The 144,179-nt window shown below is 29.2% G+C and overlaps 6 protein-coding genes, 1 long non-coding RNA gene and 2 pseudogenes across 8 annotated transcripts; 3 read left to right on the top strand and 6 right to left on the bottom strand.

Annotated features, from left to right (window-relative positions):
- Window positions 1-6,346: 6,346 nt before the first annotated feature.
- Window positions 6,347-10,860, top strand: LOC114128989 (cilia- and flagella-associated protein 20-like). The gene is made up of 3 exons (XM_027993606.2): window positions 6,347-6,536; window positions 9,528-9,719; window positions 10,256-10,860. The coding sequence occupies exons 1-3, from the start codon at window positions 6,453-6,455 to the stop codon at window positions 10,619-10,621; spliced, it is 642 nt and encodes a 213-aa protein (XP_027849407.2). The 5' UTR covers window positions 6,347-6,452; the 3' UTR covers window positions 10,622-10,860.
- Window positions 10,861-40,719: 29,859 nt separating this feature from the next.
- Window positions 40,720-41,317, bottom strand: LOC126552612 (uncharacterized; annotated as a pseudogene).
- Window positions 41,318-70,525: 29,208 nt separating this feature from the next.
- Window positions 70,526-78,837, top strand: LOC114128990 (uncharacterized). 2 transcript variants are annotated; one of them, XR_007606410.1, is made up of 4 exons: window positions 70,526-70,753; window positions 70,885-71,130; window positions 71,277-71,394; window positions 77,828-78,837. It is a non-coding gene; the product is annotated as an uncharacterized LOC114128990 (long non-coding RNA). The 2 variants fall into 2 exon arrangements; XR_003592798.2 differs by lacking the exon at window positions 77,828-78,837 and adding an exon at window positions 75,139-76,140 and having other exon boundaries at window positions 70,528-70,753.
- A 1,060-nt stretch (window positions 78,838-79,897) lies between these two features.
- On the bottom strand, window positions 79,898-80,587 carry LOC126552945 (uncharacterized). The gene has a single exon (XM_050208150.1). The coding sequence runs from the start codon at window positions 80,558-80,560 to the stop codon at window positions 79,898-79,900; it is 663 nt and encodes a 220-aa protein (XP_050064107.1). The 5' UTR covers window positions 80,561-80,587.
- Window positions 80,588-88,185: 7,598 nt separating this feature from the next.
- Window positions 88,186-89,210, bottom strand: LOC126552944 (uncharacterized). The gene is made up of 2 exons (XM_050208149.1): window positions 89,135-89,210; window positions 88,186-88,802 (listed from the first exon to the last, which is right to left on the bottom strand). The coding sequence occupies exons 1-2, from the start codon at window positions 89,156-89,158 to the stop codon at window positions 88,263-88,265; spliced, it is 564 nt and encodes a 187-aa protein (XP_050064106.1). The 5' UTR covers window positions 89,159-89,210; the 3' UTR covers window positions 88,186-88,262.
- A 16,458-nt stretch (window positions 89,211-105,668) lies between these two features.
- LOC114124496 (putative nuclease HARBI1) lies at window positions 105,669-109,643 on the top strand. The gene is made up of 2 exons (XM_027987754.2): window positions 105,669-107,196; window positions 108,564-109,643. The coding sequence occupies exons 1-2, from the start codon at window positions 106,892-106,894 to the stop codon at window positions 109,432-109,434; spliced, it is 1,176 nt and encodes a 391-aa protein (XP_027843555.2). The 5' UTR covers window positions 105,669-106,891; the 3' UTR covers window positions 109,435-109,643.
- A 159-nt stretch (window positions 109,644-109,802) lies between these two features.
- Window positions 109,803-111,367, bottom strand: LOC126552947 (uncharacterized). The gene is made up of 5 exons (XM_050208152.1): window positions 111,130-111,367; window positions 110,787-111,052; window positions 110,328-110,480; window positions 110,130-110,237; window positions 109,803-110,047 (listed from the first exon to the last, which is right to left on the bottom strand). Exons 1-5 carry the CDS (start codon window positions 111,249-111,251, stop codon window positions 109,803-109,805), a joined length of 894 nt encoding a protein of 297 aa, XP_050064109.1. The 5' UTR covers window positions 111,252-111,367.
- A 2,836-nt stretch (window positions 111,368-114,203) lies between these two features.
- On the bottom strand, window positions 114,204-115,028 carry LOC126552946 (uncharacterized; the record flags this gene model as incomplete). The annotated part of the gene is made up of 1 exon (XM_050208151.1): window positions 114,204-115,028. A coding segment is annotated over one exon (687 nt), but the record flags the coding sequence as incomplete, so codon positions are not given.
- A 5,382-nt stretch (window positions 115,029-120,410) lies between these two features.
- LOC126552611 (uncharacterized) lies at window positions 120,411-121,260 on the bottom strand (annotated as a pseudogene).
- Window positions 121,261-144,179: the final 22,919 nt, after the last annotated feature.

Below are 144,179 nucleotides of genomic sequence, written 5' to 3'. Positions count from 1 at the left end.
AAATTACTTATATTTTATATGATTTTTGACTGTAAATTACATACATTTTGTATGATTTTGTTTAATTAATTGTTAAGTGTATATTATAAGCATTTTCATTAGTTCAAACGGTATTTTTAATTTAATAATTCTCTCCCAAACGGTAGTTTTAGTTGACTAAACCCTCTTCCAAACAAACTATATTTTGGGTCGATTCGCCCAAATGGTCTACGCCCTATTTAACAGTACATAAGTATAAACAAAAGTAGTAAGATGATAGATATAATATACTATATAGACATATTATATTTTATTAAACAAATTATTTGAAAATTAACTATATAATAACCCTAAATACTACTCTGCTATTAAATTTCGTCGACGTGGTAGTGTGAAGTAATAATTTGTCAATATAATATACACAATTTAATAACTAATACAATTTTAGTATGATCAGAGAATTTTTCAAAAATTTACCCATAAAAATACATTTTATTATATATCTCCGACTGTTCGTGAGTTATATTTTCTTTACTGTATGGAAATTATTTTCCAACAATCATATGATTACGACAGGCTACTAGGTTATATAAAATACCGTAGTACGATTTATTCTTTTACCCACACTGCAGTACTAGCATGTACTTTTTACGCTGGAGACACACAGACGTTATTATAACGCGTGATGACATTTATACCGTACTGAAATTTTACTGCGCGTTTTGTTAAAATACATTAAAACGAATAAAGTACAACACACGAGTTATTGCGCCGTAAAAACATCGCGCGATATTTCAAAAACTGCAGTCGTGTACACTATGACTACCGCGCGGCGGTAAATTGTGTTCCCAACTTTATTGGCCGTAATATATCGTTTGCGCATTGCCCGTTTTACCTGCACCAAATTATCGTATATCAAATCATTTAGTATAATAATTATACTAAATGATTATATTATATTAATTATATTAATTATTAGGTTGTTGAGATGATTTAACTAAAGTCTAAAGCTCTTTTTATAGCTTGCGGGCTAAAGTCTTTTATTTGTCCTTTATGCTTAGCAAATAATTCAAATGTGCATCAACATGCTAAACAAAAGAATTGCGTAAAAAATAGTTTTTAATTGAAAATATAATGATTTTCATAAATCATAATATTTATGCAATAATTAAATCCAAATAATTAAAATAAATTTGTCATAATAAATAATAGGTAATTAGGTTTACAAATACTCATATTGAAATTAACACTTGTTGGTATACTACAGTCATAGGTAGTTAAAGTACAAGTATAAATATAATTTGAATAGAAATAAATTGAAAATAAATATTATATAATAGAATAGTTGTTAGTTCTTAATATTATTATATATTTTAAAACAACTAATCCTTTTGGTTATACACCTATTTTTTAAATTATATTGTTAAATAATATTGATGCGCAAATTATGTAAGACCTTTTAAACGGCTGATGCGCAAATGAAATATAACCCAAAAATCGAACGATGCGCAACTGTCTTACAAAAAAGGTAAAAATTAACAATAGCGATTCGCAAATGACAACCGGTGGCCTTATTGGATTAATGTAGAAATTAATTTACAAGATTTCCAAAAAAAAGATGCTTAAATAACGATCACCTGACTCTACATTAGGTGTCAAGTGAATCCTGTATAGTGAATATGTTATGTCCGATATAGCGACTTATTGCTGTACACATATGACCGTTGTCGTATGGATATGTGGTACGGCGGAGGAAGGTGGCTTTGCAATTTGCGATAAGTGCCTAATGTTTTTTTTGCATAATATATGTGTGTGTGTGTGTGTGTGTTGTGTGTGTGTGTGTGTGTGTGTGTAACCAGAACTTCAATATAATGTAATTGTTGGTGTACATATAATTTAATAAGCAAATTATTTTTATATATACATTTAGAATCTATTTCCAAATTTATTACTTTATGACAACATATTTTAACAACATTACTTTTAGATGCTTGAAACAGTGATTCTCTGACGCTAACGCTCTTGGTCATTAAAAATGTACTAAACTAACTATGAGTAATATTGTACGAAATCAATAAATATGTATTATGTATATTGCAAATAGGTTTATGAATATCTTTATTTATTGCATCGATAATCATAATCAAAGAAAGGGGTGGATAGAAAGAATGAGACACGTTTATGATTAATTATATACCAAACCTGTATACGAAAAAGATTTCGTTCTCTTTTATTTTTATTTTTAGCTAGAATGCATGCTATTGTTCACGAATACTAATCGATATGTATTATAGAGTGCCTAAGTATAAAATATTATTTTTTTTTTGTTCCTATCGAGTGAAATAATAATATTTAACTAACTATATGACTGCTTTAATCGAGAACTCAATAAAACGAGTAACGATTTGTATCGTTTTCAAACGGATAGTAGGCTAGTAGGATAGATCAGTTTATGCTGCTGCTGATAAACCTATCCGATCAGTAATGAGTAAAGTGTACCGTAATGTCATACAAGGATACAATTAAAGTTTATGATAACATAATCCTATATTAATGACTCATTATTTCAATTAATGGAATATTTGTTTCAAATAAGTCATACGCTCTGCTGTATCTTCTAAATGTACATCACCATTGAGTATACATTGTGTACAGTGGCGTCATTTCAGTTTTCAGTAGAGGGGGGCAAAGGTTTTGACCTGCCCGAATGGATAAAAAAATACCGCTCACAACAACCATATATCTACTTACTTTTTTATCACATTTTTTTTTAGTCTAATTTTTAAAAGATTATTTATCAACTGGTTAATAATATAATTTGCAAATATATGACAGCAGATATTTTATAAAAAAACAACTTTACAATCCAATACCAATTAAAACTCTGTAAACTATCAAGTATAACAATTTTTATTAATTAAGAAATAAAATTATATGGGATTGTAACGTAGGATGCACATTAAACATTTTTAATAAATAAAAGCACCCCCAGCGTGACACGCCGCGCGCCTACCGTTATTTCGTTTCACGCCGTTATCATAACCGAAGCCCTACGCGTGACGATAACCGCTGCTGGCAACTGCCGATAAATGATGAACAAAGAAAGCCACTCCCGTTCCTTAGCGCTGACTAGATGGTCAGCAAGTATTTTACTCCATTTTTTGCCGTAGGTGTCTGCACCATCATTATGGAGTAGAACATCCATGGTCGTTTCCCCGGCGGATATGCCGAGTGGGCAACACGATGAATGGCATGGTGTTTTTTTTTCTAATATTATATGTATTTTTAAATCCGGCCGGTATGTGAGTACAACATTTTTCTCTATCCTATAAAATTGTATATAATAAATTATGGTTGTAATGTGTACCCTCGACGTCTACGAGCGTCGGGGCCCCCTCATGAGGTTTTTTTGGTAATTATAAAAAGGAAACTATATTCATGCTATTATTATATTAATAGTGTCTGTCACTAATATTATTCACACATTGTTTTTTTTTAAGTCCGAGTTTTATGCCGGTTGGCTTTCTCGGCACCAAATTAAATTTATATATCTCCACAAAATGATTTTAATTATTTCCTCCTATCCTTTCTCATATTCATTATTCATATATATATAGAAATCCACGATACTCCGGTTCAATAGGGCCTCGGTTCGTGGTTGGCGACCTTTGTTAAAATGTAAGTTGTCACCATTGAGGCTACACGGGTAGTGAAGCGTCTCAGGATTATGATATTAATTATTATTATTATTATCGTTGTTATTACACATGCACACACAAAACATACATGCGTCATGCACAACCCGCATACGTCTAAATATAAATTTATTCTTACTATCAATTATTAATTAAAAATGTGTCATTGTGACTATAATTTCTTAGCAGGTAGACTGTAAAATATTTTCTGAAAATATTATAAAAATAATCATGTTTTTGCACTAATAAAATAAAATAATGGTTAAATGGCAAAAACTGGACACCGGCCCATTTGGGCTGCTTTTAAAATCAGACAGGGGCAAATGCCCACCTTGCCCCCCCCCAATGACGCCACTGATTGTGTACCTATAACTGTAGTGAAGCAAAACTTAATTTTACCGCCACTGTGATTTTATCACTTTTCTTCCATATAAATATAGGTCCATTTTACATAGTTTGTTAGTCTATATCTTCTACCCTTTCAGTACTTTCCTAGTTTTTGATAGTCATACATTACTGATTTTTTATTAAGTTAAATTTACAGTTTAATTCTTAAATAGGTACTTAGTGTTTGTGATTATTCATTTTTCTACGAAACAACGTGAACGTACTTTCTTCGTGCAGTAATCAAGTGACTAATACTTCAATATGTAAGTTACATTTAAAATAAAAATATAGTTGATTATAAATAAATATATGTATTTTACAAATTTTCTAATTTCGGTGAAATAAAAATCAGATGATAATGATATATTTAAAAAATACTCATAATAAAATATAAAAATAAAATAAAAGCTAATCAGTATGTTTAATTTAAAATATTTAAATAAGTTTTAGTAAAATATAATTAAGTTTTAAAAATTATTATTATTTTATTACAAACAAAAATAAACATTATGGAAGTATTATATCTCTATTACAATAATTGTTAGCCAGATAAAAATAATACTAAAATAATTGTTAATAGATGTTATTTATTTTCAGGCAACAACCAGAAAATAAAATAAAATAATTTTAATCGATTTTGAATTCAGTAACCTATCAACGTACCGATTTAGTACTTATTTCTGGAGCAATATCACAGTCTCAAGTAACATCTAAAATTGAACGTTTACGAGGTCAACCTATAATAATATCGCCTGATGGAAGAATACGATTATTGGATAATTATTCATATATAAAAACTAGAGATTTGCTACTAAGAATTTTTAAAAAGAAACCAAAACAGCTTCAAGTTATTTTAAATAAATTAAATTCAGCTATGGAAACAAAAACTTCAAACTTAACAAAAAACTATTTAAAAAACAATCTTAATTTGATTAACCAAAATGCAATTATTTTATTGTGGAATGGTAGTAAGTACAAACCACTAAAAATGAGTTTTCATAATATAAGTAATAATATTATGTTAATGATAAATATTTAATTTATTATTTTTTTTATTTTTTTAATTAAAAAATATTATTAAAATTAAAAATAAATTTGGAAACCACTGATCACTTAAAGAAAAAAAAAATGGGAAATGAAAAAGTAACACGAATTGCGTCCGGGATGCAATTCGTTCAAAAAGATTCATTTACCTTTTTGAAATTCATGTGCACCGAATATATTATTTACGCGCTTAATGATATGAGTACCTAATACCTATGTAGTAGTGACTTATAATATGTGTGCGTGTGAGAGCGCTCTACTATTTCTTATACATTACAGATTAAAGTAATTCTGTGGCATTAATGATAAGGGTTAGGATTGGTATGCAATAAAAAATTGTAAAATATTCATTTTATTAACAAAAATATGCATTTTAATTTTTAAAAAATACACACAAAAATATTTATTGAAATACAACAGTGATTAGCTGATTGTCTTATAAGACGTGTAATTGAGATCAAAAATTAAAAATTATTTATTTATTTTTTGCGTACATAAATTAATATTAATTTATAAAATTTATAATTCTCATTCAATAGTAGAAATATTTTTAAAAAACCAAGTTATTGTTGTATATACTTTGATCAGTTTAATTATTATCGGCTTAAATACAATAAATACGATCATACTACCTAAATATGAAAAAATATACATTAAGCTCAATATTTGCAAAAACATGCAAAACAAAAATAGTATACCATTTTTATCACAAATAATAATATAAATCGCGGACATTACTTAAATTCTATTTGGACGTAGCAAAAAAAATATATTTCCATACAAATCTAACCTGCTAATGATAAATTATTGGTTACTACGCACACATTTACAATACTACCCGCATCATACAACATTAGTGAACCAACGATATATGTTTATGTATATCCTACATTATACATAATGCTAAAAAATTCATGAAGGCTTAGCAACTTTATATTATGTTGTTTTTCAACGCGCAGCTCATGATTTATTATATACTTTCAAAACAAAAAAAAAATGTGTCTATTATTTAAAAATAGTCTTTCGGTTCAACTGTATTAACGACTCGTACTTAATACATAGAAAAAATTCAGGAAGCTCTTATTAACCAATAATTGAATTGTTGAGATTTTTAAAAGACTTCCTGAATTAGTATTCTGAATCGTGGATCAACCAAAAATTAAAATACTTAAACATTATAGTGAAGAATATAGATAATATTTTGTATTGTGTCCTAAACACGCGGGTATAGCAACGAGCGTAATAACAAAGTGTTTCATATTTTATTTATATTTTTAAAATCAGTCTCCATTTATGGGTCCAAGAACTCCATAAGTCCAATAACTACAATTCCACTTGTGAGAAATAATGTTTAAGGCAAAATTAAAAGTACCATTGGTTACTGCGTTTTATAGCGTCGGCAGAAATCCGCTGGATAATTGGATCATTCAGGTGTGTATTATAAACCTGGGTACACACGAATTGCGTACCAAAATAGGTAGATGAACCTTTTTGAACGAATTGCGTCCTGGACGCAATTCGTGTTACCTTTTCATCTACGTTTAATTATTGTTCTTAAATTGTTCTAAGGGGTTCTTAAAGTGATATTGCCATAATAAAGATATGTCAAGTTATACAAAAAAATTTAAATTTAATAATTGTAAAAATATAATAATATCATAATAATAATAATACTTATTTATAAAAAAAATTAAAATTAAATTGTAAAAATATAATGTTATCAATCACATAGGTACATATTTATAAAAATAATTAAATAGAATTGTAAAAATGTAATAATATAGATTTTAAGTCATAATAATAATACTTATTTATAAAAAAAATTAAAATTGAATTGTAAAAATATAATTATATCATTTTCTGTATTTATATTTATTGGCTAATGTATTAACATAGTCTTTAATTGTAATTTCTTTATTGTTTAATTGTTTAGTTTTATTTTCTATAAATAATATTCTTTGTCTTATTGCTTTTCTAGGTACTCGTTGTTTTTCTAGACTACTTCTTATTAATATTGTGGTATCAGTTTGCATATTTTTTAAAACTTCTATAAATTTATATATATTCGGGTGAGGAGAATCAAAACATTTTTTAAATTTCGAATGAAAAGATTCGCATGCATTCGTTGTTCTTTGTGAGCTACAACTTTTTTCTGCCCACAATTTTGGAGGAAATATTGAATTTTCACTAATGTATGTATCTACTAAATAGTTAGCAAATTCTATAATTTTGTGTTCGTCTGGTTGAATAGCAGACATTTCAAACGAAAAAAAATCTCCAACCTCGTGTGGTTCTAGGAAAGATAATCTAAACGTCAATGTTAAATACTCACCTATTTCATTATTTAGGATATAGTCTGAAGCCAAGCCTAGTTCTTGTATTTTTCTCCACCAAGATTGGCCGAGATGAAATCGACAACCTCTTATTAAGGTTGTTGGCCATATTCTATTAATGGCATTATGTATTGCTTTTTCAAAATCCACGTAAATTATTTTTGGAGTAAATGTGGGATTTATTTTGGTTATTTCGTGATTAATTGCTTTAAATGCTTCAAAGTAACTTAAGGTTTGCTTATTTTTTAATAAAAAAAATACAAGTGGAATATAAAAACTATTATGTAATCCATGAATTGTGAATAACTGACAGAAAAATTTAGTACAATAATCAAAAGTACCATCTACGTAAAATACACTTATTTCACTAAAAAAGCACAAGTTAGATTGACATGAAAACATTACTATCCCATTGTCAGAGTTATTAAATAGTACAAATCGTTCGTTGTCTATAGTTTTAATTTCTATACTGTTTAAAATAGAATGAACCTCATTGATATTATTTGGTAATTGAGGGTAACTGGTTCTACGTGCATAATGCATATTATTTTTTATATATGTAACATCAGTTATTGTTAGTGTGGGCACGTTTTTTTCTTTTAATTGTGTATGAAATAATTTACTTGGTCGTTCTGATATGTCTGTAATCGCTTTACGTTTTAAACTATTACTAAATTTTTGGCGATTCAGAATATTTACTTCTATTTTATCGTGATTGTGAATTAAATTACTGGCACTAACCTTTATTTTATCTTCAGCATCTATTCGTAAAAAAGCTCTGCCGTTTTTATTTGTACACCTCCATCTAATATCTCCATTTGAGTAATTTTTGTGACAACCAAATTTAAAATCATTAACAACTTTTAATATCTCACCTTTTTCACTTAACATTGTTGACATAATAAGTTCATTTTCCATTTTAATAAAACGTTTTAAATAATAATATTATCAATAATTTAATTTAATATTGAACACAGTGCATATGATCGCAGACCAGTCCAAAATAATGTAGGAAATGAATTCTGGTGTCACTAATTTTATTTGTTATATCTGATTTGATCTAATCACTACAGTGGAGTTAACATTATATATTAGGTATGCTATAAAGTGTATACTATATTATCTTATAATATATAGTGTCTCGGTTGTAATCCATAGTTACTTATCGATTGGGAAATGGGAAGTCCGTATGGTCTCTAATATTTTTATCGAAAATATCTATAAGGCTAGAGCTACACACGGCGTATTCCGCCGCGTTACCCATCGAACTAAAAATGCATTGGTTTATTTTTAATAAACGCCGCGAAATACGCAACGTTTGAAACGCGGCAAATACGTCATGTATAGCTCCGGCCCAAAAGTACAAACCACTAAAAACAAGTTTTCATTTAACATTATTGTGTTAATGATAAATAAATAATTACTATTATTTTTTTTTTTTTTTTTTAAATTTTAAAATAAATTTGGAAACCACTGGAAAGCTCAAAAAAAAATGTTAACTTAAAAGGTAACACGAATTGCGTCCGGGACGCAATTCGTTCAAAAAGGTTCATCTACCTGTTTTGGTACGCAATTCATGTGCACCGATAAACCTACTATAAATCCGTCCGATATAACAGCACAATATTTTACAATATGCTATTCGTTAAGTACCTAAATAAAATACAATAAATAACATTAGTGAAATATAAATATTTTATATAATGTCCTAGATTCTGCACTGGGCAACACATTGAAAAAATTAATACAATTCCGCGTAGAGAAATGCACTCTTTTTTCCCGCTGTGGCGCTGTATAATATAAGTATAATAATTAATAAGGTACCTACTGACGTACATAGTCAGTTCATTATTTTTTTTATTATATTCTAACGGAGTGAATGTATTGATTCTACAATGATATGTTTTTATTTATTTGTTTATAATGGTAATGGCAATTGGTGATTAATGTGAAATATGTTTCCATAGTTAAAAATAAAATAAAATTATGTAAGCTAAAAAAAAGCAAAATGCGTTTAAATAACCTTACCTGGTATAATAAAAATATAGTAAACGTTCGTTGAATTTGGGTACCTATTTCACTATTTCAGTGTAAATATGGAGAAACGCAACAAATTCAAGACGACGTTATTAAGTCCAACGTTTTCCAGCTTCAGTCACCAAACGTGAATGCTTGTTGTATAGCCTGTCCGGTGGATCCCAAAGAGTCACTTGGTATTCAATTACCGTTTGTGACATTGTTGGTGAAAAACCTTGGTCGACTATTCACGTTCGAAATTACGGTACCTACATAAATATTATATAGGTAATAGCTTCTATTGCGTAAATTTGATTTAAAAATGTGTAATAACTATTATTATTGTGTATAGCATCATGGGCGCCCATTGGGAGGGGCAAGGGGGGCACTTGCCCCCCCTGGACAAAAATATTAAAAACTTGTAACTCAATAAATATTACCATAATATAATTATTATCTTTACATTTGAGAATTTTTTATTTTGACCCCCCCTAAAATTTTACTTATGGGCGCCCATGTATAGCATACAGATTAATATTATTTATTATATCATTTATATCTGATAACCTATATTAGGTTTCCTTTCAATAATTTTAAAAGGCAAAATATTCAAAATTATTTTTAAAAAAGAAAAATAATTAAAATTACGATTTTAAAAATTTTTCAAAATTGGTTGTCCATTAACCATTAATTATCTAATTAAATGTCGGGAAAAATATAATTGTTCAACTGATGGAAATTTATTTTTTTTCTCTATATCATCTAACGCCCTTCCCTGCCTCAATTGTTACGCATAAACAGATTTTGGACAGCGAAAAAATTCGTCGGCGTGTACGCGTGAGCAGTTACCATACAAGCACGAAGCTGAGCACGTTCATGATCGCGATGCCGATTTGCATGATTGAGGGTTGGAACCAACTAAGCCTGAATTTGGCCGCGATCACGAGCTACTCGTTCAAGACAACCTATATGGAAACAGTTCGCGTCCAGGTTCACGCCAACTGCCGGCTAAGAAGGATATATTTTAGTGACCAACTGTACAGAGACGATCAGCTACCGAATGCGTACAGGATGTACGTAACAAAGAACGTGCGAGAGAAACCAAAAAGCACGCTGAAAAAAAAGGAGGTAGTCATTGAAAAAAAACCGAAGGCTGAAAAGTCGTAAAGCAAACGGATAAATTAATACTGCCATCAAAATAAACGCCAGGCTGATGGAAAACTTATTTTTCATGCAAATATTTACAATAGATGCAGTGCGTCAAAATTATTTAGTGTTACATTTTAAAGTGTAATTTTTTTTAAATATGATACATACATACTATATAATTGTAATGTAACGTATACCCGTATATTGGTGGATTATGTATTTTATTTCTTTTAAAGAGTATACAAATTAACAGTTCATCTATAACTAGTTATTATAACCGCCACTATATAACCACGAACGTGAAATCAGATTAAAATACCATCAGCAGTATGTATGCTTAAAAATTAAAACTGCAACCCATAGTCTTACCAACTTTTCTTCGTTTTCGTTTTAAAATATCCAATAACTAGTAAATCGCAGCATCATAAAAATATTAATGAACGCAAAAATACGTCAATTCGATACCAACACACAAAAAAAAAACAATTTTAAATAGGTAGGTATATCAGTTATATGGACATATTTATTACGCGTAAAGTATAATTCATATGGATAAATAAATTTTGTGTTCAAGCTTTAATAAATAAATTTAATAATTACCGGTTAATTCCGACTTTACATTTAATACTGCAGTAAGTATATAGTCAACAAAATAAAATCGAACAAAAATAATACCAGCAGTAATGTAACTATTATTATTGTACCTCACTATGTCGTACCTATAGTGTATACTACAGTGTTCTTATACATCACTATAATATTTTTTTGTAAAGCTAATGCAATTTAATTTGTTAGTAGCATAGTTAATTTAATTTGTTTTTTGTTATTATGTAGGGAACATATTAACAAAGTTTTGTATTTATTTATTTAAATTTTACTTTTGGTGTTTTTACCTTTAAAAAATAACTTAAATATTTATTCTTAAGTTTAAGTTAACATAAATTTCAAAGAATTTTTATCATAAAGTCACACATCTAATGAGTTGACATAATAATTTTAAATAATTAATTTTATTGTAGATAATAATAATAATAATACCTAATTAAAAAAAATAAAACCATTTTTATCGAAAGAGATGACCTATGTTCTATGACATGGACAAAATGGTTAGCATACAATATACGCAATTGGGCAATTACGACAGAGGAGAAGCCAAGTTTTAAAATGTACTTTTTTTAAATTTTTATATCTGGTCACTATATTTATACTGGATTGTCGTAAAAAAGGTAAGATTATCAATGTGTCATATCAAAATATAAAATAGTAATGTTTAATTATTATAATCAGCTACTCGATAAGAACAGAATATTATGAACAATACAAAATATATTATCATATATTCGTACATTGTACTTTGATCTAAAATTAAAATAATGTACAATAAATAATAGTTTTCATCGGTCATCAGATTAGTGTCGGTTACAAAATATAAGCATTGTGTTAATTTACATTCTGGAATCAAATAATTACACATCGTTTCTACGAAGCCATTAAAGTGTATAAGCATAAATAGGTTATAACTTAAAATAATTACAGTATTTTAGCATTATACGAATTTATATTGGAGAAAACCTAAATCAAAACGATTAAAACGATGATAATGGGGAAAAATACCAATCTAACCTATCATTATACGTAATTTATGACGATAAATATAATGTTTATTAATAATTTATTTGATTTAGCGTTAAATGCTAAAACAATTTGTTTTGCAAATACTGTAATATTATTGTCTGATAAATCATCTGATGAATTATATTCTAAGGCAAACATGATTGTAAACCATGTTAAATCATGGTTTGATATTAATTTATTAGAACTAAATCTAAACAAAACTAAATGTATGCACTTTAGAATTAATGATACAAATCATAATATACATGAGAAAAAAATGTATATTCACATATCATCATGTAATTACTTTAACTTCACAGTAGATTGTTACTTATTTGAAGAAGTAGATACATTAAATATCTTGGGTTATTTTATAATAATAACTTGAAATGGTATATCTATATACATTTTTTTAACAAGAACTATTAGAAAATTCTTTTATATCCTAAAGGATATTAGATACCTGATACATATGTAGAATACAACATAAAAGCATTATATATCTATCATTAGTTCAATCAATCTTAAATTTTGGTATTGAATATTCTGGCACTCCTCCTACAGCTAGTCTACACTAGTCATATAAGCAATTTATTGAGAACAATTAACAGACTAATTAATTATACTCTAAACAAACCATCATCTAATATTATAACTAACATCTATAACGCCTTATAAATATCCAAAATTTAGATCAACTTTATAAAAAGCGCTTATTATTATATAAACATTTACTCACGCCAACAAATCATGACTACAGTACAAAATACCATATTATAAATATTAATTTGACCAATTATACTTGTAACTCCAATTTTGGTAAAATGAATCCATTATACGTTGGAATAGATTTGTGTATCCAATACAACATTAATATAAAAAATTCCAAAATTTTACTATTTTACCATTTCAAATGTAATTACTATTTACTATCATTTTTATATAGATACCTACTATATTTGAATAGTTATAAACCATTTTGTTATCCACTCTGTTGTATTATTATCTAGTAAACATCAACTAATAATTTATATTGTACAATTTGTTATATGATTAAATTTATGTATTGATTATTATTATAAATCTTATGTAAAACAATAGAACTCTTAACCCAACTATGGCTTATAGGGGTTTAGTAACTTTTATTTAAATGTTATGTATAATGTATTAATGTATATAATTATTATGTTTGGTTACAATAAATAAATTATTATTATTATTATTATTATTATGAATACTAACTTTAATTCAGTAATTAAGTTTCAAAAAAATAAAAACAATATGTACTATGTATAATTATTAATTTACGATGTTGAAATGGTTCCAGATACGTATATAGGTACGAATAGTTTAATCTAAAGTTGTAATCGGAATAAAAATTAATTTGAAAATATTTAATAATAATGGCTGTTCACCTACATGTACGAGCATTTGACGTATTTACCTACTATACATTGTATTTTTATATATTATACAAGTTGAAAAAATGTTGGCTTATTACTGATTTATTGAAACGAGCATTGACAAAACGGTCTCAAATGCTGATTGACACACAAAAATCCGATTCTGCTGAAACCATATTAGTATACAAAAACAATAATAAAAATTATCGTTTAGTATGTAGGACGTAGGTATTATATTTCATATAAATATTTAGAAGCCGTACATAGAAAACACCGTATTACTGATTTTGAAAATAATACCAATATATCCACCAAAATAACCATAAAATTATCATAAAGCACTTGTTTATTCTAAATAAAAAGTTATAAAAAAAAATTTAACAATAAATAGGGAAGAGTCGGAATGGAAAAAAGGTCATATTATTATATAATTATTTATGACTTTATGAGTAATATATATATTATATAACAAATAAGACAATAATTAATAACTTAAAATTTAAAAAATACATAATACCTATCTAATATTATTTCAAGAATATTATATTTTTTTGTAATTTTTTTTCTATAAATTGTAATTTAATAAAATATTATACGTTTTCAAATACAAAAATTCATATTAAAAAATTTTTTTTGTAAAAATGTTACGATAAGACGCGAGTCGCAGTTTGGCCACCATGGGTTAAACGATATTAGGTATATAAATTACTACGTTTATATGCAACAGTTAATACGCATTGTGTTTGTCCGAGAGTTTGGTGCATACAAACGCATTTCTAATTCACGCTTATTATTTAATTCGACTCCTTAAATCAAATTAATCGCTTATTAATGCGAATTAATATTTTAGCAGGCATTTTAAAATGTCAAATTATAAAATAATATAAGTGGTAAGATACCAATCACATATTTTGGTCGTGGAATCCAAAGCATGGACTTTGAAATACATTCTCAATAAAGATATTTGTTTACAGTAAGATAAGACAAACATGTTAAGCTCCCCCACGAATTTGACCAATTATCCGCTTTTATCACTTTGTAATGCGCGTTGAGTTAATGCGCATTAATTACCGCACATAAGCGTGGTGATTAGTCCGAACGCTGTGCGTGAATAGGCTGTAGAAAATGCAGAAACCAATCACATTCTTCCTGTAGAGTTTTAGTGGCGATATGTAATATTGTAATGTACTGTGCTGTGTGCTAGCGCTTCTAGGCGACATTCAGAATTCAGATTTCAGACTGTTACAGAGTGCTACGTTTGAGAGATTTTTGGAAAGATCTAATACACTAACACAGAACTATTTAGAGTCAATCGTCGCCGCTACACACCCGTAAGTATAATAAATTGTATTAGAAAATTACACGTTTATAAATAAAATTTATTTATTTAACATATACCTACTTTTGGCATTTGTGAATTTCGATATAAATTTAATTATTTATTCACACATTATTTTTTAATTAATTAAGTATATTAATTTTGTTTTGTATTATTATATTAATATGCCTACTTTAAAAAAAAATCATTAAACGCGTTTTACGTAATCGATCAGCAATAATCAGGGCTAGGATTTGTATGCAATAAAAAATTGTTAAATATGTTTTTTATTTACCAAAATATGCAAAAATATGCATTTAAATTTTTATAAGTTTTTTTATTTTATTATTATTAAGAAAATTTGTCTGAACCATTAGTTTCGACAATTACAATAAACATGTAAATATATAATAATTAATAAGCTACTAAATTAGAAAAATATTATTTTTTTTTTTAAATTATGAAACCAGCCTGATTGAATAAATTAAGTGTGGATAAAATGTTTTTATAAGATAAACACAAAAATAAAGTAACAAAAAAAAAAAATTGTCTGTTCTTTATATAATATAATTGAGAAATAAAATAAAATAAAATAATTTAGAAATAAAATTTATAACTCACATTCAAAAGTGTTACATGCTACGACAACATATTTTTTTTAAATTGTCAAGTATAAATGAATTAAATACGAAATATACAATAAAACATGCATTTTTCGCATTATTTTAATTGAAATATGCAATAATATTTATTTTATTCAATGTATGCAATAATATGCATTTTATCCAAAATATGCACAAACATGTAAAATAAAAACACCACCATCTATCTCATCATGACGTGATTCGTGGACATAACTGACAAAATCAATAATCAGAAGTCGCAAAAAAAACATGCTGTTGAATATAAATCTTAGCTTTGGTAATAATTATTGTCGATCACAAAATGTTTGTAAAATTGTATTTTGCTATTTTCATTATATTATATGACCTTAATGGCTTAACAATAACTTTGATTGCGTTTTCGGGGTTATAATAACATTATATTTTGCATTTTTTATACGTAAGCTATACATTACCCGTGGGCAGGTATGACATACCTACTAACCTACTATGTAATTCTTTACATATATTAAAATTCTATTTAATATTTTTCCACTTTCGACAACCATGTATGTTATTACTTATTAGGAATAGAAACAAATAATTAGATTTGTGTATGAAATAAAATATAATTTAGTTTACGAAATTAGCCATTTTTGAACTTCAAAAAATTCACAACATTAGTATGGGTCTAAATCTAAATTCTAAATTATTGTATACATAAATATAATTAAACAATAATTAGTAAATTTGAGACTTCGATAAATTATTCAGGCTCTGTTTTACAATTGAATTTACCAACAGTTTGTTGTTCTAATTGTCGATTTAACCGATAATTAAATTATTTAAACTAATCACTTTTATTTGATTTTTGTAAAAGATAAGAACTAATAATTGCAACTGAAGTGGTGAAGTAATGTTATTCTTATATTTTGTGTAAAGAATTATTAAAACATATTTCGTATTTAAGTAAAATTAATCAGTATACAACATTTAGATTATAATAATGTAAAAACTTATTCTATGTTCAGTTATAACTAATATAGCTGTTCATAATATATTTTGCACGTTAGATTTTAAGTAGAGGAATGAATCTGTTGATTTTACAATGTGTGATATTTTATATAATATGTGCAGTATTTTCCACTTCAATGTTACGAGTATTCAAATTAAAATAATATAGTGTAAATATTAATAAGTATAATATAATAATATATAATATGAACAGTGAGATTTCCATATTACGAACTATGAAGTCTAAATAAACAAAAAATTAGTATACGGGTGTAACAGATAGAAATGACCTTTAGAGTAACTTTTGTTCTAATTAATATATTTTTTTATTTTTTTATTTTTGTTTATTTTTAAGAGACACTTGCGCTACACGTACAATGTAAAAAAATATTTTTATTTTTTAATAGTAAAAATAAAAAGATTAAATTTGATTAAATTTTTATTGGACAAAATTCAAAATAGCCAATTTGTAAATTTAATTAAAATAAACATTTTGATGGTAAAATATTTATTTAAATCAATTAGTTTATTTTTTAGAATTTTTTAAAATATCAATATTTTTTTGCATAAATTAATTTGGAGCGTTATAACTTCTTTCAAAATATTATTTTTACATGGAAATTTCCTGAAATGAGTATATTTCTTAAATGATTTATTAATTATATAATTTTCATAATTGTTGTTGTACGTTTAATTAGCATCATTTTTTTTTTTTAGTCAGTTCTATCTGATACACCTTGTATTGTATAGGTATTCATATTATATAGAAATTCGTTAAATAGAATTCATATTAATATATTATTATGTTAAATATGATTAAGTTTGTTTATATTTCTCAAAAATATTTTTGTTAAACAGGTAATGTTAAATGGAAGCTTTGTTATTTTTAGATAAGTTTCATTGTTTGTAATATAATATAATACATATATATCGTATATATATGTGTCCTATCTTATTTTTCTGGCTGCTTCAATACAATCAAAATTTTTGTACTGCTATTGAGCACAATTCTTTTTTTAATATGCCTTCCAGGATGCTATAATATTTATTTTTGTATTAAAACTATCAAACAAAATCGTATGAAACAATTCACAATTTTAATTTGTTGGAATTAAAAATTACTAGACGTAGAAACTTGAAACACACACCAGTTGTTTAAATTAGCATTTTTTGTACAAGATTTAATTTTGAGGTAAGTAAGTCATTAAAACATAAACCACCTTTTCACCACCCAAATTAAAATATATATATTCTAGGCTGACAAATCATCTCCATTCAGATTATTTTTTCGTACACTATAATACTTATCATTGGATTAAAATTTAACACTCCCATATTATATTATAATAGTGATCCACGTGGCACCTAATGTACAGTAGAGTGATACCGACTTGACCACACTTTTTATTTTAAAATAATCATAAGTTATGATTCATAACTTGTTTAAAATTAAAATGTCAAAAAACCTACTTGAGATCCTGTATAATAATTTTACTTTAAAAAATTACTCTAATAGGTCTAATACTTTGAGTACTCTAAGTCTCTAAAGAACAGAATAAAATGGATTATTCAAAATGTAAAATGTATTATAATTATTGAACGTTAATTTAGGATGAATACATACTTTTTGAATTAATATATCCAGTTTTTAACCGATATCCATATCCATCATTGTATTATGTATGAAACAATGTAAAAATATATTAAGTATATTAAGTATTATGAGTAATATTCACCACTTTTTAGTTGATTGAATGTATAATAACTTTGCATTTTTTATAAAATCGAAATAATTTAATCAAATAAAACACATTTTTTTTTATCAACCCCAACTCAATAATTCAATTTAATTTAGTCGGTATTGATAAATTACAGAAAGAAATATTCATCATAACGATAGAATATAATATGTCATCACTGGAAAATCAAAAAATTATGATAAATATGTCTTCGCCATCTGAAAATAATTTAACGAAGGTAAGTTCGGTTTTAATTTACTGAAGTAAATTTATTTATTATTTACCTTGTCTTAAGTATTTAGATATTAATTAGTGATGACTGTTTTTTGTCCACCCGCATGTTGGGAAACTAAGTTTAAATAAAAGTTGTTTCTCTTTGAGTATGAAGTTGTAATAATTCCAAACTTAATTTCAAATAAAAATAGATAACAAAAGAAAAAACAAGAATCACACGCTATGTGGAATGTTTTTGCAAAATAATCGCATTCTTTCTCTGTAAAGAAAGTATATAGGTATAATATGTTCTTATTTTTAAAATTAAATTTAGTCATTTATTTTAAATTAAAATCATATGATTAACACTAATATACTAAATTACTTTTTGAAGTTTGTAGAAACGAGTAGGTAGGTACCTGTTTAGATATTTCATTTCAATCCTCAGTATCGCTATGATAATAGTTTTGTTGAACAAAATGTTGTTTTTTGTAATACGCGGAGAAAAAATATATGTTTATTAGTTTAGTTTAGATTAGTCTTCTTAAAATAAATAAAAATATAATATTTAATATGTAATAGGAATATTTGAATATATTTATGTATTATGTTTAATATATATTTATACTCTTTGACAACACCATTTAACTAATTTAAATATTTTTTAACTGTCTATAATATAAATACCTACAATATAATTAATTAAAAATATTTAAAATTTAATTTTCAGACCAAGGGACTTGAAAGAGAAGAGACAGAAAAAAATACTGTGTAAGTTTGAAATTTGTTTCAGTGTCAAATTTTGATTTAAAATTTATTGTATTCTTTTCTGAAATACTTATTGATAAATTAACTGAAAGATCCACAGTTTTAAAATAATTGGTATGACCCACAAAAGGTTGGATTTAAATGTATATACATATATGAAAGATACTCTTGTTATCTATTAAAGCTCTTAAAATAATGTTAAAATTGGATGTTTAAGTATTAATTTTACTTAATATCTTTAAAAATTATAATAATATTATATTCAAACAAAACAAACAATTAAAAATATTTATCAAACATTTTAAGTGGTCACCAATTTAAAGTAAGATACAGCTTAGTAAATTTACATTCAGCAGAACCAATTATTGTTTGTTTTTAGCTTTAATTTAATAGTAAACTAAAGGCAGGTTTCCACTACATATGAGTACGTGTACGTGCATAAAAATACTCTTCTGTGATTGGTTGGTATACATGGTAAGCTTTTGGTGTACCAGAGAGTTTATACGTTCTTACCACACGTATAACCACGATACCACGAAGTTGGATTTAGTTCAACTTTTTCCGTGTGTTTAAACGGTCAAATTTGAGCGATTACAGCAGTAACCAATTTTAAAATCTTAAAAATGTGTTATGTTATTATAATATTAAATTATATTGTTTTAAAAGTTAATTAAAGTGTACTTACACTTTAGAGTCGAGTTAATTTACCAGTTTACCACTAAACTTAAGCGCTTACCAGTTATCGTGCTTACAAGAGTATTTTTCATGAAGGACGTATAAACCTATGTACAACCGTTCGTACTTGCGTATTCATATAAGTGTACGTACACGGGAACGGCCCAGTGGAAACCTACCTTAACCATTAAAAATAATAAGTTAAGTACCTAACATAGGTAATCTCCTAAATGCGTATTATTATTATAATTTAAAATCAAGTTGTAAGTACTTTTAAATTTTAATATTTTATAATGTGATAACTGATAAGTTATTTTATAACTAACATTATGTATCAAAAATATTACATGTAATGCAGTGAATGTGAAAACAGAAATTTTTATCAAAAAAACAAAAATAATGGACAACAAAATGATGGATATTTAGCAAAAAAAAAAAGAAAACAAGATAAGTCTCGCAAACGTAAACGTGAGCATAACAGGGACTTAACATTGAAATCAACTAAAGAACCACCTTGTCATAGAATCAAGATGATTGTAAGAATTAGTTTTGAAAACTTATTAATTTAAAGTAATTTTTACTTTTTTATTTAGATTAAATCTATAACAAGTGCTAATGGAGTTACAACAACAACTTCCCAATTAATCATAAATGAAAAAGTTGTCAACAGAAATGAAACCAAATAAAAAAATCACACAGAAGAGAATGGACAAGAAAAAACTTTCGGATTCATTGCTAATCACTATAATAAATAATAATTTGATTAATCGTCGGATAATGTTCGCTGTAACAACAGTACCTACCTACTGATTGATAAAATACTTAGTCGTAATATATAATAGATATTAGATAATAATCAACTTTATCGCATTGAAAATTTGAAAAATCAATATAAAAAATTTAAAAAATTGTAATTTTCTAAAAAGTCCTACTATATACTATAAATACTATCATTATTATACCTACTTATAATATTATTATTACTGCAATTATTTTCTTATATAATCTTAATATGTGTGTCATTTGTATTGATTATTTGAACTGTATGTAATACCTATTATATTTTAAGCTATTGTATAGGGCCCAGCCCATTTATAAATTATAAATAAATAAATGGATACCATTAATATTTTCTCTCTTGCTAATTTTGCTTAGTATAAAAATGATGTGCTTAATGTTCTAACCGAGACGTTTCTTTATATATATATAATTAACTCTTGTACTGTTCTTTGTTTTGTGATATACCTATCTATTTTGTATAATTTTAAATTGTTAAGTTTTCTTTTTTGTTTTAATTTTGCAAGAAACTTTTTTTATTTTATTAACTCAACTTATTCACATACAAGCTAATGCTTTTAGGATGAGTTAGCAACTTTTGTATACACTAATTACTTATGTGAAATTGTTGTAAATTATTTTTGGTTGTAATAAATTAAATAATTATTAATCATTATTATTATAATATTATTTGACCATAGGCGATAGCTGATAGGCCTGATTAGGTTCCTTAATCCTTTTTAGTATACCTAATCACAGTAACGTTGTATTCAGCGGTATAATACAATTAAGTTGCACTTGAATCTATAATAGATCTATATCTAGGTAGGTACGCTATTGCTCGTGGCTCTTCTTCTAACAGTTTTCCAACACACCGCGATTTTCATTGGATTTAATGTTTTAAGTATCAAGTGTAGTCTGTCATATTAAACATATTTATGGTATTATAAATCATAATCTAAATTTTTAATATTATGTTTAATAAGTATATATTATATTATGATAAATAAATAAATAATATATCAACATGACATTTTATAAGACATTTTACTTAATACACAACTCGTTTTTAGGTATTCTTTTATACATTGACATTCCTGTGTGGTTGTAAATGAGAAGGAGCTGTATTCGATTGAATGGTGGGTTTTTCACCTTATATCAAAAGTCTGCAAAAACCCAAAAATTCTGTTCGATTACAATTTTTTTATCTACTTATTTAATCACACATTTTTTTTTTATCGATCTTAAACAACACAACCTTATTGCATAGGTATTACATTTAGCTTAAGAATTATATTACAATATGTAATTATGTTAATACATACTTTCTATGGATATTGGTATAAAGTATATTATAAATTAATTATGAATGATATGATTTTTTTTTTTAATTTATTATGAAGATAATATAATTTATATAATGTTAAAAATCAATTAATTTTTATGTTATTGTATTAAGTTTTCTGAAATATTTTTACCTATTTTTCAAAACTATGTATTAAATATCACAACTGCATAATATCATACATCAAATATCAATGTATTTATATATACATTGATTTTAGTATATGCGAGTATTTTTGACTTATACACTTACTTTTGAACAAGTTATAAACACTTATCAACTTATGTCAATATCTAATTACCTATTACTTACCCATTTACTCAAATAAAGTAATGGAGATTGTGCTATAATGTTTTTTTTAAATTATACTTAACATGGTGGGCTAATGAGTAATGAGACTATCCATCTGATGTATACATTAGGTGTCGAGTGAGTTCTGTAATGGGTGTATTCAATTTGAATTTTATGCATATCAATGTATCATTGTATGCGAAAAACGATTCTAGGCAGAGACTAAAAAGGTCAAATATAGGTCACTGCTCAGCATGTATATCACTAAGTATATTTTACTGTTTTTTTTTTTTATTTATTAAGTTTAAATTATGTTATTAATATTACGTTAGGTTAATTTAATTAATGTCCATTTAATTATTACAGTAATATACATATATGTAATAAATGTAATATTATCAGGGCCGAATTAAGACATTTTGCACCCCGGGACAAACCAACTTAAAATTAAGAACTACTTTTTTAAAAACATAAAATTGTTTTACTAAACTTTGGTATTTATTAAATGATATTAGAAATATAATGAAATATTACTATTTAAACATTTTAAACAATAAACAAATTAAATGTTTCAATAAAATTGAATTAATAAATTAAAATGATTATATAAAATACTGGAATTTATTATGTACCTAAGTAAATTATTTTATTATATTATTATTTTATTGCCCCCTTCTAAAATTATAATTTATTACTAATTTATAAGTTTAACATCAAACTTCAAATTTATATTGTAGTATAATATTGTCAAAAATAAAAATTGTTTCCTATATTTACACTAAATAAATCATTCAACACTGTAGCGCCTGTAGCTTCTGCGAATCGATAAGCAATAATAATTTTCCGGGACCCGCGAGCATCGAATGCGATGCTTGTGGGCGAAGTTAAAAGTCGCTCGTCATAACTATAATATGATCGGATTACAAAAACTAAGAAGGGGGAACACAATAATAATACTGGCGATGATTTTAATCGCCCTATATGCGCACGGATTCCAAACTTGCGTGTGTTTATGAATTACTTTGTACGGTCGTATCATAATAACTAAATATATATAAATGTATTAAATAACTATAATTATTTATTAATATTATTAACCGTGTTCAATACTTTGAATTACTTTCCATAAATACACAATTTTATACCGCCCTCTCACTTTCAAAGCACACGAGCCGCCATTGTTTTTTTGTTATTTATATTATTTTTATAATAATGCTATTCTTGATTTCTGTTTAGCGAATTGGTCAATCTATCTCAATACATTCATCCCATGACAGATTCAAGTAAAATATTTTCAGTATTAAGAATATCAAATGAATTTAATTTTTCTTTTGAAAGAGTAGTTCGCAAATAGTTAGTATTTTACTCTTTTTAAGATCGAAAACGATTTTTCGCCGGAACTGTTAGAGTAGGTATAGGTAGAGTATAATACAATCTTTATGCAATTTCAGTATTAGGAAATAAACTATCTAACTTTGGAAAATGTTCTAGGAAATGTTATCTATAGTCTACAGTCATTTAATAATTATTAGTATTGCGTGGACACTGCAACTGAAGTTATTACTTGTAATTCGGATATCAGTAAATTCATGGAAACGCGTACCTATGTGAGTTCGCGCGCTGTATACAATTTACACTATCGTAATCGCTAATAGTTTTTTCACTCTAAATTCTAAATGGTACATAGGTACCTACTGCTTACATTATTTCAAAACTTTGTACCTTTAAAATCTTGTGGCCGAGGGCAGATGCCCCCTCTGCCCCTCTAATCCGACTCCGAATATTATTATGTACAGCCGTACAGGTACTATATAATTAAGCTTAAGAAAGCATAATAAAGCAAAATAAATTATAAAGACTTACTAAATTATTATCAATTGCAATTTACGTAGGTATATAAAAGTATTTAACGTAACAATTTTACGGGTGATGCATTAATGTCATATGTGTCAATTATAAAAATAAAACGCTCACAATGTAATAATATATAATAAGTAATAAGTCTATGATAATAACTAATGTATAATACATTAATACCTATAGTACCTACTACCTACTAATATTGAATACAGTACAGACGCACAGTGTATAGTCATCAGTTAATAACGGTTAGATGTTAGATTGACATAAGACATTTGACACCGCTGAACACGATTTAGCAATTTTTCCGTTTTTGATTCAACTATAATTTATTACACCACGATTCTGCATAAAATTTGCAAGACAATTGCGCCCCGATCGCTTTTTATCTGTTAAAATCACAATACCATTGCGAAACAAATGATATGTGTATATAGTATATACTATATGCTATAGTACCACATCAATATATCAATGCATATATATAAAATGAAGTCCCTTTTTTTTTTGGTGCGCGGTAAACTACGAAATGGTTGACTGGATTTCGACTCAGTTTTTACTATTGGATAGGCAATTAACAAAGGACGGTTTATGTGTATAATTTTTTTGTAAAACTTGATTTATAATATTTCTATGATATAATCAAATTTGTGCCTCAGATAAGTATTTTTATTAGATAGGTACTATTTAAATAGCAGTATTAAATGACTGCCACCTGTTGAAAACACTAAAGCAATGGCACTTAAGTAATATGATTAATAGATAGATTAGTAAACGGTTTTTCGAGTCGATCCATGGGTTCAGTTGCCCATTTTCTGCATTTTTTTTTTATATCTTACTTATGGCAGCATATAACATTTTAAGAACTCAACACTAATATGAGAGACGAGAGTGGTATCGGTATGATAATAGCATGACACGGAGATTTTCAGTCACCGCCAGCAGGCTTGTTTGTCATTAATTCGTTTAAATTACGGCTTTAGATATTTATAAATGTATAATAGGTATATAATATATATATTCATAATATACACATTTATTATGTCATTGTTTAAAAATAAACGTTTACTGATGATAAATAATTATCAGTTATCACAATATTATTATACATATAGGTATATTACTTAAAAAAAGATATAGAATACTAATATCAGTTTAAAAATATTTAGTTATATTCGGTAATAATATCTAAATACAAGGGTTTTTTTTATCGGCCGCCGCCGCCTTGCAAATCTATTTGAAAAGTCTGTACTGTAGTTTATTACTCTAAGATACTATATTACCTAATTAGTATGTAGTATATAGCTTACGAATGTGTATTTAATAATTTCGATGCTTAGTTTTATAATATAAAATATTCTATTTTATTTTAAAGTAACCAGTTAAAGTATTTACTTATTAACTACTCAACTTTTCTAAAACAAATCTCAAGATTGCAACGATAGTGCTTCGTCGTTTAAATAATTATTGTGTGTTACACTGCCGTCAATTATTAATTATTACTACCTATTTCATAAAGTTATTCCGCCACTACAGTCCACTTCACAATTGGCATGCTAACAATTTTCATTATTCTTCATTTACAAAAATATTGGAAGTTTACTAGTTGTTAAAATTTACAACTTCGCAAGAAAGGAACACTGTATAATAATTACTGATTTGTGTTTTACAATATTTAAAGTACTTAATTAATTCAATAAAATACAGAAAAAATCTTAGTCTTGTGCATATGTTGAAAGAGTTAGTAATGATAAATATTTGGGAGCTATCTTCACAAACATAAGAAAATGGATCGTTTTTGGACTTACAGTATGTATTTAAATATTTCATTTCATATTGTTTAATTGTTTATACTATAATCAGTACAGGGGACAGATTTAAAAAACTTTAAACTATATGGTTGCATAGAGTAATAAAATTGTTTTGAATATTTATTTTGTTTTTATTTAATAAAATTAAATAAGTTTTTTGATTTATTTTAATAATTTAAATTTTTGATGTGTATTTGGATTTATATTAAACTGTATGTAGGTATTTTATGTTTTTACAGACCTACCAAAAATTGCAAATGTTATTAAATCTATTACATAGGTATTTTGCAATCAATGTTGGTGAAATGTTTTTTGTTTATAGTATTCGGTTAGACATAACTTTTAAATCAATTTGGTATATTCAAATTATGCATCTTTAAAACATGTATTATAGGTGTAAGTTATAAACTTATAATATATGACAATATACACAATTATTACTGACAATTGCATGGTAATTGATAAAATGTTTTGAGTAAGATTTATATTATATAAATTAAAATAAATATATTAAAGAATATATTTTTTTATTTTATTTTATTTCTATTTTTCTTATTAAAATATAATAAAATTATAATTACTATTTTAATATATGTAGCTATAATAGCAACATGTCATGTAAACAGATCAGACTATGACAAAATGGATTTTTTCCTAACCTAACCTTTTTTTTTTTTTTTTGTCGGTTGAATCGACGACCGGAAGGGGACCGCTTTCGCATTACTTCCTTCCGGCCGTCATCGTTTATTGGACAACAATAATACAACTTAGTTTGTAGCAACCAGGGCCAGTCTCCCTGTGTTAACTACTTACAATCGTTTTTTACAAAATAAGTGCCTTACAACTAGAGTTAGTAACAAACTTCAGAACATATAGTGTGTTAGTACATCATCATAATATACGTATGACATCTAAAATAGAAACTTAATAATAATATGTATATAAGGTGTTCACATTGCCGGTCTATGAGCCCCCAGCTGCTACCGCTCCTTGCTGGGCACGCTCCTCCTGCTCCTTGGTAGATAGTAGGTTCTCCACCAGTCTGTACAGCAGCCTGAGGTTTTCTAGGGCCTCTTCGATTACTGCTTCCCTCTGCTCTGGGACGACAGGAAGATCCTCCTCTGCTGGTCCGCATATGATACTAGAAAGGGCTGCCACTGAGAGCCTGGCCCCTACTCTTTCCACCAGTTCCGTCCTGTAATCTTCCCAATAGGGACATACTATGAAGGTATGCTCCACGGTATCAATGGCAATACCGCACTGGACACAGAGAGGACAGGTCGCCCTCCCCCTACGGAATTCCTAACCTAACCTAACCTTTCCTGTCTTGGCTAAAGACCCACTTGTCTTCCCGTCCATGTCGAGCAAAGGGTTCACTTGTGATAAGCACGTCCGCATCTATTTCGATGGCAGTCTGTGAAACCAACTGCTAGGCTGCCCAGTTCCCTTTGAGGTTGATTTGTAAGAAGTTCGAGATTTAAGAAATCCTTCGAATTCTTAGAGCCTGACGCTAGCTTCCTGGCGGCGCAAACTCCCGATCCGAGCTTGTGAGTGACCTTCGGGAGCCCCGCCATTTCGCACGCCAAACAACGGTCGTGGTCCGCTTCACAGACTGCCATCCGGTAGCCAGGGTCTCCGCATCTCCAACACGCGCCAGATCTGTCCGTCCCGGAGCAACTCCTGGAGTTATGGCCAAACGCTTGGCACCTAAAGCACTTCTCCGGGAGGACAGTCCTGATCCGGACCCTGCACATAGTCCACCCGACCGGAATTTTCGTAATTATCGACGCAGCGTATCTCGACATTTTATCCGAGGCTATCTGCTATCGGGTGGGCCAGATTCGGACGTAGTGGATGGCCTCCCTCTCGGCTTTCGTAGCTGGGTCTTCGCCTCCTGGTATGGCTGCCCTCAGGGCTTTGAGACTTTCAGCTGCTGTGGCCGTGGCGTCCAAGTCCAAAACTTCAACGTCAACGTTATCTCCGAGTTGGAGCACTTTCCCCACCGTGTCCCCTAGCTTATTACTAATAGTCGAGGTAATAGTTTTAGCCGCAGATCCGGAGTTAGCACTAGTGGGGAGCTCCAACAATAGACTTCCATCCCTAGTTTCTCGCATTTTGACATTAACGCCTATGTCCTTGGCTGAAAGGTCGCAGGATCGTACCGTGCGGACGGTGTCTGAGTACGACTGCCCTACTAGGGGCCTGATCAGAATCACGGGGGCTTTTTCTGCGCCGCGCCGGGTTTAGCAGACTGAGGATTTCTGGACTGGGTCCTTCTTGGCTTTTGTTTTCCGTTTCGCAACTCTTCCTTCGACCTTGGACCTGACTTCCGTGTCTATTTCCATGTTTGAATCCGCCTCGGTATCTATGATTTGCTTGACGGGTCTATATCCCCCCTGGGTGTCTTTCGGCACTAGTCTGCGTCTGGGGGCGGCCCTAGCTTCGACTTCCCCGTCTCTGTCCCACCAGCACGGAGTGACCGTACTAGCGTCGGCCATGGTGGGCCTCTGAACAGGTGGGACTGCACCTTTAGTTTTCGGCTTTATCTTGGAAGACGACGTAGGGGGAGAGACCAGATTCCCCTCTTCCGTTAAGACGACGTCTAGAGCCTTGGTGAGACTCGCCAGGTGTTCTACGAGCGCGTTGAACATAGGGAATTCTGCCACCCTGCGCCCGATGTTCTCTCAGCGGATTTGATGATCCCCCTCATCCGATTGAGGCTAGCCTCCAGGGCAGGGGGTGCCATGGGGGACGGCGGGGAGGGTTCGGTCCCCCCCTTTTTTGACTTGTCTGTCCAGTGGTGAATTCAGCTTTCCCGTCGCGAGGTAGCGACTGGTCGGTGACATCATGTTTATGTCCTGGGTCCCTTCCGAGTCGTCTTCCCATGCCTGGTCCGACATCTTGGAGTATGGTCCCGGGCAGTTCCGTGTGGTTGCTGGGGGTGACTCCAAGAGGGTAAGGTTCCATCTGCCCGAACCCTGGAGGGGTTGCCGCGGGCGTACCCGCTGCCTAAGATTTTCGACTCCGAACTTTGCGGAAAAATGACCGATTTCAAGGCCCTATATCTCAGCCCTGGGTAGGGCTAGAAAGTCCGAGTATTCACAGGGCTATTTTTGATCTCCTGGAGAGATCTAGTGTTTAAGGGGGGCAAATTTTTTTCCCGAAGCTCTCCAATCAAACCCTACCGAGATATCGCGGTTTGAAACTTAAGGTAACGCTGAATCAAGTTTACTCACGACTGACTGCGAATCCTAGCGGCGGCTCGCGGACCCACAAGGGGGAGTGGTTAGTAGGCCGACTCAAAAGCGACACCGGCCTGTACGCGTACTTTTTATATCAATCACTGTTATCACTAAGAGACTAGTGTGAGAAAACACCACAGGGAGCGAGCCTCGGAGCTGTACTCAGCGAAACACGTCCATGCATTGACGACGACTACACGTGACTGGAGGTTAAACCTAAACTAACCCACCAGTTAACGCGATTATATTATCTCCTTGCAATATGTCGCTCGTAAATTCGTCATGTATTCTACCATAGTTAAAGATAACCTAACCTTTTTTTTTTTTGGTGGAATCGAAGACCGGGAGGGAACCACTTTCGCATTACTTCCTCCCGGCCGTCATCGTTTATTAAACAAATAATTACAAAACTTATGAAGCAAGACGGGGCCAATCTCCCCGAATTATCACCTTACAACTGTTTACATGAAAAATGTCTTACTTCTAATGATATAACAATACAGGAAAAACAAAAAAACAAACAAAAGATATAACATAGTTGGTACTACGAGGTTAGTAATTCGTTGTTGAGGTTGACGATGCTGGATCAGCTAGATGAGCATTCTTCGCCTTCCGTCCGTCGCTTGCCTCCTCCTCTCCTCTTCCTCTTTCAGGGTCATGATTTCCTCCACCATTTTATAGAATAGCCGAAAGTCTTGTTCAGCGTTACACAGCACCGAGTTCCTTTTTGCATCGTTGGTGGGCAGGCTTTCAAATTCCGGACCACACAATATCGCCGGGATGTCTTCTGTGCTTGGCTGGTGTCCGAGACGATTCCCTAGTTCATCCCTCAGTCCTGCAAAAAACACACAGTCGAACAGTTTATGCCCGGCAGTGTCATCTTCGTGATAACACAGGCTGCATCGCGGGGAGTTGGCCCTGCCCATTCTGAACATATATTGCTGGAAACAACCATGACCGGCCAGCGCCTGCGTCACGTGGAACGATAGCGGCATCTTGGGCACGGTTCTTCCGAGCCACCTGTTCAGGTCTGGCAGTAACTTCTTTGTCCATGATCTCTTTGTTGTGGATGACCACCTTGCTTGCCACCGAATGTTAGTATCGCACCGTTCCTGCCTTTTGATGGTTGCCTCTGACGGAGGGATGGCACCCTGCATCGGAGGAGCGGCGGTGCGGGCCCGGATCCTTTTCCTCTCCATGCCCAGTAGGTCCGCCAGTGGGAGCCCAGCAAGTACCAGCGCGGCCTCGTCGGAGACTGTCCGGTACTCACGGATAATGCGCAACGCGATGGCCCTCTGTAGTCGCACCGGATTTCTCACGGTTCTTGCCGAGGCGGCTGCCGTGTCGATCCACTACTGCGGATGACTGCTTCGAAGTCGCTAAGGAAGAGCGAGTATTCTTGGGTGGTGATGCCCGGCCTACTGTAGCAACTAAAGACTGTCAGGTTTTGGAAAGACATCCATGCAAATCCGTTGCCAGAGCCAAAGACGTCATGTGTCATGACGGTTCGGGATGTGGTAGTCACCGTCGCCAACCGATCTGTTCCTAACCTGTTCCGAGGCCCAGTTCCTGTTTAAGTTAATTTGGAGGAAATTAACCATCAACGAGGTTAATCTTCTGTCCAGCGGCACGTTTACTGGCGGCACAAGCACCAGATCCTGGTCTGTGCTTGATCTTCCGGAGGCCCGCTAACTCACAAGCCAGGCAGCGATCTTCCGGCGTCTTACACTCCTTCATACGGTGGTCGGCGAGGCCACCTCCAGCACTCCCCAGTGCTGTCAGATCCCGTGCAGCTCCTCGAGTTGTCCTAACCTAACCTTGTGCGTCCCCTTGGCATCGGTAGCACCTCTCCGGAGGCAGGGTCCTGGCACGCACGCGACACAACGTCCACCCGATTGTCACTCTGGTTATGAGAAAAGCGGCATGTCTCGACATCTTGGCAGTCACGATTTGCTGGCCCGTGCGTGCCGGCCAGAGCTGGACGTCGCAGATGCCCTCCCTCTCTGCCCGAGCCACGGGGTCGTCTTGACCCGGAATGGCTGAGCGCAGAGCCCCCAATACCTCGGCTCCGGTGGAAACAGTGTCCAAGTCGAGGATCTCTACCTCGGTCTGGACTCCAAGTTTGGACACCTTCCCAACAGAATCCCTGAGTTTTGCGCTGGCGGCGGCAATAGTCTTGGCTACAGAGGTGGATTTCGACCCTTTGGCCAGTTCTAGTAGCAACGACCCGTCGCGGGTCTCCCTCATGGTGACGCTCGCACCGATGTCCTTTGCCGACAGGCCGCAAGAGCGTATCGTACGGACGGTATCAGAGTAGGACTTTCCAATGGCGGGTCTGATAAGGATGGTTGGCGGTTATTTTGGCTTTGTCGTGACTGGGAGCTTAGGAGGCGCCTCGACGGCAGGGGGGTGGGAAACAGTAGTCTTTTTCCTCAACGAACCCCCCTTCACGACGGTGGACCACTGGGCTTCCGCGTCAGTATCCATAGCCGACTCCACCTCAGTGTCTCTTGTTTTGACGGGGTCTTGGGGATTTCCAGGCGCTTTTGGCTTACGCGCACTCATCCTTTTCTTCGTGACGAAGACGGAATCGTTATCCCACCAACTCGGAGTGAGAATAGTGTCGGTACTAGCATCTTTCATGGCAGGCTTCTGTGGTACATCGGGCGAGACGGTCTCCGACTTCTCTGTTACGAGGCATTTCGGTTTAGAGACGGGGACGGTGTAGGGGAGCTCAGCTTTAAATTCCTTATCGATGCAGATCTTCTAGAGTCTTAGACATATCGGCCAGGTTAAGACGGTGCTCGTTAGGTACGTCCATCTTGGTCACGGAGACCGCAGATTTCAGGGTCGACTTTATAAACCCTGAGACCTGTCTCCAGGTCGACAGGATCTTGAACGGTGGTCGGGCAGACCTCGGCCTTCCTCTTCCCTACCGTCGGCGGCAGTAGCCCGTTCTTGACGAGGTACTCTAAGGTCGGGGACGCGTCGTCGTCGTCGTCGATCGTTCCGACCTCTTCTCCCTCCGAGGCGCGGTCATTGGGGTAGTCCGACATGGTGGGTGGGGGGGGGCTGAGCCCCGGGAGATTGGCGCTTTTTCGGGACGCAGCCGTTGTGTTCCGTCCGCTCTATCTCCGGCCCTGGTGGGGCTAGGGGGTTCGGGTTTTCGGTTCCTTGTCGGTGGTGGTCGTGGTAGGTCAGGGGGTTTTGGGGGGCAATTTTTTGCTCCCGAGCCGTTCCGGGCTGTCTCCGCCGAGTGATTTGTCGGCGAGGCCGAATTCGGGCCCTAGCCGTCCGTTGGCCCTATCTCCGGCCCTGGTAGGGGTTTGCGGGAGCTTGTGTGTGTCGGCGTAGGTGATATAAGAGTATGGGGGGCAAATTTTAGCTCCCGAGCCGCTCCGGGCTCTCCCTGCCGAGATATCGGCAAAAAACCAGTTGACTTACCGAGTGGCTAGGTCCAACGGTGCCCCACGGGTGGATGGGGGGTGTTTTAATCAGGCCGACTCGAAATCGACACCGGCCTGAACGCGAACTTTTTATAAAGAACGAAGATGGCTCTACTTGGCTCGCTGGAGCGCAAGGAACTGCCATGGGGAGCGGGCCTCGAAGCGCGTAGCGCTTGGCTCTGTATACGGAATTAATGCACTAGACTGCCACTGGGGGTGGGCTTCGGAGCAGTACACGTCCGTACCTTGACGACGACTTTTTTTTTTTTTTTACAAGTTGAAAGAGACATAGGGTTGCACTGACCTTGCGATCATTTCACCCCTACGCCCCATCGTTTATTAGTAAAGGTACATTACGTTGCTTGGCCCTTACAGGAACAATCCTCCTGCTCTCAGCCTTACATTAATATATACATATATTACAAATTTTTGAGAGGCTCTACCCTCTCTACTTTCGCCTTCGGCGTACAAAGTAGACTTAAATCTAACTAAACTGGGTATACTACTGCGTCTTCTTCTTTCCTCCATTTCTTTTTTACCATGATTTCTTTGATCATCTCCGATAGCGCGTTCCAATTCTCCTTTGTAGCCATCATCGTCGGGATCAGGTTGCTCGGGTTGAGGTCCATTCCCAACATCAATTCCACTTGTCTCCTTCTGCTGTACCAAGCGTCGCAGGTGAAAACTGTGTGCTCAGCATCGTCCACCGAGTTTCCGCAGAACCAACACTCTGAACTCTGCAGTTTCCCGAAACGCTTTAGATAATCGGCAAAGTATCCGTGACCGCTCAATACTTGGGTCAGATGGTAATTTGTTTCACCATGTCGACGACTGATCCATTGACCGATGTTTGGTATGAGAACGTGCGTCCATCTGCCAGTCTTACTATTATCCCATCTCTTCTGCCAGACGTCAAGGATAGTTTCTGTTGGTGGAGTGAGTTCCGGGTTCCTTCTCGTGTCGTGCTTTAGCTTGCTATCTTTGGCGAGCAGGTCCAAGGGGGTTATACCCGTGATGACGCCAATTGCATCCCTTGAGGTGGTAGAGTACGCTGAGGCGACCCTCAGGCAGATGCGCCTCTGCACCTTAAGTAGCGCTTCCCATCCCGTCGCACTCATATCCTCCGCCCATACGGGCGCGCCGTAGAGCAATATGGCATGGGCCACGTTGCTCAACAGTTTTCTTTTTGTTGACTTTGCCGCGCTGATGTTTGGCATTATTCGTGAAAACCTTTGCACGACTTTGCCAGCTTTCGCAGCTACAATCATGGCGTGCTCTGTAAATCTCCATCCGCTGTCTATATTTACTCCCAGATATTTAATGTATTTCTTGGGAGTCACCTGGTGACCGTTTATCTTAATGTCTATATCATTGTGGGTTCGGGTCTTAGTGATGACCATGGCTTCACATTTGTGTTCCGCGAGTGCTAGTCAATTGACGACGACTATGCGCAACTAAGATAACCTAACCTAATCTTTGAGAGTGCAAGGAGGTTATACGTTTTTTTTGATAAAAGAAGATGTGTTATAATGTTTTTCATTAGAAATCAAATGTCATGCAGAATTAGGATTAAAAAAGGTTTCAAATATATTAATTGACAGATAAAAATACTAAAAAAAAGAAAATATGACCTAAAAATGGAGAAAAAATGACCAAAAAAAGAAAAAAATGCAAAATAAAAAAGTGTGAAAACTAAAAAAAAAATGTGATTATATAGTATAGTGTATGGTCACATTTTTTTTTATTGTGGGAGGGAGGATGATCATAACCCCTATGCAGTAAATTTGTGGTTTGACATAACGACAAGATTAGGAAACAAGCTCTATAATTTAATATATTATAAAGCCGGTTCTTCGTCATGTTGTTGTCTATTAACCTAAACCATATTATAATCACTGAAAATTAATATTTAATGATTCGTATAAAACATTTAAACAACTTGGTTTTCAACTGAAAGCATTTTACAATTATATTTGGTTACTGGGAAAATTGGTTACCGATAAAAAAAAAACGAAGTAATATAATGTGTTGGGAGTAAGAATTTAAATATTTAAAATTAATTATCATAAAGACATTATAAGCACTAATACCTACCTATTATTTAATATTAATAAATTAAATTAAAAAACTTACTTTTTTGGATTAAAATGTTGTAGCCACAAGCGTCCTATTGTGAAAACGAAAATGTCTCAATGGTCGTTCTGGAACGTCTACAACCACAGTAAACAACCGTTTTCGTGTATCAATGAGCGTTCAATATTTCATTACCGTGGTAGGTTAAACCTAACCTAACCCACTAGTTAACGCGATCATATTATCTGCTTGAAATACGTCGCTCGTAAATTCGTCATGTATTCTTCCACGGTTATAGATAACCTAACCTGATTTTTGAGAGCGCAAGGAGTTTATACCTTACCCTCGTAGTGATGGAGGCATTACTCCTTGAAAAATTAATTCCAACTTTTAAGATGTAAATAATAAATATATTTTACTGGTGAGTATATAATTTAATTTTGTGAAATTCGTGTAGCAATAATTGAGAATAATATTAAAAGTTTAGGGTAGGTTAGGACCTAACCAATTCCTAATATCTAAATATTGATTATTCAATATTGATATATCTCTAAATAAAACAGAAAATATTTTCATAGTTTTTAAAGTGAGTTTTACTTGTAATTAAGATCTATTAACTCAAATTTTTGTTAAATGTCATTGTATTAGTGTACACTGTCATTTTTCAATATCTTACCTACACATATCTGTCGTTTTCGACGTATCTGAGGTAGGACTGGCGGTATTTGAAATGTTGATACTGCTATCCGGTATTTGCTTACTACCTTACCTATCTCTGGTATTACAGGGTATACGGTTATTACCGGAAATGCTGTTCCTCCTCGGTAATTGCCGGATCACGGTGAATCTAATACAAATGTTCCAATCTAGGAAAATTGAATTTTAACATCGATTTTAAAAATCACGTTTGTAATTACTCGTTGTTTTTGAAAAATCTCAAAATAATTTGTTATTTTCTACAAAAATAATGAAGCCTAAACCTTAAAAGTTCTACATATCTGCATTCAGGTCCAGATCACCGGTTCTCAAACTTTTAAGTAAAGTAGTGGACCAGCATATCATTTACTAAGTAGGACTGGGGATTATTTCTATGCATGATTTAAACTGTTTACGCCATATGCCATAATGTCGTATGCTCATGATGTGGACCATGTTACTATGGAATCATATATTAGCATAATTTAAAAACATTAAATTATAAAAATTAAAAATTAAAACTTGAATGTTCAACATTATTACTTAACCCTTATACCTAAATGTCAAATTTGTCATTTAAACTTAATTTTGAACTTTAATTTTATGCTAAAGGACATTGTAAATAAAATTCTCATGCAAATAGATAATAATATTATCATATAGGTATGCAGTAGGTGAGAAATCTAAGGTATTATCTAAATTATTATTATAAATTTATAAATCATTTTTATTATATTGTTTATCATTTATGTATTTATTTATTATTGATTACCTTATTCCTACTAGTCCTATTATACCTAAACCATTAAAACAATATATTATTATTAATATTATTAATACCTATTTCGTTGGTTTCAAATATTAAACTGTACCTACTATTTTATTTTTCAGAGTTTCAAGTATTAGTGGTATATTAATTAAAGATGGGCAAGTTTATAAAAATAATTAACTGTGGCTACCTAGTTAAGTAATAAACTGCACTAGTATTTTGTTTGTACTAACATTTTCCAAGACGCTTAGCATTGTGTAAACATAAAACATACAATTTGTATTTTAATACCTACGTCCTACATACAAAATTGTTACTAAAAACTTATAGGCTACATCTATGCCTAAAAAATTTAAATTAACTTAGCTGTACAATAATAATAATTAACTATTAAAAGCTAGGTTAAAAGAATACAAAATTTAACTGAATAAGTTAGGTTAGTTAAAAAAGTTAAAAACATAAAGAACTAACTAGTTTAGTTAAAAGTTAAAAAAAAATTAACTTTAACTTTTTAATAAGTTAATGTCCACCATTGTTTTATTAATATTATTAATATAATCTGCGTTAGAACTGTTAGAAGACAGAAAGTAATGGAATTAGATGTACTTATTTAATAGTTTTGAAATATGTAGGTAAATAAGAAAACCAAATTCGAGCGTAGTGAGAAAATAAATTTCGGTGGGTGGCCTGGATAAATTTTAAACTGCTGGCCTGGATTTGATTTCCACTCAACCACTACCCATGACCACCATTTCTAGGTGCGTGTTGAACGGCTCCGAGGGCAATTTAATGTTTGCAATTTTTTACTACGAGAATTCAATTGTTATAAATGAAACTAGCAAGGACTTGGATAATCATATGGCCATTTTGAACTTAAAAAAACGGTAGATTTTTTAAATAAATCGTAATTTTCGCTACAACTTTTTGAATACTATTAAAACATAAATAATTTTTTCAACCCTATTAAAATATTTTTTCTAATAGAATGAAATATAGCAAAAAGTATTATGAGCAATTTGTTTATATACTTAAAATATTTTTATAGGAATATCATTTTGAACATAAAAAAATAGAAGATTTATACAACAAAAAAAAAAAGTCGTACTATAACAAATGTTATATGAAACATTTCACCATAACGTAGTTCAAAATGGTATTCTTAGTCATATATTACTGTTAGAAAATTTCCATCAACCCTAAATCCAACGAAAGTTACGATATTTTGGATCGTCACGATATAGATTCTTTCAAAGCAATTTAAAAAATGTCTTGTCACCTGAACTAATATATGCTGTCTCCGTCTTACAAACGTATAACATACCCTCAAATTTTCGTTCAGTAAAACCCAATTTTGAGTGTTTACCTTGAATACGTATATTAGAGTGTAATAACTAATAGACTACCATCTAAAGGTAAGAACATCTGTATTATATCGTCAGATTTTTACGATACTATATTTTTAAGTGAATTATGATATAGTTTTTGCGTTTTAATATTGTCAAGGCTGGGCATTAACGAATAAAAAGTAAAAATTAAGTTAAAATGTTAAATTAATTGCCTAACTCGTTTCTTTTTTTTTTTAAATTAACTTTTAACTTAATAAGTTACTTCTTGAAAAAGATTAACGTGGTAACTTCAAGTTAATTTTATTCAAAAATATTTAAAGTAAGTTAATTTTAGTCCAAACAATAATGCAAGTTTTTGAAAAGTAGGTTTTTTTGGTAAATAGTTTATACTTTGATGTATCATTTTAAATATTTCCAGTGATTTTCTTGTGTATAAAGAAAAACTATCTAATAAACATTATTGTGTCTGGATTTTTTTATTTTAAAAATTAGAACATTTTAACTTTAAATTAAGTTGGTTTACTTTTTTTTCATGGTTATCGAAAAAAATATGAGTAACTTTTAACTTAACTTTATTATTTTAAAATAATTTAACTTAACGAGTTAAAGAAAAATCGTTAACCTGCCTAGCCTTGAATATTGTACATACCTATAACTAGATATAGGATGTTAAAAACCTAAAAATGGATCAATAATGATCCCGAAAAAATACCTTAATGCCCTAAAAAATATAAAAAATAACCTAATGGCACTTCAGTAATATGATTAGTAGAGAGTGTTTCGAGTCGATCCATGGGATCAGTTGCCCATTTTCTGCATTTTCTTTTATATCTTACTTATGGCCGCATATAACATTATTAGAACTCAACACTAATATGAGAAACGAGAGTTTTATGAAAATAATTATTAAACATTTTGCATGACACAGAGGTTTTCAGTCACCGCCAGCAGGCTTGTTTATCATTACAAAAGATGTTTATTTCACGGCTATAGACATATAATAGGTATATAATATATATACATAATATACACATTTATTATGTCATTATTTAAAAATAAACGTTCACTGATGATAAATAATTATCAGTTATCACAATAATAATTATAATATATAGATATATTACTTGAAAATAAGACGTGGAATACTAATATCAGTTTAAAAATCTTTAGTTATATTCAGTAATAATATCTAAATACAAGGGTTTTTCATAATCACCCGACGCCGCCTTGCAAATCTATTTGACATTTCTGTAGTGTATAGTTTATTCGCCGTGTCTCTATGCCCGGCCATGTTCGGTAAGATAAGGAACTCCTGACCATGATCGGTACGATAAGGAACTCCCGAGTTCCCGATCAGAGTCAACAACTTCATTTTCTAAGTTCTAACATTATTATTGTGTTTATTTGCTCTTAGTATGATATAATATTATAGACTACAGTAAACAGTAAACATCATATGACGAATTAACATCATAGTATACTTAATATTATAATTTAGGTTATAGTATTATATAAGTTTTATATAATATGTATTGAACGAATTGAATTGGTATTTCGTGGTTATTATAGGCAACTGCATGTCTACAGAAAATATGACGTATAGGTAAAGTTGGTACGTAAGTAAGATTTATCATTATTGTATATTTTATTACTTTATATTTGTACAACCTGTATAAAACCAATACGAACCTGTGGGTTTTGATTTTATATTAAATCCAACACAAGTAGCATCGTACCATACTAGGCAAGAATCACACAAAACACACTCAGATCCAATGTCATGGTTACAACCCGGGCATATCCATGTCATATTTTTTTTTTGGCTTTTATTACATTTAATATTGCTTTCCATGCATCTTTAGTGCAGTAAGGTCTTATGGTATGGATATCAACGTCTTCTTCCATAATACCGTTGCAAATAGTTTCATGGCGGCACTCAATATACTTCTCCTATATGATATATTTGTCTTTTCTTACTTGATCGACCACTTTTTTTTTCGGTAAGCCATTCCATTATAATTTTTTCTTTAATTTTATAAGGTTTTTAAGCAAATGCAATAGGTTTACTGACGGCTCGTTTTTTAGGAAGACCTATTGATGTTAATGCAGCTCCCTTTGGTCTTCAGGGACATTTTACTTCTTTCGGCAATTTGACATCCGATAGTACAATATCACATCCAGTTTCCAAGGATGGTGTAGCATCAATTTCCACGGCCTGATCCATAACACATACAGTTTTGCCAGTTTTAATGTCATTAACATTCTCTGAAGGTATACAATTTTAATTTTTTATTAATAATAATTGTACTAATTATTTGTAGATAGTTACCTGCGGAGTTGTCCAGTCGAATTTCTTCTATCAAAAAATCTTTGTTTTTGCTCCAAAGATTAACTATTTGTTGTAGCTGACATATTCTTTTTTCGAAATTGAATTGAGAAACTCCTAACAAAAGTTTTGCCAATTTTGGTGTCTGAATGGATGCTTTTCTGTACTTCTCAGGTGCTTTCAACATTTTTTGACCTTTTTTTGGACGTTGAATTTCAATTTCTATGTTTGAATCGGTCTGTTCAGGAGGATTATTTAGTATTTTTTGACTTTTATGTAATAATTCCTCGTCCACCTTACATCGCACAGATTTTCAACAAATATGGGGTTATTTGTTACTTTCTTTTTATTAATGATGTGCCTGCGTGGTAACCTCATTAACTTGTAAAAACTATAGGAACATGAATCAATTGTTGTATTTTTTAGAACCTCTTTCATTGGGCAAAATCTATTTTTTTTATAAAACTAAAAGCATACGGAGTAAGAAGTTTGCAATATTTTTCTTCATCTAGGTATTGAAATATTGTTGTTGGTCTTTTTTGAATAACCTTCATTGCACAGTGATCCCGTTCTGACCGAATACATTTTAAAATAATAAAAAGTTTTTTAAAAAAACTCTGGCAGATTAGAGTACACTGGAATTACTGATTTAAGTTTTGAATTAAAACTTTCTAGTCTATTATTAGTAGAATTTAAAAAGTTTCCAGACTCACTAGTTAGACCAGTTACCCATTGTTCCCGAATATTGTGCCAATTTTTATTGAAATAGGTTACTACTTGATGAGGAGTTAATTCAGAGTTAATAAAATCTGTATATATCTGCATGTATTCTGTTCAATTTTACAGTAGCATAGTTTTTCAAATATGTGCTTAGACATGTCTCGTTGATTGGGTGTGATTCCCAATTTGTCACATGTTATTTCCCTGTTGAACGTCCGCAGTGTATGAAATAAACATATTACCAAATTTTATTCAGGAAACAGACTTTTTAGGACAGTCCGCTCCTTCATGTCCTTGTCAGTGATAAACACTCGTGTTTATACTGGCGGGATTAAGTTCTTTAAATTTTTTGAAAAACCATGCTAGTGTCTCCTTTTCTTCATTGACCAATAGGCCAAGAGCTGCTACTTCACTCTGGCCATTACCGTCTTCAACTAGCAGAACATACAACGGGATTTTCAAATCTACTAATTTATATGTTGCATCAGCACAAACCATCTAAATATAAATATAAGAAATATAAAAATTAATGATATAGATTGTATTTATCGTAAAATTTACTTCAGGAAAATGTTCAAATTCTATTTTCATTCTAGAATCTTGAAGGAACATTCCCAATAAAGTCCCATCATTATGCACTAGCAGTTCAATCGTACATTTATACATATCTATGCTATAATAAGAAAGCATTTTACAAAATTCGCATATAAAAGTGGTGCTTTCACAAGGTTTTTGAGAATCTAAACGGTCAATGAAAATGTCTAAGTTTTTAACACCGTCAAACCGAATATTAAATAACAAATTAATCAAAATTCGAATCATATTATATAGAATTGGCATTTTTAACGGGCAACGAAGTGCACTGCGTCAGCTAGAATACCGATGATTACTAATGAATACCCGTTCGAATTTAAACGAGTCCAATTACCTATAAAGCTTTGTTTTGCTATGTCTATCAATAAGGCACAGGGACGGACACTGAAGGTTGCAGGTCTTGACATCACGAATCCCTGTTTTACCCACGAACAATTTTATGTTGCTTGCTCCTGTGTCAGTTCGGCAAAAAATCTATATGTGTATGAGCCTCACCAAAGAACAAAAAATATTGTTTACAAAGAAGTATTATAACCTTAATAGAAATATGTACAGAGGTCAGAGATAATATATAAATTAATAAATAAAAAAGGTACAGTATAAGAAAATAGTAGTTTTTTCATCCTCGTTTTTTTTTTATATAAAATAGTTGAATACCTCCCGGACGAAGCCGGGTAAACAAGCTAGTATAATATCACGTTAACTGCCACCTACTTTTTTCGTACATTGCCCGGAAGGCCATGTGTACCGTAAAATGGGGTGAATAGGAACGGTTTTAACGATTTTTTTAAGGTTATGCACACAATTTTTATAGTTTTCATATTCTGAAAACAGTTTTAGAAAACCAACACACACATGAATATATTTAGAACTATTAATAAAATGTAAGTTCAATATTTATTTTTATATATTTTCCCTAAAACGTGTTCCTATTGACCCAGCATTGGGATCAGCGTGGGGGATACGTTAAAAATGATTAATATTCCTTTTATAAATTACGAAGAGTGAATAGGAACTTAATTTTTATTTTTAAAAAAAAACTTATGAACATAAAACAATATGACAGGTGTTATAATAAAATAAAAACAAAATATAAAATGGTCATTCCCTTGACAAATCAGTCTTAATTTTAATTCCAGATTGAAAAGTTATTCTATTAACAGTACATAAAATAACAAAATATAAAACTATTAATTATAGTATAAAATAAAAACAAAATATAATAGTCATACCTTTGACAAATCAGTCTTGATTTTAATTCGGATTTTAAAACTTATTTTAATAAGAACATATTAATTTTTAGGGTAGGTAACAAAATATAAAACATTTAATAAAAAAAATTCAAAACTTAATACTTTTATCATTCGTTATAATCAACCATAAACTTCATGTCACCCCTTCTTTGAAGTTGCGGATGCTTTACGGTGCCTATAATGTGTTCAAATTCTAGCCAATATAGGTCTTCTTTTTCAGGAAATGTAAAAATCTTTCCAGAATCTATTTTTTATTAAGTGTTTACCTATATTAGCTTTTCTAAATTTATTGTGTCTATGTAACACAGTAATGGGAATATTATGTTTATCAGAACACTTACGATATGTCAGTCCGGCATCGATGTTACCTAATGCAGCGTCAATTTGTTCCGATGTATACTTGGCTAATGGCTTTTTACGTACAGTTCTAATATATATTCGTGGCATTTTGATAAATTGTAAAATCAAAACATAAAGTAATGTGTGTTCCTATTCACCCCAATTCATACTAAAAATGAAGTTAACATGTGTTGGATAACAATAAGTACCAAAAAAAAATTTTTTATTCGTTTTAAATTTTGCAAATCTATATTAATATATCATAACTATACAAATAATGTGTTTTCAAGTACTTACATTGAATGTGTAAATGAAAATCTGATAACGTTTTTCATAAAAACAAAAATGATGTATATAAACTACATATATTTTTAATACACTTATTTAGGCGGTACAAAATATAAAATAGAGGTCTAAAATGGGCATAGCAGTTTTCAACTAAAAATGTACCCATCCCTTTTCGGCCGATTCACTTTTCGACAAAATTCAAAAAGGACCGATTCCCTTTTCGGCCAAAACAAAAATTTATATAATAATATAATATGTAAAAAAATAAAGTAATTGCTGCTATATAATTTTTATAAGTTGCATAAAATGTTGTAAAATAATATATAGATAATTTTTTAATATTAACACATTAACATTATTTTTATGTAAATATGCCACAATATATGTACAATATTATATAAAAACTTTAAAAAATAGTATAAAATTTAATTTTAGGTTCTTAAATTTATCATAAAATTGCATCTGGAGAATTATTATTCGTAAAAATACAATTCTTGACGAAATTATTTACAAAAACGATATTAATAATACACACACAATAAAAATTTTCACTATTGTTACATATATTAAAGTTTTGAAAATTTTGCAAATCAAATTCAAATTTCTTGATACTATTCATTCCAAATATTTGAAATAATAGTATCTTGTATCTTTTGACGAAATTATTATTATCATTATTATATCCAATTATAATAACTATATTATTTTATGGAATCTATAACAACCCTATATGAAAATAAATTATTCGTTTTTCGTGAGCCAACATTGAACATATACTTGTAGAGCCGAACCTCTCTTTTAAATATACAATTTTAAAAATCGTCTACAAAGTGTACAATGTATAATGCATATCCTCGGGTATTATAACAGTGGCACAGTTAGCACAGGAATGGAATGAAAAAAATTAAAGAACTATAATACCTACATCATACAAAAAATTAAAATGATAAAATAATAACATAATATAATAATAATTTAGGATTAAGAGGTAACATAAATTATAAAAAAAAATCTACACAAATTAATTTCAAATCTACCACCTGCCCGAATAGTACGATAGGAATCGTAGCACAATCTAAATATAATTTTCATATGATTACGCTTATAGACATTAGACAGTATTATGTAGGTACCTGTATATAATATTATTGATGTTTATATTATTATTATTTATTATAGTATAATAAAATACAAAATTAAACATGTCGTTGCCGTCCGATTTGATCGACAAAATTCACCGCACATCATGAACTTCTATGGCCACCGCGCCATCGTGATGATATTACTCATATATTAATATTATTAAACCTACAGGCTACAGTTTATTCGGGAAACCGGCATTTTATGTGCAATTCAAAATGTCGCACAAGCTGCGGCGTTGCATAGGGGTAAATGTAATTATCCATGGATCCGTATAATGAAATCGCGATTACGTAACGATATTATAAAAAATTGAAAATAATTTTAATAATAATTAAAAATATATTTAATTGTTAATTTGTTAATGTAGGTATCATATGACATATACTATATACTAAAATATGTTCTTATTTATTTTGTAAATATATTTGATATTTGTACTATAAATTGTTCATTTCTGTAGGGAGTGCAAACGCACCATCGCACATATGTACTAGCCGCCCGCCACTGTATTATAGGATTATCTATGTGCTGTGTACTTAAATTTACTATATGTGAGATTTGTGAGTGTTTGATACTTAGATAGACTGAAGATTGTTTACACATATACGCTCAAAAATATGCCTATTATTACTAAAGATAATTCTACGAAAAACATCTTTTCTTCCTTAAAATTACGCGATAGCATAGGCGTATTAACTATTAGTTTGAATATAATTTTATCAATCTGCCAGAAATCGTAGTCATTAATAATTATATTTACTGTAGTGATTATATTATACAATACAATTAATTCAATTTAACAAGAATGATTAATAGTTTTAGTGTTTAATTTTTCGATTCAAATTGGAATTGAACAAAATGTGTACTTTGACCATGGTCATTAAATCAAAAATAAAATCTTTGTTGGTATAAGCTATTAAAATTATACTGATGATTCTGTTATCTGGCAACGTTTTAACCGAAATGAGTTAGTTAATTATTTTTAAAAATTTAACGATAATAAAATATCGTGGTTCGACAATTAAACAAACATATCTATACTTTGTTTTGTATGTACTGTTGTTAACAATATATAAACATAAATATGTTTGAACATTTGAACGGTTACGCATATTATATACTTAAGTATACGATAAACATTATATTTAACTAATATCATAAGTCATAATATATATATGTATAATATTACATTGTATAATAAATGAATATTGATACATGCTATATCATTGTATAATATAATCAATACTCGAAAATTGGTGTGGCACCGATGCGGTCGGCACCTTTTTCGTGCCGTTTACAGTCAGATTATTTCAATCTACCTACCTGATTATCAAACCACAGGTATATATTATAGATATATTATATTATGTATATTAAATAATTGCTAAATAAATGGTTGTTTATAGGTTTCATTACAAATGAAGTGTTGAAAAATTGTATTATGTCAATTATACAGTTAAACAGCATCGATATCCGTCGATAACATTTAGCTACTCTGTCTTCAGTATAGTATAGAGTTCGGTACATGGTATTTTTAAAATGAATGATTCTTACAAAATTTTGGAAATCGCTAAAACCAGTGCTTTAGCAGTACACAACGGTTACCAATATAGGTACCTACTACATAATAAATCCTGAATCATTTACATTAGACTTTGAAATTTTGGCCATATTCTAATTTGTTATATACTTATATGTATATGAACACGGAAGGTAAAAGGATAAAAAAGACATTTATACAATTAGACCAAAGAATTAAAAAACATAAGCTAGGTATGAACTGGACAAAAATTTGAAAAAATACTCGAACATCATATATTCAATATACAAAAGCTAGAATAAGTTATATAATAATAATGAAAATAATAATAATAATAAATAATAATCTTTTAAACGCGCCAGTAAAAATTACTGCCAGTCCTAAGCTTGGAAAAGCCTAACCTATCAATATAGTATATTATTATACATAATTGCATAATTTAATATTTATCTATCAAGTAGATAAAAATAAATTGACCGCAAACAGCACGTAAAAGGAGCCGACCGCAAATGTCCTGGAACCTTGAAAATTGTAAGCAATCCCACATACGGTTGTAAGTCGATTGATTAACAATGTAAATCCAAATTTAATATATTATTTTATCAGCTTTATTTGTATTGGTGTGACTACTGCCTAGTAACAATAATAAGCTGTTCGAAGCAGTTTAAATATATTATTATATTGTAATGCGTATAGTGATTATTAATAATGACTAATAATAATTACTCATTATATATAATGATGATAGAATTCAATAGTGCAACTATAAGTATTTTAAGGGGCAAATATTATAAAAAATAACAATTATTATTTTAAATAAAAATAGTAAATTTATTTTAATTATTATAATCAATATCATAAACGATGTACCTACCGTTAATGTAAATAGTGTGTTTTTGTATAAATAAGAAAAAATGTTATTAACAAAAAACAAGTAAATTAAAAAAAAATTATAATGTATGAAGTTCAAAGGATGTTTTGAAATAGCTAAGCAACGTATTTTTTCTTCTGGCTTCAAATTGATATCATACTGCACGTTAAGAGCCTTTAATCAACTTAGTTTTAATTAGGGTATAAAGTTTCTTCTGTATTTAATTGTAAAAAATGATCTTTTATCTTCAAAAGGTGTAACAACTAACAGGAACTGTGATCAGTATTTGAAATTGAAAATAAATACTTACTAAATAAATTCTTACTGTAATGTATGAAAAAAATGATATAATGATTTTAAAACAAAAAATACGCATTAACATATTTTATTTTACCTACTCCTCTAAAATTACATGCTTAAACAATCTTTAATAAATTATATTATTATACTTAAGTTTTTTGGTACTTATTATTTCGGATTCACCTTTTTTTATGAATTATTCTACTTTTTATTTCATTTCTCAAACCAATGTATTATTATAAATAACACTTAATACTTTATAAACGCCGTAATCGTAACGTTATATATGACTATATTTTTTTGATGAAGCATTTCACCTATTGGCTATTTTGGATTTAATGTTAAAATAATGGTCTTTCGTTGTAACTTACACGTATCTACTATAGCTACTATAGTTATGTACCGTCTATAGTTCTATATCTATATATAATGGCTAAATCGTGTATCCCAAAAATTATATTTTGAAGATGAATGAGATGATAATGTTTTAACAATATTATAAGTTTTGGTTGGATATAATAATATGTAGATAAATGTTAAAAGAAGTTTATTGCATATCATAGCGAGAAATAAAGTAAATTGGCGTCAATTTTAAATGGCATGCCAACGAAATATTTTTTTCGTTTCGTAAAGAATAATAGATTATGCATTTATGCTGTATGCACTATGCACAGTACACGTACAGTTGAATATTGTGTAAACGGTACGACCCTTTATTTCTGGATAGCTATAATTTATATTAAACAGTTATTTCTTAAAATCAGACCACTCTAATATAACTATCATTCTTTGAGATCCGGCTAACGTCTGCGACGTGTGGCTATTGTTAAATAAGTATACAACTTTACTGTTGTAATAAACTATTACTATTATTAAATGTAAGTTTACTGGCTAATGTATCAAATAATAATTTGATAAACATTATTACTTGTTTGATTTTAAAATTTTTTATAAGCATTTGAATTTTGAATTTTATTTTAACAAAATAAATCTTAATCTTGACTATTTTCACATTATTTTTTAGTTAAAAATATATTGTGTTTGATTTTCATATAGCTAAAGCTGGATAATTTAATACAAGGGTTTTTACTGTAGTTTACAGTTTTTATACTGTTACTATAAAATGTGAAAAATATAAGACATTAGAAACCAAGTTTTATTTAAAGACTTTTTAAGTTGAAATATAATGAAATGAAATTAACAACAAAGAATAACAGTTATAGTTATTTTGTAATAATTTAAAATATTCGTGCAGGTATACTTGAACCTATATATTATTATATTTTATAAACACTATGACATTATTGACACTTTCAAATGTCATGTTATAATAGTGTCAATTATCAATGATATCATCATTGATTAATAATTGTAGATGTGTACAATAAATTATTAGTATATTAAACTTAATATAATAAACACTTAACTATCTACCTATGTACTCATTTTTATATAGAAATAATATAATCACTAATCCACGTATAATAATAATAAAATATAATTTGAAAGAACATATAAAATAAAAAATTGTAAATATGAACATTATTAATCATGTTATTCATGTTAGGTATTAATTTATTCAATAACTCAATGAATAAATAAAAATTTTGAGATTTAAAGTTATATTGGAAATAATTTAAATTCTAATAGTGTAATTAATGTTTATTGTTGTCTATTTGTCCCATTTTATATATTTTTAAAGTAGAAATAATAATAAATAAAATATTTTTCTTTAAATTCTGTTAGTTTTGAGCTTAATAACTAATAAGGTATAAATTGCATTAATGTTCTAATAACAGACAATAGTTATAAACAGTAAAACACGATATGGTTATGTCAGTGTGTGGATTTGGTCAAATATAGGTATATAGGTACCTACTATATTTTAATACGGATGTTAGATATAATTTATTATTATTGTTCTTTAGTTTATCTTAAAATATTATATTTTAACACCATTAATACTATTAATAATCCCTAAACCTTCACTTTTTTAGTTACTACTTTAACTATAGGGTTTTTATACACATACTCCGTATATACTTTCTCTAAATTGTCAAATTAGGACCTGACGTTCATAATATGTGTTATTTTTTATTAGTGGATCGCTGTGAATTGCATCCGATTCTAAATTTTACTTGTAAATTGCAACCCGGGTATAATTTATATTTATGTAGGTATTGGCTTTAATTTGTATTTATATGTAAATTAAGTCTATAGGTAATGATATTTTTGCTAAATAAATATTATATTCAGACTTTAGACAGTCAATATAATTGTATTAATATTGGAATATTGGTATGGATAAAAAAATAAAAATATCGGTTCTGCTGTTTGTTGTTTATGATTGAAAAATGTATTATTAAAAATTAATAATTATCTATTAGAAAAAAATGATAGGTAGATATTTTTAAATAATATTTGTATTTTTTAAGGTTCATATAATATATATTTAGTTAATTTAATTTTTAAGAGCATTCATTACGAGCCATTCTTATTATTATAAAATCTTAAAAAACAGTACCTACGTATTTCAACCACTAAATATTTATCGTATTTATTCTATAATATAATACATGTATATTGTATGTGAATCACGCTTCAAATAAAATGTTTACTACTTTAAAATACTTGATATTCGTTTTTTCCCCTAAACCGAGCACGTTTCCAAGTATAAGACAAGTACTCGTAGATAATAATAAAAACAAAACAAGGAACAGCACGATACCTAATAGCATACTGGTTTACAGTCGTCATCACTCATCACCACTACATCGATGATAGACTCGCTAGAGTGGTGTACGATCTATCTTAATATCATTTAAACGGACATTTTTAGAAAACAAGAAAAATGCCTCTCACTATAATGTATGTTAGTTTGTCCGATCAGTGCATGATTTAGGGGGGTACCTGGGTGACAACATTTCACAGACATTGGGCTTAATATTTTAAATAATATATTCACCAACACAACTCTTTGTTGATAAAACCAATTGAAACATACTCATCAACAACAATTAAAATAAATTAATATAAATAATTTATAATTATATTATAACGTTATACTCTTGCTATAACAATTTATAACTTAGTAAATTATATAAAAACTAAAAACAACTTGACTCATTCAGCCTTCTGAATACTAACAACTTACTAAAAAAAATTATATTTTATTATTGTCAGTAGCGGCTTGTAGATAGGGGCGATTGCGCGATCGCCCCCCTTTTAAAATTATCATTTATTACTAATTTATAAGTTTAATATCAAATTTCAAATTCATATTGTAGTATAATATTGTCAAAAATAAAAAATTGTGTTCCCTATACTTATACTAATAAATATTATGAAAACATTATCAAATAATGGGAGTTTAAAAATAAATCATTCAACACTGTAGGGTCTGTAGCTTTTGAGAATCGATAACAAATAACAATTTTATGGGACCCGCGAGCAGTGAATGTGTGATGCTTGGGCGATGTTAAAAGTCGCTCGTCAAAACTATGATCCGAATACAAAAACTAAGAAGGGGAACATAATAATAATACTGCCGCCTCGCCGTGGCAATGATTTTAATCGCGCGACAAGTGCATGGATTTCGAATTTGCGTATGTTTATTAATTACTTTGTACGGTCGTAACATAATAACTAAATATACCTAAATATATAATTATTATATAATAATTTATACATATTAAATAACTATTATTAATACTAATTGTGTTTGATACTTTGAATAAATTTCCATAAATAAGCAATTTTATATCGTCCTCTCACTTTCAAACACACGAGCCGCCACTGATTACTATATTGATGATAGGAGTGTCCGACCAGATAGTTGGACGGAGCGTAGGTGACACACAGACCTACTTCTAGAGGTGAGCACAATTTTGTTCATATGTGAACTTTAATTCATCTTACATTTCGATTATATATTTTAGTTACTTAAATTTGTTAATTTTAATAATTTTAAACGTAAATTGTACTGCTTGGGAACTATATAATAGCTGTATAAGGTTTTATAATGTAGTCAGCCGAAATGAAATTTTCCCGAACACTTTTTACGCATTTCTCCGAATCGATATTAAAAACAATACATTATAATACATACCTATAAAATATAAAAAAAAGGTGATCAAGTGGTAACACTGATGTACAGTAAATATTGAGTGAACTTCTGACATAGAGTAGATCACTATAATGGGTGTGTTTTATTTTATAAAAAAAATAGCAGATATCACACCAAAAACACTTCATTATAACTCCGTGTAAAAAAAAGCCAAGTTAAAAAATAAATATATTTAGTAATGATTAAATCTTTAAAAGACGTGATATAATATGGAAACGAAGTAAAATGCCATTTTATACCTATGACGACAAATAAGATCAATTAATTGTAATGTTAAATACTTAGTCAACATATCGTTTATACCTACAATATTAATAATGAAAAATACTATAATGATTACTTATTTGTATTTATTTAAGTATACTTCTATATCTGCCAAATAGTTAAATCCATCACATTTGAACATACGATAAGAAAAAATGTATTTAACATAAATTTAATCTAATAATCGATTACGGGAGTCGATCATAAATATCAGACTTAGATCTTTTAATATACTCGATAAAAATGTCCCAGTTATCCGGATAAATGGTGATCGTTTACCCTACAAACATAAATTTGTTTTCGTAATTGAAGAATTGTCCAGAATAAGCGGTTGTCTTTCTTAAGCGGAATCGATTGTATATTATTAAATTGTAGTACGTATAACCATTAATGACTCATTATACATAATGATGATAGCATTCAATAGCGCAATCGAAGGTTTCTAAAGGAATGAAGGAGGGACAATAATTATTATAAGAAATAACTAATTTTTAAATGGGTGTTTAATAGCTCATTTACGTCTATAGTTAATGTTACATCAATGTTTTTTTGAGTGTTTTTTGTTATTGCCTAGTTAATCCGGCAATAGTTTATTCATAGTTTAAAGTACAATTAACTAATCATATCTACAAAAAAGAATTATAAGTATTTTAAATATCTATTTAAAAAACTATTTAAGTTTAATTATATTTTACTTGATACAAAGACATAAACTACAGGCTTTTTTCAAACCCATTATACAGGTTTATATTGTGTTTGGTGTAAATGAATTGCGGTCTAATGCTTAAATAATGTACGAGTCGAACCCCAGACTTAGTAGAGGTACTTAAGACTTACGAGTTACAGGGACACAATAATGCAGTGTTTTTTTTTTTAATTTCGGTATAAATTTTGAAAATCATATATACATTTTCAATGTTAATATTATAAATTTTGAATATTTTAACAAAAATTTTGGAATTTGATATAACTTGATTTTTTTTTAAAGTTTTTAACTATTTTTATCGATATTTGAAATTAAATCCAAGCTCTGATATACATCATAGTTATCAAGTACATCCCATCAATGCTAGTCATGCTATTAAAAAAGTTTACGAAAAGGGGAAGGTTGCGGACAAGTAATATGTTTTACTGATCATAGAGTGCATATAGATTACCTATTCCCTATGTACAACTTTTCAAGCCACGCACACTTATAATAATCGGTGGATGGCCGAAAATTATTTCTCATATTTTCGAGCGCAATTTTTCTGTATAAACTTTATGAACGTTCGTCTGTGATACATCGCATTAACATAAAGTACTTGACTTAAATGCCGCTGTAATATTTTTAATTACTATGTATACCTACCACGAACTAAACATTAATTAAAGTTACTGCTTATACCTAAATATTAATTATACTAATAATTAATATATATATTATAGATCATCAAATCTGTGAAATAACATAGTTTGATTTGTAATTATTGTATAATTACTTAGATATCTATGTAAATAATACAAATTGTGTAAATTTTTTATAAAATTCATTCAATAGTAAATTATACGAAGCAATTAAACTAATATTTATCATAGATATTATGTGTTTTACGCATAACTGTTAAAATTAAAGTAAGGTTAAGTAAAAGGAGGTATCTTACTTTTTGAAATATAATATATTTCTTTATATTATGATAATAATCAATAAATAATAAGTTAATACCTATGTATTTCTATATTATTTTTAAAACTGGTAAAATACATTCATAATTATCTATTATAACAAAATGTATAGTTATACAAGCTAAATATATATGTCATTTACAACAACGCTGTATACCTAACAAATGTCTCCTTATGTAGACATTATAATACATTAAATGCACACAACATAATCAAATTTATTTTTAATTATAAAATAAAAAAGGAGTACTTTTTTATTTAATAATAACAATATATTATCAGTATATATTTTATTTTATTCAAACTACAAAAAAATTAGTTTTTAAAAATTTTACATAACACAAATTAGTAATAGTTTGATTGTATTTTTAATATTCTTATTCTCTCTTAACAAAATTATGTTAAAACTTATAATCTGATTAATTGTTAAAATAATATATTATAAAAATAAAACAACAGATAAAACAGAGTTTGATTTTATAACTCGTCATTGTTGTTGTCGTCTTCATTACTATAAAATGTTTTAAATGTTAGAAGAAGAAAATGAAAATGAAAAATAATAAACAAACTTACGTTATAAAATCGTCGTCAATTGATTCAGATATAATATGTGGTTCTTCATTTCGGATTCTCGTACCTATTAGTACTTCTAACCTATTTAATGGCGGTGAAACTTGCTCTTCACTTCTAAACACAAAATATTATAAATTAAAAATAAATATAGGTAAATAATGTTAAAGTGCTTTACATTGTATCTCTAATTATTTCGTCAATCAGCCTAAATGTCTCATTTAAATCCACTGGAACTGGAACTAATTGCTCTTCGACACTAAACACATAATACACAATGAAAAAAAAAATAATTATAAAAATAATATTTAACTTACATTACAGGTTCATCATGATTTGGTATAATGAATTCATTTTCATTTTTTTTATATCTTGAAAATTCCCTGGTATTAATAAAAAAATAAAAATAAACTATTGCTAAATTATACATTATGTAAAACGTCCTTATAAATCTAATAATCCTTATAGTCTGTCTCAAAAGACAATAATTAGTTGGTTGACTGGTTTTTGCCCGTTTCTGCTCAACTCCCACCAACAACCCGCACTATTAGACGGGTCATTATTTCTTATTCATTAATACGGTAGCATGTGCTGTAATTCTGCGTGCTTGGGTGCGTCGTGCGCGCTACGAGTTCTATATGCATGCGTGCGTTAGCCATAACTATAACATACGTTAAAAAAATTAAGGAAAAATACATACCCTCGTTTAAAAAAATCTCTATAGTAAATATATAACTCTATAGTTAATATGATCACATTTTTATGAAATTGAATATTCACCAGTATACTATTGGTCTTATAATCTTATAAGATTTCAATTCTTTTTTTTTTTTTTTGAAATCATGAAAATACGTAGCTAACTATTTTGTAGTTAAAAATGTATAAAATATCAATTTTAACAGCTAAAAAATTGAACATTTAATACAAGATTTTTCACAAGTTATTCACATGTCATAAAATATATAAAATTTATTTTTTGAAAGCATTTAAAATTAGAATTTTAATGAATTTAGGCCAAACCATACAACAAATTTAAAAAAAAATTGTTTATTAAGAAAAAAATTAAAGGTTTAAATTCAACATTTCTTATGACTTATTCTAAAAAAAAGCTTATTGAAAAGTCAATTCAAGTTTTAATGTTTTTTAAGTTCAAATGTTTAACAGGTAATCGTAAAATAACTTTTCCTCTTTAAACAATTTTTGATATATTTGGTTGATTGGTTGTAATTAAAAAAAAATTGTAACCATAGATACTTTATGTCTCTACATTCTAATCAAATGTTAAAATTATTATTTATACACATGATACATTTTTTTTTAAATATTTAGAATATTTTTGAATTACTTAAAATTATGAAGTATTGTAAATTGTTTTTATTACTTCTTATAGAAGTTTAAAAATATTTAAAGTACCCACCAGGCTAAATATTCTTTTATACTTTTACAAGTATTTGAAGGGAACATTTTGATCAAATTGTATATTTATTTAAACAAATTAATAAAAATGAAATGTTGTATTAAATTTTCAAGCAAAACTCGATGTAAATTTTTTAATCTTCATTAATAGAAAATGTATTTTTTTTCAAATGTTCATAAATAACTTAAAAAATACAAAATGTTTAGTTATATATAGAAATAGCTAGTATAAACATTTCGTGAATATTTCAAGTGTTTATAGTTATTCGTTTATGAATTATCAAAAAAACTAAAATCGTTTGAGAACAAATAATTATATTACTTATTATACAGGAAAATACAATCAAGGCCGTAGCTGGAACAATTTTTATTTTTTAGGGGAGATGGTTAATCAAATAATATTTCCATTAATATGTAAATTATTATAATTATTTTAAGTTACTTAATATATGACTATAAGTTATTTATTAATAAAATGTTGAATTGAGATTATTAAAAAATAAAATACCTTATTTTAATCATAATTATTCATGTAAATACTAAATTACTATTTTTATTGATAATTTTAACACTTACTTACGGAGCCCCACAAAAGGGGGGGGGGAATTAATGGACCTTGAGTACAAGGGCCTGGCTATTTTAAGGGCTTGCACGTCCGTTGAAATTTATTTGTAATTTTGGAAATTTAGTAGAAATACTTATTTTATATTAAATTATATTGTAAAATAACATTTTATGATGATAATATATGGTATATATATATATATTTATTTATATATTATATGTATAATATTTAGTCATTGATTAATGATGTAATTTAATATTTAACCATTGATTACTCTGAGTTCAAAGCCCACCAAAAAAAATTTTAACTTAAAAAAAAATATTAAATATAAATTAGAATAAACTTGTTTTAGATTCTGAACGGAGTGATGAATGTACTGATTTTACAATGATGCATGTTTTTTTTTTGTGTGTCTGTGTACAGCATAACTAGTCGAAATAATGCTTCAATTTCAAACTTCGGGGGTGGTTTCCGATGGAAAAGTGAATATTCATGGTACATCATAGAGGTAAAAAGTAAACATTTTCCAACAGTTTCAAAAAAATCGAGAAAAACAAAAAAAAAATGACGGAAAAACGGGAATTTTTACGTAAAACCAGTTTTCGACCGAATCGATTTTTTTATATGGTTGTAATTCAAAAATTAATCACTGTAAATACTTGAAATTTTCACCAAATGGTTATGTTATGTTAGTGTTATCTATATACAGTTAAATTTGTTTTTTGAGTTATTTACCGACCACTGAAATTTTCGATTTTTATGCGAATTTTTTTTTTGAAGTGTCGGTAAAAAATTTTTGGATGACCAAAAAAACTTGAAAATTTAATACAAGGTTCCTTATGAGTTGTTCTTATTGAAGCTAAAAAAAAATTAAAAATCGTTGGTCACAATTTTTTTTTATAAGCGTTTATAGTTCAAATTTTTATGAAATCTGTCGAAAACGCGAAAATTTGCAAGTAATTTTGAAGTTGAAAAATCATAAAATTTGTTGTGTTTATAACTACTAAGGATTAAAAATACAAAACTAAGTTTTCCATAGGTTTTTCTTCAAGTAGCTATAGAGAAAACTCGAAGCATCATTATAGGAAAAGTTTTAAGTGCGTTTGAATTCTAAATTTTAACGAAATCGCGTAACGATAATGATTTATCCTCAAACGATTTTAAATATTTGTAATTATTTAAAAAGTATAAGTCGTAGAAACTTGAAAGTTTCACCAGTATTTAAGATTGGCATTTCCTTGACATGATTTAATTTTCAAAATATTTTGAATTTTTTTTTTGAGCTATTTATAGACAACTGAAATTTTCAATTTTTCTGGAAATTTTTTTTTTTTTGAAGTGTCGATTAAATTTTTTTGGCCCAATAAAAATACTTGAAAATTTAATACAAAGCTCCTCTTATGTTATTCTTATAGTGATTAAAAAATTATAAAAACACATAGGCACAATTTTTTTTTATTAGCATTTGAAGTTCAAATTTCGACAAATTCGTCAAAATCATGAGTATTTGCAAATTATTTTGTAGATATAATTTATAAATATTGTGGCCTGTTAGACCGAGTTTTGCTCCGTATATTAATAATAAATAAATAAATAAATAAATAAATAATATTGTATTAATTGTCAATATTCAAATTACATACTTTCTATTTTTAAATCTGTTAGATTTTCAGGTACTATTGAAAAACTCTGAGTTCTTTGATCTTGAATTATTTTTTTTATAGATTTTTTTTCCGGAAGTTCTTTAAGAATACTTTCCAAAAGACTCGTCATAGTTTCTGAAAACAACTGTTCCGGAGTAGACTTCGTTATTTTAGCCCGTGTTTTAATTTTAATTTTTGTGGCATAAATTTCATTTTGACACAAAATATGGTTATGTTCATGATCAATTTTAATTATACGGTTTTTATCTTGGGAAGTTTTTAAAATACACGGACACTTGTGACTATTTATTTTGCAGCATTTCCACCTTATGAAATTTATACACTATCTTTGCAGTGGCGTAGCTAGGATTTTCTGAAGGGGGTGTTAATTATAAACATTAAATATTATACATACCTAATATGTACAAACTAAAACTTTTATTTTAATTAATTAATATGTATACATATTATTTTATATTTCATATTGTATTTACGATTTATCTATGTTCTTATTTTATTATATACACACATATATATATATATATATATGTATATAATTATGTATATTTTTTGTAATATAATATTATGATACGGCTCAAGGGGGGTGTCATATCCACCAAATACCACCCTTGTATACGCCACTGACTCTTTGTGTACAACATACATATACTTTTTGAATGCCAACTTTTCTTTGCCCTTATTCTGACTTTCAAAAATATCTAGAATATCCATAACAGTATAACACTATTTAAAACAAAGCACAGAGAAACATATAATACACGAAAGCACACTGTAGCACCGAATACTGAGAAATTAACACACATAGGACTTGACAAATTTTATAATCAATATAATCTAAATCTAGTAGCACCGCTACTGGAAGTATTGCTATACCTATTTAAATATAATAATAATATAATAAATACAAATTACTGTAGAGTGTAGTTACTAAATATTATCTATATTTTTTGAACAATAGTGAAATAAGGTCAATGCTCAATCATATAATCTTAACCGATATTGTCTTATTTTAGTTTACGCATTTTATTTCCTCGATTATTGATCTATAATAATTAATAAGTCTTAAAAGAAAAAATAGTTTATTTCTACAAGTATACCTATTAATTAGTTTTATTATTAATCGAAACTATAAATATATCAAATTTTTTTCTTATATTATAATAGACAAAAGTACACATTTAAAAATGTATTCCATTTTCTAAACATCTATTTAAGGAGACAAAATATAAATAGTTCATTGGTTAATATTTTTAAAATAATTTATTATAAATAGTGATATATTTCATAACTTACTTGAAATGCATATTTAACCTTCATCTTAGTTAAATTATTTAAATCAGAGTGATTTGATGTTAACTTTGGGAAAACTTTTAAAAGACTTTTGGAATCATACTCAAAATTTTTTTTATAAAATTCCCAATTTATTGGAGCTTTATCTCAATGAATCTAAAGAAAATATAGATGATGTGATTGTTAATATTAAAGCTGAGGTAAAGTTGTAATAAAGCTAAAGATAGTTTTTTTTTATCAAAGGATGATATTATTTTATGTCTTACTTTTAAGATTTTTTTTGTTATATAATCTATTTCGTACTGTTCTCAATAAGTGTGGCGCATCTGAGAAGACATACTTTTCTATCGCAATCAAATGGATTTTTAAAAGAGTTATTAAAATTTTCAATTTTGGAATTTACCCAGTGTACTCCACATTGTTTGATTAGGTTAGGAATACATAGTGTTGCCTATAAGGTATAACACATTAAATCCAAATGTATAAATAAACAATCAGATTTAATTATGTTGTAATTAGATTAGCTTTAAATGATCATGATTCATAGTGCATCTAAAAAAAATCCTTGGAAATTATTTAAAAATAAAACATTGTTCAACTAATGAAAAAACTCACTAACTATATTTTTAGATTCTGAACGAAGTGATGAATGTATTGATTTTACAATGGTGTGTGTTTTTTTTTTTTTTTTTTTTTTTTTTGTTTTTGTGTCTGTGTACAGCATAACTAGTCGAAATAATGCTCCAATTTCAAACAATGGGGGTGGTTTCCGATGTAAAAGTGAATATCCTTGGTGCATTATAGAGGTAAAAAGTTAACATTTTCCAACAGTTTTCAAAAAAATCGAGAAAAACAAAAAAAAAATGACGGAAAAACGGCAATTTTTACGCAAAACCAGTTTTCGACCAAATCGATTTTTTTTTATGGTTGTAATTCAAAAACTAATCACTGAAAATACTTGAAATTTTCACCAAATGTTAATGTCAGTGGTATCCGTATATAGTTAAATTTTCAAAAAGTTTTGACTTTTTTTGAGTTATTTATAGACCACTGAAATTTTCGATTTTTTTGAGAAATTTTTTTTAAAGTGTCGATAAAAAATTTTTGGATGACCAAAATGTTTTGAAAATTTAATACAAGGTTCCTTATGAGTTGTTTTTAATGTAGCTAAAAAAAATTAAAAATCGTTAGTCACAATTTTTTTTTATAAGCGTTTTTAGTTCAAATTTTTACGAAATCTGTCGAAAACGCGAAAATTTGCAAGTAATTTTGAAGTTGAAAAATCATAAAATTTTTTTCTTTTATAACTAAGTTTTGAAAATTTGGTACAAGGTTCTTCATACATTTTTCTTCAAATATCTGTAAAAAAAACTCTACCGGATTCAGACAAAAAATTTTTATGAGTGTTTGAAATTTAAATTTTTACAAAAACCGCGTTAAATAACAGTTTAGCCTCAAACGATTTTTGATATTTGTTATTATTCAAAAAGTATAAGTCGTAGATACTTGAAAATTTTACCAGTTATTAAGATTCGCGTTTTTTTTACGTGATTTAAATTTCAAAATATTTTGACTTTTTTTGAGCTATTTATAGACAACTGAAATTTTCAATTTTTCTGAAAAAATATTTTTGAAGTGTCGATAAAATTTTTTTGGCCCTATCAAAATACTTGAAAATTTAATACAAAGTTCCTCATATGTTATTCTTATAGTGATTAAAAAATTATAAGAATACATAGGCACAATTTTTTTTTATAAGCATTTGAAGTTCAAATTTTGACAAAAATTCGTCAAAATTATGAATATTTGCGAAATATTTGAAGTTGAAAAATCATAAAATTTTTTGTGTTTATAACTAAGGATTAAAAATACAACACTAAGTTTTCCATAAGTTTACCTTCAAGTATCTATAGAGAAAACTCGAAGCATCATTATAGGAAAAGTTTTAAGTGCGTTTGAATTCTAAATTTTAACGAAATCGCGTAACGATAATGATTTATCCTCAAACGATTTTAAATATTTGTAATTATTTAAAAAGTATAAGTCGTAGAAACTTGAAAGTTTCACCAGTATTTAAGATTGGCATTTCCTTGACATGATTTAATTTTCAAAATATTTTGAATTTTTTTTTTGAGCTATTTATAGACAACTGAAATTTTCAATTTTTCTGGAAATTTTTTTTTTTTGAAGTGTCGATTAAATTTTTTTGGCCCAATAAAAATACTTGAAAATTTAATACAAAGCTCCTCTTATGTTATTCTTATAGTGATTAAAAAATTATAAAAACACATAGGCACAATTTTTTTTTATTAGCATTTGAAGTTCAAATTTCGACAAATTCGTCAAAATCATGAGTATTTGCAAATTATTTTGTAGATATAATTTATAAATATTGTGGCCTGTTAGACCGAGTTTTGCTCCGTATATTAATAATAAATAAATAAATAAATAAATAAATAATATTGTATTAATTGTCAATATTCAAATTACATACTTTCTATTTTTAAATCTGTTAGATTTTCAGGTACTATTGAAAAACTCTGAGTTCTTTGATCTTGAATTATTTTTTTTATAGATTTTTTTTTCGGAAGTTCTTTAAGAATACTTTCCAAAAGACTCGTCATAGTTTCTGAAAACAACTGTTCCGGAGTAGACTTCGTTATTTTAGCCCGTGTTTTAATTTTAATTTTTGTGGCATAAATTTCATTTTGACACAAAATATGGTTATGTTCATGATCAATTTTAATTATACGGTTTTTATCTTGGGAAGTTTTTAAAATACACGGACACTTGTGACTATTTATTTTGCAGCATTTCCACCTTATGAAATTTATACACTATCTTTGCAGTGGCGTAGCTAGGATTTTCTGAAGGGGGTGTTAATTATAAACATTAAATATTATACATACCTAATATGTACAAACTAAAACTTTTATTTTAATTAATTAATATGTATACATATTATTTTATATTTCATATTGTATTTACGATTTATCTATGTTCTTATTTTATTATATACACACACATATATATATATATATATGTATATAATTATGTATATTTTTTGTAATATAATATTATGATACGGCTCAAGGGGGGTGTCATATCCACCAAATACCACCCTTGTATACGCCACTGACTCTTTGTGTACAACATACATATACTTTTTGAATGCCAACTTTTCTTTGCCCTTATTCTGACTTTCAAAAATATCTAGAATATCCATAACAGTATAACACTATTTAAAACAAAGCACAGAGAAACATATAATACACGAAAGCACACTGTAGCACCGAATACTGAGAAATTAACACACATAGGACTTGACAAATTTTATAATCAATATAATCTAAATCTAGTAGCACCGCTACTGGAAGTATTGCTATACCTATTTAAATATAATAATAATATAATAAATACAAATTACTGTAGAGTGTAGTTACTAAATATTATCTATATTTTTTGAACAATAGTGAAATAAGGTCAATGCTCAATCATATAATCTTAACCGATATTGTCTTATTTTAGTTTACGCATTTTATTTCCTCGATTATTGATCTATAATAATTAATAAGTCTTAAAAGAAAAAATAGTTTATTTCTACAAGTATACCTATTAATTAGTTTTATTATTAATCGAAACTATAAATATATCAAATTTTTTTCTTATATTATAATAGACAAAAGTACACATTTAAAAATGTATTCCATTTTCTAAACATCTATTTAAGGAGACAAAATATAAATAGTTCATTGGTTAATATTTTTAAAATAATTTATTATAAATAGTGATATATTTCATAACTTACTTGAAATGCATATTTAACCTTCATCTTAGTTAAATTATTTAAATCAGAGTGATTTGATGTTAACTTTGGGAAAACTTTTAAAAGACTTTTGGAATCATACTCAAAATTTTTTTTATAAAATTCCCAATTTATTGGAGCTTTATCTCAATGAATCTAAAGAAAATATAGATGATGTGATTGTTAATATTAAAGCTGAGGTAAAGTTGTAATAAAGCTAAAGATAGTTTTTTTTTATCAAAGGATGATATTATTTTATGTCTTACTTTTAAGATTTTTTTTGTTATATAATCTATTTCGTACTGTTCTCAATAAGTGTGGCGCATCTGAGAAGACATACTTTTCTATCGCAATCAAATGGATTTTTAAAAGAGTTATTAAAATTTTCAATTTTGGAATTACCCAGTGTACTCCACATTGTTTGATTAGGTTAGGAATACATAGTGTTGCCTATAAGGTATAACACATTAAATCCAAATGTATAAATAAACAATCAGATTTAATTATGTTGTAATTAGATTAGCTTTAAATGATCATGATTCATAGTGCATCTAAAAAAAATCCTTGGAAATTATTTAAAAATAAAACATTGTTCAACTAATGAAAAAACTCACTAACTATATTTTTAGATTCTGAACGAAGTGATGAATGTATTGATTTTACAATGGTGTGTGTTTTTTTTTTTTTTTTTTTTTTTTTTTTTGTTTTTGTGTCTGTGTACAGCATAACTAGTCGAAATAATGCTCCAATTTCAAACAATGGGGGTGGTTTCCGATGTAAAAGTGAATATCCTTGGTGCATTATAGAGGTAAAAAGTTAACATTTTCCAACAGTTTTCAAAAAAATCGAGAAAAACAAAAAAAAAATGACGGAAAAAACGGCAATTTTTACGCAAAACCAGTTTTCGACCAAATCGATTTTTTTTTATGGTTGTAATTCAAAAACTAATCACTGAAAATACTTGAAATTTTCACCAAATGTTAATGTCAGTGGTATCCGTATATAGTTAAATTTTCAAAAAGTTTTGACTTTTTTTGAGTTATTTATAGACCACTGAAATTTTCGATTTTTTTGAGAAATTTTTTTTAAAGTGTCGATAAAAAATTTTTGGATGACCAAAATGTTTTGAAAATTTAATACAAGGTTCCTTATGAGTTGTTTTTAATGTAGCTAAAAAAAATTAAAAATCGTTAGTCACAATTTTTTTTTATAAGCGTTTTTAGTTCAAATTTTTACGAAATCTGTCGAAAACGCGAAAATTTGCAAGTAATTTTGAAGTTGAAAAATCATAAAATTTTTTTCTTTTATAACTAAGTTTTGAAAATTTGGTACAAGGTTCTTCATACATTTTTCTTCAAATATCTGTAAAAAAAACTCTACCGGATTCAGACAAAAAATTTTTATGAGTGTTTGAAATTTAAATTTTTACAAAAACCGCGTTAAATAACAGTTTAGCCTCAAACGATTTTTGATATTTGTTATTATTCAAAAAGTATAAGTCGTAGATACTTGAAAATTTTACCAGTTATTAAGATTCGCGTTTTTTTACGTGATTTAAATTTCAAAATATTTTGACTTTTTTTGAGCTATTTATAGACAACTGAAATTTTCAATTTTTCTGAAAAAATATTTTTGAAGTGTCGATAAAATTTTTTTGGCCCTATCAAAATACTTGAAAATTTAATACAAAGTTCCTCATATGTTATTCTTATAGTGATTAAAAAATTATAAGAATACATAGGCACAATTTTTTTTTATAAGCATTTGAAGTTCAAATTTTGACAAAAATTCGTCAAAATTATGAATATTTGCGAAATATTTGAAGTTGAAAAATCATAAAATTTTTTGTGTTTATAACTAAGGATTAAAAATACAACACTAAGTTTTCCATAAGTTTACCTTCAAGTATCTATAGAGAAAACTCGAAGCATCATAATAGGAAAAATTTTAAGTGCGTTTGAATTTTAAATTTTAACGAAATAGCGTAACGATAACGATTTATCCTCAAACGATTTTAAATATTTGTTATTATTCAAAAAGTATAAGTCGTAGATACTTGAAAATTTTACCAGTTATTAAGATTCGCGTTTTCTTTACGTCATTTAATTTTCAAAATATTTTTTAATATAAGCTGGTTTTTTTAAACCACCTTTTTCACCAACCACTAGAAATTATATCCTAGGCTGACAAATCATCTTCGTTCAGAATCGTTTTTCGTATACAATGATAACTATCATTGGATTCAAATTTAACACTCCTATAATATATAATAATGATCCATACGGCACCTAATGTACAACAGAGCGGTACTCACTTGCCCACTTTTTTTTATCTAGATTTATTAAATTATTATTAAATACAATAAGTCTTATTTACTTTTTAAATGAGATATTCTTACGTAATTCCATAATCTTGTTTACACTTTTACATCACTGTGAAATGTAATAAATATCAAATTGTGTGTAATCATATTATTACATCAAATAAATAATACCTACTATAAGTCTGTAACAAATGACATTTTCACTCCAAATGTACTTATAGACCACAGATTAATACATATTAATATATATTAATATATTTTTATATCCGTGATATAGATCAATCGTAGGGTCAGGTTCATCCATGGGTTTTATTTCGTGTGCAGAATGGTAAACAGTAAATATCACGAACTAGTGTGGTAAATACTAATATGTATCTGCAGGATCGGTGTTCGTTCTCAACGCAACAAGTTACGTTGTGATCCGGTTAAGCTGGACGACGGAACGTTGCTCACCGAACCGTGTAGCTATATTATATATTATTGAATATCAATATGTTTCGTTTTTATCAGATAATGTATCTGTTTTCACCATGATTTTAGATATGCGTTATTTTTCTTAAATTTTAGATTTTAAAAAAAATTTGTTTAATATAAAAAAAAAAAATAATTTTAATATTATTATTGACAGGGTTTTGGTGTTTGCGTCATACATTGATAAAACAAGTGCTCTTTCAGACATACTCCAATCATACCCACGCATTAATTTTTTTTATTTATATTTTACTTTTTTATTTATTTTTAATAATTTTAAATAATGCTTAAAAACTAAATGTATACTATTGTTTATTAATATTATAATTCATATTTTAAAATACTATTATGTCCATATCTCAAATAAAAATTATTATTTATAAATACATTTTTTCACTTATTTTGATTTTTTAGATCATTTTTAAGTTCATTTTTGAAGTTATTAGGACATTTTTGCATTTTTTTAAATAGATACTCATATACATACTCAATTATAGCCGTTTAATGTAATTTATAAAATATCTATAATAATGTAGGTAATTGGCTGGGCCGAAGATTACTTAAAAAGTTTTGAAGATGATTGGATGTTTTTAAACCATCTTTTAAAAATATATATCGACATAATATAGATACCTGAATAAATATATTTATATTTATTATTTAACTTTTATATTAATTTATATTATATTTATTCAGATATTAAATGTATGACCATAAATTCTATCATGTAGGATACACTATTAATAAAATATAGCCCTACTTACTACTAAGTATGGATAATTAAAATTTTTTAAAATCAAGGTGGATATGTATATATAATATATATATATATCCACCCCCAGATGTATAATAGTATAATACCTATCTGTGTATCCACCTTACTTAAAATATTGTGTATTGCCATAGATACGATATGTATATTGTATATGTATGTTTACACCACCATAACCACCATAATATTTTATTTATGATCACAAATATATGTGTAATTATTAGGGCTCAAATTTATATGTAAATATATATTTTTACTGTGATTTGATAAATTAATTTAAATAAATAATAAATTCGTATCAAAGGGTTTCCAATTAAATGAACTATATTTTATTTATCATATTTTTAAATATTTCTCAATAGTTCTATTTTTTCCTTCATATTTCGACAATTTATTCATTTACGCTTTATTAATAATTATTAATTATATATTTATACGACTGTATTTTTCAATACAGACAATTTTATTTCCCATATTTTCAAAAGTACAAAATATTCGTAGTAACAAATGTTCGATATTTATGACCTCGATAAACGATAGATAATGATTGAAAATTTAAAAATGCATTTTATCATAAATTGTAATAAAGATAATTAATATTTTTTTTAGCTTTTTTTTATTTATATTTTATAATTTTTAATACCTTTTTTAAATAATTTTAGACATCGATATGTTTTATCCCAAATCAAGCTTTCCTGAATAAGTAGTCTACAGTATACATTTTATCTGAAGTCGTCTGCAGTTATCTGTTTGATCTTAATAAATATATATGAATATTTTATTAATTCGTATTATTGTATGATAGAGAAATAAAGAACTAGCTGTTGTTAATGATTATAACTTATAAACATAGATTCCTCAGTGTTCGCAAATGTGATAAACTTTTAAATTGGCGTTGCTCTTCACTCTTCTGACAAAAATTTCACCGCGTTTATTTTTCAAATTAAAAAAAATATTAGTTTATGTCTCAAAAAGTGTACACATTCATACAGCACACTCCTAATAAAATAGACGAATTTCTAAATGACCGACGGTACTTCCAAGTGACATGGTACTAACTCCATGGTACTAAATTTGAGTAAAAAAAAAAATATTGTCTTAAATAGGCCAAATATAGCATGTTTATGCAAAAAATATTTTAATTCGACGCTTGGTTAAAATGTTAAAGGATTTTCAAAAAATACAAAAAAAAGAGGAGTCAAGTGAATAACGCTCTGCTGTATAGTAGCTAGTAAGTTACTATAATGGATGTATTAAATTTGAATCCAATGATACATTGATATAGGTACGTATCATTGTATACAAAATCTTGTATTCAATTTTCTACTCTTAGCTACCTACTTATACGAAAATTTTTATAAATTATACCTACAAGATAATTTGCAAATATTCATGATTTTGACGAATTTTTGTCAATATTTGAACTTCAAATGCTAATAACAAAAAATTGTGCCTATGTATTTTTATAATTTATGAATTACTATAAGACTAACTTATGATGAACTCTGTATTACATTTTCAAGTATTTTGACTCAGCCAAAAATTTTATATCAATATTTATAAAAATAAAAACCTAAAAAGCAAATATTTCAAATACCTATATAAATAGCATTAAAATAAGCGAAATATTTTGAAAATTATGTAAAGAAAATGCCAATATAAATAACTGATGAAATTAGTATCTACGACTTTTACTTTTTGAATTATAAACAAATATTTAATTTTGTTTAAAGATAAATTTTTATCGTTATGCAATTTTGTAAAAATTTAAAATTCAAACGCACTTAAAATTTTTCCTTTTATGATGTTTCGAGTTTTCTCTATAGCTGAAGGAAAATTTATGAAAAACTTAGTGTTGAATTTTTTAACCTTAGGTATAAACACAAAACATTTTATGATTTTTCAACTACAAAATTACTTGCAAATTTTCGTGATTTTGACATATTTCGTAAAAATGTGATCTATAAACGTTTATAAAATAAAATTGTGACTAACGAATTTTGATTTTTTTTTCACTAAATAATAAGAATAATCCAAAAGAAAAGTTGTATTAAATTTTCAAGTTATTTGAAAAAAAAAAAAAAAATTCTTCGAAAAATTGAAAATTTGAGTTGTTTATAAATAACTCAAAAAAATCTAAAATATTTTGAAAATTTAACTGTATATAAATTACACTAATATAAACATTTGGTAAAAATTTCAAGTATTTACAGTGATTAGTTTTTGAGTTACAACCATTGAACCATATAAAAAAATCGATTTGGTTGAAAACTGGTTTTATTTAAAAATTCCCAATTTTCTGTCACTTTTTTTGGTTTTTATCAATTTTTTTGAAAACTGTTGAAAAATGTTTACTTTTACTCTATAATGCATAGGTAAAGGATATTCACTTTGCCATCGGAATCCACCCCTGAAGTTGGAAATTGAAGCATTATTTCTATAAGTTATGCTGTACACATACACAAAAACAAAAAACACACATCCTTGTAAAATCAATACATTCATTACTTCGTTCAGAATCTAAAACAATTTGTATACAGAAGTAATCGAGTAAATTACTTTAGTGAATAGAAATAAATTCGTGGTTTTTATAGGTACCTAGGTCTTTATCACACGCTACACACACACGCACACACACCTATATATAACGTATGCAGTCTTCATTTACATTTAACAGTGGCGCTGAAATGAAAATTGAAATGTATGTACTTAGTGATAATAAGCTAACAAACAGCCTGTGCTCAAAATTGTTTTTCGTGCACAATGATACATCATTGAATTCAAATTTAATATATCTATTACTGTATTTAACTTGCATATCTTCTTTTATTTTATAGTTACTCAATAATTATTACTGAAACTAAATTAAAATAGATTCGATTAAAATTTGAATTAAATATTTTTATTAATTAAGATATTAAATAATTTGTAATTACTTTGTTAACATAATAAAATATAACACTATAACAGTATGTATAATTATCATTTATATGTAGCGAGTAAAAACGGTATGATTCATTGTATAATTTGTTTATCTTTATATTATTTTAAAATACATTTCATTTTATCTTACCCCTTCAATTAAGCATCATAAGTGCTTATGACTGATGAGCGATAACTCTAAGACAGAAAAAAATGCTTTAAATTAAAATATGATCTATTGCTAGACAATTTTTATCCCATTGTTATACGTGCTATATGGCACACTCTCACTAGTATTAGCTATATGATCCAAAAATAGAAAACAACTTTCTATTTATTTTATTCTATTGAGACTTTTTCAAAAAATAAATTTAATGAATAATGATGTATAATAAATAAAAGAATATTTAAGTTGAGACAACCGATTAAGAATACCGATAATTTTAAAAAGTTTTTTAAATTAAAAAAAAATTATTTCGATATTATTTTGCATATTATGTAGGTACCAATGTTTAGTGCTAATTTTTGGGCTTATTTTGATGTTTATGTTTATGTTTTTTTATATTGCTTGTTTTGATGCGCAAAATGTGTTTTTTAGTGCTATAACTTCTAAGTTCTGCTCATAAGTTAAATGTATCTTTAAAGGCTTATAGTCTCTTTCATGTTTAATGTGTTTGTTTACTAGTTTACTACATGGTTATGTATAATATAATATAATAAAAAATAATATTTAATATTACACTATAAACATGTATAATCGTGCATAGGTATATATATGTGTGTAAGTAAGTTATCATAGGTAACTCGTTAATTATTTTATATTTAGATATATTGTGTCGTATTTTCTGATTGCTCGAACGTATATCAAAATAAAGAATAACCAAAAAATTATGTAAAAATACTTTACTCGAACGCCTTGGTGCGTCCAGTGCACCACTGGTCCTTTGCTTTCTTAGCAATCTCTCTTATATATTAAACTTACAATCGATTTACTATCGAGTATCGATTGTTCTAGTTTTTTATATAATATATTTCTTATAGTTACATTTTGCTTACTAATTACTATGCTAATTACAGTTCATAGACACTAATTTGTTAATATTTCTTATTATTAAATTTTGCTTACTATACTAGTTGAAATATTACAGTACTAACTTATACAATTGTTATTTTAACCTAGTTGTATTTTTAAGTATTGCTTAATTTAATTTATTTATTGAATTTCGCCGTTTTACTCATCATTTATGGTTGTTTTCTTAACTTAATTCTTACGTACTAAAATCTCTTAGTTTGATCAATATTTATTAAGGCCTAATACAACAATTGATATTATAGAAATTTGTTTAATAATTTTTGTGATACGGTGGGTGAATTAATTTTTGCCGATAGTATAGAATTTATTAAAATTCTATAGACTCATATCATGTATTAATTTTTGAATCAATACCGACTTACTATAAAGGAGTACAACGGTGTTTAAAGATCAGTGATGTGTTAAACAAATACCTACTTAAAGTTGAGGTAAAATAATTAATAATGATTTATGTTTTATGGGCACGAAAAAATGGATTTTTACTCGGTTTGTTTCGTGCGATCAGTAGTCAGCAAAATGAGAACCACTGAAAACACAATATTATTATGTTCGTGCGTCTTACGTTTTCGAGCTACAGTAGCGTCGTGCTATCGTCCGCCGCCGAGTCCCCACCACGTAACGGATGGTTTGGAATGTCGACAACAAAAACAGCGCTGCGAGTCTGGTACTGCCGCGCAGTGCCGGCTGCCGCCGATCCTTTGTTTGCTTAGTGTGCGTATCGGCGAACGTTCTGTCGGTCGGCATTAATTTCTAAACTTAATTTTCTTCCTCGCCGGTTCTGCCGTTTCTCTGTTATCAAAACGTCAATAATTACCAAGTTAACAATAGGTACGTACTACGCGTTACAATGTATTTTACTATTTACAACGTCTACAAACGCCGATGTCGATTTCGCGTTTTGTAAAATCACGTGTTTATCGTGCGTTTTGTTTATTTCATCTGTCGTTGTATCTGTCTAGGTTGTTGGTCCCATTCTATGTTTCTACAGATTTTCATTTCGACGGTGAGAATTTGTTAATTCGGTGAGCGATTGTTGTAAAGCCTTGACATGAAAGCCGCTCCGATGGACACGGACCACATCCAAAGCAAGGGTGATAGTTGTTTGTCGTGCAGAGTATCCGGATCTGTTACTTTCCTGCTAGTTGCTACATATTTTTATTTTGGTTGCAAGCATGTGAAACCGGTGTATTACTTAGGAACTCCGAGTATGTATAACACGATATTATACTGTTTAACATATTGTGGTCTGTCTCTTTGACATGATTGATAAACCTAACTGTTTATATTTCTGTATCATACTCTTAATGTGTGCTATTATTTTAATGTCTTAACCTTTATTTTTCTTTTTCAGGTATGGTATACCTAGCTGTGGCGCGAGCGATAGATTTGAAACCTTTCAAAGGTTAATATTTCAATAACAACTATATGCTCAGAATTTATATTATAGTCAACAAAGGTTCATTATCAAGGTAAACTGCCTACTAATTTATTAATGAATACTTATGTATATAAATGTGTAATTATATATAATATAATGTAATAAATTAATACAAAAATTCTAGTCAAATTGCAATACTTATTGCTATTGTAGTTTGTAAGGATGGGCTAAAATATTTGAACATCAATATTCAATGTATCAGTTAAACTAAAATATTATCAGTCATCATAAACTTACTGTAGACAGTCAATTCCGAATAAATTTAAAAATTTTTATTGGGTATATTTTTAGGAATAATATTTTTCATATTATGTATGTAATGGTCTCATGAAACCAAATTGATATTTGTTAATAGTATCAAACCAGAATCTTTGATTTTAAAATGTATTAACCAAAAATCCCTATCAATTTATAATTAAAACACAATTTTATTTTGTATGAACAAATAGTATTCTCTATTAATTCATTAAGTTTTTATTTAATTTAATGAACTGTGGATGGCAGTGGCGCAACCAGGATTTATTCAAGGGGGGGGGGGTCCAGGAAAATTTTTTATTTATTATATATTGTTTTTCTGTTCTCTTCCTGAGTATATACTATATACATTATAAATACATTTCATTGCTTGATAAGTAAAATTATATTATTATACCAACTCTAATAATAATTATAATCAATACATTTTGATGAAAACTTTTGGGTAACTTTAAAAATATAAAATAAAAATAAATATTATGGCATGATCCAAGGGGTGGATGGTTAGGTTAGGCCACTGGTGGATGGAATTAAAAAGCGAATAACTTCAATTTGACGAGAAATTCATTGTGATTATGATTGTTGGTACAGTGGAATAACAGTTATTACTAGATGTACATGTTTGAAAATAACGTAATATTTTATAATGCATTTTTTTTTTGGTTTATTTATTGAATATTTTATCATAGTCATCATAAACTTACTAAAGACAGCCAATTTCAAATAAATTTTAAATTATTAATTGCGTAGATTTTTAGAAATTATAATATAATATTCTTCATATCGACGCCCGGCGGTGTTTTGTAGAAAGGGTGTAACCCATAATTTCAATTTTTTATACAGGAGAGTAAAAACAGTGCAGAAAGTACAGTTTTTATTATAATATTATTAAAATTATAATTTTGGAAAATAGAAATATCAATAGAATAGTTTTTATATTGATAATGTTAATAAAAACATGGAGTATCGTTGTAATTGTTACTTATAAAAAGGTATATGTGGGTTATGCCCTTCTTGTGTTTTTAATTCTCAAGTGCCTTTTTTATTTTAGTATTTTGTCGTGGCTTAAGCCCTTCTGGCTTTTTAAATTTCCAAAAGCCCCATTTATTGAAATTATTTTTCAATTAAATGTTGTTTTTTTCATTAAACTTAATTTGTTGATTAAATACTTGTTGTAACCTGTTATTAAAAGTAATTAGATAATTCAAATTAATGAGAATTATAATTACCTAATGATATTGAGCTTAAATTGAAATTGTATTTACTATTATTATAAAAGTTGACTTCAATAAAACCTGAAGTTAATAGTTAAATAAAAATTCTATTATACTGGACAGCAATGTATTAAAACAAAATATGTTGTAGAAGCTCTCCTTTTAATTTTATTAAAATTTATTTAAAACATAACAATATTATACTTAAATAATCTATAAACAATGTTTTGACAATTTACATTAACAATATTTAGATTTGTATAAAAAAAATCAAACAATATACCTAATTATAATACTAAATAAAAACTCAACATCAAAAAAATAAAACATAAATAGGTGAACAAAAAAATCTCTTACTGGACAGTACCTAGTGTATTAAAATAAAATGTTGTAAGAACTCCCATTTTAATTGTTCCTATTTAATTTTTTGAAAATTAAAACTTAATAATATTTTTTTAAACAAAAACTTATACTTAAACAATGTTTTGTTATTTAAAACAGATTTATAATAATAATAGTTATTTTCAACATTAATAAAGTTAAACATAAATAAGTAAATAAAAAATAAATAAAAATAAAAATATTTTAAATTGAATAAAGTATGGTTTCAATTTTGTCATAAGCCATAACACATAAATAAAAATTATTCAGTTTTAAAATTAATTTTAATCATTTAAAATATGAGCTCTTTCTTAAAATGTAATTTAATATGTGAAATAATGTATAGGTAATAAAATTGATTGAGCATACCAACTAATATATATATTAAGAATATAAATGTAACAATTTGATTTTTTAAAATAATATCTAATAGGTTTATAGTATATAACAATTGAGATCATGTTATATTAGTGTTTTGATGAATCATCTTCATCTGTTTCGGGTAACTGATCAACAATTGTAGTTTTGAAAGGAAGACTTAAGTATTCCACATAGTAAACTTCTGGAATAGTTTTTTTTTCACATAAATTTCTCAGGTCTTTATACTTTTCTGCTGAAATGGGAAGTTTTGATGTATATAGTTGTTTAGGTTTTGAAGTATTTAACATTGAAGTTGTAGATCTTATAAAAGTTATGATTTATGGTACAGTGGAATAACAGTTATTACTATATGTACATGGTTGAAAATAATGTAATATTTTATAATGTGTTTTTTTTTTGGTTTATTGAATATTTTATCATCATCATAAACTTACTGTAGGCAGCCAATTATGAATAAATTTAAAAATATTTATTGGGTAGATTTTTAGAAATAATATTCTTCATATTATGTATATATTTGTCTCATAAAACCAAATTAATATTTTTTAATAGTATCAAAACGGAATTTTGGATTTTAAAATGTATTAATCAAAAATCTCTATCCATTTATGATTAAGACACAATTTCGTTTTGTTTGAAAAAATAATATTCTCTATTAATTCATTTAAGTTTTATGTTTAATTTAATGAACTGTGGATGGAATTAAAAAGTGAATAACTTCAATTTGACGAGAAATTCATTGTGATTATGATTTATGGTACAGTGGAAAAATAGTTATTACTACATGTACATGGTTCTAGAGTTCTAGAGGCATAATTATTAGACTGACTGACGTATAGGTGCTCACTCTAATTCTTGTAAATTATGTTTGGCAAATGCCTATCTGGGACTCCCTTTTATATTCTTGGTGTCCTCCATATAGGTTAGAATAACATGGAAAATATTGACAGGTCCTGCTGGTCATTTGCTCATGCATCTGCTGCGTTCTCACGCTGTGTGTCAAGCATATGCCAATTTTGTTCTTTTGGAATAAAGGCATATGTGCAAAGATGATGATCCACTCACGCATTCCAATATAACTGCATGGCGAGCATTTTCAAGAAAAGTTACTCTTGTATTGCTGTGTTGTCTATTTGTTTCTTATACTAGATGTGATTTTCCCTTCACTTTTAGGCCTAATATTTCTGACCTGTACTGGATCATTATTTATTTTAATTAATCTGCTTATAAATCCTACGACGTAGTACCTATATGTATTGTGTTTAATATATTAGATATTACGTAGCACCTCCTCACAAAAAAAAAATGTTAATGTCTTAAACACAGAGATCTTTCAAATTCCAGTACAAAAGAATGCAAGAGAATGGCCAGTCCACATTTTTGATATTAAAATATAACTTCTTTATCAATTGAAATATGACAATTTTTTAATTACTCGTTTGTAATATGATGATTTTAAGATTTTGGGAGATAATATTAAAAATGTGGACTGGCTGTTCTCAAGTAGACTTAATGATAAATAAATAATTTAAATCTGTTTTCAGAATTCTTATCGCTTTACTGTATCAATACAGTATGTTGGACAAAAAACACGTCCGAATTCTTATGTTGTGCATGTGTTAGACAATACAGGAAATCACTGTCACAAATCCCTTGAACATATTTTTTTATAGTTGCTTGTAATATTTGGTGTAATCATTTAATTTCTTTCTTGCAATTTCCAACATTTTTACTCATAACAATTTCTATTTTATTTAAAAATATTATTAATTGTATTATGAAGCAAAAACAATTTTATGCTTGTTGATGTTGATTATTTCATAAGTAAATTTTATAGTATAATAATAACATGTTTGTTTAATTGAAAAAAATACTGTATGATATAATTAGGTTTTAAAATATTACCAAGTTTTTTACAACAACTTCATTTGGAATATTTGTTTTAAAACAAAATTTTTATTATTACTTTATAATTAAACATATAATTATATACACTTCTTATAGCTAGTTATTAGTTCTTTGTCTACCACATTTGCATTAACATCTGAATTTGTTTTTAATAAAAAAAAAAAAAAAAAAAAAAACAATGTATTCTATGTGTAATGTTATTGTGTATGATGATTGTAAGTATATTATTTAACTAATTAATGGTCAAGTATATTGATCTTATATGTTATTCAATAATTACATACATGTGAGCCCCTGGCGCGATCTAATGATTCGTAAGCTCATAAATCTATGTTTTGAATTATAGTCCATAAACATTTAAAACAAATGTTTGGTTGTATTTGGTATTTTACAAATGTGATAAACATATTTATTGTTTTTACACAACAGGCATATTTTATACCTAGATGCAATGGAGTTTAGAAGTACAGTACATTGACAGTAACAAGATTATAATCAAATATGTAGTAGAGAATATATAATAAATAGTTATAAAGTGTATATAGTTACTTTATTTTTACTATGAACATAAACAAATTCTATGTAACTTACGCTATATTGTATTAATAAATTATGTGGTAAATTTATAAAAAAACTTATATATATTTTAAATATTATATCATACATATTTATAATATGTTTTATAAATAAATATTATTTTGAAGAGATGAAATTAAAGATCACTTTTTATAAAAATTTAATGAATACAGTGAGCATAAAATATAGTTTTTGGTTTGATAATTTTTAACTAAATATATGTCAGACTTAGTTTTTTTTTAAATTTTTTTTTATACTAATCGTCAACTAAAGATAGTTAATTTTTACAATATATTTCTGTTAAAGTTTATCATTGTCAAAACTAAATATTAGACATGTAACAAGCCATGGGTTTAAAATTTAAGTTAATAACATAGTCTGAAAACAGTATTGGTTCATCTCTTGTTCCCTATTTTATGTATGATTACTTAAAAAAAAAAACAGTGATTTATTATATTACTATGAGCATAATTATACATGCTCGATTCTTAAATCTGTTATTACAAATCAAACTATTGGTTTCCATTATGTTCAACATTCTCCCAATTTTCTTGTGATAACCTATCCTAGATGTCTGTGAGACAATAATTATTGAACTGGGTGGAGTGAAGGTGCTCGTGGTAACTGGCTAATCATGTAGGATTATTATTATTATCTAAGACCTCCTTATATATGTTACTGATTATTATGTACTCTCATGAACCTGTCTATAAATCCTACAACATAGTATTTATTACATTTATTACTTTTCTAATGTTTGGTTGTTATGATCTACGTTGCAGTAGGTACCTATATGTATATATTTAGTAGATGAAGTATCAAAGTACGTAGCAATAAAATGTTATCCATATTTATTATTCATTAGTTTAATTTATAATGACCTTATGGTAGTGTGCAAACACCACCTTTTAATATGACCCGTTTATCATCATTGCACTCAATATAATTTTTTTCACTGTTTTTGAATATACATGATATTTGGTTGACTGTATTAAATTAATATCACAGCATGTATTAATTTGATTAGATTTTTCATTTTGTGCATCTGCATGTTTTGAATTTTGGAAAAACATCCAAATAATGGTTGACTGTCATAATATACTTGTCCCTAAAATATTTCTTAACCCCTTTGGTTTTTTTGTATTTAATACCACCCATCATATGCATATAATTTGTGTCTTAGCGTTACAAATTGTGTCATAATCTCACTTTTTAGTTCATTCATAAAATACTCAGGTATGCTTTTGCGTTTATTAGTGAAACAAAAGTGATTGATTGGAAAATTAGAAGTATCAAAGTGATCAAATAAATCATATTTTAAGTTGTTAAAAAAATTATTTGATTTAATACGATATATTAATGAATCGGTGTCCGTATATAACAGTGATATTTTTTTACCATATTTATTTTTCATTATATCATAATGGAAATTATAAATATATGTTTTTAAGATATCCAATATAGAAAATTTCACGTATATTGGTTTATCAAATTTTAATTTTGTCTTTTTTGAAATGTTAAAATGACATAAGGTCCTTGGTATATATTATTTTATCAATGAAATAATTTAAACGCTGATGCAATATGTTCTAAGTGTTTTTAATGTTCAAAGTGTTTGGAATAGTATTTTCAGAAACTAAACGAACTTCAAAGTAGTTTGTAATCGTGACATCAGGATTATTTCGATATTTATTTTGATACGTGATGAGACATGTTTTTAGGCCAATAATGTTGAAATTGTGTTTCTAGCGGATGTAACGTGCCACGTACAATCAGTTGAATGATGTCGAATCGGAAAGGTTTTGTGAAATAAATGAACTCTCGAATTTATTCTAAGTGTTTTTATTTAAAAACTATTCTAAGTCCAATTATTTAATTTAATTAAACTGTGAAAAATATTCTAAGTCCAGGAGACATAAAATATTAAACTGGGTGACGTGAAGGTGCTTGCTCTAACTCTGGTGGATCACGTCTGAATTGTGCCTAATCTGGGCCCCCTTATATATCGTCCAGGGACTCCCGCGGTACCTTCAGGTCCCTGTTGGTCATCTGCACCTGCATCCGCTTCTTCCCACGCTTTGCGTTATCTGAACGATGTCGTGCGTCAATTATGTATCTATAATATTCTACCGGGTGGGTAATTACGCACCTTGTATATTCTACCGGGTGGTAATTACGCATCCACACATTTCACCAAATAGCAATCATATTATAGCCATTATTTCTAGCGGGTAGAAAGCATACGTGTGATGATACCTTTTGATTAGTTATCTTTTACCTTTCATTTTAGGTCCCAAATTGTTGGTCTATACTCGATCATTACTTGCTTAACTGCTCACCCTTAGCATAATTATAGGGATGTTTGTTATGCCCCCTAGCGTTGTGGTTATTGTCGGCTACAGAATGTAATTTATATATTATATTTAATATAAGTATCAGAGCACGTTGCACCTCCCCACGAAAAAAAAGGTTTATGTCTCAAAGACAGAAATCTTTCAAAGTTCAGTACAAAATAGTTAAATTACAAATTATTACAATATTATAGTGTTTACAATAATCGATTACAAGTCATTGATATAAGACATACATTACAATTCTCTGTTTGCTTTTACATTTAAAGTATTTTCGTTATATAATATGAATATATGATGTATATGTTGTATATATAGTTTTGATTAAATATGGATTGATTACACTTACAAATGGTTAAATAGTTTGATTAAATATTTTGATTATAATATAATTAATGATTATATGGTTGGATTAAATATTTTTAAATGTGTTGGTTAGTTTTCTTATAATTTATAATTGTGATTACAATAAAATATAGTGTTAGTAAATAGTACAATATAGTGATTATAATTGATTTGATAATTCCAATAAAATATGTGGTTAGTATAATGCTTTGATTACAATAGTTTCTTATATGGTAAATTAATTAATACAAATAATATCTTTACTTATTATAATATATTAGTAATACAAAATCTATAAGGTTCCCCATAATTCAAATTTATTTCCATATCCCAATAGTAACTTATTCGTACAGTATGTTTTCTTAAATCTAAGTGTATATATATATATATATTTATTATCATTCCAGTTTGTATGTTATTGTTATTTTATTTATTCAATCAAGATTCGCTGCCCATGGAATGACATACTAATCATTTGAAGTACGTCGTCCACATTGACAACAACCCTAATTGATTAATACGTTTACTTGATCACTCTTTACTCATTGGGGATGCCGTAGAATCCACCCCATCGATCATATGTCAAATGTTATGTCGATAGGTGTTTCGTACAGCCCCAACCACTTCGTTTTACCTGATCAATTCATTCTATACATACATTTATCTACTGTAATTCAATATATTTCGTGGATTCTGTATTATTTCGAGGTAATAGTTTAATTCATAACAGTATGGTTCACCAAATTCTCTGTCTATCGCCATATCATACAAAAATCTTTTGGCTGCCTCAATCATTTCCAATATAGTTTCATCCTCGTAAGGTACGAGTATATTTTCATTAGCGGTTAACTATATGAAAATCAAAACAAGCTGTGTAATTATGCCATTCTCCCCGTGTTGGATTAATATGAAATTGCGTTTCTATGTTAAACGATATTGCCGAAGCTAATTGCTCCATTCTATCCATTATTGGTTATTATTTATTTCGTAGAGTTGATTTGTAATTTATAGAATTATGAATTTCTGAAAAAAGAAATTTTACGTTCGTATTTTGATTATTAATGTAACCGTTGTTTTTGTTTTATTACTACTTTTATTGTTATTGTTTAAATTATATTTTTTTTTAGAAATGTTTTATTAGATTTTCATATCGCTGTTTCCGTATCACATAATCAAATATACATTTAGTATATTTGACATCCATTCTCGGATCATGCGCATACGTAGTATGGTGTTTCTTTTTACATATTATATCATGGGTCTCTACTAAATTAAGTAGCCTTCCTGCTTTATTATATGTACCGATATCTACTTCGAAAATTATTTCTCTATTGCCTAATTTTTCAAACTGAATATAAAAATTTTTATTGAAATACTTGTCGTAACACGTTATGTTTAGCATAGGATAATGGTCTAAATCTAATCTTTTTAAAATGTTTTTGTCTGAATGTCCGTTCCACACTACTATCACATTTTCCTTATTACCTCTACGTATATAACTATCAATATATCCCCGTGTTAAGTTATTTTTCGTTGAACTCAAACTCTGCTTCATTTGGTCCAGACAAGCATCTCTCAGATCAGTTTTTACTCTGAACACTCTTTTTATCTCTCTTATTGCCACCTGAAGCTCCGTCTCACCCATAGGTCGAGCTTCTTCGTTAAGTGGTAGCAAAAGAGGTCGTCCCTCCAGTTTCCTAATCTTAAATCGGTCTAAGCTATTGGATATAGCTCCGGAGATGACAACCATGCTTGTCTTGTTCACCATTGAGAACTCGAAGTCCATAATTATGAATTTATGTGTCTCTTTTCTGTATAATTAAACATTTTGTATTAGTGATTGTATTTTCATATTTATTATTTATACATTTAGTACATACTTAGGTATATATTTATGTGATTGTTAATAACTTATATTATTACTACTAAGTTATATTATATTATTAATATTATTCCTTATTATATCTAAATATCTATATATTTAATTTGTACATTTTATTGTTCTTTTAGTAAGGGCGGCATATTACTTAGGGCTAGCCTATCTGGTGTGTCATCTAGTAGCTTTTCCTTAACCCCATTCCCTTTTGCCGATGACGTCACATGTATGACTTCTCTTTTTTTATTTGTTATATCGTTATCCATAGTTCTTGTTCGATGGCCTATGGCCCTCATAGTGGTCAGTTTGCATTTATAACTTATGTATATAAACGCCAAAAGAAACATGGAGAATACTAACAATGCCATAATTGCATACATCATTAATGAATTGGTATTACTTTGTACTTCCACTCCGGATTGTTTAAGTATTTCCTCGTCTATCATTTTTTCTACATCGTCTAGTGAGTGGGCCATTTCGTGTACGTTATCGAGTTTGCGTGAGTCGAACTTATGTCTATACTTTTCTATTTTAATGTCCTTGATACTGTTATTGATCTTATACGATATACTCCCTACTCCGATCTTAGGTATGAAATTTGTGAAATACTTCGTTTTGATTTCCCTTGTCGGATTTAGCACTACATGTTCTGCATAAGCTCTACATTCCTGATTTAATTTAATTATCCCTTGATTTTTAATTTTTTCTATATATGGTTCTTGTATTCCCTGACTCGTAATTGTTAATGTAACTTTTTTTGTTGTGTATATCCATGTGTTGGCATACTTAAGTTTGTGGTATATATTTTTAGAAATAATGATTACTCCTGATTCACAATTTGGTGGTAACTGGTCTGGATTTTTAAATAATGAAATTTCACACGGTTGTTCTTTTGATTCGTGTTGTATGTATTGGTTGGAATTCCGGGCAAATAGTAAAGGTTTCTGTTTCAGTACAGTGTAATAATTCTGTTTCGGTAAATGTTGTAAATTGTCTACGATTTTTAGTTATTCCTACATATTGGTATTCCGGTTTTAATACAATACTATGTGTTTTGTTATCCGGTCGATCAATGTCTACAGGATGTGGTATAGGTATGATTTTTATAAAAGTCAATTGAGTTTCCGTTATCAACGGTATTTTGATCAGAAATACTATTTGATCACCACTATAAAATACTGCAATTTTAGTTATTTTTGTAAATTCGTGTATTTCGCTTGGCAATGTTCCCATTGGTAAATTCAAGTTAAGTGGTAGGTTTAATTTTACTTCTACTAGTTGTGCTGCAAGTTCTCGCGGTGTTACTAAGCTTGGGTGTAAAACACCTGTCCTAGCCGCAGTTATTATGGCGCTTAAAGTTTGGGTTTCGTAAGAGTATTGTGTCATTAACGCTGTAAATATACTAAAAATTCTATTTGACAGTAACAAGGTTTCTAAAGTATACGTATTGTTTATTAAAGCTTTTATGTTTGTTTCTAAACTTAGTTGCTTTTGTTTTAACTCGTCATATAACTGGTTTAGTTTAGTTGAAGCACTGTTTATTCCTACTATTGAAGATTTGACTACAGTGGTCTGGTCTTTTATAACATGTATCATGCGTTCGTTGGTACCTTCGACTTTGTCTATGTGTCGTAAAGTTTCCTCCGCACATTCCTCATCACAAACTCCGAATAAAGTTTTCATTGCCGAACCTATCATATTTACTAAACCTCTTTTCACTCTAGCACTACGTAGGGTGGTGTGTTCCCCTGGTGACAAATATCTACCAATAGATTCATACATTTGTTTCCGTTGGACGGATATTTCATTAAAAGTTGTTTTTAATACATTATCGTATTTTGAGCACATCTCCCGATCGGTCATATTTCCCTTACAATGCTCGTCCATATTTCTTATTTCTAACTCTAATTGATAATGTCTTAAATCATAATCGCTTAACGGTATATAAGTTACGAGCTCCCAATGAGCTCCTATTATTCTGATATCACCTTGGTTTTCATAAAATATACTTGTTTCATTTTTAAATTCTTCTATGGTGTATGGCGACTGTCCTTGCACCATCATTATACACAAAAACCTATGTAATAATATGCTAATTAGACATATATTTACCTTAATTAATTTAATAGGTCATGTTACGTTATTATTATTTTATTACTTAAACATAAATTATCTTATTAATTCTAACTAAATACTACTAGCAATTATTTTTCATTTATTTTGTTAAAAATTTCCTCCGACGTTGTCCTCATAATTTCTCTTTTCATGATCCAGCACATAGGTCTTGTATAGGGCTCATCGCTTTGTATGATTCTCAAGAGGTCTGATCTCAAAGTTGCAATAAATTGCTCTATTACGTGAGGACTTAACGGGTAAGGCATAAGTGCTGCCGCAGAGTGCACATGGTGGTCAAAGCAGGCGGGGATTTCCCTGTCCCCCACTAAGAAGTAGTGTTTTGGGCGTTTTATTTTTCTACCCAAATTTTTAAGGAATCCGATTTTTAATTCCCATCTGCTAGCAAAAAAGCTCACGCTTCCCAACAAGTTCATGGTAGGCAACCACATGTGCGGCCTTCCATACGTTATCGGTGTCAAATGTATCCTTCGGTTTCCTTCACATCGGAAGTTGTCTAAAATACATTGGCAGAGTACCGATTCCTCTGACAGCGTTTCATGTGGTTCATGCCAATCCCAGCAGATTTCGTTATGTGCACCATATATGTGCGAGTACACAGGGTTTCTTTCAAACTCCATGCACCCCAGATACGTGTACAACTGCATTTCCCCCAACATTTCATCTCCCTTATTTAACCGGAGAGTCACCAGACGTCCTCCTGCTGTTTCTTTTATTTCCAACCCGAATTCAGGAACTACGTCTAATTGTGCATTTTCCGCCAATGGCACTATGCACCTATGCCCTTCCGTTGTCAGATATATTACTTCAATTTGTCGGCTCCTATAATATAGTTTAACTCTTATAGTACTTTTTGGTTATTAGTGTAAAATTTAAAACTAACTACATTTGTATCTTAATACTAAAATAAATCTAATTTACTATCTTTATTCATGTTTTTTTTTTTTTTATTATTTATTTTTTATATGTTTTTTTTATACACTAGTCTCCCTCATCGTGTTTAACTCTGTTCCTTGTTCGTGTATTAAGTTTACTACATATCTGTATCTGTATCTGTTCACACATCTAAAGTTATGGTGTATACTAATAATTAGTAGTACAATGGTCATTATTAGAATGCTTACTCCTACACATATTATAATTTTAGTTATTTTTGTAAATTCGTGTATTTCGCTTGGCAATGTTCCCATTGGTAAATTCAAGTTAAGTGGTAGGTGTAATTTTACTTCTACTAGTTGCGCTGCAAGTTCTCGCGGTGTTACTAAACTTGGGTGTAAAACACCTGTCCTAGCCGCAGTTATTATGGCGCTTAAAGTTTGGGTTTCGTAAGAGTATTGTGTCATTAACGCTGTAAATATACTGAAAATTCTATTTGAAAGTAACAAGGTTTCTAAAGTATACGTATTGTTTATTAGAGCTTTTATGTTTGTCTCTAGACTTAGTTGCTTTTGTCTTAATTCGTCATATAACCGGTTTAGTTCAGTTGAAGCACTGTTTATTCCTACTATTGAAGATTTGACTACAGTGGTCTGGTCTTTTATAACATGTATCATGCGTTCGTTGGTACCTTCGACTTTGTCTATGTGTCGTAAAGTTTCCTCCGCACATTCCTCATCACAAACTCCGAATAAAGTTTTCATTGCCGAACCTATCATATTTACTAAACCTCTTTTCACTCTAGCACTACGTAGGGTGGTGTGTTCCCCTGGTGACAAATATCTACCAATAGATTCATACATTTGTTTCCGTTGGACGGATATTTCATTAAAAGTTGTTTTTAATACATTATCGTATTTTGAGCACATCTCCCGATCGGTCATATTTCCCTTACAATGCTCGTCCATATTTCTAATTTCTAATTCTAATTGATAAAAATTTGAAGAACACAAGTTAATATATATGTATAATAATGAAAAGACTCCAGATTATGATCCAACAAAGTCCAAATCATGGTTAATCTATCAAGATTGTAAGTATATATATATAATTAAATATTATTAAATATACATTTATTTTTTTAGGTAATAATCTGTACGGTTGGGCAATGTCACAACACATGCCCTAGGGTGGTTTTAAGTGGGTTGAAAAACTAGAAGGGCTTATAATATAACTAATTAGTTTATGTGTTCCGCATATTAACTTGTGTTCTTCAAATCGTATGCATTCATTTAATTCATATTTATTAATATTTAGAGGTTCGAACGATGTAAAGCATCGTTTACAAAATATAACACGTGCATTATGTTGGATGATTTTCTGTGATCGCACACGTCGCGAAAAATTAGAGATGTAGGTAAAATGAGAATTTTCATCATCGGTTATTAGTAACAAGTCGAAATGATCTGTTTTTTTCTTCATCTACCACCTTCAGTGGAAACACTTCATATTTTGGAAATTTTTGCGGTGGTTGGAAATGTTTTTCGAGTCCGTAAACATTGACAGTTACGTTAAGATTATTTTTTTCAAAAATGTTAACCTGATGTAATTTTGTCGGGTACGTGAGATCGGAAAAATTATATTTTTTTTCGTGCGTTGTATAATTTTCTATACGTTGTTTATTTGAACCCGTAATGTGTTTTGCTAATAAAGCCCATTTGAAGCACTGTTGGTCTGAGTTTTGCGGGTTGATAACAGCTTTTTTCCTTTCAATGAAATCTGGTAACTTATCGCATTTAAACATGTTGTAAATATTTTAAGTAAAAACGAAAAAATAAAGGCTACAAAACGCGGAGATAGTATGTACGATATGATTGTCTTGAACAGACTGAACGTACATCGACGCAGTGTTGCCAGTATTTCAAGGGGAGAAGGTCGTATAGGAGCTTTAAAATGATCGTACTTTCAACGAAAAGATCGTATAAAAAATTTGGCTCGGACCTACGCAAGGTTTTTAGATTATAGAGGTTGCCTCATAATCATGTAAACAAAACCAAAACCCCGCACGCCGCAGCTGATCTAGTGACGTCATTGTAGTATACGATTACCGGCGGATAGCCGTGTCGCATTGGAATTGTAATAGAAAAGGTGAACAATTAATATTTTTGATTAACTGACCTAGGTACTTGAATCAAATTCAAAAATAATTATTAAATTGTTAAATATCTTAACTGTTACAGCTTTAATAAATAAAAAATAAATATGAACAAAGGCTAAAAAATATGTGTTTAGAAACAACAAAAGAATCAGTAGGTTAATCAAAGTTTTTCACAAAATGTATTATTTTTATGTCAGAATTTATAGCCATTTTTATTAATTATATTTTTTTTAAATTTTTATTTTTCCAAGTAGTTCAGTTGATCAGACATATACATTTATAATCTATTATATTTATGAAAAAAAAAAAAAAAAAATGTTTGTATATTTTATATTTTATTCAAAAACAATAATTTCATATTAAATAATATAAATAATATTGTATTATTAAATTCAATATTATTAGTCAATACCTATAATAAACTTAAAAAAAAATTGGGGAAAAATGTTTTTGATTATAATGGTAATTAAAATAAAACAGTAATTAATATACTACTTGAAACATTTTATTTAATATTAAATACACAATTCAATACCAATATTAACACATAGATATAATTTTATAATAACAACAGCTTGACATGATTACAATGAAATAGATTATGTCATCAGCCTTCTTAATTTTTGTAGTTTTTGTAAGCGGAATTTAGACTTAGGTGTGTGTTGTTTATTGTAGTATTTCATACGAATAAGTATTCGTTGTTTGATATACGATTGGATGACAATATTATATTTTTTTTCCATATCCATTCTAGATATTATTTTTTTAGTTAAATTTTTGACAACACCCAGGCCTTTCGGAATTTGTTGTTTTGTAATCTTTTTAAATAAACGTTCAATCCTAAATATATTTGTTTTGAAATTATTACTTGGAACAATAAGCCCACCATAAGATAAATGACTTATCCATGATGGCATTGAATAATTATGTTCATGTGAACTTTTATCATAACTTGATTTTGATGTGATAGAGCCAAGTTCAGGGAATTTCAGTTGATATTTCTTAGCAATCCAACCGGCTAAATATTCAACTGCATCATTGGTCATTTCAAGTTTGTTTACACATTGTACCTCAGATGATATTGATGATTCATCAGTATCGCTTAAATAATCATTTGTGTCTGTATCAGTTTCAGAGTTGTCTGTATTTTCACGTTCATTACTAATAGAAAAATTAATTTTTTTTAATGTACTGGCTACCATAAATTCTTCTTTGTTTTTATCGGTGGTATTCGCTTGATTGGAAACCACACCAGGATTTTTACCCAGAATAATCATTCGTAGTCTATACAGCGCATTAAGAGGGGATGGATGGTCCTCCTCTGGATCGAATTTGTGAAAATAAATTTTCTAAAGCGTCTTGATTTACTTTACTTGTTAAAAGATATTCCAAGCCATTTTGTTGTAAAATTTTTAAAAGATGTTTTGTCCCGTTAATATTCATAAGAAGAGCCTTTTGAAAAATTTGAAGCGATTTTTTGCCATTGCATCTCATTGTTAAAAATATATCATATACATTATCGAGAAGTGCATCTTGTTCATCAATTAATAATCCATATGGTGCTGTATAAGGAGAGTGCTTATCATTTGTGTGTGAAACATTTGCTAAATCAAACCAATTGTTAACTAATTCAATAAAGTTGGCTGTGTCGTTTAGTAATTTTATATCAGTTATAGGTTTATAATGCTTAAGTGCAGTTGCGGTGGTATGAGACAGTAATTGTGTTGTTAATCTTACTTTTTGTCTCAGGGGTCCATCACAGGTTAAATGTTCGGAAGTTAGTTTATGACAAACACTAAGCTCTGTAGACATATTTCTTACCAATGCTTCTAATGGTTTTTTGTTGATAATTTGGTCATTAATTTGAAAACCCGTGTCTAATAACCAGTTTCTGATAAGCTTAAGAATATGAGGTGCATCTGGAATGTATACTATATCTCTTCCGTTCGGGATTGAGAATATAGGATTTTCATAACTAATATTTAAAGATTTCCACAAACCAACATTTCCTCCACCGCAGTCACTAGTACAACAAACAACCTTATATCCAATTTGATCCAGTCTTTCAATTATATCAAAGAGAATGTCTTTGGTCATTTTTTTATCGAAGTCTACATATATTGGCTGTTTCCATTGTGATGCTAGTCCTCGAGCCATAATCACCTGCATTTGGTTATGAGGCCCAACAACTTCATCATGAAGGACATCATACTCCATGACACTAGACACTTTAACTTCGTCAAACATTAATACTGTAAGCTTTTCAGAATTATTCAATACTTCAGCATTGAGTCTCATTAGATTTAGTACATCATGAAGAACACCATTCCTCATTTCTATGCTTTTGGCCCACCTCTGAAGAGAAGAAAGTCCTAAAATCAATTTAAAATTAATACAAACATTTTTTAACTAAGTATAATGGTTCAATGAGTATAAAATAAAAAATTATTTACCAGGTAGAGGATAATGCAGTTCATTTTTGACATAGACATATGCTCTTTTACTGAAATACCTAAGAGTGAAGGCTTTTGAAATTTCAGCTCTTGTCCAATGGACCCTTTTCTTTTTTCGCATTATTAAATTCAACTGGTTTGCAGAAAATATAGATGACAAATATTTCTTGGCTTGATTTTCAATGGTTTGACTTTTATTTAAAGAGAGCAATTTGATTTGTTTGGTTGTAGTTTTCTGCGTTTGTTTTAAAAGCAAGTTAGTTTCTTTCAAATTTTTAGTTAGAACCTTTATACTCAAACGAAGTGATTCATTAATTTTTTTATTGTCAATATCAGATTTTTTAATTGACGCAATTTCTTTTTCCAGTACACTGTAATCAGTTTTTAATATGTCATATTCTTTAAGTAGATTGATATAAAATTGCTCATAATCTAGTTCAATGTTAACTTGTGTAAGATCATCATCTGGTATAGACAGTACTTTGGATGTACTGGATGTACTAAGAGCTGAATTGATTATCTTGTTGTGATCCTACAACAATTATTAACAAATATCTGTGAGTTACAAAGTAATGTGATAAGTGAGATTATATAATATAATATTTATTCCTATATTTTGTGATTTATTAGTGAATTTGATATTTTATTCTGTTCTTTGCAATTATCAGATAAACATTAAATTGTACAGGTTATGAGGTCATGAATCATGATATTACATCATATATATAATAAATTATCACTACAAATTATTAATTATGTTATAAATTATGATACTAAAATAATATAAAACTTTCTGTTTAAGTATTTGACTGTGGTGATACACAGGGACAAAATTAATACATGAATATAAATTTTAATATTAACCTCTTTTATTGATTTTCTTTCCATCCTACTTCTACGACTAATGATTGATGCAGATTCAACTAAGTCAGTTGGTAAATTCAACGTAGGAATTGCATCCTCTTTAAGTCTTCGACTCTTAGATTTATATCCTAAAAATACATCAAAGAATAAAATATATTATATCAAAGTTTTATTTTTAGAAATACTACCTAAAAGTTCTGCTTTTAAGTCTCGAACAAATGCATCAACATTAAAGTGATCAGAGCAAATAAAAGATGTATCTGGATTAAAATGGTCACCTCTTTTGCATCTCCGAACCCATTCTTTCCGATAGTTTAGATCTTTTGGAAATCTAAACATAATATATTTTAAATGCATATAATAATAGATATAATAAATACCTAAATACTTAAATTATAAATAATATATATTATTTTCAGTTACTTGACTGTTTTATTATTCATTAATAGACAGTGTCGGTCTTTTTGGACCTTGTCTATAGTAGGTATACACTTTACACTTAACATGTATTATACTAATATAAATATTGAAATATAATATAATGCATTAATAATAATTTTAAGTACCTGTGAAATGATATGTTGGATTTTCCATCATTTTTTGATTTACTGTAGTTATTTATGCAAGTAGCAATAGCACAACATGAGCCTCCTTTCTGCTTTAATATCTTTGATTCCATAATACGTATTAACTTATGAAATGTACAAACAATGAAAATAAATGAAAATATAGTAAAAATAAAATAAATATTTAAATAATTAATACGGTAAACTCAAAACCAACGATAGCTGTAGTTGTGGATTGTATACTGTAGTAGTGTAGTATACGATGTTAACAATTTATACTACAATGACGTCATCGGACTAGTTCTCCCACTCCTACTTTTTCGAAATTTCCGTATGAGGCAACCTCTATAATCTAAAAACCTTGGGACCTACGGTCCTCACTATCAAACCGTGATAATAAAAACAAGTCTAAGATAAACCTTATCTATATTTCAATTTTTATTACAAAATAATAAAACTGATAACAACGTAATTATTTTCAAGTCAAATACAAAATTAATAAATACAAAATTATAAATACAAAACAAAAAAATTGAACAAAATAAAAATTTGGAACTTCAAATTCAAATTAATAATAGGTATAAATAAACAAATGAAATATTAAAAACTTTTAAAATAAATTTCAGTTAACCATAAAATAAACAAATAAACAAAATATCACTTATAACAATGCTTAGGTACCAAACATTTTAAAAATCAGACGTCAATAAAAATGATCTCATCATCATCATCATTATCGTTATTATTCAAATTACTATATAAATTGCTACTTGTCATTAAATTATACATATTTTGAGACGGTTCAAATTTACAACAAGTAGTTTCTTGCATACATTGACTAGCATTTAGAAGACCATTCAATGTAGGCGTTTGTAAACGGTTACGTTGTTTTGTTTTTATTAAATTAATTTTGGAAAACATACGTTCACAAGAAACGTTTGATTGTGGCAAAGATAAAACAGTGAGAACAAAATTAGATAAAACACGAAATGGGTATTCATTATCAACTTCTTTATTTTTAAGATTTATCCAAAACTCTTCAACATTAAGTGCTTTAAGTTTAATAATATATTCAGGTTCTAATTCAACAGTATTAAATTTTCGCCAACCATCATCAATTTCCTGAATATTATATTTTTTAATTAATCTTGTAGTAAAATAAAATAAGGAAAACAAAGCTATACACGGGGGACCATTTGTATTAGAATTAAAAAGTATGATGTAGGGAAGTGATAGTAAATTGGTGATTGGTAAAATAAATAAGCCATATGGGTAATAAATTATAAATGATGGTAATTGAATGCCTTGTCTACATTATTTTATTCTGCTACGATATATTGTTATATCGATGTGAAATTATATATATTTAGATTCCACTTACCTTCTTTATGGATGGTCGTATTATTTTGGATTGCATAGATGTCTCGGTGTCATGAGTTGATGAACATTATTAATTATGATCTTATTACTCTTTACACAAACTATAGAATATTGGACTCGAGTTATAACTTATATTGATATATACTTGGCATAAATAGGAAAAGGTCGGATAAAGAATAAAATGGGTTGTAGGATTTAGGACGAGTATTATTGGATGTTAGGTAGTGTAAATGATTGTATAAACAATTTAGGGTTTTAAGAATGAAGAAGATATACCAATATAGGTTTATACTTAGAGAATGGTGAACCAAAATAACGTTAAGAAGTTTCTTGAGAATATGTAATAGAATTTGTTTTTTTGAAAATCGATGTTGTCCAATCCTCCAGGTATCTTCAGTATTGGGATGCACTGCTACGTTCTTGTGTATTACGCTCTTGTGCACTGTGGTCTTATACGCTGCTGCTGCTCTTGTACACTGACGGTTTTTGGTACACTACTCCTTTTGTACATACTACGCGTTTTGTACAGGCTACGCCTTTTGTACACACTACGCCTTTAGTATACACTACGCCTTTAGTACACACTACGCGTTTTGTACAGGCTACGCCTTTTGTACACACTACGCCTTTAGTACACACTACGCCTTTAGTACACGCTACGCCTTTTGTACATACTACGCGTTTAGTACACACTACGCCTTTAGTATACACTACGCCTTTAGTACACACTACGCGTTTTGTACATACTACGCGTTTAGTACACACTACGCGGATGCTGTGTGGGTGTTATGGTTTTTATACACTTTTCCCAATACATAAGGTCATCTGGTAAGGTCAGGTCGCTTATGTGACCCGAGTGTTTATTGCGTAATTTTGGTATTTGAATTGGTATTTAGTTTTAAATTGGTCACTTGCATTTGGTTTCACATTCTCTAAGTATGCCTATAATTGGAAATCTATACTTTATACATTTATTATAATATAACACTGTGATATTTATATATTACACTAGGAAATGATTGAATAAACGATAAAAATGAGTTCGGGCGATTATTACTTAAAACTTTTTTGGGGTTTAAATCATCTAAAGACTTAACTACCGAATTATCGAAGTCAAACCTCAATTTGATTTGGCAACAACTAACTATAAAAAAGTCCCTGCATCTTTTTTTAATATCTTCTACCATAACTTCATTTTGCAATATTTTTGGTTTGTTTAATAAATTTCCAACTTCTACTCCCAAGTATACATCTTTTATAGGTAGAAAAAAATCATTATTTGAAGGGTTTATTGAGGTAGGGTTGTTACATGGTCGCATATAACAGTACAATAAATTTTTGTATAATTCACTCATTTTATTATGAAGTGTACATAAAACCGGTCGATCACTTTGGTACAATTTATTCAGATTTACAAATTTTGGCAAGACCCATTGTCAAATAGATAAATATAGAAGGATCATGTAAGGCTTTAAAAATGTCTTCAGCAGACTTTAAGCTATCTAATTGCCAGTTAGCAGAAAAATAAAGTTTTAACGGATTATACTGTTCAACAATTCTATTTACCACCATAGACAATGACAACCAACGGGTCTGAGACGGTCGTAAAATTTGATGAGGTGAAACATTACAAAATTGATAATTATATAACTTTATTATTATTTTTTTTTTTTTTTTAAAAAAACAAAAGTTAAATACACGTATATTTTTGCTTAATATAATCATATCGGAAAATTAATGAATTAGTTACAAGCTTGCTAAAAAATAATAAAAAATAAAAATATTATTAACATTATTTAAAAAATATGATAAATACATATATATTTTTAACTAATATAATAATATAATAATTAATATTGGAAAATTAATGAATTAGTCACAAGCTTTCTTCTAAGAAATCAAAACATTATTAATATGTTGAAACTAATTTAAACTAAAATAATATAAATGGTTTGTTATTTATTATAAGATTCAATTTTTTTATTATCATTTGTCATAAATTTCTCCATTAATAAATCTTGTAAATGATTAAATGCCACTAAGATTGCATTGTCTATTTTCACTTTTTCATCCACGAAAGTTTTTGCAGTAAATGTAGAGGTTTTCCATCTATAAAAAATAAATTATTTAATGATTTTATGATATAATTACCTATATTTCCATATTATGGTTAATTATTTAACAAGTAGGTTAGGTTAGGTTAGGTTAGGCTAGTTGTTTCAATTGTGTGCAAGTTTAATATGTTATCATTTCCAATGTATTATTAGGTTAAATCCTAATATTCACTGGTTAATACAAAATAACAATAATTACCTATCTTTTTGTTCCACTTTATCCATATCTGTTGTTTTATATTTTGTAACTACCAAATAATCACTCCCTGTTTTGCTTGTGGGTATTTTAATGCAAAATTTCCCACCTTCTGATTTATTTGTTCGTATGCAGTCCTCATTGCTTATACCATGGTATTCTTCTTCTATTTCTGATAAATATGCCTGAAACTAAAAAAAAAAAAAACAAACATATATAATTTGGTGCATATATTATTAAATATTAAATATTTTACCTTCTGTTTTTTTGGGGTAACTTTTCTTATGGCTCCGGTTTTTTTTAAATTCAGCATGTTTTTTTTCATTTTTTTTGGCTACTATAAAGTTCCTAAATTTATATTATCATGTTTTCAATTCTGATGTGTTTAATGTGGTTAAATTAAAATATTAATGATATAATAATAATGGTGTACACTACATTAGTATCTTCATCATCAGTATTTTGGTTACCCGCGTGTAACATTGGTACTTTTTGTTTTTTTGATTTGGTATTTGTTTTTAAATTTTGCATTTCCCTTTTTTTATTTTTTTGGTAACCATAAAGTTCCTAAATTTATATTATAATGTTTACAATTTTGCAGTGTTTAATGTGGTCAAATTAAAATATTATTGATATAATGATAATAATGGTGTATTTGCAACAGTATCTTCATCGTCGGTATTTTGACTACTCGTGTATGACATGGATACTTTTTGTTTTTTTGATTTTGTGTTTGTTTTTAAACTCTGCCGTGTGTCATTTTTTTTGTTGGTATAAAGTTCCTAAATTTACAGTATTATATTTTTAAACTAAAATATTAATGATATACCAAATAATAATAATATGTACTTACATGGATATATTCCTCATCTGAATTTTGACCGCTCGTGTTTGACATTATTACTAACCGCACTTGTTTAAAATTAACTGATGAAATTCACATTTACTAATCTTATTCTATACTTTCCAAATACTATAAAGGCATTGACGTCATTGCCCATTACATAAATAATTAATCGTAAATTGTATCCAAAACATCCAAAAATAAAAACTGCAATACGCACTACTTTCAAAATATTAGTCACGTAATAAAATCTAAATTTTACTTTATAATGTTTCAATTATAATATTAAAGGGTTTTTTGGCAATTTGGTGTGTATCGACAATAAAACGGTACAGTGTGCATTAAATTACCTATTAAAATCAATTCGGTTCTTTTGAATTTACTGATTGTACACAGTTAAATTATTTTTAAATCCATAAACAATGTGTTGCTTTTTATTATGTTATGTTTCATTTTTAAATAAATTCGACTCTTTCACATTAATTACTGGCCGATTGCAGTTAAATTATTTTTAAATCTATTAACTGTGTAGTGCTTTTTATTATGTTATGTATCATTTAATAAACCAATAGATTTGACTCTTTCACATTTATTGAACTATAACAATGTTATTCGCAAACTGAAGCTGTACCACAATGCATTGATCAGTTGATGCTCACAATCAGTCGAGCATGAATACGTGATTCAGAGAGACAGTATATTTTATATAGTGAATATTTCTTTGTAAGTTAATTATTTATAAAATAGTAATTTATAAATGTATGACCATTTTATTTAGTTTTTTAGTTGTGATGGTACCTGATGATAATCTCACCAACGAAAATAGGCATTTATCGGAGGACACAATACAACACATTGCAAAATATCCGTTTGCACATAATGAACGTGAAGTTTATGAATATTTTCTTCGGCGATATTCATCTTTTGTTTTGAGGGAAGTACGATTATACTTTGAAGATATTGATTGTATATTTTGTTCACTGGAATATGCAAGTCATTTCAATCGGGAGCATTATGGTTCAAATCTTTTTAATATATGTTTTGATGCGTTCCATCTTATGTTTAAAGATATAAGTGTACTACAAACATATAGCGAAAGGCGTCGGTGTATGGTATGTCAAAAATATACCACTGTTTGATATGATCAAAATTTATATGCGGAACCCAAGTGGAGATTACGTATTTCAAGTTTACCTAATGTAAATTACCCCGATGATCTTCTACAATCAACAGTGCATGCATAAGTAATTTGATATATTTTTGTTTTTATATTTTTAGTATTAATTCATCAAAATACCAAAATATAATCGGGTTAAAAAATTTGATCGATTAAACACCACGGGGGGAAATTTAGTTGAAATTGAAAAATTTAAAAATAATGGGTCAACAACTTTTTATTTAAAAAACAATGATAATATTGTTGATTTATTACCATTTTTAAACTCATCATCATTTTTTTTAAAATTAAAGTTAAAAGAATTATGTTCATCATCATCATATAAATTAAATTTATTGGTAGATTTAGTATATGAAAATACAATCACTGGTGAAATACGTGATGTTGCTTTTAAAACGACAAATGTAATTTGACTTCTAATTTGACTGCACTTTTAAAAAACATGTTTAATAAACTATTAAATAAGCAAGAAACATTTACTTTGAAGGGGTCATCTTGTAGGCAAATTAGTTTAGACGGTATACAATTATTAAGAACCAATAAAGTTAATTTACTTGGTGGTTCATCATTTATAAAATTACCCAAAATAATTTATGATAAAAAAGCAATTATAAACGTAAATAATTATGACAATAAATGTTTCAAATATGCAATTTTATCAAAATTAAATGAAAAAAAAAAAATAAAAACCATTTTAGTATTAAATATTTTAATTTTTTATAGAAAAAAAGTGGACTTAATTTTAATTGTATTGATTACCCTACCCCAATCAAACAAATAAAAAAATTTGAAAAAATTAATAACATATCCGTTAATGTTTATAGTTGTGATGATAAAAATCAAATTTATCCCATAGAGTAAGAATATATAGAGAGGACATCTCGTATATTAGTCTATTGAATAGATTGAAGTAAGGAAAAAGGACTTAATTAATATAAAATTATTGTACACGGTAATTATTTTCTTATCTATATTGTCAATATAATTTATTGATAATAATACAATATTAAATATATTACAAATTATTATTTAACGATACAAATAATAGTTCAATTACTTTAATTTACTTACTTTATGTTAGATATTAATATATTATAAAGAATTGCATATTTACATATAATATCTAACAATTACTACTTACTAGTTACATTGTTATCTTTCATTAACAGTTACTAAAATTTAAAATACAATAATTTATCATGGTTTTTTTACAAGAAGTCATTATTTTAAACAAGTATGTGGGTACATCAAAACAATGGTAAATATAATTATTATTATTATTATTTAAAACTAATAGTTTGTTAAAGTACATAATAATTATGTACATATATTCATAAATATTTAGCTATAAACAAAAAGTCAAATAAATACAAAATAGCAATATTCTTACTCTATGCAAAAATTGAAAAATGCATATAATAATATAATTAAAAATAAATATAATACAATATATATAACCTAGAGATTTACTGGCCTCTAAAAAGAGTCAACTTGTTATACCATGTTCTTAAGGACAATGTTTCATTTTGAGTACGGCTAATTTAATTAATTTTAATATCAGAATAAACAGAAATAATCGCTTTAATTAATAGTACAACATGATTGTCAAGGGGTCCATTTTGATCATTATGATGTTTTATTGAATAAAAAATTGAATCATTATTAATAAAACTTTTCAATACATTTGTAATAATTAACATTTTATTAAATTGTTTTTTATCATAATAATATGTTTTAAAATATTTTTCTGTAGCAGCACAAATTTGTATTACATCATTACTGGGATAATGTAAACCTCCTTTGTCTTTCATATTTATGATGGAATAAAAAAAATTATCCTTATTACCTACCAAACAATGCACCATTACAAATATCACACTTAATTTTTGTTGACAATTTATGGGATACAAATCCAGCAATATACAAAGAAACTTCTTTAGAAAATTGGCTTAAATTATTCAAGTGGAACCCATCAGTTTCAAAATTGTATTGCTCAGGTTCTAAATCAATATCGCTACCTATTTAAAATACATTTTGAATTGTTAATAGCAGTAATTGGATCATTAACACTCGAACAATTTAATACCGGAATATCTTCTAGTGCCATACAATTTCCTAACCCAGTGTCTTTAATTTGAGCATTAACCATTATTTTTTTGTATGCAGATTTAAATTGCCTGGAAGTCGGATTGTTGTTATAGCCATCTTGAGCTCTTACACTACCAAAGAACATTTCTAAGTGGTCCTGACTGAGTTTGTACATAGGAATAAATTTCAAAGAATTAGTGTCAATATATTTGGATTTTAGATCTATTAAAGAATTAAAGCTTATCAAAAATCCTAAAAAACCAGTATACCTTTGAGATTTTAATAATAATTGGCCAGTTTCTAGTCTTAAATTATTAACATAATAAAAAAATAGTTTAATAAAAGAATAAATGTTTTCAAAATTTTGTATACAAACTGCACCTTTAAAATAATTTTGATTTGATGAATTGAAATTGTTTTGTAGAAATCTCTAAAATTTATCCCCATTATCTTCAATATTTATTTCCTCTGTATTGTCATCGGGTTCATCAATCGGAATGATTTCTGGGTTCTAAAGAAAGATAAAAATGTTACTTACCATTTTTTTACTTTTAAGTTCCTTATAATAGCCCTCATAATTTGTATCTTTCAATTCAATGATTATAAAATAAAATAAAATAGGTAGTACATTTCTTAAATAATCATGTCTACATTTATATATAACTGATTAAGAAATATTAGTTAGATGAGTCACTTGAGACTTCAAAGTTAATAAAGTTATTTATTATTTTATGTGGAATCAGGGTTTCAGGTTAAAAAACTAAGAAGTAACATTAATTCATAAGAATAAATACAATGGTTATAGGTTCTTAGTTCCTGTTCATACAATAATAAAATGATTAAACATAATATAGGAGGTGGATTAAATGTTATGTTTTATATTGATTTATACCTCAGCAGTTGTTAATGGGTCTTTTAAATTCCATATTTTCAAAAGGTAATTGACCGCCTTTTCTTGTTTTGGGACGGTTAGTAAACATATGAACCAAGGATCCATGTATACAGCTATAAAATAAAATATAAAAATGCAATATACCAATAAAAGTTACAATATAGATGTATTACCTGAAATAAATATATCATTTTCCATTAATTGAAGTTCACGTGTTTTCATATGATTTAAAATAGATAATGATAAAACAGAACTAATTTGATTCAATTTATTTTTAATCCCGTAAAAATCTCCTATAGTTAAATCTATTTTCTGAAGCATTTTAGTAGCTAAATAGACTGGTTCAAGAGATGTAATCTATACAAAATTTGAAATGTAATAATAAAAGTTGTAATCAATGTTTTTTTTTTTTTTTTTATTTAAAACGTATATTTACAATCTATTTTACAATAATCAGTAAGTATGATGACAAAGTTTATATAACATTATAAAATATTCGAATAGGAAGACCCTCAGTAGTGTCACCTGACCAGAGATTACATTAAGTTATTGTTTAGTTAGGTCATAAGTTATGACTCGTAACATTATAATTGTATGCTTTGAGCAAGTCTCGGGGCCACAGCCTTTTTAGTCTTTTAGGGACGTGTGTTGCGGAGGATAGTTTTTGGATTAAAGGATTATAATGAGTGTGTAGTTTAGAAAAGAATTTGGTATAATGGGATTTGGCCAATTCGTTAAGAGTGGGTAGTTTTAAATCTTTGTGGAGGTTTTTATTTGTTACGTACCAGGGGGAGGAGGTGATTAGGCGTAAACATATTGATTGAAATGCTTGTAGTGTTCTAGTGTTTGAAGGCTTTGAGGACCCCCATATCTGAATGCCATAGAGCCAGACCGGACGGATTATCACTTTATATATTGTCACCTTGTTTGTTAGGGATAGTTTGGATTTTAAAAGAGGTCTAAGGAGGTGCAGCCTGGAGTTGACTTGTTTGTAATCAATGTTATAATTTATTTATATATTACCAAACATTCAATTCGTCTCCATTCACCATCATTCAACTTCAAATCGTGATTTATCTGTTGATGATCTCCACAAAAAGTTTTCATCTCAATTAATCTAACTAACATTAAGTACTTAGAATTCCATCTTGTAATATTATCAAGTATGGCTTATTTTAAACCAGCTTTTTTTAATAGTGCCATAGAGGACGGAGTTCTAAGTGTTTTCTCCACCTAAAATTATATCACAAACAAAAAAATCAACTGAATAAGAAAATAATTATTTAGTATCAAAAACTTTTAAATAATTATTTATATAATACATTTTAATAATAAATGTTGAATCATCGTTTATTCTCGTTGAAGGTTCAGTTATATACTATTAAATCTGTTCTGCTATTTGTATTTTATTGAAAGATACATGATAGTATAATACAATACAATTAGGTAGTTATGGTATAACTTGAAAACTCAATGAAAATTGAATATAATAATGCTATAAAGAATTACTAAGGAATATTTTATATTTGGATAATATTGAAAGTTTGCTAAAAAATGAAAAAATTGAAATTGATATCATAAATACTATTACGGTAAAACAAGTTGACAATTTGATAAATGTTAAATCTCTAACTGAAGAAAAAAGTTCCAAGTACTGGACCATCAGCCACTATAAAATCAAAAATATTACCTAAGAATGTTGATAGCAAGAACAGGTAATATTATAATATATTATATTATTTATATACGAAATGACCAGGACTATTTTCGGATAAACGCTTTTATGGCAAATGTAAACTAGTGAATGATATTAAATCATTATCCCTACAAAGGAGATACACGTTGCTGACAACTTATACGCTCTTTATTATTTAATCACCAATATTCAAAAACGTATTAATATTATTCACTTTGTCCAACTATCCGCTTTACCCAGATCCCTGCTAGTATAATATACTTCTAATAAATGTATTTTTTTTTTTTTTTTTTAATAATCATATTACAGTAAGATTAAAAAAAAAAAATTTTATATTATTTTTATAGATGGAAAGAAGCTGAATGTAGCCTTTAAGTAACGATAAGTGAACCCTAGATTAGGGAAACCTAAGGAGTGAACATAAAAATATTATATTTTTACATTTATTATTGTAACATAAATTTTTTTTAATAACATAATAATTTTACATTTATTATTGTAACATATTTTTTTTTTTAACAAATATAATAATATTTACATTTTAACATTGTTTTATACATACATTCATTTTTATCCGAAACATACTACAACATGATTAGTTGTATATATACATCAAACAAATAACATGGTTATATTAACAATATTTAATATACTGATCATTTATTTATTTAATAATCATGATTAAGAAACAACGTAACTCGCCCACATTACGGCCGTTGAGACTAGACTGAACTAAACTAAATAGTAAATATCACAATAACATTAATCACATAATCAGTTCCCCTCCCTTATCAACTAATAATAATATAATATATATAGTACATTTACTAATGTTAACAGTTATATAGATAAAACAGTTTACAAAATGGGGGTATAACTATTCCATTAAACATCGTAAAAGCATTTTAGCGATTTCTTTATCTGCATCTGTCCATGGCTGTCCTTCAGGAACCAACTGAAATTTGAGTTCTGGCCAAAACTCAGGTTCATCTTTTCTATAAAATTATAAGTAAAATTAGTAAAATTATTTTTAAATATAATTGTGATAACTCACTCTATACTGTAGTGTCCATGAGCTAGTGTGTTTATTTAATCATCTAGCACAACCCGCTTTTCATCATAACGTGCTGTTGTATAGCACGGATGGTTAGATGGCAAGTCTGCCGTGTCTAACCTATCCATCAAGTTTGGATTTTCCAACAAGTCAGTGTAAAAAATCATCAGTCATAATGTGATACACTAGTGAATTTGTAACAATGATATTAATTAATAAATACACAAGAGAATAGTTTTAATATACATTTACCTGTGTCAGTATGCATAAGCTTAATGTGTTCACCATAGTGCCTCACACATTATAATGATAATCATACATCAAAGTTTTGCTGATGTCCAATACAGCGAATCAAATAGAAAATAAAATAAAAATGTATTGATCAATGTATAATATAAAATATAAAGTAAATTTTTACCAATCTATATAGGTTTATCAAATTTGATTATTTTATTTTCCAAAGTGACAGCGCTAAGGGTATCGCTATATCTGGTGCAATGCTTAAATGTAGTTTTATTTATAAGTTTTTGGGCCGCTCACATGATACCAACTCCATTCCTTACGTTAAGATTGCATCGTTTTCCCTGTAGAAAAAAAAAGTTTAAAAAAAAAGTTGAATAAAAAGTTTAAAAAATTCGTTTTAAAATAATGTAAAATAAAATATTTACCTTTTCAACTATCAACCCGTTATCAATTGCCTGCTGCAGATTCCTATAATGCACAATATAGTTACGCTCAAACGTCGCCATAAGTTTCCTCACTTTTGAGCCTTGTTGTGTGCTATTTTGTGGTAGGAATGGCTGATCATTATGCTTATCGTGCAAGTGTTGCAGGTATGATAATCTACTTCGTATACACGACCTCTACCCGATTTGGGGGTTAATTCGCTGAAACCGTCTAAATTTGGCTCAACCCAGTTAAAATTACCATACGGCATGTACTCTAACATTGCATAACCGTACAAGTTGTTCCCTATTAAAGTTAAAATTCCTCCTCCCCCAGTAAACATGACACATCCAACTTGGCCCAACTATCTGTGTACTCGTACGGGTAAACACCTTTCCGAGTAACAAGAGGCATATCTTCGCCGACAAAATGTTTAGCTGCTTCACGGAAGTTTTCGAACTTATGTGTAATTAAGTTTTCAGCCAGAGACGATAAACTAGACGCCATAAACCTGAACGTATCGATAAACCGAATAGTGAACTTACTACTTATATGTTTTGTAAAAGATATACATTTCTCTTCACTATTCGGAATAACGGATATGCTTTCAGTATCAAAACCAAGTTCAGTGACTATGAAGTGTGAGTCATAGTTGGAGAGATTATGAAAAAATACCAGTACAAATTTAGACTGTTGTAACTCTAAGTTGCACTTTGAACACAAAGTTTGTCTAAATTTACCCGTCAGATGATTATGATCTCTAACTTTTTCGCCACTGGCTAAAATACATTTACATAAATTACACCGATTACACTCTTTATGTGTTTTTTCTTCATTTTCGGCCATGGCCAAAGAAATGTTAGTCTTCATTAACTTTTCAATTTTCCAATTGACCACAACTATAGCCTCAACAAAACATTTCGCTACGTCCGCATGTTGTTCGTCCCTTCTGCATACTACCGGCACTGTAGGTATTTCATATTCTTCGATGAGCTCCGTCGGCACGTCATCGCTTACCTTTACCAAAAATCCGTAGCTCATCGTCTCATGTTTATGAATTATTTTTGTATTTCCACCCTTTACCTCGTCCGTTTTTACTATTAAGGCCTCGAAATCAGCGTAAAAAACAAATGGCTGTCTAAGAGTATTTTTCCATTTTTTAAAATTTGTACATTCCTCATTTGGCATTTCCGGAAAAATAGGCTTATGTACCCCACAGAACAATTTGTGCTCTTCCAACGCCTCACGTCCACTAGACTTGAACTTTAGTAGTCTATTATCAAAAGTACAAAAACATCGCTTACAAAAATATACCGAATGTTCATATCTAGTTTTTTGCGACCGTACGAGTCGCGACAAACTAGTTATATACGTGTAGTGCGAGTTGTCATCACACGTTGTCAAAAGCAAGTCGAAATGGCCCGACTTCTCCTCATCAACTACACGAATTAGGTATATATTGATAGTAGGATATTTTTTGCCGGATTAAATTTTTTTTCAAAGCCGTAAACATTTATGGACACGCGTGTATTATTTTTTTCGAATTTTTTTATATCAGATAAAGGCGTTGGAAAGGAAATTTCTTCGAAATTATATTTGCCTTCATGTTGTCTATAATTGTCACCGACACGACATGCCACCGGGCCCGTTACATGCCTCGCGACAATCGCCCACTTCAAACATTGCTGGTCTAAATTTTGAGGGTTGATAGTGGCCCGTTTCCTATCAATAAACGCTGGCAACTGTATGTATGACGATCCTCCCATCGGCATATATTTATATATAGTCAACAATAACCCGTCTATGCTCTTTAATGTAAACCCGCTCCCTCTACTTGCGTATGTTTCGTTTTCACTTAACAATTTATTAAACGGCCCCTGTATTATCGCCGAAATATCGCTCTCTACAAAAATCTCGACCGCAGATGTTTTAAATGCCCTATTCTCCAATGAATTAGACACTAATTACTATACTATACGTATACTACAGCTGGCCTCAAGCTTTAAATTGAACTAAATAGGGTGCTCCTGTGCTCGTGTTTTTAACAACTGCTTTAATTCGGATTTGAGAGAGCGGAGAAAGTCCGTATAATTTTTGATATCTCCCGTATTTTTAGCATAGTACCACACAACTGTTCGGGCTTTAGAGGCTGAGATTTCTACAAAACCGGAGGATTGTACAAAATATATACGCTTTATTTTTGACCTAGCAGTGGATGAGGTGTTGGCGGTTGGAAACGCGTTTACCATTAACAGCGGTAGTATAAGAATCTTAAATTAAAAAAAACAATCTAATTAATTCGATCGTAATAAATAACACTAACCTGTGTCGTATACGTCATGCCAGAGCCTGACGTATACTATAAGTATTTCGGCTTCCAATGTCCAAACCGTCAAACAAGTAAATATAGATACCTGCAGTAACAGCTTACGCAACCAATCTCTGGTGACCACGATAACGAGTACTGACAGAAAAATAGTATTATAATGTCTTACTATTTTGTATAAGTGTTTTTCTCGCCACAAACGCTTAGGTGCGTACTTTGAGAATTAATCACTCTCAAGAACCGTTTTCATATACTATTTAACCAGAATGTTTGAAATATTTAAATACTAAGTTAAAATAATAAGTCAATTATATAAATGAGAAAAAAAATGTATATATTACAACTGTACAACACTTGACAATCCCTAACCCTCATACATGTCCATAACCTTGTTTAATGCCAAATTTTCCTCTTCGTTACCCCCCCCCCCCTCCCCCAATCGTCGGAAGCAGTGGCGATGGTATTTTCTTTTTCATACCTCTCCATGACCATATTCAGTGCATCATTTTCATCCTCATCCTCGCCCCAGGAAAAAGACTTGATCTCTCGTTGTTTTATTATTCCGATAATCAGATTATGGAACTCGCGAAGAGTCTTTAACGGAAGCATGTGCAACATGCTTGGTGATATCGATGACGGGAACAAGTCCAGCGAAAGAGCTTCCGGTGGAGTCTAAATAATAACAATTAATTTAATTTCTAAAAAAATAATAATTTTATTCTCTTAAAATTAATAACTTACTATGGCACTATACGGATCGGTCATACTCTGTAACATCGATGACGGGAATACAGGTGCTTCATCGATTATTTCTTGAATGTTATATTCTTCGTAGTTGTTCGTCATCTAAGAATTAGATTATGTATACTTATAAAATATTTTAATTATTATTGCAAAACCAAATACTTACGTTTAACAGTTTGGACTTGGTGAATTTTTCGTTAGCTGAATCAATCTTGTACTGGCTTATACGCGGGAAATTTTAAGACTGAATAGTCGAAAACTATGTTTGTTTTTCTTAAAATGTACCTAACAACCTCACTGGTAGGGGGTGTACGTTTTTACCTTGAAAAAATGTCCGTATTTTTCTTAAAATGCCATCTTGATAATAGTTTTCAAATGACCATCGAAATCACATACGGATCGATAATATAACAATGATATATAAATATATATAATTTTCGAAAATGTATAGTGGTGCTACCCGCTAGTAGGTGCGGTGTTATTATATAAATCTTTGAAAATGACCGCTTATCTTAACAATTTTTTTATATGACCCATGTATATTTCTTTAAATACATCAGTTTTGATAATATCTCTCAATGGAATAGAATCGAAGCGGTATATGTGTATAATAATATGCTGTGTACAATAATATGCTATGTACAATTATATATATTACAACAGGTGTAGTGATGGGTGGAGGTGAGGGTGGAGATGTGCGTGGGAGGGATGACGTGCTATACGGTGACGGGGTAGAAGGGCGGGGGAAGGAAGGACGAGCCAGGGAGGGGGAAGGTGCGAGCGGGGGTAGCAGAACCGCTATTTATATCCTACTATCATATCTGATAGTGAATTATAAATTATAATGATACTATAATAATTCATACATAAAAGAAATATCGTTAGACTCCATTTTACTATAACTTAGGTCATAATTCTGAATATATTGGTTTATAAATTCATTCCGACGACAAGAAGAAGGAAACCCGTTTATATCTGCCATAATTAGTGAATATGCAGTGTCAAAAGTCGTTTGATGACTTGACAATTTTTTTTGTTTTTCAATAATATATAAATCAATACAGTGTTGCAATTGTTTCAAACGGTGTAAATCGATATGTGATAAAGTAATATAATTTTCATTAGAATGTTAATATAATTGAAGACTGTTTCACATTAACAGAAAAACTTAAATTGTCAGTTATTCTTACACGTTTACATCGAGTTTGCAGATTATCGATGGTTGATGGGTGTCTCTTTGAGCCAGTGGTGTAATAAAACTATACAATGGTCAAAGGACATAACAGTGTCTGACCACATATGTTCACTATCGAGTGAAAAATCCACTGAACATATGTGCGACCACGCACATGCAAGGGATTATGATGACGCCACTATTATAGCGTTATATGTGGCTATCATTACATCCCCCATACCTGTTTGTGTTATGTCCTCATAACATTATAAAGTGATTAAAGCTTTATTTTAAAACAATCAAAAATAGAATCTGATTACATAATTTTGCAATAAACATTTAAATTTATGAGTATACATTTTTATATGTACTTAAGTAAATTTATACATTTAATTGATTATTTTATTTAACAGATTTTAAACTAGACTAATTTAACCTAGATTTGTTTATGTGTATGAGAATAATTATTTGTATAAACTATAATATGTATTATGACTATAGTAACTATATAATAAACTATAGCTAAAATAAAAAAAATAAAAAATAAAAACTACTTACTAAAAACTAAGTTATAACTCTAAATTATTATTATTTCGTATGGCGTATTAAGTCCGAGAGTAGTACCACTCTGTAATTGACCGTCAGTTACCGGTTACGCTTACCAAACGATATCGGCTGGTTACAAAATGTGATGAACCGTTAAAGTATCTGATTGGTTGTTAATTTTTATTTTTTTGTGATTATTTTGATATCATTATCATTCTTGATTATTTTTCAAAAAAACCATCTACATTGTGCCGCGAACAAAATTATTTAAATTTGTTTTCGGTTTTCTTGTTTATGGTTTTCGATATAATATTATATATTTTACATATTACTTTTTTTTTAACTATGGATACACAAGACTATATGGATTTTGATGACGACTATTCCGATACCGAAGAAAGTGATGAAGCAATCGATGATTTTGAGCATTTAGCAGAACTTGTAGCTTTCCCTAGGCGTGCTAAAATTATTCGCAAACGACCTGATCATTTTAAAGTATGGAGAGATGATGAGTTTTTGAATAGGTTTCGTTTGAACAAAGATACTGTCAAGTTTATTCTACGTATAATAGAATCAAAAATCGTATCACAAACCAGTAGGTAAGTGTGTATTAAAATAGTTTATTATTTAGGTTTGATCTATTTTAAAAAAAAGTATAGTGTTGTAGGGAAAGAGTAAGGTATGCAATGTATGCTGTTTCTATATAATTATTACTTATTAGTTATACCCTTTTTTCTAATTATTATTATAATTTATAGGTATTACATTTATTACTCCATTACAAATTTAAATTATTTATTATTTAAGTTTTTTTTTAATAATAATAACTTTATTGCAACAATAACACATTGTTACATATTTAAATTTTAAATGTTTTAATATACATTAATAAGTAAATTATAAATTTACAATACTTAAAAAAATTTAACAATATTGCAATATTCTTAAAAAGCAGAGCTTGTGCTGGGAGAGTAAGTTCTTAAAAAGAAATAAAAAATAGATAAAAGTATACTAGTAATAAATGATAAATTAAAGTAAAATAAAATGTATTTTATAACCGTATCAAGAAACTAAATTAAACTAAATAATAATAGTATAGTAGAGCATGAAAAGGGGTACAAAATTTAATAAGAAGCGGCCAATAAAGAAAATAAAAAAAATAGATAAACAAGTGAAAAATATGATATAGGTAAACTAAAATTAAATACAATCTAAATCCAATTTGTTATATATATTTTTTAAAAGTAGTAAAATTTTTAAAATTACATGAAACACATTAGTGTAAGTAAATATAAAATGTACCTTTTTGACCAAAACTATAGTACCTACAATTTGGTAAGCATATATTAAAATTTTGTTTAAACCTAGTATTATGTTCATGGTCAAAAATTGGTATTAAATGTTCATGTTTTTATAAATCTATCAGAACAGAAAAATTATAAATAAATATAAACTTTTTTAAGTTTAGTGCTTTATATACTTTTATAGTGCTAGCTTGAAAAGGTAAATTTAAAAAGTATTTTATAATACGATTTGTAGTAACATTTAGTCTGGAATTCTAAATAAATGGATATTATAATATGTTCCTCCCTAAATTGATAAACCTTAAGAATAAAAATATTGTACTAGAGATAAATAAATAATTCTTTTTTAATAATTATTAAAAATGTATCTAGTTGCTTTGAATACATTGTAGAAAAATGTACGTAAACTATTATTCACAAATTTAATATGCCTGTCCTATTTTAGCCTATAATTAAAAATTAACTAAAGATATTTGATTTCTAATACATTTAGGACTGCAGGCTGAAATACAATTAGGTATACAATTTAATGAATGTACTATTAAATTACTATTCGTAAAAATAATGGATGATTAATACATTATTTATACATTTATACATTATAATATAAATTAAAAATAAATAGTGTAGTGTTTAATAATTGTATTAATTTATATTTTCAGAAATAATGCAGTAACACCTAGTCAAAAACTGTTGATGACGTTGAGGTATTATGCAACTGGGTCTTTCATAGCAACTTGTGCAGATTTTGCTGGAATACATAAAACTACTGGTGGGAAAATTATAATAGAAGTGTCAAAAGCTTTAGCAGGACTTAGACCAGATTTCATTAATTTTCCAACAACTGATGAGGAAATACGTCAAGTTAAACAGGATTTCTTCAATATTGCAAAATTCCCATCATGTATTGGAGCTATAGATTGTACCCATATAAAAATTAGATCCCCAGGTGGTGATGATGCAGAAATTTTTCGTAACAGGAAACAATTTTTCTCTATGAATGTACAAACTATTTGCGATTCAAAATTGATAATACAAAATATAGTTGCTAGATGGCCAGGTAGTAGTCATGATGCAAACATATTTCGAAACTCTGCTATTAAACAACGCTTTGATAATAGAGAGTTCAAAGATTGTGTTTTAGTGGCTGACAGTGGTTATCCAATGCAGTCTTATATGATTACACCCATGTTGAATCCAATTACAAACGTTGAAAATACTTTTAATGAGTCACAAATTCGTACTAGAAATCCAGTAGAAAGATCATACGGTGTCTGGAAGAGACGATTTCCAATATTGAGCTTAGGAATAAATGTAAGAAACTTGGATACAGTACAAGCTATTATAGTAGCCACAGCAGTACTGCACAACATTGCTCGTCGGTTTGGAGATGATGAGCCTAGAGTTACTGAAGAACAAGAAAATTTAATTACTTTAACAATATTTGAACAACCCCATGCTATCAACAATCAAGGAAGAAATCAATCGATACATAGAAACCGCTTTTTAAATTATTTTAATTCATTATTGTGACTATTTTTTTTGTATATTTTAAACTAGCAATCAAGAAAATTGTTATATAAAAAAAAACTGTATTTATATATTTTGGTTAGTTAATTATTTTTTTTTAATATAGCAAACAAGACACATTCTTTAGTCTTTATAAATGGTGGAAAAATAACAAAATTATAAATGCACTTACATATAATGAGTAACAAAATAATTAAATATCACAAATTCCTTAATTCTTATAAGTGAAAGAAAAATAACAAAATTATAGCACGTACTTATATATAATTAATAATAAAAATAACAATACTATGTACATAACTTTGTACTGAATATGTGTAATATAAATAAAAAAAAGTAAGTGAAATGTCCACTCCAAAACACTGAATTTTTTATTTATTGTTTATTTTTGTTTTAAGCAGTTCCATTTCTGCTGCATGTTTTTCAGCTTGAAACCTTATCCTATCCTTTACTTCTTTTAATAATTCCTTTTCTCGATCTATTTTCACCCTCCATACTTCTCTTTTAAATTCTGCTTCCTCCCTTTGTAAGTTTGATTCCTGCTCAGTTAGTAAAGCTTTTTCTTGTGCCCATTTTGTTATCTTGTCTTGAAACCCCTTCTTTCTCTTTGTTTGGCCTAAAACCATTTATAATCCATACAGTTTATTTGAACAATGAGATAAATTTAAAATTACATGAACACATTTTTCAATAATTACCTGATTCAGAAACTTCAACATTGTTTTCTTTAAGTTTTCTTGTAAAAGATAATGGAGTGGATTTTGGCTGCCTTAGCATACCAGGGGTATATTTTGCCCAAGATGTTTCTGAAAAAAATAATGAAGTAAAAATGTAATAAGCTAGTTTTAAATAAATGTAAGGTAAAAACTAAAAATATAAACAAAATAAATCTTTACCTGGTAGAGTGGACTCATTTTGATAAATATTATCAAAAGTTGGCTCTTGGAATGTGTTTTCTAGTAACAAATCATCATCGTAACACACTTCTTCTACTTCATATTCATCATCTACTTCATCTATTCTACTTTGAACAGTGTTTGAAACTACCACTAAAATAAATAACACATTGAATTCATAAAATAATAAATTATTAGGATATAACATTGTCTTATTAAGAATTAATTTCAATAAACTATTTATATTAGTATTCAGAGAAACTAGAAGTCACAATATGTATAAGAATGAGAGCATAGTTCATTATCACAATCATTATAGTATAATGTATAATGTATTTTATTTTATATCTTTTAAGTAACCTGACTAAGCAATGTTTTAAATTTAATATTACTCTGACCCTTTTTAAATCTAAATAAATCTAAATTAACTTTTAAAACTTAGTGTTTAGTATTTACTACCTTGATCGTCACACCAGTTGGAAATCAACCCTGAAGCTCTTTTACCCAAAAGAGCCAAAACTCGTTCATCAGCAGAAACATATTCTGCAAGAACAGCTTTTCCACCACCAGTACTAGATAGCTGTTTTCCATTTTCCACTTTTTTTTTCTGAGCTCGTCTACAAATATTTTCAATTTTACATTTCAACACACTCGCTGGTCTAAATTGATTTGGAATGACTGCATTTAACTCAGATTCAATTTTTGACCAGTATTCTTTCTTTTTCCTGTAATGTAATACTTGGACCAATAAATAAAGAATGGGCTAATTTTTAATTATTATAAAAAAACAATAGAAACTTACATATTATTCACATGATTGGTGGTCTTGCACTGAACAACTGCCCAGTATTTTGAAACTAAATTCATCAGTTCCTCTTCTTCAGCGAAACTAAAATTTTTACTTTTGGAAGATTTTTTATTCATGATTTTTTAATTATAACTTAATTATAACTTAAAAAAGTTTAAAATTTAAAACAAGACTTGATTCATTCGCAATCTAGAACATAGTAATCTATAATCTTCATGATAACCGTGGTCAAACAGTTGATTACCGAATTGAACTCTGACGGGGTATTGTAATACTACTTTTCTGATAATGGACCGTAAAAGCTAAAACCACGGTTATAACGATAACCGAGGCGTAAACGGACGGTCAGGTAACCGAAGATATAATCATATCTTGTAATACTGGCCCTAAGTAGGTACTAATAGTCTAAGTTGTGAACAGAATATAATATTCAGTGTTAATTTATTCATTTGTAACCAGCATTGGTGGTTTATGGATATATTTTTTTTTTTTTTTTTTTAGACAGACATTTTTCTTCTTGGTGTTGTTTTTGTTTTTTCTGTGTGTTTTCTTGTTTGGAAATAAGGTAATGTTGGTTCTTTATGTATAGTTTTGATTGTATTATATTTTTTTTTATGTAAATTGTGCATGATGTAGTGTGTGTTGTACTGGAAAATATTCCTGCTATGAGCTTTATACTCGAGCCCCACGTTGGGCGCCACTTGTAGTAAATCAAAAATGATTTACAACCCTCTTATGTATGTATCTGCACACACATGTAGATACTTATATAAGGATTTGTATTATGAAGTAAATTGACTTACCCTTGTCTGACTGTCCGGTATTTGATGAATATACTTATTATTAATCAAATGAAAAATAACAAACTATTGAAGATATTATAACACATTTATTAATCACTAATATAAACTGATTCTACTAATTAGTACATGTTATTAAAATTCTTAACTCACATCCACTGCCAAAGGAGTACGCAGGGAGAGTGACGTCGCGCACCAGAGCCCGATGGTTGATGGGTGTCTCTTTGAGCTGGTGGTGTAATAAAACTATACAATGGTCAAAGGACATAACAGTGTCTGACCACATATGTTCACTATCGAGTGAACAATCCACTGAACATACCACGCACATGCAAGGGATTATGATGACGCCACTATTATAGCGTTATATGTGGCTATCATTACAATATATATATATATATTATATGAAAAATAAAACTCTTAATTATTCTATAACTTAATTTATTTTTCAATCACAAATTTTCGGTCGTAATATCGAATGAAAACGTTTCAGACATTTCGTCGTCACTCAAATCTCGTCAGTTGTCATTTCTTCATCATAACTACTACCTATAAAGATTTTTTTTTTAAATGCTAGAAAAAAAAAATTATAATAATAATAAACTTAATTACAAATAATCCGTTTTTGATGAAAGGTTGTGTCACTCCACCTACAACCATCAAATTGATTGCCGCGATCACGAGAAATTCTTCCACCATTCTAAATAACTCGTTTAAGGGGACGCAACAGTAGCAAAAATACCGTACAAAAACAAGTCAATTTTGTTCCAATAATACGGCTTACAGAATGGTTTTAGAGCAAAATACCTTAATTAAAAGTTGTAGAGGAGAGTTATATCGGGTGACGTATAAGACTCGATTTTTGATATTTTAATTTTTTATACCAATTATTCACAAGTAAAAAAGTGAAAAAAACAGAAAACGCAAAACGGTTTTATCGAGTTTGAGAATAAAATATCGAAAATTGAGTCTTATACGTCACCCAATATAACTCTTCTCTACAACTTTTAATTAAGGTATTTTGCTCTAAAACCATTCTGTAAGCCGTATTATTGGAACAAAATTGGCATGTTTTACAGTAAAAAAGTTGTAATTACGGCCGTCGTGTGCTGCTATCGTTTCTAGCGGCAGAGTTTGTCACTCCCTAGCTACGACATCCACGCGCGCACTCACGAAGCAGGTCAAAACCGGTTTATTATCGGCGGTCCGCGCCTCGCACGTCGCGTCATTGCATTATTTTTATTTATATTTAGGTATAATATTATAATATAGTAAATTATTCCATTTTGATCATATTATTGTTTACGGGAAATAAAACGAAATAAAATTATGCTCGATTTATTATGCTGCCCGCGAGTCGTGACCGTATTGACATATCAGCTGCGGCTGGGAAGAAAAACTTATTTTTTTAGTTCCAAAAACACGGCTTACTGGATGGTTTTAGAGCAAAATACATTAGTTAAAAGTTGTAGAGGAGAGTTGAATCTGTTGACGTATAAGAATAGATTTTTGATATTTTATTTAATTATACCAATTATTTACAAATTAAAAAAGTGAAGAAAAAAAAACGAAAATCACCGTACAAAAACATGTCAATTTTGTTCCAATAATATGGCTTACTGAATGGTTTTAGAGCAAAATACCATGATTAAAAGTTGTAGAGGAGAGTTATATTGGGTGACGTATAAGACTCGATTTTCGATATTTTAATTTTTTATACCAATTATTCACAAGTAAAAAAGTGAAAAAAAAACAGAAAACTCAAAACGATTTTATAGATTTTGAAAATGAAATATCAAAAATCGAGTCCACTAATTTTATATAATACCTCAATAACAACTCATTTAAAAACATTTAAACATAATTTTTTTACAATATGTATTATTTATAGTGTTAAAAATATAAGAATTTATAAAAATTAAAACTTATCTCATAAAATAATTAGTATATTAGATATACCTATATGTATACAATAAGACTACATAAATTAGTAATTACTTAAAAAGTAACAAATAAAATTGTATTATAACTATAATAATAATTATCACCTATACTACACAATTATACATTAGTAATTTAACAAATGAAATTGAATTTACAAATAAGGTGATTTATTTTAATACAATTTATTATACATACGATTATTTGAATAATTTTATCATTAATAAATAATAACTAATAAGTATCTTTGTTATAAAAAAAATATATATTTTATACAAGAATTTTTAGACAATATATAAGTGAAGAAAAAAGTATGATACACAAAATACATGCATATAGATATAGGTAGGTACTAATTATTCACATCCAAAAAAATAATATAAATGTTATGAATGGTACCTATATGACAAATTACATAATATTTGGTATATAAAATATAGATACGTACTAAGAACCTTTACTAAATTAATTTTTAGTATTTACAGGACTATAACTTAGAGTAATATTTTTTATATCTGATTTTTTTGCTTTCTTATTTAAATAAAATTTCGCTATAAAATATATTAAAAATATTATTATTACGGCAACTAAATATTTGTTTGTGTATATAAATTCATACGTTTTATCTACAATGAGTGAATTTAATAATACATCTTGTTGATCTAATTGATTATTTATTTCGTTAAACGCGTCTTTATTAAATTTAATATTTTTTATTTCATCGTAGTGAATAGGTTTGGGGTAGGGCTGATTTGAAAAGTTGAAAACATTGCAGCATGAATCGTTCAAAAGAGATAAGTCTACTGGAACTGAGGAATATGTTTGATATATCTGTTCCTTTTTCAGTACACCTTTCGATGTACAAGCAATACACCCAGACTTCAAGTATAACTTCCCAGAACTTTTAATTTTAATTTTTTGAGTGATAGACTGTTTATTACAAATTATAGTAATTGTAGTGGGTTTTTCACATATAAAAAACCAATGATTTTTGAAAAATGAGGGATACCACATTTCTGTTTTGATTTCAGAGATATAAGTATCACACTGAGGTGGTTTAGTTACAGAATTTTTTAGTAATTCTGTTACACATGTGGGATCCGTGTCACTATTGTTAAAGACCACTGTTAGGTTGAAATCAACGAACACAACACGTTTTTAAATGTTTGTTTTAACACTTTATTTTCGCATTGTAACATTATATTGCATATTGAGGAACCAAACATTAACAAACAACAAATTACACGAACATACTGCGTCTTACACTGCCCGTTGGCTACTACTACCACAATTGTTGTGAGAGCACCTACTTGGATTTAATGGGGGGAAGGGGTCAGTGTGACCACCCTCTACATAATTTTATAACATTCGGCCATCCGACTTTGTTGGTCGCCCCGGCCCAACTTTCATTAGCTATCACTAATAATTTAACATAATTTAAAATAATTTGATAATTTAATAATTTAACATATTAACATAAGATATAATAATAAAAAAAAAAAATACAGGACATATTTGTTAAGTAGGTTTTATTAACTAAATATAATCCCTTAGATGAGTTGGTCTCTTGCGGACTCGCTTTGGTCGCGTTGGTGTTTCTTCATCAGGAGTTGAAGTCTGGGTTCCTAGATGTTGCACCTCTGTGTCCTGTTCAATTTCTTGGTCAGTACTCACTGTCCCATCCTGTTCAGCGTCACTCTCCTCTGATTGTTCATCCTTTTCAGAAAAACGCTTCAAGGCACTAACATGAGCAGTTGTAGCATACAAATGCCCTCCTGTGTGGTGTAGGTCTGCCAGTTTGTATGTATCTCCAGCGTTCACTGCTGTCACGACCATCGGTCCTCTGAACTTTGGTTGTAGTTTTGTTGAGCTTCCAGTCGACACTGGTGGTCTTCTAAGGTACACTATTTCTCCCAGTTCCAGTGACATATGTTTACGGTGCTGGTCATGTCTCAATTTCCATGTTGCCTGTTTTTCTGCAATGTCCTCGCGCAACTTCTGCTGTGTAGTTGCTGGTTGCTGGTATACAGGAGTTGTGTTTGTCAGTGTATCGAGTAGCCCATCTGTTTTAAGTGCATCATAACCATATACAGCAAAGAATGGACTTACTCCAGTGGTTTGGTTCGGTGCGGTGTTCAAGTTCAATTCTAACTCACTAAGGTTTTTATCCCAGGTGGCTTCATCGCCCATTTGGGTGGTAATTGCTCCTAATAGTGTAGAATTAACCCGCTCTACTTGACCATTTGCACGGGGGTGGCGTACTGATACCGCATGGTGTTCTATACCATTGGTTTCACAATACTGGTTGAAACATTCTGATTGGAAAGCTGTTCCTCGGTCTGTGATGATCCGCTTAGGTAGTCCATAGGTCAACGCAAATGTTTTCAGCTGTCCTACTACTACTCTTGATTGTATTGTTTTTGATGGGTACAACTTAACAAACTTTGTTAAGTTGTCTACCAGCACTAAGATGTAAGCATTTCCCTTAGAACTTACTGGAAATGGTCCCAGGTGATCTATGTTGACTGTTTCAAAAGGGCGATTACCAGGAGTTATAGGGTGTAGCATGCCCGCTTGTCTCCCTCGCAACTTCTTATATACTGCACACTCTGGACACATATTGATATGAGCTTTTACGTATCTTCTCATACGTGGAAAATAATAGCGCTCCATCATCCTGGAGACAGTGCGTTCGACGGCAAAGTGCCCGCTGAGGTCGTGGAACTTGACCACTAGACTTTTCCTCATTCTCTTAGGAACCATCCAGAGCTTTCGGGGTCCTGTTGCTGACTGCACCAATCTATACAATAAACCATTAATTAATTTATAATTTTGGGTTGTTATTTTACTAGCTGTCGCCTGTTTTAGTGATTCAATGATCTCTCGTAGTTCTGGATCACTGTACTGCATCCCTTTGACATACTCTTCTTCAGTTACGGCTACACATACTTCCAATCGTTCAGTGATCAGGTCGTCCAATGTATCTGAGCTGTCTTCAGTAGGGGCTCGACTGAGAGCGTCCACATGTGACATAGCTGTCCCGGCACGATGTCTCACCTCCACGTCAAATTCTTGGATCAGGTCAAACCAACGAGTTATCTGAGAGTTGGTCGACTTAAGACTATTCATGTAGACAAGTGCTTGACAATCAGTAATGATAACGACGTGTACCCCAATTAGCCAGGAGCGCATCCTGTCAAGGGCCCACACGATCGCCATGAGCTCCAGCTTACTTGAGTGGTAGCGACGTTCCGTCTCACTGGTTTTTTTACTGTAGCAGTGCACTAGACGTAGCTCTCCAGACTCGTCTCTTTGCAACAGCATGCCTGCTAGTCCGTTACAAGATGCATCTGTATGTAACTCAGTCGGCCTGGTAGCATCAAACAATTGCAGTACTGGTTCACTAAGTAAATCTAACTTAATCTGTTCAAATGCACTCTGTTGTTCTGGTCCCCATTTGAACTTTGTTTCCTTCCTTGTCAGTTCAGTAATTGGTCGTGCCTTTTCTGCAAATTTCGGTACGAAGCGTCGAAAGAAACTAGCTAGACCCATGAAGCGACGAACTTCATGTTCGTTTTTGGGTTTTGGGAACTCTTCAATTGCCCTCAGTTTCACTACTCCGGGACGTACTCCATCATCTGATAATTCGAAGCCCAGACATTCTATACTTTTCGCAGCAAATATACATTTGGTTGGCCGTAATGTCAGCTTCGCGGCAACGAGTGCTTCTAGAACTTGACGTAGGCGTTCCTTCATTTCCTCCCAGTCCCTGGCAGGTATGAAGTAGTCATCGAAGTAATTTATGACTATTCGATTCTTCAATCGTCCTATAGCTCGGTCCATCACCTTGGTAAATTCAAACGGGGCATTTTTCAACCCAAATACCATGCGAGTAAATTGACCTGTTCCATCTGGTGTGATAAAGTTAGTCAATGGTTTCGCAGCGTCAGTCAATGGAATTTGCAAGTAGGCGTGGGCCAGGTCTAGTACGGTAAACATTCGGTAACCCGCCATTTGTTCCAGTAAGTCATCAATGTTTGGTAGGGGGTAGACCTGTTTCACTGTTTGATCGTTTAACCGTCGATAGTCCACGACTAACCTCGACTCCCCTGACTTCTTACGCACTAGGAGTACCGGTGCAGCATAGGCTGAAGTTGAATCTTCGACAATACCGTGATCTTTCCATACCTGGACGTGACGTTGGATTTCTTCCCTCTCGTTCCTAGATACACGGTATGGCTTGGCGGCAAACGGTTCGCTCCCTGGTTTGATGGTGATATCCATGGTGCCTAGATCAGTGCACCCTAATTCGCTCATATTTAATGCAAAGCAGCTCCTGTACTCGTTCACGAGGTTGAGTAACTCGGTTTGTTGCTCTGTGTTCAAACACTCCGGTTTCCGGATGTCGTCGTACGTAAGTGGACGGTTAAGCGGCTCCGCTTTCACCTGCGGAAATTGTGCTACTACTGTCCGTCTAGCGAGTATGTCATTAGCTTGCACTTCCACAGCGTGTTCGGAGTCGTTTTTCACAGGTACCTGTATCTGGACCTCATTCACCATTGCTGTCACTACGTCCACGCAATTAGCTTCTATGCGTTTGGTGTCGCGTACGACCAACGCACCCTCAGCTGAGCAGCTTTCGTTTGAAGCCGCCTGAGTGAATGGAAATGAAATGGTATTATAATAGGTGAGTGAGTCTCCATGTTTAATGTAAGAAATCTCTGGCGCTTCACACCACGGTCGACCGATCAACAGATCAAGTTGGTGGCTGGTGTCAGGTACTATATATATGACGGCTGCCGCGAGAGTTGCTTCGTCGATGCTCAGGCTGACTACAGTTTTTCCGATCGTAGTGGTTAGAGCGTTCGCGCCAAATCCCACAATTGTCGTGTTGTCAGGTTCCCAAATCAAACCGCATCGGCGTCCAGCACTTTCTCGTAAAATGCATACCGATGAACCAGAATCAATAAGACCGGTCATGGCGTGCACACCATTTAAATATACTTGTTTTTCATGCAAGGTGCCACCACTGCGTCGATCAGGTCCTATTGACGTACACATTGTGCTTTTGTCCGCGTTTGACTTTCCCTCTTCTTTAGCTTTTACCGTGCAGGATTTGTGGTGTTTACCGCCGAACCAGTGACATGAGGCGCACTTATCACCATTGCGTCGAGGCGAAGGACAATCACGTCGGCTGTGCCCTGTCTTTTGACAATTCCAACAGCGCAATTTATTTTCAATAGGCACTACGCTTTTTCCCTTGTCTCCAGACGCGACAGTACCAGCTGTAGTGACGTTGGGCGGCTTCGCGCTAACGCGTTTGTCGACTTCTCTGACAGTTTTTGGGGGCCACGGAGTTTTGTCTACGCAGCTATTTTCCGCACGTCCCTTTTGTACGCGCTCGTATGCCACGATATCCGCAAGGAGTTCATCCGTGTCCATATGCCTGGCGGCTAAGAGAGTCCGTGATAATTCGTCCGACCACAATCCTAATAATATTTGTTCTTTGGTGTCTGCGAATGTGAGATTAACTAGTTTGCATCGCCTCACTTTGTTGTGGAAGTAGGTGGTGGTCGATTCGCCCTTTGTCTGTATCCTGGCTTGCATTTGTGCATATCGTTGCGAAAAACTTGTGTCCGCTCGAAATGTCTTGTTGAATAGCGATTCAAATTCTGCCCACGTAGTGATTTCATCGATATTGCTCAGAAACCAGTCGCGAGCTGCTCCGATCATATGTCGTCGGGCCATTTGCAACTTCAGCGAATTGGGCCATTTGTGAAGTTCCGCGGTGGCATTCAGATTATTCAGCCATGCGGTAGCTTCTCCACCGATCTCGCACTCGCCGTCAAAATCGCCAACAGTGTGAGATAAATCTGGCATAATTTGATACGAGTTGTTGATACTCGGCGCTTGGATGACATTGTTGACTAGTAAGGCTAATAATGACTGCAGCGTCGGGTCATTGCCGATCGAGCCAGTAGTCGAATCACCCGACGAACCGTTTGTTTCATTATTCATGACTTCGTCGTTATTAGTTATTACACCCACGAACTCGCGTATTTGTGTTTGTCAACAACAAATGACAACGTATAGTGATACTGTGATAGGATATCAACAACAGTGACAATGTTGAGTACGTGATAAGTGATTCCGGTTACCAATTACCGACGGTACCACGGTGGTCGACTAATACTTTATAACGTGCGACACTTTACCGAAACGTCGAATGGTTAATGGCGTGTAACCTCACTTTCCCGTACTTACTACTTTACGAAACCACGATGCACGCACGCTCGTATCCCACTTCTGAAAATGTTAAAGACCACTGTTAGGTTGAAATCAACGAACACAACACGTTTTTAAATGTTTGTTTTAACACTTTATTTTCGCATTGTAACATTATATTGCATATTGAGGAACCAAACATTAACAAACAACAAATTACACGAACATACTGCGTCTTACACTGCCCGTTGGCTACTACTACCACAATTGTTGTGAGAGCACCTACTTGGATTTAATGGGGGGAAGGGGTCAGTGTGACCACCCTCTACATAATTTTATAACACTATTATGTACAATCTCATTAAATCCACAAACAAATATTTTCGCTACTAATTTACAGTTATTTAAACCTGTCCAAATAAAATATTTGCTCATTATTTTGTCCATTAACAAATACATAGAAACTTAAGTCATATGAAGAAATTGACTATGTTCGTTAATTGGGATGTAAATAGGTAATATATAATAAACATTGAAATTTTCTACAAGGCACAGAGGAAATGTTAAAGAAAAAATAAATCTATCGCCTATTGTGTGCATTTCAATGTTTAATATTTTGAAAATTTCTTGAATGTTCTCCTCATCAAATTTAACTGGAATTTTCAAATCATCCGGGAGAATATTCTCTATGTGTTTTATTTCCGATAGTAATTGGTCGGGTGTTATTATAAATGCATCTACTATATTATTTCGTACGTTGTAAATTACTTACAAGTATGTCCAATTCAAATATAGTGTTTTCTAGTATAGATATCGAGCTCAAAACATTAATTTTTCTGTTTTCGTTAGCGATCGCAATAATCATTTCGTTCAGTTTATTTTCTCCTTGTCTCATGTTTGCATCAAATAATTTCTTATTTTCATTAAATGATGTAACAGAATCATTAAAATTAACTATTGTGGTTTTTAATATAGATATCTGATCATGAACAATACGCATAACGTCTTTCTGATTGTTTTCCAATTTATTGATTTCACTATCATATCTTCGTACATCGTCAGCATCAGCTACTCCATACATCCATTTAAATACCGTACCTCCTAACTCAAAAGATCGTCTAACCTTTTTGTTATGTCTACCCATTTGTACAATTAAACCTATCTCGTTTTCCAATTTGTTCGCGTGTTTTCTTAATTGATACAAAGTTAGAGATATTTCCTTGTACTCAATTTGCATCAAACTTTGGACGCATATGCAAAATGAGAACATCAACATCTTGTAAAAATACTGTTTATGATCTATTGTATACAACTTTCACATCAAAGGCCACAGAGTATGGAAAATTAATGAAATCGGTAGCCATTAAAGAAGCAAAAAAAAAAAATTGGACAAACAATAAATACATGTGGACTTTTCATTGATGTCAACCAACCATTTTTAGCTGCTTCTCCTGGTAATACATATTTATACATTTATTACCTATATTATAAATAAACTGTAAATTAGGAAATGCATAAAATAAATACCTAATTTTATAATTACAGTAGTAAAACGCTGATTTTAAAGTAAAGGTATTTTTTTTTATATATATAGATGGGATAATAGGTGAAGATAGTTTAGTGGAAATAAAATGTCCGTTTTTAGCAAAAGATTGTGACAACTATGTAGAAGCCTTAAATGAAAAAAAGGTATAACACATAATAAATTTGTATATTATAATATTTGCAATAATATTTATTTAAAAACATAAGTTTAATAACTACCTACTTTATAATTTTAGCTATCCAAGTGTACGTTAGTTCATGGCGAATTGCGTTTAAAAACTAGTAGTAATTATTACTACCAGGAGCAAGGACAAATGCATATATGTAAAAAAAAAATGTTATTTTGTTACTTACACCAATAAATGGTTAAATATCGAGTGCATAACCTACGATGAAGAATTTTGGCAGAAACAAATGGAGACTAAGTTAGAAAAGTTAGTGCGTACAAAAGGACATATGAAAATGTCATATAGGTATCTAGTTGTATATTTAATGAGTTTTAATTTTTTTCAGTTTTTACATGAATTGCATATTACCAGAAATCATAAATCCACAGTATGGTAAACGCCTATTGGTAGACGATATAAAAGACCCAAAAGAAGACAGAAAATAATCAATATAATACAACATACATCTACGTCAATACTCCTTTTATTATTATTTATAATAATTATATTTATGTATTAGGTATATAGGTATTACAATGAGTATACTTACGGTTATTGGGCTATATTAGTATATCTCATTGGTATCTTATATGGATCACTCTAATAATAAATTTATGAATATAATACCTACATACAAGTAGGTATAAAGTATAAACTATTGTTTTTTGTTTCAACTATTTAGATTTTGTTTGATGAAAAATCATAAAATTGCTGTATGAATTTATGTTTAGTAGTATATAATCTACAAAAAATCATAATTTTTCACTTATCAATATATAAATATATAATAGGTACATTATAAATAGATAATAGATATAGGTACTTTAAATTTTATTTTATTTAACATTTTTTTGTGTAAGAGATTGCATGCTCTATGTAATGGTATATAAAAATATTTAAGTAAATAGGACTTAGATAAAAACAATTAACAATTATTGTGATTTTTGCTCTAGGAGCATGTTAGTAGGTAAAAATGTATGTTATTTTATTATTATTCATTCACACTGAATCATTATTGATCCCAAATTTGGAAAAAGGTTGTTGAAATCAGATACATTAGAACCAATTTTATTAGAAAAAAATAATTCAAGATGCGTGGAATAAAAAAACGAAAAAGAAATATTTGTTTTTACTATTTTGTATAATTATATAAATATTTATAGATTATAAAATGAAAAAATTATGTATTTTTAAGTGTATTTAAGTAGGTACATGTTATTGTGCTCAATATTCTATTTTTCTTTGAATTACCAAAAAAATATGTAAGTAGTTAGCATTTCCACGTACAAAAGTGTTATATGTATAAAATGTACGCAATACATTTAAATACTACAAAACTAATATTTAGATATTTAGGTAATATTGGTTTAGGTTATTGTTATAAATTAGTTATTATTTACTGTATATAAATATTTCATGAAGTAAATATCTTATCATGTATTATAAATACAAATCGCGTCGGAAACCGAGGGTATTAAAAATATTACAGTTGCATTTACCCATTTACGTGTATATTTACGCACGATCCGTTATAGACAAGGGTTCAAATAATAATAAACATCGTGTTTCCGAATAAACACAATCGTCGGCCGGCCGCCGACTATTAGTAGTGGGCGTGGTTAAAACGTCGCGTGCTTGCGGATCGCGAAAACACCTAACAGCGCGTTCTCTCGGACGTTGTATGCGTTTCACTTTTACTGTTACGTCCTCTTAATGTAATAGGAAACGTAGGTTGTTCATCAACACTAAACACCGAATATGATAAATAGAATAATAATAAAATAGCATTAAACTTACATTGGAGGTAAATCTTGATTCGATATATTAAATTCATTGTTGTTATTGTTTTTTTTGCCTTGAAAATTCTCTATTATTAATAAAGAAATAAAAAAAAACGATTGCTAAATTAAACATTATGAAATGATACTAAACCTTTTCATGACAAATGTGTTTCATACTGATTTAATAATTTATGATTATTTTAAATCACATGAAGGGCAAGGATTTTAAGTGTACAGAAATGCTGGATAACAAAAATCAAAGATTTAATAAAAAACCTAAGTAAAAAAATATGCGTGTGTGAAAAAACATCTTACGATATTACGATGTAAGGATTTCACATTACATACCTACATAATTGGCATGTAAAGATTTTGTGTTTTGTAATATATAGGTATATATTATATAGTCATTATATGTATATATAGATCATATTGCTACAGATAAATAATAAGAACAATAATTTTAAAATAACATGCGTTACTTAACTATTTAAAATGTTTAATATTATTTATTTTAGCAAATTGCCCTCGCTATTTTGACATTCACTTTTTTGGATTCGTGATTTTGACTTATGACGATGACTCCTTATTACTACGAAAACATCTACGTTTACTGCCACCAATTTTATACGACCTGTAATTGATGTATACTCTAAACTATATCTGATTTCCTATCATAAATAATTAATAAATACATTCAAAGATGAAAATTTAAGCATTATTTTTACTCTAAACCGTGATGGTTATACACACACACACACGCACACACACATACACATACACATACACATCATTGTAAAGTCAATACATTTATCAGAACGCTCGTGCATCATTATCAATAAAAAATATAATGTAGGTGTACAATTTATTAAATTAATATTATTATTATTCAATGAAACATATTGTACCTGATTAGTAATATTTACGATTTAATATTTGAAATCGTAGTAATATTGAAATATTATCTACTTAATTAAATAAATAGGTACATCATAATATAATGTAAAGCAAGTACCAACCAACTAATCAAATATTAAAAAACATCTCCAAAAGATTGATTTTTTATCGACAAAATAAAATTATAAGATTTTAATTTTATGTAGTTGTTGAGGCTGAAAAGTGAGTCGACCATAATATACGTAAGCAATTATCAGTTTTGTAAATTAGTCAAAAGGAATGTAACTCGAAGACTTCGTTATTGTTAATCTTTTCCATCAAATATAATATATCTTTACCGGTTATTGGTATACTTAGGTACAAATATTCTATTATACTAGATAACCATTTATCGAAAAAAAATAATTTAGATAATTTATTAGATTACAAAAAAATCTAGAACTTTAAAAATAAATTCAATGTGCAAGTAAAACCAACTTAGTTCCCAATAGTCACTGTCATTGAAAGCTATACAAAATACGATAAAAAAAGAAAAATATCCATTCTAAACTCTGAGTAATCAAGCATAATATTATAATTTGTTTGGATACAAATCCGAAACGAATTTCCGGTTAAACGGTTTTCACTCGACACCCTCAAAGGTTAAGTTAGGACCCCCTTCGGCGCCTTCCACAAGCCCCGGAGGTTAAGTTAACTAAAATTGTGACTACTAGACTTTTTACGATATTTTCTTTACAGTTCCGTCTCCGACCTAGAATATTCACTTAGACCGAATTTCACAGCAGAGCGAGGCACACCCGGCTAGAAGTGAAACTTCTATTAATATATATAAACAAGGTAGGTATATATTTACATATATACACATATATATATCCAATGAATACGAATACGTGATATTATATTATTATATACAGTTTTTACATAGAACTAGAAGCATGAAAGCCATACAAAAACTACCTTCTTTAAACTTTGTTAACGTTAACGTTCTGTGGCCTAGGTAATCTTTACTTTAATAATGTATATTATGCCTATATTGTTAAGAACCTCTTGTTTAGTAATAAGAATCTAGCAATTTAGCATGTAAGCAATTTTATTATTATGCAATATTCGTCGCCATAATTTTTTTGAAACATACGATATAGTCAGTCGATCGTAAGCCGTACAATTAATATTTCGTTTTATTCTAACAGTGTATTATTCATCAAGCAAATATTTACCGATTATTCTACTCATATCAATAAAATTAATCATATCAATTAAAATTGCGTCAGTAATTGATTTTCTTTCCTCAAGAAGAACCTACTATTAAACAATTAAATAACCAAACGGGGGGGGGGGGGGATTCTTGAAACCATAGATACGACTAGTTCTCGCACGCGACAAGAGTCATACATTTTATCGACTGTGGCTTATTTTTATCGCATGCGTCATACAATTGATATTCTTGAACTGAATCGATAGATAAGGTTTTATTACTTTTCGAATGCGATAAAGTTTTCTGAATGAACCACTGTAGTAACAACACAAAATCTATAGATTTCAACCTAAAATTAATGTTCAATAAATTATGAATTATGTGCATGGCGCATGCATTACAATAATATTATGATTAATATTGTTGTAGAATTCTAACTGTATTTTTTATTGTAGACATGGAATAGAATACTAGATCAAGTACGAAAAGTAAAGCGGCCGCTATAAAACGATACATAACAAATGCAGGTTGTGGTCCTTCTTGTGCCATAAATTTAATGAAATTCAAAACGATGAATTAAGTTTAATGAGCTAAACATCTATAAATGGTCATATACAATCAACAGAATTATTAGTTAATTTTTCTTACCTTTTCTTACCAATTTCTAGAAATTGTTACAATTGGTAAGTTTCTAACGTGGTTAGGTACCATATTGAATTGAAAAATTATAATTTAAATATTATGCTGTGTACAGATGATTTATGTAATGAATCTATATAGGATATTGAGTCAAGTTCTATTAATATTATATGTACATATTATATAGACTTTAATATTTTATACTAAGGTATAAAGTATGGTTAATGGCAATGGTTTATTGATGTATTACAACTTTTAATGCTAGATCACAATATTTTATCCCATATTATTATTTTATTCCGTGATATTATGCACTTTCATACATATAAAGCTAACCTAATAGGTATATAATATTTTTGTAATTTAATGTGATAAATCACATATTTTCTTTTTTAGCTACTTAGTACTTACATAGGTACTCCTAATATTTATATTTATTAAATTATTGCATTATTAATTATTAGTTTCTAATGAGAATGAAAACATCAATATGCCATCAAATGTTGCTCCTAATCCAAGAAACATTTTCACAAATTTATTATTCATACCAACATACATTATTTTGTATACCTATTACCTACCTATGTTTATTAAATACCTACTAAATAGTGAGATGTAGGACTAAAATTATGTGTAGGTAGTATGACACACTTTTTGTTATACAAAATTAAAAAATGTTTAATTTCTATAGATTAGATTGAAAATTTAAAACAAGGATTCTCATAAATAGTTCTTACTTTAAACAATGAATAACAATTTTAGTGATTTTGTTGTAATTTAAAAATATTAAAGTACATTAATAATTATATTTTTTATACCAATGTATAAATTGTTACATTTTCTAATGCAATTTTTTTGGTAATGAATTTAACCTATATCATTAATTCAAATTCAACACAATATACATTACAGTACAGTTAGTAGACTAGTAGGTACCCGCTTGCCTATTTTTTTAAATTTATATTATCAATTATTTTGACATGTGTAGTTTTAGTTCATATACTCAACACCAACTAAATCATTATTATCATTTTTCTTACTTGGTCAATTTTTTAAACCACTAAGGTCTGAGTATTTAATTAAGAAGTTAATTTTTTAATATATATTGTATTTTATATATAATTAAAGAACTCAATGATTTTCTATTTACAGGCCTAAAAAGAAAAAAATGTTGCATTCGGGTTAAGGTAGAGCACCAAAGTTGGAACCCATTTAGCAGAGATCGCAGAAAGGAAATGTGTTACAAAAGAAAAATACTACCAAAAAAAAAAATTGAGCTTTTGGAACAGCAAACTACTGTTTTCCAAAATATAAATACTTTACTCACTATACATTGATAAGTACAAAGAATGATAAATTATTATTATTATTTTACCTTCTTAATGTTGTTACCAAACAAAAGAATAAAAGTTATGTTATTTATTTTATTTTTACTCTTAAGAAGACGTTATACCCATATATGTTGTCTCTATGTTATTAACGTATATCATCGACATATGGTAACTTTACGTTTACACACCGTGCTATCTATCGAAACCACAGTCACCGGAATGTCCCCGGGTGGATGGGTGCCGGGAGCCGCTGGGTGACGGGGAGTTGGTAGCGGTATATACGAACATTAGGTAATTTTCATTTTACTAATAGTTATATGAAAAAAAAAAACTAAAGAATAAACCATATGAATAATATGCAAAGAACATTACAATCTTTAATGGAAATTACTCAAAAATAAAATACATACAATACCATCTTAATTAACATGTAAATCGAGAAAATATAATCATTACGCCACATAAGTTCCTTTCGGATCTCATCAATTAGTCATGGTCTATGGTAGATAATTTAAAAAAAAAAGGTTATTAAAATTTTTGTTGATAAAAAATGACGTGGAAGATTATTTTAACATGGTATAGGTAATCAGATGTGTATAAATTGACCTTAGTTGTGACTAGATGGTTTTCGAAACATCGGCTCGACATCATGCCGCTGCCTGGGCGCCACAATCGCAATTGGTGGAACATTTCTTTCAGTATGTTTGTTATCTTGCCGCTGCCTGGGTGCCACAATCGCAATCGGTTTAACATTTCTTTCATTATTTTTTTTATCCCAGTCCGGCCGCCATGAAGATGAATGATCATTACAACGTGATGACATGTTAGTTCCCTAAAACATAGTGAATTAATAACAATTACCTTATACCCATAGGTGGAGATTTGATTGAATTTTAGAGGGCTTAAATCCCAAGGCTTTGCCCCTACACCTCCCCACTAATAACAATATTTCCTTCAATAGATATTAACTACTTAATCACCAACTAAAAAAGAAAACTACTAAATACATATTACTAACTATTTATGCAATTTGAAAAAATAAATTTATAATAATATTTATATATTGTAATAATAAATTGTTGTAAAATAAGTCAATGTCCGGTCGGTCACATGACTTTGAAAATCTTTCGATCTTGTTGGGGGGGCTAAGTCCCCCCAAGCACCCCCCCCCAATCTCCGCCTATATAATATACCTATATATACACACATATATATATATATATTAAAATGATTGAAAAGACCCGAAATTACCGAGGACAGTTAATGTCTCTAAATTTATTAAGTATTCAACTAAATTATAAATTAGTATATTACCTTTCCAATCCTTGTGTCGACTTCCCTGTTGAAATTGCAGTTAGAGTTCGAAGTATACGATGAGAGGACCGGTTTGTATTTCTCTGGTTCGATATCAATAACTTTTAATTATTTAAAAACCTACCAACATACATGTCTTAAATTATTATTACACCGCGTAAATTAACTTTTACGATTACGTTTTTTTGCATAGACGAACTGCGTAGTCTTTTACACTCGGCTTTGAACGTCTGTACAAAAAGACAATAACAGTACGTATGTGCCCGGCGTGCTTGTGATTGAAAACTGAGCTCCTTATATCTAATGTTTGTAGTTTGTGTATATGTGAGTCCGTGTGTGTGTAATATCTTATCCTATTCAATATTCATAACTAATCTAATCTTATGTTTAATGGCTATCAATTATTATAATTATTTTATAATACATTTTAAATTAAAAAAAAAAAAGATATGATGGTTTAAACGCACATCATTACAATGTATACATAATATATTTAAACTTATTGTGTGACGTCAGACATATCCTATCGTTAGATGCTGCTATAGATACCTATGTCTAGTTTATTTTTTAATGTACCAGTTAGAAGTATACCAATATTTTATTATTCATGTTAAAAATGTATTGATTGGATATGTAGTATGTTGTAATTTTAGGCACAGTGGGACCGTCGATCCAAGCATAGTTGATACGGATACTGTTTATTAAATAGGAGCAAGGATTTATTTGTGATAAAAGAGCCAAAATAGGATTCATAATAAAATATCACCACGTATATTTTTATAATTATAGTAGTCATCAACGTGAGCTCTATCATGTTATTGTTATATTGAAGAAAAAAAAATATATTTAATATTAAGTTAAGACAATATTAAAAATGGAAATAGTGTTTTAGTTATTTTTTGGTAATTGAAAAATATTTTTTTTATACGGTAGGTATATTATTAATTATTACATTATTTTATTCAAGTAATTGCATTTTCAAAACATTTAAATTAATTGTATGATATATTATATTAACTATTCATAGTTAAGACATAATAAATAATAACAATATATTTGTATGATATTAATTAAAGAAAATAAATAAAACGAGAATCATACAATTAATTATGATATTTTTATAAAATAAACAATAATGGTAAATTACGGTTAGAAAATTACGCAAATAAATTAATAACTCAGGCAGATAAAATTTTAAACACAAGTAATAATTTTAAATCAAATAATTTATTGAAAATGACTGATAACAACTATAGTAATTTAATGAATCTAGAACATAACCATAAAATAAAAATAATATACACGAATATAATATTTTCGTGAGTCTAAATAAATTAGATTCAAATTATTTAAATTCTACCTTCTTTAGTAACTCAAAATTTGCAATAAGAAATACACCAGAACAAATATTATACATACCTAGCAAATAAAAATTCGAACAATAATAGAATGGACCAAAATAAAATGCTAATCAAACCAGATAGTTTTTTCAGTCAATTAGGTAAAAAAACTTTTATTGCACAATACTAAAAAGCAGCACAAATAAAAAATTGTTACGAAAATGAAAAAATAAAATGTTTATCAATATTTTTAAGAGATACGGCCAACAAATTTTTACAAAATTTAGAAAACAAAGGGTTCGTGGTGTTATAAATAGGCATGCGTGTATATGTTTGTATGTAGTATCAAGTATGTACAGGAGGCTTGCATATATAACGCTCGGATGTGTTACTCTGGGTTAAATGAGTGTGTGACCATTTCGGTTCTCACGATGGTCTACATGAACAAAATGGCAGGGTCAGCAGTCAGCACATACCGAAGGCCCCGGACGCGTGTTGGCCCCTTTTGGTGGCAATCAGTCGAGTCTGGTCGAAAGAGTGAGTTACACCAGCGTGGCTCAGCAGAGCATCCTTTTAGTTTATAACACAGGCTCATATAGTTTTTAACCAGGGTCTTTCATAATATCATAGTATCAGTGTTCATATATTCAATTCTTCAGTGTTTAATTTAATAAATTGATAATCTTATATCTACTCAATCCTCGTGTTACTTCATTTATTTTGATTCCAATACCTAAGGTCCATACGCCATATAGTGGTTGACTACACTTCATTGGTGGCAGCGGTGGGATCTCAAAAAAGCAAAAATTGTCATAATTTATTTTACGACAGTGCAATTTTGGAGATCACTATAAGAACCTAAGTAGACTACCGCCGTATGAGTTCAATCAGTTTTAACGTCAGAAAACCAATACAGAAATTCGTTCAATAACCAAAGAGACTGGTGATCATATGCCGGCAGCAGTGTTGTAGCTGCGTGTGGTCAAGGTCAGGTCGGGATAGTGTTCACAGTACTTAAGCGGTCGTAGAAATAAACCCGTTCGTATTGTTCATACGTATAACAACGAATTAGTGCCTCGTGTGACTTAGAGGAGTCCGATCGTCAGTACTCGTCGCTATTGGGTGTCGTCGCCACCACACATCGTTCACTCAAGTAGTGAAATAACATAAAAAATAACTGTTAGGTACTGTTATTTTTTTTTCAATCCAAAGCACCAATATTGTGATCATGTTAATGACTACTGTGTAGTTGTTATTAAAATATAACTACCGCCAGCACTATAAAATTCACATAACCATAAGGCGAAATTAATGTAATACTAGTAACTGTCCAAATTTTAAAATTGACCATTGTTGATGGTGAAAAATTATTATACTCGAACAATGTTTTTCTTCACCCTTATAAAGGCTTAGGAATTATAATAATAATATTCAATTTTCAAATACTGTTGTAGGCATTTCTGTTTAAAAATATATATTTATCTACCTATATTACAAATAGATTAAACGACTAAAGAGTGAAGACTGCAGTCTATCTCGTAACCATGTTTTACTCACATATTTTTATTGCAATTTGTATAATACGTATTATAATATTTAGACTATTATTTAAAATTTAATTGAATAAACCAATTATTTTTAATTTTATTTACCTATTACAATTATACAATTTTTATAATAAGAAAGTGAATTATAAGTTAAGTTGATTTCTAAGTTGATGAATAATTTGGTATTAAAAGTTATTTTAATATTTAATGTATATAATTGTTTTATTATGTATAGGTACTTAGTACTTACCTAATATCTAATATTCAAGTATTATTTTTTTTAAATATTTTTGTATCTAGTTAAAAGTTAAGTATGTTGATTTGTACCTAAGATAATTTCATCACAAGTAAACATTCAATGCGTAAACACATAGGTACTGTAAATATATTATTATAATGTATTACACAATATACATTTCAAAGCTATCTGAAATAAACAATTGAGTTCGTATCATTTTATCAATTTATAAATTCTTTCTATAGATATTTATACATTTTCGCAATCATATTGATTAGTATAAAAATTACGTTATTAATTATTTAGAAACAAATTTATAATATATATATATATATATATATACATATATACATATATATATTTATTCTTATTTATTTATAATTTATATTATTATATGGTATATACATTTGCATTATTATTTTTAAATTCTACCAATTAATTAATTTTGAGAAAATATACGTATTTTTATATAATTATATTTATATTGCAGCTAGCATGTATGATATACAAATGGAATTTTTTTACTATCTGGATAGTTGTGATATTACATTAGTGTATAATGTATATAATATTATATTTTACGTTTTTCAGGTGGGTAGTATTTACGTAGGTAGGTATTTATTATGATATTACTGTTTTTCAACTAGGTAGGTAGGTATACTTGTTTATTTATACTCTAGCCTTTTTATTATGTTTTATAGAAAACGCAATTTGTTTTTCAATTTAAATAGTAGAATCATATCCAACAGTATCCACTCATTTTTTAGTTTTTTTTTATTAAAATATAAATAATAGGTATGGAACACCTATCTTAAAATCAAACGATCAAGTTCGTTCAGCATTGCAGTTTAACTACCCATTCTTGTAGTTATTTTACTATATACAACCTATACTAAAATATGATCTAAACTTTTTTTTTGTCAGTAGGTAAAGGATAAAAGATTTATAATTTTTTTTTTTATACATTTGTGTATTATAGGTATGTAATAGTGTCAGATGGCAGATTTCAGTGAGAAATATATTTTGATTACCTATCAAAAAATATTGTATGTTATGACTTTATGAGATTAGTTTAATTGGTTTTACAATGATGTAGTTTTTTAATTTTTTTTTTTTTATACTGCTTTATAAATCTAATTAACCTGGTTTTGTATTACATATAATTGGTATTGAGGAAGTCACTTTTTTTTTTTTTGATAATTCAATTACTTTACAAATCATCTTTCAAAATTCTAAAAAAATTATTCTTATATTACTTTGTTTTTATTTGTTCGAGTTACATTACTTTTAAGCTGCAAAAATAACTATTCATTACAATTAAATAAGGTACCTTTTAGTTTTTATTTTAAAAAATATTACTGGAGCTTAATTACTATGTTATCGGCAGGGGCAAACTAAGAGGTAAACGGCACTGATTCTATAATGTTAAACGGCCCAAACCAATCAAACCGTTTTATACCAACTTTTATGAATACCTAATTTTTCAAATAGTTTATCAAAATATATATGTTTATAACATACCTTCTTATTTATCTTACAGCCTGTAAGAGTTTAGGATTTCTGAAAATATAATAAATATAAATACCTTATTGCGGTTATAATAGTGATTACACCATTTATCTAAAATATTAGTGTTTGATTTAAATTAGAGCAAAATAAAAAAGCTAATAAGCCACTTCTGCTACATAGTAGAGCTCAAGGTACCTGACCTTTATTGTGTAATGTGAATGTGTGTATTAAATCTTAAACAAAAAATAATATTAGCATATTATAGATGAGTAGGTGAAGGTGAAATTCATGACAAGTATTAATATTTATTTAACATTCTATTATACATTTAATTCATCATACTATAAAATTAATCAATTTAATTGTATACTTTTAAACTATTTAAATATAAAATAGGCTTCAGAAAATAACAAATAGATAACTGTTTAAATAAATCGTATAAAAAGTTAAATCGCAAATATATAACATAATTTTTTATAAGAAAATACATTTATATTACTTTAGCAGTTCTTCTTCTTATTTTTTTAAAATGAATTTACCATAATAATGTCCCTCTTAATACTACATTTATAAGTAAATGTTTTAGAACATATGTTGCATTTAAAAGGTTTTTCTCCTATATTATGTTTCATTTTATGAAAAGTCAACTATGAAGAAACAAAAAATTCTTTGTTACATATTATATCACAACTGTAAGGTTTTTTTCCGGTATGAACTCTTCTGTTATAAATTATTAACGCAGAAGATATTGTACATCTATTATCACATATTTCGCATTTAAATGCTTTTTCTCCGGTATGAATTTTCATGTGTACATTTAAAGCAGCAGATACAGAAAATGATTTATTACAAGCATGGGCGCCCGGAGGGGGGCAAGACGGGGCATTTGCCCCCCCCTTGAATTCAAAAATAATGTTAAACATCTTAACCTTTATTTTTATGCTTTACTATGCTTTAGTACCATTTTTGATTTGCCATGAACGAGTATTTTTAACATATTTTAATAAGCTCTCTTTTTCAACTGATTTTTTCCAAATTTCGAACTAAATTGAATAGTTATAAAACATCAATATATTATTATCTAAAAAAAAAAAACTGTTTATAGCTATCAATAGTTCAAAACAAATCAATATTATACTATTATTATAATCATAAAGTGGTGTTACTATTTGTGTTAAATACCTCAGTCCTCAATTTCACTCAAGCTTCAATTTCAACTAGCATAATATTTTAGTTATAATTAATTATATATTATTTATGTATAGGTAATTAATTATATACATACCAGATGCATCTTTAAAAGTTTTTTTAATATTTTTTTCCCATGGACCTTTTTTACATGAACCTGAAGATTGCTTTTAGTCGAGTAGGATCTATCACATAAACAACACTTGAATTTAATCTTTTTTTTAATCGAACCTTGCAATTTTCTTTTTTAAGGTGCTTTATAAATTATAATTGTTTGTCTATACTTAAATACTTTATTGCAATTAAAACAAATAAAGATTTTAAAGTTGGAAGACATGATAAATTAGTTAATTATAAATAATTTAAGCAATACAATTATTTTATGACAATAACTATAAAATTAACTAATTAAACAAATTTAAATAATAACTATTATTAAATTTTATTGATAAACATTGAACGATAACAATTGAATGATAACAATCGGACAGTGATAAGTCACTGCGCCTGCGCACAACCAAGCAACCGTTCAAGAAATTACTGCAGCTAAACGCAAGTCAGGCGAAGTAGTGTATCTTCTAGTGCTGACAACATAACGGAACGACTCAAAGACGTCGTGAAAATGAATACTATCATGATTCCTCACGTATGGTGATAAATCTGAGCCAGCCATACGTGTAAAGACTGCATTCGCGTATCAATGATTGATAAGTATCCAACAACTTCAAAGACATTATATTAGATGGGATGCCGAACAGATTAATAGATAACTTTTTGGGAGACATTATAAACATAACTTTGTTGGCCTTACTAACTATAAGCATAACTTTTATTTGCTATAAGATATATCCAGTGGTCATAACAGTGCAATTGCTTATGACAGCACATACATTAGCCCCACCTATACGTTGTCGTATACTCCGGTTACTCGGACGTATATCAAAATAAAGTAAAACCAAAAATGATGTAAAATACTTTATTTGAACGTGACGTCTAGTGGTGATCGAGTCACACGATCACCACCACTGACCCCTTTGCTGCCTTAACCATATCTCTTATATACTAAATTTACAATTGAGTTACTATCGATTGTAACATCTTTCTCTTATTATACTAATTTACATTTCACACACCTTAACTTAGGTACATAATTATTATTTTAATCCGATTAATAACAAATTTTATTTACATTTCTCACTACTATGTTTTGATTACTATGCTAGCTAAAATATAAAAGTTTATCAACACTATATTTCACAATTGTTATCTTAACCTATTTAAATGTTTTTTTTTATTATTGCTTAATAATTATGGAAATTCATTAAATCCTAATACAACAGTCCCCGAAATTACAAAAAATATGACCTCATATTTTACTCCCCTGCTCCGTGCATGAATAATTTAATTTGATTGTATTAAGGGAATGGCCACAATTGTGTCTGTTGGCCAAATTATATAGATGGCTGTTTTTACTAAAAACAAAGTCTGTGATGCGGTTACACACATATAAGTGTGGAGTTGTATTAACTCCTAAAGTCCTCATTGCTAAACACATTTACACGCGATATTTGTCGATTTTTGCTTACCGCGACTGGGCAGGTTGGGTATATTGTTCACGCTTTAATTTTAATGTAAACAACTATTGGCGTTAAAACAATGTTAGATTTGGTTTTAAATTAGCCCCCTTTTTTCTTTTATAGTTACTTTTAATTGTTTAAATATGTTATTTTAACATTATTTATGTATTTTTCTGATAACATGTATTACGTACAATATAGGTATATATTTGTTTAATTATTGATGACAACTGATGTTTTGACAAATTTTAATTTGTTTTATACGTTTCTTCCTATGGAACTATGAAGTTGTAATGTCTAAAATATGTCGACGTGGAATATTGTCGTATACGCCACGCAAAGGCTTGGCGTATATAACAGATATGTTTCGGTTTCCGATTCTCTAACCGTCAAACGAGTAAATTATCGACACCTGCCGTATGAGTTTAATTTAAGTTCTCCTTTTGGTGACCACGGTAACGAGTGCTGCGCAATAGGATAATTAAATAAAAGTCCAACAGGATTTACACTATACAACTCTAAGGTTATTTTACTCCCGAACAACTGACCACGATAACGAGTACTGGATGTTCGAGAGTGAGTTATCTTTTACCTAGACAAGGTCTTACTCTTTCTCGACTGACCACGATAACGAGTGCTGGCCGAAAAAATAAGTACCACAATGTCTTACTACCTGTTTTTTAAAAGTGTTATTCACCACAACGTCTCTGTACCCACTCGTAAGATAAAATATTTTTCTCCTTTGAAAAAAAGGAGTAAAGAAAAACAGTGACGCTTTTTTTAAAAAAAGAAATCAAATATAATAAAATATGTAAAAATAAAATAATATAAAGAAACGTAAAAGTACTGCAGCTCGTTGGCTACCACAATAAGCGAAACAAACAAAACAGCCCCCATCCCGTCGCAGACGTCGCCTTAAGTAGTCGTGGCAATTTTGCTGACTCGGTTTGATTGACTTTCTGCTTCATATGTTATTTTAATATTTTGTAATTTCATTATATATACAACAATATGCTTGATCTGTGTCTTTGGTGTTTTGAATTTGCTGATGTGTTTTTTGTGTTATATCTTGTGTAATATTTTACTTCAATAGCTGTTTTGCGTTCTTTCAAGTCGCTCTATAATTTTATTATGTACTCTGATTTTTATTGTAATTTTTACTTTTTTGCATTACCGGAAATTATAACTGTGACGAGTTTTATGGTATGTTATGTTTGTTTTATTGTTTTTCTTCTTATTATTTTTGTTTTTCTTCATTATGTATATTTTATTAGTAGGCACTGTACAAATGAGGATTGCCATGGAGTGGCCGGCTGGTTTTGAACTACCGCCGTACCATGTGGTTGTTTCTGCCCTGGAGGCGGACATGGAAGAGCAGTGAACATAGTTTTTGAGTAATATGTTTTGATAGGTGTACATTTTTATTTCGAAGAACATGCCGGCAATGATTGTTGGTTATGTTATTTTTAAAAATATTATACAAGTGTAATTTATGATTTTTATAATTTATATAAATAATATAAAAAAAATAGTCTTTTGGTCAGAGTTGGAATTACAAGTTTTACTTATATTATAACTTTAAAATTTAAACAAGGCTTGATACTTTTACACACCTATAAGTATCGTTTGGATTACATTTTTTTTTTATATATAAATTTTAGCTTTACTTATTATGAAAACTATGATATAAGGTATGTTGTTGGGTTGTTGAGTTTTTGTTTTTTTGTTATTTTTTAAATCAATAAAAATAAATAAAAAAATATAGGCCGAGAGTTATGGACTTGCGTACCTGTGCTGTTCGTCTTTGTTCACAGATTTCTCCCCGTTTACTTACTTATGAATGTCCTGTGGATCTTTTTCATGAGCAGCGGAAATAAGTGTAATGATAGAAAAAGGATTACTTAGTTAATCGGGGGAGATTACATATTTATTAAATAACCATAACTTAGTAAATAAATATTAGTATATAAGTATATTACCTCTCTGATTTCCATGTCGACTTGTTCGTTGAAACCGTGGCTTGCGTCTGATATGTGAAATGAGGTGATCGATTTATATTCCAGAATAAAAAGAATTTTTCCTTTGAATCACTACTTGTTAATTTTATTTAACCCTTTTTTTTACACACATTAATATATATATATATTAAATTATTATTAAAAACGTTTATAATTAATTAACTATGTTTTACTGTCCAGACGATCTGCGTAGTCTCCTACCGTCCGTACAATGACACAATGATAACGCAATTGGCCGCCTGAACCGCAGACTGGAGTTCTTATAATATGATATATCAATGTGTGTGTACAAAATCTTAATGGCTAATAATTATTATAATTATTTTCTTATATACTTTAAATTTAAAAAAGATATGATGGATTAAACGCACATCATTACATAAGTTAACTAAGTTATTTTTAGTTAATTTTAAGTATTATATTTATTGCCTTAGAGGTATAAGTGGGACTAATGTATGTGTTGTCATAATCAAGTACACTGTTATGACCACTGGGTATTTCTTATAGCAGTTAAAGACTATGCTTGGTCGTAGTTTTCTATATTTTTTTTTGTTAATTTGGAAGTTATAGAATATCTTTTGTCTAGTCTTTATTTCAAGATTTCTGTTAAGTAAAAATTATATTTATTCATTTTCTTCTCTTCTGCGGTGCTTGTTATCGACAAAAACATGAAATGATACGTGTTTCTAAAAAAAAACTATGAAATTATACATATCATGTTATTATTAGTTTATAATATTTACAATTCATTTAAAACGTTTGTTCCTATCTGTGAATGGATTTGTTCTTTGTGACCGTTAGTAATTAATTTCCCGTTTAATATTAATTCTACCTTATAATTTACATCAGATATCTTTTTCATTATTTTAAAATTTCCTCAATATTTATATGTAAATTTTTTTTATTTTTTTTTTTGAAATTTCGTAGTTAGTAATTATATAAAGCTTTTTCGAATTCTAAAAATCTGTATTCCCCTTTTTGTTTCTTTGGTATAAGAAAAACTGATGGTGCTTAGCTACTTTTTTTTGGTTCAATAATATTTGCATTAATCATTTCATCGATTATTTTCTTTAACTTTTCTCTTTGTTTTGTAGAAACTCTGCATGGTGCTTGAAAAACCGGATCTTTTGAACTTAATTTAACTTCATATTCCTTCAATTTGGCACAGTTAAAATCTAGTTGTTATATAGTTGTTCTGAAGTTAATAAATGTTGAAATTTACTTATTGGAGACTTTGCCTTTTCCAACTGTTTGTTTGTTAAATCTTTAGAAATTATAATAATTGTACCTTGGTCATCACATGTGTCGTTATTTATTTCATTGATTATTAGTTAATTGTTTTTTTTTGTATATTCCGTCGTTCCTGCTGTTGTGCCCGACCGGGTTGTTCCGTTCGAACTTTGTTTTTCGGTAGTGTGAGGTTCAAATTTTTTAGAGAAAGTACAACAAACAGTTATAAGAATTTATATACTAATATAATTTTAAAATGAGTCGAAACATTTAGTTCAATGTACAATAAGTTAATGGTCGTCGAGACGACGTACAGTTTTAAGAGTGCTGGATCGGCTGATTCTTCGGCTCGCTCGCGGATGTCGCTTAGCTACAATATTCTCAGAGCCGCCTACACATTAAGCGTTATCGACAGACTACAATAATATACTCTTATATTTAATACAAAAGACTTATACTATATACTAATAGCTAATGCATACATAACACCGGGGGGTTAGACGGAAGATCATGGCCCTATGGTTAAAGAACTATTTTGGGTGATGATTTTCCTTCATTTAGAACTAGTTCGAGTTCTGTGTTGGGTGGGTCCGTCGAACTCGGTTGGTTTACATGTTTTACTTTAAATTTGTATACTATTATTGCTTAAGATAGATATTATGATTAACAGTGTACAGATGCAAATTATAAAGTTTAAATTTACTAGAATTGACTCATTAGTTGTGTAATTCTGTGTGACAACTTCATATCCTTCGTAATTTTCGAAAATAGATTCCGAAGATATTAAATTGTTTATATTAAGAGCTTTGTGAGTGTAGTGAATTATATTTATGTTCGGTACAATATCTGAGTCTATGTCAGAGTATATGGTTCTGAACGGTATCATATGATAACCTCCAGACACAGCCGAACATTGTTTGCTAAGTGATATAATTCATGTACCAAAAGTTTGTTTTATAATTTGCTTCTGATTTGAACAAGAAATAATTAAATTTTGTTGATTTACTGTATACAACCATGAATTTGTTGACATTAATTTATGGAAAATACCGTTTTTATTGACGTGTATTTAATTTTACAAACATTATCAATGTTGGACAAATTTGTATTAGTGATTAACTTTATTTCACAGTCTTCAGATGTTATTACTCTCTTTTTGTATAAAAGATGTTTACATATTTTAAACTGTTTTATGTCATAGCACATATTAAATTAATTTTGATCTAAGTTCACATAATATTCTTGATAAATTGTTAAAGCTATATACTTAATCCTAGGTTTAATTAACACATAAAAGTTGTTTTCCACTAACACTGGGTTAGGGATAATATTATATAAACTATATAAACTACTAGAAACTATTGGAATAGTGTTAATAAACATAATTACATCATTATTTCTAACAATATTTGTTTGCATAATTTTAAAAATTTCCGACATATCCGATAGGTCTAGTTTTACTGGGATGTCGAGATTAGATGGAAGATTTAATTTAATTATTTTCATTTCTTCTAATAACTGAGCTGAGGATATAACTAATGGGTGAAGTTTTCCCTGTATAGCAAAATGCAAAATTTAGTTTACCCTCACCAATTCTAAAGAGTATTGGTTAGGTATCATTTAATAATATTAGGCAATATCATTTAAATTAATTGTTCCAAACAATGTATAAATCATATCCCCTGTGTTTTTAGGTAATTGTCTTTTATTTCTTAAATGATTTTGTCCTTCAATTACTTGAAGGAGGTTATTAGTTTCTGATTCAAATTTATTAAAAATTTTATCTGATTCTGATTTAAAACTTAAACACGTGTTCTTTGTGTGGAATTTTTTGCTAAAACACAAAAAGTTACAGTCATTTTCAAAACTTTTAGTAGCTTCGTTATAAAGCGATAATGTTTCTTCTTGTAAGCTTCTAACGCTTATGTAGTGTGTATAATAAATTGTTATATTCAAGTATACTGCAATTTCCCAATTAGCTGCAACTGTTCGCATATCGAAAATGAAATCGAAATAAATTCCAGACGATTCTTTTGTCTGAGAAACATTATATAATGAATCTGCTTTTATAAATGGTCCAGTTGCACATAGTGCTCTGAAACAATTGGTACAAGTTTTATTTTAGATTATTTTAATTTTGTATTTTAGTGAAATTTTGATTCTTGATATATTATGTTATTTGACTTTCATTTATATTATGAGTTAAATATTTTTAGTTGATTTTTGTGTATTACTACTTCTTTGCGTCCACGTTGTATGGATATGTTTTCATCATCATGAAGAGCAGTAACTGAATATGGTCCCATACATTTGGATTGTAATTTTCCCTTTTGTTTATTATCTTTTACTGAAACTTTATCACCAGCATTAATGATAATTTCATGCTGCTTTCTATCATATGTTTTTTTTTGATCTCTGTTTCATTTCCATTAGCTTATCGCGTGCTATTTTATGTGACTCTTGAAATCGTTTTCTTATTTCAAAATTATAATCTTCGTAGTTATAGTTTTGTTGTGCCGTCCTACTGAGTGAGTGTGGAACTTCTAACTGTCTACCATAAACGAGTTCATAGGGTTGAAATCCAGTTGTAGAATGAACTGAGCTATTATATACAAACATAGAATATGCTAAGTATTGGTCCCAGTTTTGTTTTTTATCATTGACGAAATGTCTTAAATATTCCGCTAACGTACGGTGTGATCTCTCCAACGCGTCATTTGATTGAGGGTGATACGCCTTGGTTTTGATTTTATCTATTTGAAGCAGTTTACAACACGCAGTAAATATTTTGCTTAAAAAATCTTGTCCTTGGTCCGTCACTATTGACTCTGGTATTCCATGTAGACAAACAAAATTTTCAACAAACGCTTTCACTATAGAGTTTGCTGTATGATCTACTAATGGAACCGCTGAAGAAAATTTTGTTAAATCGTCCTGCATTGTGAGGATGTATGCGTTTCCTTCAGTTGATGTTTCGAGTGGCCCAACAATGTCAAGAAAAATTTTCTCAAATGATTTAGTAGCTGTAGATGTTACTACCATGGGTTGCTGAGTTGTGTGATTGCTACTTTTGTTAATTTGGCAAGAGGTACATTTCTTTATGAAAGTTATAACATCTTTCTTCAAGCCTTTCCACGTATGGTGTAATTTAATTCGCTTAATTGTTCTAGAAATCCCTTGATGTCCTCCTAATGGTGATAAATGGAACTCCTCGATAATTTTGTGTTTCTTTTCCTCTGAATAAGAGTCACCACTGTAAACTATTATTTTGATTTCAGAATTCTTAAAAATATATCGTAGCATTGTTCGAATTTGTTCCCAGTTAAGCTGATCGTAGCCACCACCGATTTTGGGTAGAGCCACTTTATTTAAATTATTGAATTCACAAAATTTTCGTATATTTTTAATGGCATAAAACATTGTTTCATAAGTTGGCTTTTGATAATGTGAATCCTCAGTGATTATGTATAAAATATTACGTTTATCACATTTTATAGCTGCTATTTCAGTGACTTGTTTATTTTGCAGAAGTAGGTGGTCGATTTTCCCAAATTTTCTTCTAAATTCTAAAGCTATCCCCTTAGACATTTTGAAATCTATGGATACACAGTGACCTAATGCATAATCTTCTGTGGCTTAATATAAATCTCCTTCTACTTCTACAATATTTGAGTTTGTTATTATTTTTGATCGTATATCATCCATATATCCTTCGTACGTAACTAAACTATGGTTTGTCAGTTGTGCAGGAGAATTAACTTGGGTAATGCGACTTAACGCATCCGCATTTGAGTTCAATATTCCTGGTTTATATAAAATCTCATAATCATGTTCCTCCAGTTGTAGACGCCACCTCACTAATCTAAACCCGGATCCTTGACATTAAATAGCCAAGTCAACGGTCTATGGTCTGTGACGATTGTGAACCGACGCCCAAAAATGTAGGGTCTAAACTGATTTACAATTTAATTCTTTCTTTGATGTATTGTAGTTCTTCTCGGCTTTATTCAAAGTACGGGAGACATATGCAATTGGTAAATCAGATTCTACTTTCCCCTGTGACAAAATTGCGCCAACAGCTACATTACTGGCATCCGTTGTAACAATAAAAGGACGAGAAAAATCAGGATATTGTAATATTGGTTGTTGTGATAATAATTGTTTTAACTCTAAGAACGCATCTTGACATAAATCTGTCAAAATGAAATCTGTATCTTTTTTTAACAAAGTTATTAGGGGTTTAGAAATTTGGCTAAAATTCGGAATAAAACGTCTGTAATATTCCGCCAAACCTAGAAAAGATTTGACATCTTTTTCAGTTTTTGGAGTTGGAAAATTTGATAAGCAATTTGTGATATTTGGGTCTGGTTTGACACGTTTGTCTGTGATAATGTGTCCCAAGTAGCAAACCTCTTTTCTTAAGAATTCGCATTTAGACGGTTTTAATTTCAAATTATATTTTTGGAATCTATAAAAAACTTTTTTTAATTGCTTTAAATGATCTTCTAATGATGTTCTAATTACGTCAATTACGATGACATCATCTAAGTAAATAAAAGCAT

Source organism: Aphis gossypii, chromosome X (genome assembly GCF_020184175.1).
Source record: "Aphis gossypii isolate Hap1 chromosome X, ASM2018417v2, whole genome shotgun sequence".
In the NCBI taxonomy this organism is placed as follows: Eukaryota; Metazoa; Arthropoda; class Insecta; order Hemiptera; family Aphididae; genus Aphis; species Aphis gossypii.
This window is presented reverse-complemented; position numbering and strand designations above follow the sequence as displayed.

Excerpts from the sequence above, each read along its gene's own strand:
- LOC126552947 (XM_050208152.1), bottom strand. The coding sequence starts at position 111,251 with ATGAATAAAAAATCTTCCAAAAGTAAAAATTTTAGTTTCGCTGAAGAA. Across the intron at positions 111,053-111,129 it reads ACCAATCATGTGAATAATAT|GAAAAAGAAAGAATACTGGT; the intron begins GTAAGTTTCTAT and ends ATTACATTACAG. Across the intron at positions 110,048-110,129 it reads TGTTGAAGTTTCTGAATCAG|GCCAAACAAAGAGAAAGAAG; the intron begins GTAATTATTGAA and ends AAATGGTTTTAG.
- LOC126552944 (XM_050208149.1), bottom strand. The coding sequence starts at position 89,158 with ATGGAAAGAAAATCAATAAAAGAG. Across the intron at positions 88,803-89,134 it reads AAAGAAAATCAATAAAAGAG|GATCACAACAAGATAATCAA; the intron begins GTTAATATTAAA and ends TAATTGTTGTAG.
- LOC114128989 (XM_027993606.2), top strand. The coding sequence starts at position 6,453 with ATGTTTAAGGCAAAATTAAAAGTACCATTGGTTACTGCGTTTTATAGC. Across the intron at positions 6,537-9,527 it reads TGGATAATTGGATCATTCAG|TGTAAATATGGAGAAACGCA; the intron begins GTGTGTATTATA and ends TCACTATTTCAG. Across the intron at positions 9,720-10,255 it reads TATTCACGTTCGAAATTACG|ATTTTGGACAGCGAAAAAAT; the intron begins GTACCTACATAA and ends ACGCATAAACAG.
- LOC126552945 (XM_050208150.1), bottom strand. The coding sequence starts at position 80,560 with ATGGACTTCGAGTTCTCAATGGTGAACAAGACAAGCATGGTTGTCATC.
- LOC114124496 (XM_027987754.2), top strand. The coding sequence starts at position 106,892 with ATGGTTTTCGATATAATATTATATATTTTACATATTACTTTTTTTTTA. Across the intron at positions 107,197-108,563 it reads ATCGTATCACAAACCAGTAG|AAATAATGCAGTAACACCTA; the intron begins GTAAGTGTGTAT and ends TTATATTTTCAG.